The sequence below is a fragment of the Rattus norvegicus genome, chromosome 2 (assembly GCF_036323735.1).
Source record: "Rattus norvegicus strain BN/NHsdMcwi chromosome 2, GRCr8, whole genome shotgun sequence".
Taxonomy (NCBI): domain Eukaryota; kingdom Metazoa; phylum Chordata; class Mammalia; order Rodentia; family Muridae; genus Rattus; species Rattus norvegicus.
Window position 1 is genome coordinate 171,304,313 of NC_086020.1, and position 128,397 is coordinate 171,432,709.

General features: G+C 44.7%; 2 protein-coding genes and 1 long non-coding RNA gene across 5 annotated transcripts; 1 reads left to right on the forward strand and 2 right to left on the reverse strand.

The window, feature by feature from the left end:
* Nucleotides 1-35,139: 35,139 nt before the first annotated feature.
* On the reverse strand, nt 35,140-82,817 carry LOC120100856 (uncharacterized). 3 transcript variants are annotated; one of them, XR_010064343.1, is made up of 3 exons: nt 76,611-82,817; nt 61,967-62,080; nt 35,140-37,048 (listed from the first exon to the last, which is right to left on the reverse strand). It is a non-coding gene; the product is annotated as an uncharacterized LOC120100856 (long non-coding RNA). The 3 variants fall into 3 exon arrangements; XR_010064342.1 differs by lacking the exon at nt 35,140-37,048 and adding an exon at nt 37,060-49,452; XR_005501035.2 differs by lacking the exon at nt 35,140-37,048 and adding an exon at nt 49,459-57,598.
* A 406-nt stretch (nt 82,818-83,223) lies between these two features.
* On the forward strand, nt 83,224-90,769 carry Sfrp2 (secreted frizzled-related protein 2). The gene is made up of 3 exons (NM_001100700.1): nt 83,224-83,934; nt 86,108-86,188; nt 89,585-90,769. Exons 1-3 carry the CDS (start codon nt 83,433-83,435, stop codon nt 89,887-89,889), a joined length of 888 nt encoding a protein of 295 aa, NP_001094170.1. The 5' UTR covers nt 83,224-83,432; the 3' UTR covers nt 89,890-90,769.
* A 148-nt stretch (nt 90,770-90,917) lies between these two features.
* On the reverse strand, nt 90,918-112,364 carry LOC134485791 (uncharacterized). The gene is made up of 3 exons (XM_063282812.1): nt 112,300-112,364; nt 106,915-107,672; nt 90,918-102,147 (listed from the first exon to the last, which is right to left on the reverse strand). The coding sequence occupies exons 1-3, from the start codon at nt 112,362-112,364 to the stop codon at nt 101,831-101,833; spliced, it is 1,140 nt and encodes a 379-aa protein (XP_063138882.1). The 3' UTR covers nt 90,918-101,830.
* Between the last annotated feature and the right edge of the window lie 16,033 nt (nt 112,365-128,397).

The following is a 128,397-nucleotide window of genomic DNA, read 5'->3' on the forward strand; positions in this document are numbered from 1 at the left end:
GCTTCAGCATTTGCTCTGAAAGTCAGGAAGACTGTACGAGCAGCTCCTGAGCTCACCCAACACTTCACAGGAGCTGGAGAATTCACGGAGATAAGATTCCTAGAACAGAAGAAACCCCACCCCTCCCCTCAACAACAACAGAGGCAGCAGGTGGCTTAGAAGTAAACTCCATACCCAGCAGTTGAGTGTCTGTAATTCAAGAAGACAAAACGGCAGAAATGCAGGCCCATTCTTGAGAGAAAAGATGTGCATTTGCTTGAATACTTAATACTCCAAAGAGGAGCATTACTGCCAGAGATGGGAAAATGTTTGCCAAATCTCTCTTGCAGACATTGAATCCCAGAGAAGTTAAGTTTCTTCTCTGTTCCATGTGGCAAATAATTTCCTACTCTTATCTAGATGAATTAGTGACTTTTTAGAATAGAGTGCCATTGACTTTGTACATGAAATGAGCAAACACATTTACAACCTAAAGGGGAAAATGATTATTCTTGAGCTTCCCCGAAGACTCCACTGTGGGCTGCTGAGGTGGATAAAATGCTTGTCTGCCATGCAAGCATGGGGACCTGAGTCTGGATCCTCAGGAGTGGCAGGAAGCAGGGTGTGGTGCCATCTGTAATCCACTGCACCTATAACAAGATAGGAGCAGAGACAGGAAGATCTGGAAGAAACAGAAGACTGAAGTGCTCTGGGCAGCTAGGCCAGCGTACACAGAGCCTGTTTCAAACAAGGTGAGAGATACAGACTGACAGCCAAGGTTCTCAGGCCTCCACAGCACACTCACACACACACACACACACACACACATACACACATGTACGCACGCACATACACACACACACATGCACGCACGCACATACACACACACACACATAAACACACGCACACATACACACACACACACACACACACACACGCACATACACAGTATGGGGGGATTGAGATTTAACAAAATCCTTACATTTTCCACCAGTATGCTAGTTGGCAGGATGCTGTTGGGCTCTCCGGGATCTAGAAGCAAGCAAACATTATTCTGAAAATGTAGGGGCTACAGAGTGGAAGCCTAAAGACCCCTTTACAGGGACAGAGGTGTCAGCTGAAACTCTCCGTAAGGACCCATGGACCCACAGGCAGCTTCCATGTGCCATTGGAGTAGAAAGGAAATGCAGAAGTGGGTTCCCTTGCACCTGCCTTTTGTCTTTCTCTACTGAGGAGAGTCTCATACAATCAAATGAAGGTTCTTCCTTCCTTGTCTTTTCTCGCAAGAATTCCTTACATCATTCTTCATCTTTAAACTCACTTATTGCCCAGGCTATTTTCAAGCATTTTATATGAAACTCTCAGGTCTGAATTTATAAGAACCTACAGTGAATAATAAACACTTTTTTTCTTCTTTTAGAGGCCTTGTTCCACTTAGATGACCTTTCAGTCCAAATCCTATGTTGGAAAAAAAGAAAAAAACTTCCCTGATCAGGCACGATCTGCCAAAAAGCACAAGTTCTATCTCTGTCCAAAATTCTTCAATATCAGACTCTGATGGTTCTTACCTATGTAATGTTCATGGAGATTGAGCTGAAAGGGATCATGGGAGGCGTGTAAATGGGAGGCTTTAAACGTCAGGAAGCCTGACCATTCCACAAGCCAATGGCTGTAACTGCCAGTGAGGTAAGGTGGTCCCATCAATGAAAGACACACTGGCTCATCCATTGTCTACCCACAGAGTGAAAGTAAACCACTAGTCAAAATCATCAGAAATGTGACCAGCCAGACAAGCATTTGTCGTGTTTTTAACCAACAATGGGATGTACCTTGCTGAAAGCGTAGTGAAATGTATAGTTCCAAGTTTGGAATTCCAGGAACATAAGGTAAAGAGCAGGTATTTTATGTAGAGACAGTATCCACAGCTAATAACCTTAAATTAGAATGTCTGCTCAAGACAAGCAAACACCATAAAAATAACCCACCTTCTACTACTAAACACTTGACCAAAATCGTTCTGGTTCCCAATGCTGAAATCCTGAGGTCTGGGCAGAGAGATGAAATCTCATCTCCTCCCAAGTTAGGATTTTCCATGGAGGATGTGGTTTCAGCCATTGTCAGACCCACACTTTCCTAGTCCCCCGCAGACCGCTGTCAGCAGTTGCCCAAGTTGCCCCTTCCTTCCTGCCCTGCTGTTCCTAGTGACATTTTACAACAAAGTCATAAATAACTCACTTTGCCACTATCTCTGCTCACAAAAAGTAAGCTTCGTTTCCCCTCTGTTTTGGATAAAAAGGAGTCCTTCGGAATAACACAGTCAGAAGATCAAAGGGCTGATCGTGTATACATGCCCAAGGCCTCTCTCCACTGACTCAGAGTCACAGGGAACAGCTGCTGCAAGTTCCCTTTCATAGGCTGCCATGGGATCCAACGTGCCAACTGAGTCACCAGAGAAGAGAGACAGGAGAGAAAAGTCAGGTGTCCAATGAGTCCTTCCAACGACTGCCATCTCTCCTGAATTATCTACTCCTTCCTTTTACAGGTGAGAGAGTGTGGCAGAAAAGAGACTTAGGCATCGAGCGTCCAGCTCTGTCTAATGCTAGAAGTCAGTAGCTGACTCCCCCTAGCACTCTGCTGAGCAGCCTCTGAGAAGGAACCCTGGCATCAAGTACACATGTCCTGGTAGCTGAACGCCATCCCCTCCTTGCATGAATCTCCTTTAGCAGCCTGGTCCTGGAACATGTGTACCTGGCAGCCCCAGGTTCTGTGTCCCAATAACAGATTCTCTTTTCCCCTTACTTTGTGTTCCTCTCTGAGTAGGTGCTCTGCTATCCATCCTTGGTATTTTTAACGAGAAGCTCACTTGGCACCTTCAATAATCACTTCTGTGTTCCGTGCCATGTTCAGAACTATAAAACTGAATAAATCATCTGAATGAGATGGTCATCTACAGAAAAAAGAGATGACTGTCTATGGAAGCAGATTTCAGCATGTAAGTTGTGACACTTTGGAGGGTTGCACACCAAATATCTTGCATATCAGATATTTATATTATAATTCGTAACAGTAGCAGACAGTTATAAAGTAGCAGTGAAATAATTTTATGGTTGGGGGTGTTACCACAACATGAGGAACTGTGTTAAAGGGTCACAACATTAGGAAGGTTGAGAACCACTAGTCTACAGGGAAATTAAACAACCACCTTAATGTGTGACAGAAAACATGCAAGTAAGAAACAAGGAAAGTCATTGATATATTGTCACTGGGTGAATGTGGGCATGTACTGGGCAGATATCAGCTGATTAAGAAATTCCAATTAGAGAAAGAACAAAGATATTCCAGTCTGTGGAAACAGCATCAGCTCCTAATGAAATACCAGAGAAGGAATACATTTCCAAAGATAGAAACCAGTGAAAGAAATGGACCAGTGTAGAAAGGACATTTAGGGACGAATATGTTCAAGAGATAGGGGACCAGCGGGTTAGCAGAACCTGAGGGAAAGAAGAGTTTGAAGGTGTTTCCAAGCTCTGTGATGGACATGTTGAGTCTGAGCAGAGATGTTTCTTTTAAAAGGTAAAGGGGGAAGTAAAAACTGTGAAAGCTGTCTTCACAGTGGTGATAGGTCTTGAAGAGATGACAGGAGAGTAGACGTGAAGCCTCTCTGGCTAGTTGTTGGGTCACAGGTATGTTTCCTGACGCCGTTTAGATATGTCTTCCATATTTATTTTAAAATAAATATAACATAAAAAGAGAGTAAGCAGAGAACAGATACTGTGGAAGGCTGGAGTTCACAGTATCCAGTGAGGGAAGGAAAACTTAGATGAAGAAACATAAATATGAGACAACAATTTCAAAAAAGCTATGAAAAGGGAAGCTGTAAAATGGACCAAAATATCCAGTCATTTATTCAGCAAATATTCATCAATACCTCCATATGTAAAAACTGATTCTGGCTACTGAAGTCAGTTGAGGGGAAAGCGCACAGACACACACACACACACACACACACACACACACACACACACACACACACAGTGAGAGTCACTCTGCATGTCTAGTTTTCCCACAAACTCTCTACCACTGCCTACATTCAATAGCTAGCAAATACTGACCAGCTGTACTTACAAATGAGCGACCAGGCTTCAGGGACAAGTGTTTGGTGAGGGGCCCAGAACAAAGCCTTTGACTAGTTAAATTAGTTCACTAAAGTTTGTTTGTTAAATAGAAGACTAACATTACAGTAGGGGGATTTGGCTTTTTTTAAAAAAGAGTTAATTTATGTTACACAGGGTTTTAACAGAAAACCGATGTGCCATAAAGGGATTAGTATAGACACTGACCTTATGTAGTTGTAGAAATGGTAAAGAATTTAACCGAAGACTATACCTTCTGTCTTAGGGTTTTCTATTGCTGTGATGAAGCACCAAAGAAAGTTGGGGAGAAAGGGTTTATTTGGCTTACACTTTCAGGTCATAGTCAGGACAAGAACTCAAGCAGGGTTCCTGGAAGGCAATCGGCAACCTGGAGGTAGGAGCTGATGCAGAGCCCATGGAGGGATGCCGCTGACTGGTTTGCTTCTCCTGGCTTGCTCTGCCTGCTTTCTTCAGAACTTAGGACCACCAGCCCAAGGATGGTACCACCCACCATGGGCTGGGCTATTCCTCATTGATCACTAATAGAGAAAATACCTTACGGCTGGACCTCATAGAGGCTTTTCCTCACCTGAGGCTCCTTCCTTTCTGAGCACTTCAGCTTGTGTCAAGTTGACACACAAAACCAGCCAGTACACCTTCTATGTTTCTGGTGAAAGTTTCAAGTTGCTGAAAGTCTGAACACCCACAAACAAAGTGTAGATGGCTGTGCAGTAGGGCACCCATGAGGAGTACTTGGAAGCTGCACCATTCCAACATCAGCTGGATACACAGAAAACATTGACATCCTTGATTAGGAAGCTGTCCTGAGATGGGAGATGGGGAGAGGTGGAGTTTGTCTTGTCAAGGAGACATAACAGGACAGCTACCACGCAGGGTGACAGGAGCTGTGACTAATGGCAGGTTCCAGAGCCTATCACCTACTGCACCATTCCACTTTCCAAACCCCACATACATTTGCCTTGTCACCAACCCTACCATCATCCTAACCCCAAGAGTGAGGAAATTCTAGGCAGTCTGGAGCAACACTCCACAAGCCTCCCTGGGTGATGTGTCCTTTTTAATGCCCTATATTTGAAAGAAAAAGTGACCAAGTCATGCTTCTGCCTAACTACACTCAATTGTTGTTCAAATAGAGGCATGAGCATGAGGTAAGTCCTCCTCTGAAACATACATACAGCTGCTTTATCATTGGATGGTCTAATTAACCTATAGTCCCTCTTTTGGTATCCTATAGCTTCACTGTTTTGACTGATGTTAGGGAACTAGAGGAAGAAAAAACTGTTCAAGTAAGGAAGAAATACCAAAACTGATACAATTCTTTTTACTGCCAATTCTTTTTGCTGCAACAAGTCATGTGGTCATAGTTGAAATGTATGTCTTTCTTCCTCCATTACTAATCCCACATTCCCATGACCTCCAGCCTGCACTTCAGCTCACAGGCATTCCTTACAGCCCCTGTTGTCCAGCAGCAAGCCTCAATAAGGCAGACTCAGTCACCTTAAAGCCTCAGATTTTCCTGCCTCTACCCCATGGCCACTACTGCTTATTCAATCTGGGGCCTGAGAAACTCACGTATCTAGAAGGCAATATGAAGGCCAGCTTCATAGAATCATTCCTGAGCCCTCCTGGTGGGACTAAATCTTCCAATTAACAGAATTCAAAGACACTGGGGTAGGATCCAGATTTCAGGATTACAATGAATAGAGGCGTTCCTGTTTCTTCTTTGTCTCTTGGATGCTGGGATCTGGGCTAGGAGAACAAAAACACTATAGACATTACTTGCTGTTTACAGCAACAGCGTGATTCTAAGGACACTGCTTCAGCCAGGCTGGGTGTTCTCATCCAGCTGGCCCTCCAACTACATCTTAAAAGACCATTCCACCGTTCTTTCCAGCCAGCTGCTTCAGGGTGTTGGAGAAACTCTGAGGACCAGTGGATTGCATGAGCAGGAACCTCCGTCACTCTTCACTGGCTATAAATTATAATGAGTCCATTGGTCAGAAGTGATACTGAATGGAACAAGGTATTGCAAGAACTCATAGACAGCAATGTTTGGCAGAGACAGGGAAGCTGACTCCAAAGTAAGTGTTGCCCCTTTCACAGCTGACATGGTCCAATGTCATCAATCTGCTGACAGTCCCAGGCTGATTCCCCTGAGAAGTAATGAAATATTAAATACTGAGTATTGGTCTTTACTGCTGGCAGGTGAGGAAGTCAGGTATGCCATATCCCCATCCCCTTTGGTGCATGGAAGCTAATGTCACCAAGCCTACATATGACCCTACTTGGCGAGGGAAAATGCTAGTGGGAATGCTGATAGAATCATATAGGACTGACCCTTTCCTCCTGTGAGTATTTAGGTCATCCTCACTGATGCCACTCTCTGATTAGTATACACATGGGACACACTCATGCTCTTCCCATTCAGTGAGGTCATGCAGCTATGCCTCAGATTCCTTGTTGCTGATAGCCAAGGGCATTCCTTCTAAATCTCTGAAAGTCTGCCCAAACCACTAGACCTTGTCTCTGAGTCAGGCCACCTGTTTCTGCAGCTGTTTTGTGCACAGTGATCAACATCCTCTCCTTTAACCATTGCCCCTCCAAGGCACCCACGAGTGGGCTCATGTGTTGTTACCATCCATGTTCAGGTGACACCAGCTCATGGAGCAGAACCTTATAAACTCTCTAACCAGTGTAAGGGGAGAGAGACTATTTATGACAAGCTGTAAAATGGCTTGCCAAATAAAGGGGAAGCCTGAAAAAGACAGACTCAAAAGCTCAGCTTCCAGGAATGACTCCCAAAGCCATAACAGAATCAGGCCACCAAGGAAGCTGCTGGCCTTACCATGTCCAAGGTGCTATAAAACCTGGAAGCCTGAAGATTAAATTGGAAGCTATAACCCTACTACAAAGAAAGCATGGGCCTCCATAACTACCCTGTCATGTCCATCTGGTTTCACAATATTTTATTTTATTCCAAATAAAGGTAACTCTTAATTTAGAATTAAATTCAAGTTCCTCCTATCGCTTCTCGGCCTTTTGGCTAAGATCAAGTGTAAATTCAAGTTCCTAACTACAGGGATATTCTGGGAAATGTAGTTCCAGCCTCCACAAATCTATAGGACAGAAAGGGAATAAAGAGGAGGTTAGGGTTCAGGTTATGCAAGCGTTCTGTGTTCTACAAAGCTGGAGGTTTCAAAGTAGCTTCTCCTTTGAGGAGTTGCATGAAAATGTTTCTAGGCAGGGGGATCTAAACAAAGGGAGATCTGATAAAAGGTTGGTTGGAAGAGAACTGTCCAAGCAAAGCAGGAGGGTTAAGGCCAACACATAAGCAGGAGGTTAAGTTTTATGGGAAAAAGAAAATTTGTACCATCAAATAACCACAGTCATGGAACCACTGAGGGGAAACAAAGGCATCCTTTTGAAGTAAACCTCTCATCCTCAGAGAAGACAGAAGAAGAGCATCTGCCACTGTTAAACAATGATGCTTGAGGTTCACTGTTGTGGGGAGGCCTCAAATGACAGAAAATGAATCAAGAATACACCAGGGACAAGTGCAGGGAGTTGCTCAAGCTTTGGAGTCTAATTAAGGCTGAACTGCTAAGTTTTTTGCTGGTCTCCTCTGTAAGCCATAAGGTTGAGTGAATTCCTCCACCAAAGCTATCTGTATCCCACCGTGTAGCTGCATCCCAGGACTCTTCACACACCTTTTCCTCTCCTATGGGGGTGAGGTTTTAGCAGGGAACAAACCTCTGACCACACTTTGCATAGAGCTAATATGACACATGAGAAAAACCCTGTGTCCTAAAACTAGCTGAGGGTAGGAATGGAGGGATGTTGCCCTTCCGGAGGACCAGAATTCAACACCTAACATCCAAAAGGCAGCCCACAGCCTTCTGTAACTCCTATCCCTGGGGAATCTGATGTTGCCCTCTTCTGGTCTCTGGGGTCACTGCATACACTTGGTACACAGACATACATCAAGGCAAACACCCATATGCATCAAAGGATATTTTGTTTTATTATGCTTTGTTTTGCTATTGGTGAATCTTGTGTGTGTGTGTGTGTGTGTGTGTGTGTGTGTGTGTGTGTGTGTGTGCGCGCGCGCACACACGTGTGTCCATGCATGCATGCCTCCTGCAGGAGAATGAACATGCCCAGAGTGGCTTTATATTTTTCCTTTTTAAACTGGTATTTTATGTATTTACATTTCAAATGTTATTCCCTTTCCCCGTTCCCACCTCCCCCACCTCCCCTCCCCCATTCTTCTATGAGGATGCTTCCCACTCCCATCTCGACACCCTGGCATTCTCAACACACTGGGGAAACTAGCCTTCACAGGACCAAGGGCTTCCCCTCCTTCCTATTGATGCCAGACAATGCCATCCTCTGCTACATATATGGCTGGAGCCATGGGTTCCCCCATGCCTACTCTTTAATTGGTAGGTTAGCCCCAGGAGCTCTAGGGGATCTGGTTGGTTGATATTGTTGTTCTTCCTATGGGGTTGCAGACCCCTTCAGCTCCTTCAGTCCTTTCTCTAACTCCTCCATTGGGGTCCCTGTGCTCAGTCTGATGGTTAGTTGTGAGCACCCTCATCTGTATCAGTAAGGCTCTGGCAGAGCCTCTCAGTAGACATCCATATCAGGCTCCTGTCAGCAAGCACTTTTTGGCATCACCAAAGGGGCTGGGTTCGGTGACTGTTGTGGGATGGATCCCAAGTGGGGCAGTCTCTGGATGGCCTTTCCACCAGTGTCTACTCCACTCATTGTCAAAGGGGGTGTATGCTAATTGGAGGTGAGTAGAAAATAGCAGGACCCTTTCCAACTTACAGTAAAGTCTGGGATGAAGAGTTATCGAGGCCAATAATGGGTCTGGAGAGATGGTTCAAAGTTAAGAGGTCTCACTCTTCTTCCAGAGGATCAGGTTTGGTTCCTAGTACCACCTTCAGACAGCTCAGAGCCACATTTAACTGTGGCTCAAGGATCTAACACTCTTTTCTGGCTTCATTAATGTGCTCAAGGAGGCACACAGACATACACACAAAAATAAAATAAGTCTGTTTTTTAAAGATCTCCCTCAAACAACTTCATTTCTACTTGTCAGCAACAAGTCTGCCACACTCTGTGTCCAGAAACCACTGTTTCCTTGTACCCATCCACAACCTCTGGTTCTTACACTCACTCCACAGCCTCTCTGCAATGATCTCTGGGCCTTTGGAGGAGGGCACGCAATGCATGGTCCATTTAGGGCTGAGCATCCTTCAGTCTGTCTGAGGTAGAACTTACTCTGCACCCTTTCCTGGCCTGGAGATCACTCAGCGGTTTGTCTCTGCCTCCCAGGGGTCTCAGTTGCTTCTTCTCTGCACCCTGTGGTTAGGTGAACATCAATCTTTTCTTGCTTTAACTGTTAGCTCCTGAAGGGAGTTACTTAACACAATGACCAGCAAAGACTATGTGCTTCTTGAATTAAACCTAAAATAATTTTATTGAATAAGAGAAAAGTCTCTAAAAACATAAAATAATAAAATAAGATATCGAGACCCAACTTTGTCAAAGCTGTGTTCTCAATATGTTGAGTCACTCTGCAGTGGTGTATTGTTGCTGTCAGGGTTGAATGCTATTGTAGAAAGGGAAGGTAGTGGTAGAGCCTTAGAGTGTGCACTTGCTTTCTTTTCCCATTGTTGACGAAGCTGCATCCTACAAAGCCTGGGAGTAAAACCGTAGTACTCTAGAGAGAGCTGCTTGGATTTACTCAAAGGCTATAATACTCCCACTGCATAAGTGGATCCCAGGCTCATAGCAGGCACACAGGGAGTGCGGATTAAAATAAACACAAATGAACCAACAGTTTGAAGTATTTCATAACAATTTTATGCTATCCTTTCCTCTCTTCTCTGCCTCACCTAAAGCTTCGTGGGCTAAACCATCATGATCACAAAAGTGCTAATGCAGGCTCAAAGTTCCACATTTACTTACTAATAGAATTCTCTAGAGAAACAGGACCAATGAGAGAATGGAGAGCCATCAGCTCAAAACTCCATATGGAAAGCCACCAGACTGAAAACTGAAGAAAGTTGACTCTGAAAGTTGGTTCCAGGAGACTGGAAATCCAGGCAGACATCCACATGGTCAAATTTCTTCTCTTCCCCAAGCCTCAGGTCTTGCTCCAGTGGGCCTAATCTGATAGATCTGACTGGATCAGTATATGTGTCCACATCATGGAAAATCTGCTTACTCAGAGCCTGCTAATAGAAATGTTGACCGCATCTAAAAATATCTTCCCAGCAGTATCTGCAGATGCTCTCCAATTTGTGATGGTTTGGTTTTTGTTTCTTTGGGTTTTTTTTTTCTACTTCACGATGAAGTATGGTGGTTCCATCCAGTAGGAGTGAAACATTCTGAGCATTTCCTAAGCTAGCATCACCAATAGTGTCCTGATGCTACAAAGCAACACTGGGATAATTGTTGTATAAGAAATTTTGTCTCTCAGCTTTGAAGGTGCAGCACATACTTGCCCAGCCCCATCACGATGGTCCTGTGGTGAGACAGCCTATTAGTGAGACAGCCTATTATGGGAGGAACATGTGACAGACCAAAAGGCTTATCTCAGTCAGGATACAAGAGTGAAAATCAAGAGAAGGTACGATCCCATCCCCCACTTCAAAGTCATTCTCTAGTGACCTAAGGATCTTCCATCAGACCTCAACTCCAAAAGGTTCTATCAGTTGTCATTGGTGCCAAGACACCAAGCCTTTAAAGCATGCATCTTGTCTGGACACTTAAGATTTGGATTCTAGTACAATACAGTAATGCCACACAATTCTAGACAAGGGCCAAATACCAGAAGTAACAGTCACATGATCTCTTGGCAACATTTGTATGCCATGTTGGTAGACTGTGATAATTAGTAGATCAGGTCTTTTGAATAAATGCTTACCAGCTCAAAATGGAAGAGCTATGGCTTGTCCATGTCACCATGATCTGGACAAGTCAGCGTGCCTGCTTGATAGGTTAGCTTGTAAAAGTACTTACAGCAAGCCTGAACACCAAGTTTGATCCCTTGAACATGGGTCAAGGTAGAAGGAGAGAACCAGCTCCACAAAGTTCTTCTCTGACCTCTACCTATAAGCCACCCACCTACATACACAACCTACTCTACACACACTACACACATGATAGACATACAGATAGATGCATAGATACACGCATGCATACGTATGTACATCAATGGTAGATGGGTAGATGGATGGAGAGACAGACAGACAGACAGACAGACAGACAATAGGTAGATAGAAGAGAACCACTGAAGGGGCCCAGTGGATAAAGGCGCTCACCTGATGATCTGAGTTTGGTCTTCAAACGCACATAAAGATGGAGGAAGAGAACCAATTCCTAATGTTGTCCCGTGACCTCTACACACATGTGTCCTGTACATACACACACACACACACACACACACACACACACACACACACACACACACACACAGAGTCATAATAAGGGATCATTTTTAAAAGAAAGATAGCAACTACCAGCAAACACAGAAACTCATCTAGAAAGCTTATTTAAAGTGCAGTAAGTTTAGAGGGAGTACCCAGGAATATGCCTTTTTAAAATAATGTGATTCTACTGCAGGAATTCCATGCAATTACAGCTATAGAATTGGGGTGGGGGTCCACATGTTTCCTTCCTTGGTGGTTTTTAAAATATTTGTTTATTTTATGTTTATGAGTACACTGTAGCTATCTTCAGACACACCAAAAGGGGGCATCAGAACTCATTATAGATGTTAGCCAGCCACCATGTGGTTGCTGGGAATTGAACCGGGGAGACCTCTGGAAGAGTGGCCAGTTCTCCAGTCTGTTTCTGTGGTTTTCTTAAAGCACCTGTTGTCCATATTCTAGAATTTAAGGTTTGTGGCATGAAGTACAGCACACCATGACAGACAGACAGTCAGATGTCAGAAAAGTGAATACACTGGTTGATCTTTTAACGATGAGGAATTAATACAGAAATCCTCTAAACAGATACTGAAAACCACAAAGGAGAGCCCAAGGGAACAGTCACCAAAGGAGACAGTCACTGAGGTTATAGGAACAGAGAAAAGGAACTGGAATTATTAGAATTAGAACCTGGAAGCCTGGAATAGAGACACCACAGAGTAAAGACTCAGACTCCAAATACAAGTGCTGCCTGGTCACCAACCCCGGGATGGGGAGGCGGGGAGGTGACGGAAGACACTGCGGTTTTGTCGAGAGAAAGCACCTACTGCCTGGAACTACAATGCATCCCTGAAAAGAAAAAATACCAAGATGCTGATTCTGAGAGCAGAGGGAGGGAAACACCCGCAGCATGAATAATCACTACTTCTTCTGGGACCGCATTCTTAGGAGCAAGGAGACCGGAAATAGACAGGAAGGAAGTCTCTTCCCTCTCCGGTCCTGCAGGCTCCTTCTACTGCACCTCCTGGTAGAGCATAGCAAAGCGCCAAGGAGAAAGGCATTTCCCATTCTAGCAACCAGTGTGATACTGGGAGTCTGTAGCTCAATAAACAAGAGGCTGCGTCACTGGGGGAACACATCCCCAGCAGAGCCGGAATGAAACAGCAGCCGCAAACGGAGAACAGACAACCTGAACCTCCCCTCCTGCTTAGACAACGGATCTCCTGTTTTCATACATGTACTGGCAGATCTTCAGTCCAGTGGTCCAAAGCCTAGATCAACCTTTTGTAATAAAAACTATGGTTACCTTACATAAATGTCTGTATAGTATTGTCCGGATGGAGGCATGGTAAAGCCCGGAAACATTCCGAAACAGTTGTTTTGTTTTGTTTTTTCCCTGTATGCTACTGCATACAGGTAGCATCCATACAACCTAGGGATTTGTTTCCCAAGCCTACTAAATGAGCAACTTCCCGACACAGCCTAGCAGTCAGTGAGCTGGGTGTCGGAGCATAATTCACCTCATCTTTAAAGTGAGCCTTCCTCACTGCAAGGTTCACCCGCGTACCTTCTCTGGTTTTCATGTACACCCGTTCTTACCCTGCCACAAACCGGTAGTCACGGGCAAGCGGAAAGTAAATTATAAAAGTGCTCTTTCCTTTGGCACATGTAGCCATGCTCCCTGTTTGTAAGTGTAATTATGTTTCAGGCCTGTCCTATGGTACGAAGATCCATTTTTTTAAAGTTACTGGGTTTTTGTTTTTTTGTTTTACTCTATTAATAAGCAAAGTGGTTAAGTCCTTTCTGGTTCCAAGAGCAATGCAACATTTCAGAAAAGTTTAAAGTGAGCAAAGAAAATTGCAGGACATAAGAGAGTCAGCTTATAAAATTAAAGTCCTGGCAGGTCGCAGCCCTTAACATGATTTAGGAAGGCTAAATACATTATGCTGCCTCTTCCTCCAACTCCTCACGTCATTTTCTAGGTTAGCGTTTTTCTCAGTGGTTGTACAAAAAGGGACAGGATTTGAGGATGAAAAGAAAAAAGAAAAAGAAAAATCCTAGTCCTTAAAGGAGATATGCTAAATCGTACATGGCAAGTTACAGTCCGGGAAGACGACAAGATCAGCAGACATGTTTTGGTGAACTCTCACATAACTGTTTGCTTGTTTGCTTGTGTTTGTTTAAGTCCAAAGAATTAATGCAATGATTTCACTCTTTCTTGACGATCTTCAGGGGAGCAGGAAGCAGTAAAAAATAAAAGCATGTATTCCCTGAAGTATTTATAAAAGTTCTTACTACAATGCTAACAATACTTTGGTCTCGGATTTCATGTTCATTTATTTATTGCATACTATATTTATTAATTTGCTAAGAATTGCATATTATGCATTTTGATCATATTCATCTTCTGTTCTCCCCCCTAGCTCCTCCCAGATCCACCCCTGCCACCCCACTCCTCTTTCTGATTTCTTTTAAGTCCTTCAACTCCACTTTATGGTACCCATATAATTCTAGGTTTAGGGCTATCCACTACAGTGTGGTCAACTTCACCTTAAAGGAAACTGGCACTCCCTGCTCTGGAGGCCTCTAACTGTCAATAGCTCCTTAGTGAGGAGCTTCTCCCTCTTCCTACTAGAACGTTGTCTTTAATATTTTCCAACAGTTCAAAATTGGGAAATTTCACATAAAAATCCAGATTCTGGGTGGTTTGGTTTATTTACCATTTTGTTTGTTTTGTTTTTGACCCAGAAACACTGTATCTGCGTTTTCCCACGGTGTCTGGAACTAAAAAAACAGCAACTGCTGACTTAGAAGAACGTGGACTCAGCAGGCTCTGGGGGTCCCTGTCTGTCACCCTTACTGACACCACAGCATGTGATGCCTGCCTTACATCCCCACTGAAGGCTTTCCAGGCTGGAAGGAAAATGGCTCCCTGATCCCAAACGGGCCATGAAACAAGACGAGGCTCCACAGACCAGGCTTGCCCCAGCCTGCTTTCCTGGGCCACGCCCACCCTCCGTGGATGACTGGCATGTTCATTTGAACCCTTGGCTCTCAGCGCCTGCACAGTTTCCTCCCCCCATACCCCCTACCCTATTCCTGCCTTGACTTCTCATCCTTTTCTTTGCTGTTGGAACATCGGGCAGGGTTTCAAAGCTTATAAAAATGTGTTTAAATTAAAATCCAAAGACCTCCTTTAACCCCAAGACTGTTTGCAGCCAGCAGCCAGCCTGTCTCTACCCTTTCATGTGCACTCACTCTCTGGTCATGTACCAGCCCAGCTGCAGTCCAGCTTCTATGTCCAGCACTGCACTGAAACTGTTTAGCTGATGATAAAAGTGTCCCCTTATTGCCAAATCCAATGAACCTTGTTTTTTCATTTGTCTCAGCTCTATCAGACTTCTGGAACCTTCTCTGTCTCTCAAATGTCAGCTTGGGCTTTCTTTTTTTTTTTTTTTTTTTTTTTTCGGAGCTGGGGACCGAACCCAGGGCCTTGCGCTCGCTAGGCAAGTGCTCTACCGCTGAGCTAAATCCCCAACCCCAGCTTGGGCTTTCTTATCTGTTCTGAACACTCCCAGGGGTCTTGGTAAGTAGCGATCTTTCATGCTGTCTTTGAGTGACATCCTGTTCTTGTCCCAACCACACTTCTCGTCTCCCACCAATGACTCCATCTTCGCCCAGAACAGAGACTTTTTCTCCTAAGCATGCACAGAGCGCACGACTGCAGTGGCTGGTTCACCATGGACATTTTATAAACACCAAGGGAATGGATGGATGATTGGGTGTGTGAACCAAGAGCTAACATTTAAAGTTGAGGAAACAGAAGCAACCAAAAGGCTTACAAAAGTCTGTTTGTCTGTCTGTTTGGTCCCCAAATATTAACTTTATCTATTATTACATAATGAAAATTATATGGGACTGGGAAAAATATGTCCTTTTCTCACTAGGTGTTTACAGGAGTTGGGGTTAATAATGTCCTTCAGTATTTACTGGAATTTTTAAAGAGATCGTCCCCAACTGTTTTACAGCTCCAATTACACAATAGTGGAAGGACTCAGAAAGACTCCATATTTCAAATAAAGGAAAGGTCCTTGTGCCAGAGACTCTGGGCAAGAAAGATAGCCTGAAGAAATAGTAAGAATGAAATGTTTTTGTCCCCAAAGCCCTTTAGGAAGTCATTTGTGGCTCCACAGAAGCAAAAAGATGGAGTGACCAAGATCAGAGTGGGTGCATTGCTCTGCGTTACCTCTCAGTCCAAGAGCAGAGTGGGTGCATTGCTCTGCGTTACCTCTCAGTCTCTCTAGGCCTTTCTGGGTGGTTCCATTGCTGGCGATAAGCATTTTCTGGGTACCCTACTCAAAGCACTCTTCCTGCCTTCGGTGTGGTTTTCTTTTTTTTCTTTTTTTTTTTTTTTTGGTTCTTTTTTTTTTTTTTTGCAGAGCTGGGAACTGAACCCAGGGCCTTGCACTTCCTAGGCAAGCGCTCTACCACTGAGCTAAATCCCCAACCCCTCGGTGTGGTTTTCTACCATGATAACAACATTTCAGTTGAATCCTAAAACAAAAAACAACAACAACAACAACAACAAAAACATTATAATATTCACTGATACGGAGTTTGATTTCCAGTCTGTTAGCTACTAAAAGAAATTGTTTAAGTATTCATTAAGTTTGTATTCTGTAGCTTAGGTAGAAACTAGTGTGGCTTTTGGTAATTTACTAGAGGCAGCAAGAAGACTGTCTAGGACCAGTGAGTTAAGAGTGTCCCTTTGCCTGAGACACCGCCGGAACCTGAAGGAAACAGACCGGATAAACAGTTCTCTGCACCCAAATCCCGTGGGAGGGAGAGCTAAACCTTCAGAGAGGCAGACAAGCCTGGGAAACCAGAAGAGGCTGCACTCTGTACATACATCTCGGACACCAGAGGAAAACACCAAAGGCCACCTGGAACCCTGGTGCACTGAAGCTCCCGGAAGGGGCGGCACAGGTCTTCCTGGTTGCTGCCGCTGCAGAGAGCCCGTGGGCAGCACCCCTCGAGCAAACTTGAGCCTCGGGACCACAGGTAAGACCAACTTGTCTGCTGCAAGAAAGCTGCCTGGTGAAATCGGGACACACAAAGGCAGAATTCCTCTAGGACCGGGCACGTCCTGTGTTTACCGGAAGTCCCACACCCGCGGATCCCGGCCCGCAACAGCTCTCTGCTCCCAGACCCCGTGGGAAAGAGACCTCACCGCCTGGTCAGGTGGGCACTCCTGAGGCTGCATAAGCTCCCGGAAGGGGCTGCACAGGTCTTCCTGGTTGCTGCCGCCGCAAAGAGCCCGGGGGCAGCACCCCGCGAGCGAACTTGAGCCTCGGGACCACAGGTAAGACCAACTTGTCTGCTGCAAGAAAGCTGCCTGGTGAACTCAAGACACAGGCCCACAGGAACAGCTGAAGACCTGTAGAGAGGAAAAACTACACGCCCGAAAGCAGAACACTCTGTCCCCATAACTGACTGAAAGAGAGGAAAACAGGTCTACAGCACTCCTGACACACAGGCTTATAGGACAGTCTAGCCACTGTCAGAAATAGCAGAACAAAGTAACACTAGAGATAATCTGATGGCGAGAGGAAAGCGCAGGAACACAAGCAACAGAAACCAAGACTACATGGCATCATCGGAGCCCAATTCTCCCACCAAAGCAAACACGGAATATCCAAACACACCACAAAAGCAAGATCTAGTTTCAAAATCATATTTGATCATGATGCTGGAGGACTTCAAGAAAGAGGTGAAGAACTCCCTTAGGGAAACACAGGAAAACATTAATAAACAAGTAGAAGCCTACAGAGAGGAATCGCAAAAATCCCTGAAAGAATTCCAGGAAAACACAATCAAACAGTTGAAGGAATTAAAAATGGAAATAGAAGCAATCAAGAAAGAACACATGGAAACAACCCTGGATATAGAAAACCAAAAGAAGAGACAAGGAGCTGTAGATACGAGCTTCACCAACAGAATACAAGAGATGGAAGAGAGAAACTCAGGAGCAGAAGATTCCATAGAAATCATTGACTCAACTGTCAAAGATAATGTAAAGCGGAAAAAGCTACTGGTCCAAAACATACAGGAAATCCAGGACTCAATGAGAAGATCAAACCTAAGGATAATAGGTATAGAAGAGAGTGAAGACTCCCAGCTCAAAGGACCAGTAAATATCTTCAACAAAATCATAGAAGAAAACTTCCCTAAACTAAAAAAAGAGATACCCATAGACATACAAGAAGCCTACAGAACTCCAAATAGATTGGACCAGAAAAGAAACACCTCCCATCACATAATTGTCAAAACACCAAACGGAAAATAAAGAAAGAATATTAAAAGCAGTAAGGGGAAAAGGTCAAGTAACATATAAAGGCAGACCTATCAGGATCACACCAGACTTCTCGCCAGAAACTATGAAGGCCAGAAGATCCCGGACTGATGTCATACAGACCCTAAGAGAACACAAATGCCAGCCCAGGTTACTGTATCCTGCAAAACTCTCAATTAACATAGATGGAGAAACCAAGATATTCCATGACAAAACCAAATTTACACAATATCTTTCTACAAATCCAGCACTACAAAGGATAATAAATGGTAAAGCCCAACATAAGGAGGCAAGCTATACCCTAGAAGAAGCAAGAAACTAATCGTCTTGGCAACAAAACAAAGAAAATGAAAGCACACAAACATAACCTCACATCCAAATATGAATATAACAGGAAGCAATAATCACTATTCCTTAATATCCCTCAACATCAATGGCCTCAACTCCCCAATAAAAAGACATAGATTAACAAACTGGATACACAATGAGGACCCTGCATTCTGCTGCCTACAGGAAACACACCTCAGAGACAAAGACGGACAGTACCTCAAAGTGAAAGGCTGGAAAACAACTTTCCAAGCAAATGGTCAGAAGAAGCAAGCTGGAGTAGCCATTCTAATATCAAATAAAATCAATTTTCAACTAAAAGTCATCAAAAAAGATAAGGGAGGACACTTCATATTCATCAAAGGAAAAATCCACCAAGATGAACTCTCAATCCTAAATATCTATGCCCCAAATACAAGGGCACCTACATACGTAAAAGAAACCTTACTAAAGCTCAAAACACACATTGCACCTCACACAATAATAGTGGGAGATTTCAACACCCCACTCTCATCAATGGACAGATCATGGAAACAGAAATTAAACAGTGATGTCGACAGACTAAGAGAAGTCATGAGCCAAATGGACTTAACGGATATTTATAGAACATTCTATCCTAAAGCAAAAGGATATACCTTCTTCTCACCTCCTCATGGTACTTTCTCCAAAATTGACCATATAATTGGTCAAAACACGGGCCTCAACAGGTACAGAAAGATAGAAATAATCCCATGCGTGCTATCGGACCACCACGGCCTAAAACTGGTCTTCAATAACAATAAGGGAAGAATGCCCACATATACGTGGAAATTGAACAATGCTCTACTCAATGATAACCTGGTCAAGGAAGAAATAAAGAAAGAAATTAAAAACTTTTTAGAATTTAATGAAAATGAAGGTACAACATACCCAAACTTATGGGACACAATGAAAGCTGTGCTAAGAGGAAAACTCATAGCGCTGAGTGCCTGCAGAAAGAAACAGGAAAGAGCATATGTCAGCAGCTTGACAGCACACCTAAAAGCTCTAGAACAAAAAGAAGCAAATACACCCAGGAGGAGTAGAAGGCAGGAAATATCAAACTCAGAGATGAAATCAACCAAGTAGAAACAAAAAGGACCATAGAAAGAATCAACAGAACCAAAAGTTGGTTCTTTGAGAAAATCAACAAGATAGATAAACCCTTAGCCAGACTAACGAGAGGACACAGAGAGTGCGTCCAAATTAACAAAATCAGAAATGAAAAGGGAGACATAACTACAGATTCAGAGGAAATTCAAAAAATCATCAGATCTTACTATAAAAGCCTATATTCAACAAAACTTGAAAATCTTCAGGAAATGGACAATTTCCTAGACAGATACCAGGTATCGAAGTTAAATCAGGAACAGATAAACCAGTTAAACAACCCCATAACTCCTAAGGAAATAGAAGCAGTCATTAAAGGTCTCCCAACCAAAAAGAGCCCAGGTCCAGACGGGTTTAGTGCAGAATTCTATCAAACCTTCATAGAAGACCTCATACCAATATTTTCCCAAACTATTCCACAAAATTGAAATAGATGGATCACTCCTGAATTCCTTCTATAAAGCCACAATTACTCTTATACCTAAACCACACAAAGACACAACAAAGAAAGAGAACTTCAGACCAATTTCCCTTATGAATATCGACGCAAAAATACTCAACAAAATTCTGGCAAACCGAATTCAAGAGCACATCAAAACAATCATCCACCATGATCAAGTAGGCTTCATCCCAGGCATGCAGGGATGGTTTAATATACGGAAAACCATCAACGTGATCCATTATATAAACAAACTGAAAGAACAGAACCACATGATCATTTCATTAGATGCTGAGAAAGCATTTGACAAAATTCAACACCCCTTCATGATAAAAGTCCTGGAAAGAATAGGAATTCAAGGCCCATACCTAAACATAGTAAAAGCCATATACAGCAAACCAGTTGCTAACATTAAACTAAATGGAGAGAAACTTGAAGCAATCCCACTAAAATCAGGGACTAGACAAGGCTGCCCACTCTCTCCCTACTTATTCAATATAGTTCTTGAAGTTCTAGCCAGAGCAATCAGACAACAAAAGGAGATCAAGGGGATACAGATCGGAAAAGAAGAGGTCAAAATGTCACTATTTGCAGATGATATGATAGTATATTTAAGTGATCCCAAAAGTTCCACCAGAGAACTACTAAAGCTGATAGACAACTTCAGCAAAGTGGCTGGGTATAAAATTAACTCAAATAAATCAGTTGCCTTCCTCTATACAAAAGAGAAACAAGCAGAGAAAGAAATTAGGGAAACGACACCCTTCATAATAGACCCAAATAATATAAAGTACCTCGGTGTGACTTTAACCAAGCAAGTAAAAGATCTGTACAATAAGAACTTCAAGACACTGAGGAAAGAAATTGAAGAAGACCTCAGAAGATGGAAAGATCTCCCATGCTCATGGATTGGCAGGATTAATATAGTAAAAATGGCCATTTTACCAAAAGCAATCTACAGATTCAATGCAATCCCCATCAAAATACCAATCCAATTCTTCAAAGAGTTAGACAGAACAATTTGCAAATTCATCTGGAATAACAAAAAACCCAGGATAGCTAAAGCTATCCTCAACAATAAAAGGACTTCAGGGGGAATCACTATCCCTGAACTCAAGCAGTATTACAGAGCAATAGTGATAAAAACTGCATGGTATTGGTACAGAGACAGACAGATAGACCAATGGAATAGAATTGAAGACCCAGAAATGAACCCACACACCTATGGTCACTTGATTTTTGACAAAGGAGCCAAAACCATCCAGTGGAAAAAAGATAGCATTTTCAGCAAATGGTGCTGGTTCAACTGGAGGTCAACATGTAGAAGAATGCAGATTGATCCATGCTTATCACCCTGTACAAAGCTTAAGTCCAAGTGGATCAAGGACCTCCACATCAAACCAGACACACTCAAACTAATAGAAGAAAAACTAGGGAAGCATCTGGAACACATGGGCACTGGAAAAAATTTCCTGAACAAAACACCAATGGCTTATGCTCTAAGATCAAGAATCGACAAATGGGATCTCATAAAACTGCAAATCTTCTGTAAGGCAAAGGACACTGTGCTTAGGACAAAACGGCAACCAACAGATTGGGAAAAGATCTTTACCAATCCTACAACAGATAGAGGCCTTATATCCAAAATATACAAAGAACTCAAGAAGTTAGACCGCAGGGAAACAAATAACCCTATTAAAAAATGGGGTTCAGAGCTAAACAAAGAATTCACAGCTGAGGAATGCCGAATGGCTGAGAAACACCTAAAGAAATGTTCAACATCTTTAGTCATAAGGGAAATGCAAATCAAAACAACCCTGAGATTTCACCTCACACCAGTGAGAATGGCTAAGATCAAAAACTCAGGGGACAGCAGATGCTGGCGAGGATGTGGAGAAAGAGGAACACTCCTCCATTGTTGGTGGGATTGCAGACTGGTACAACCATTCTGGAAATCAGTCTGGAGGTTCCTCAGAAAATTGGACATTGAACTGCCTGAGGATCCAGCTATACCTCTCTTGGGCATATACCCAAAAGATGCCTCAACATATAAAAGAGACACGTGCTCCACTATGTTCAATGCAGCCTTATTTATAATAGCCAGAAACTGGAAAGAACCCAGATGCCCTTCAACAGAGGAATGGATACAGAAAATGTGGTACATCTACACAATAGAATATTACTCAGCTATCAAAAACAACGAGTTTATGAAATTCGTAGGCAAATGGTTGGAACTGGAAAATATCATCCTGAGTGAGCTAACCCAATCACAGAAAGACATACATGGTATGCACTCATTGATAAGTGGCTATTAGCCCAAATGCTTGAATTACCCTAGATCCCTAGAACAAACGAAACTCAAGACGGATGATCAAAATGTGAATGCTTCACTCCTTCTTTAAATGAGGAAAAAGAATACCCTTGGCAGGGAAGGGAGAGGCAAAGATTAAAACAGAGACTGAAGGAACACCCATTCAGAGCCTGCCCCACATGTGGCCCATACATATACAGCCACCCAATTAGACAAGATGGATGAAGCAAAGAAGTGCAGACCGACAGGAGCCGGATGTAGATCGCTCCTGAGAGACACAGCCAGAATACAGCAAATATAGAGGCGAATGCCAGCAGCAAACCACTGAACTGAGAATAGGTCCCCCGTTTAAGGAATCAGAGAAAGAACTGGAAGAGCTTGAAGGGGCTTGAGACCCCATATGTACAACAATGTCAAGCAACCAGAGCTTCCAGGGACTAAGCCACTACCTAAAGACTATACATGGACTGACCCTGGACTCTGACCCCATAGGTAGCAATGAATATCCTAGTAAGAGCACCAGTGGAAGGGGAAGCCCTGGGTCCTGCTAAGACTGAACCCCCAGTGAACTAGACTATGGGGGGGAGGGCGGCAATGGGGGGAGGGTTGGGAGGGGAACACCCATAAGGAAGGGGAGGGAGGAGGGGGATGTTTGCCCGGAAACAGGGAAAGGGAATAACACTCGAAATGTATATAAGAAATACTCAAGTTAATAAAAAAAAAAGAAAAAGAATGATCAAAAAAAAAAAAAAAGAAGAAGAATGTCCCTTTGCAGGGCTGGAGAGATGGCTCAGTGGTTAAGAGCACTGACTGCTCTTCCAGAGGTCCTGAGTTCAATGCCCAGAAACTACATGGTGGCTCACAACCATCTGTAATGGGATCTGATGCCCTCTTCTGGTATGTCTGAAGACAGTGACAGTGTACACACATACACAAAAATATAAATAAATAAAATAAAATCTTGATTATACATGGACTGACCCTGGGCTCCAACCTCATAGGTAGCAATGAATAGCCTAGTAAGAGCACCAGTGGAAGGGGAAGCCCTGGGTCCTGCCAAGACTGAACCCCCAGTGAACGTGATTGTTGGGGGGAGGGTGGTAATGGGGGGAGGATGGGGAGGGAAAGCCCATATAGAAGGGGAGGGGGAGGGGTTAGGGGGATGTCAGCCTGGAAACCAGGAAGGGGAATAATAATCGCACTGAGACTCCCTCACAGCGTCACTTTCTCAGAGTAACACACACTATCTATGCAGTCCACATTTGCATTGGGAGTTTTCTGGATGCAATTACCCTTTCCGACTAATAAAATAAGATGTAATTATAGATGTACTGTGAGCAATGCCACTTTACATTTAGGCTGATATGTTTGTGGCTGTCTGGAATTCCAGATCTGAGTGCTGTTTATTGCTTTAACCCACACATGTTATTTCTAGAGATGGTGTGGCTCACGGAGAGACGTCTGGGGCAGCCCGATCACAGTCCTTCAGGGGCCCCTCTGCCATTTTTGGGCTCAGAGCTCTGAATTGCACTTTTGACCCTTTCTTGAACAGCTTGCAAGGCACAATTCAGCTGAAGCAGGGCCCCCCAGTTACTGCTCTGAACGCACAGTCTGTGGCCTAACTTCACATGTCAGTTTAGTGTTTGCCGGTTTGAACGAGGTGCAGAGACTTGCATGAAGGGAACTTCATAAACAAATGTTCTGAAAGAGAACACTTAAACTTGCAGATGACAGGGACCTCTACAGAGCCTGTCCACATTCTCTACAGTGAGCATGTACTATTAACAACCAAACAGAAGAAGCGAGTAGATGAGAAAGAACCCAGCAGGAGTGGGAGGGACAAGAGAGAGGCATGAGGGGCGAATATGACCAGAATATGCTGTGTACAAGTTTAAATGTCATACCAAAAGCCATTAGTATGTGTAACTATTGTATGCAAATAAAAGCAGAGAGAAAAACAGGCAGGCAGAGCCTTCCTTTTGTTGGCACAGTTGGGCAGAGACCTATTATGGGGTCCATGGACTCAGGGAGATTTTAAAGGAGTTTTACTTTTAACTTTCTAAACTAGGTCTCACCAAAAACTATGCTTGAGCTTCAATATATAATAATAATGATAATAATAATGAGGAGGAGGGGGAAGGGGAGGGGGAGGAGGGGGAGGGGGAGGGGGAGGGGGAGGAGGTCCTACCTTAAGATTCTCTTGACCATCATCTTAGAAGCTTCAGGAAGTAACCTCAGCACCCACTACATTCACCTCTTCAAAACCACAGAGATTGGCTGTACACATTCTAAAATCCAAGGACCTTACACGATATAGGATCATATTCATACATGACCTGTGCATATTCCCCCGTGTGCTTTAAACAGCTGTTTAAACAGCTTCATAAACCATTGTTCGACTGTGTAGCTTAGGCAATAATGACAAAAAAAAAAAAACGCAACTTTTTGTAAATATTTTCTGCTCACAGTTGTTGAATCTAAGGATGCAGAATGCAAAGCTGTAGAAAGCCACTTACACACACACACACACACACACACACACACACACACACACACAGGTCTGTCAAGGAAAGGTTCCGTTTTCTTTAATATTCACAGCTTGCCACGTGGAATCTTCTGGCCAAGCAGTGTAATCTCATGCTTACAAACAAACTCAGACTAACGACCTAGTGCGCAGGCACGTGAGAAAAGGGAGTCAGAGGCTGCCCCAACAGAAGGTCCTTCTCACTGGCTAAGGCTGGAAATGGCTGAGCCATCTGAACAAAAACAGATTGAAGGGAAGGAAGTTCATCGGAGAACCAACCAGGGACCTCCTCTTCCTAAAGGATCCCAGGGGCAGAACCGGTAGTCAGCACAGGGTCTCTAAGAATCACTCACTCGTGCGGATGACTAAGTGTAACCAAGAAGCCAGGTGACCTGTGGCTGGGCATCCTGCAGCCAGCAGGCAGCTTAAGGGTGGGGTTTGCTGAGCCAGGGACAGCAGAGCTGAGTCCTACAGTAGGAAGCTCTTGAAAAGGTTACAGTTAGGGACGTGAACTTGGGGCAAAGTTCAGTGTTAGGAGCATCTGCCTTAGCCTCAAATGGCCTCCGCTCTGCTCTTCCCACACTCAGGGGATTCTGTGCTCAGGTGCTCACATTTCCTTCCATATACAACAGCATGGCCGTAGTTGTCACAGAGAGTGTCTTGAAAATTAAATGGAGATTTTCCGATGTGATGCTCATCCCAGTGGGCAGCCAGCCATCAAATTTATAAACTGCTACTGATTATTTTTCAAGCAGAAAAAAATACATATCAAGTAGTATCAAAGTTGAACTTTGATGAAAGTCAAACTTTGGAGGCTGAGTTATAGAAACAAATAGAGTTGGAGGGGAGAGGAAAGACTCTGGGAAGATGTTGAAACCATCGTTGTGTGATTTTGTTCCCCGGGAAAGCTTTGCACACTGTCCTGACAGATGTCAAGGCCACACAAGGGGACTGTAGACAAGGATCATCAAATAACTACAGTTATTGACTGACACTCCATAAGCAGAGAGACAACTCCTGTACCATCAGTGTGGATACCTACATTTGTTAAATATGAATTCATTCCACATCTACCACAAGTAAACACATTGAGAAGTGCCCAGAATATGACATAACTTAAATACATACAGCTCCTGAACAAAGAGAATTCAGTCCAACAGTGAATGAATCAAGATAGGTAATACAAGAGATTCAGTCACCGTATCAAAGTGGGGACTGGGTAAAAAAATTGACTGAGATTGCTAACATTTGAGCAACAAAAGTTCATTTCTTATAATGTTTGTGGGGCCACAGAGTGGAGGGGACACCCACAGAACAAATTGTAAACCAAAATCCAATTTCGACAATCTCATCTTCGAGGAAAAGTACTTCTTACTCTGGGATTGCCATAAAGATGTTTTAGGTCAGGTTTTCACCATTCCATACCTCCTTGAGGTAATCTCTAGTTTAATCTCCATATACAAACCCCCAAAGAAGAAAGTGAAGCCCATTTGAGGTGCACGTGCCATCCTCTCCTTCCCACTAACCAAGCACAGTTGCCATGGCAGCCTCTTAACCCTTACCTTAGGACCACAGGGGTTTCCCTACTCAACCTTAAAGCAGCCCTTCGCCTTCCTGGCCTTAGGAGAAGCCTGACAGGGCCCCAAGCAAAGGGAATCCTCTGCTTCTTTCTTTTAAGGAAAGGCTACACATTCCTCCACAGATTTCAAAATCATTGTTGAAAGACGGGGTAAACTACCTTATTCCCAAGACATCTTCTAGACCATTCTTTTTCCCTACTCTGCTATAGTCTTTCCATCTTTACCCATCATGCTTCACAGTTACCCCCCTCATTTATCTAAAAGTTTAGCATTTGGTTCACTGTCCTAGCTCTAACCTCATTTGGAGGAGTCTCAAGTCTCTCGGATTTCTCCCTTGCCTCTTCTATGGGGAGAGAGTGATTCAAAGGTCGTGAGAGATTTTCCTAGACAGTTTGGTATGATCATCTTAAGCTGACAGATTATATCCATAAAGAATATTTATCTTTATGTATCACCATTCCACCTCTGAAATATTTCATGTAAGCTTTCTGCCATCTTCCCATAATCCCCTTCTTTCAGTTATCTCCAGCACACCTATCAGCGCCAACTGCCCTTTCACACATCCAACTTCTGTTCTCCCTTCTGGCCATTCTCTTGCCAATATCTTTAGCTCTTTTATCCAGCTGTCCTCTTTCACCAGAGAGCTATCCACCTTTCTCTGTGGTATAATCACTCTTCCTCCTTTTCCACTCTGTATACTTCCTGGATAGCACTGAGGGGTACCAAACAGGTAAATGGGTGGGATGACAGTATGAATGCACAGTAGTAACAATTCTTACTGTGTCTCTAAGCCACTGATTATTCTGACTGACTTCTGTGCTGCTGTAATAAACACAATGACCAAAGACAACTTGGTTTGGAAAGGGTCTATTTCAGCTTAGAGTTTATAGCTGATGAGAGCCAAGCGATAGGAATTGAAGCAGCGGGCCCTGGGGTGATCCAGCTTGCTGGCTTGCTCTCCATGGGTGCATAGCCTGCTTTCTTATACCACCCAGGACCACCTGCCTAGGGATGGCACTGCCCACAGTGGGCTGGTGGTCTCAGTTATTTAGCCTGTCTTTTTGTATATCCTAAGATCCTATCTATCTGAGCATGATGGTTTTATCCCAGACAGGTGCTGACTGAACAAGTGCACGTGTTCTAAATCATCTGCAATTAGCTCAAATATTTTGGGGGAAATTAAGGAATCTAAACCTGTATATGCATATGTATTTTAGATAGCAATATCTTACAGATATGCATACGTAATTATGCATCAGTCTTGTTTCCTCTGTTGTCTTTTTCAATAAAGTATAGTAATCACAAAGAATGAAATCATTTTCTTGGATTCTCTATTGAAGTGTAAAAATCCCTCAGCATCAGCTGGTGCGTTTCAGCTCCAGTCCAGCTGCATTTGGGGGCTTTCTGTATGAAGAAGCAGAGGGCCCAGACTTAACACTTTGAATTTCAGTTCATTAAAATAATAATAATAATAATAATAATAATAATAATTCAACTGAAAATTGTGCTACACAAAATGCACTATTTGCAGACAGGTAGGCAGGAGGATCTGCCTGCTGGGATTTGCTGGTTGGTCCTGCTATTTAGTTGCTGTGGTTTAAAGATGTCTACATGATCCTTAATAAGATGTGAAGTCTGGTTAGAGCATTGTATACGGAATGAGAGTACTGTGATGATTGCAGGTGATCCACATATGGCAAAGCTACAAAATAAACATAGGCCCCTCCCACACACACACCCTAAGTCCCCCGAGTATATTGAATTTCCAGAAACATCTGCATCTGGGGGTCCATTTCAAACTACTTTCAAATGGCACTGTGACTTCCTTGGAAGGACAGCTAGCAGCGCTGACCCCATGTTGACCCTCAGGGGACAGTCTATTACATCACTGCTCTCCCCCTGCTTAATTCAAACTGTACATGTGAGCAGATTGTATTGAAAAGATATTGCAAAGGAACTCAAACATCAGTGAAATTACAGGAGAAGATACAGGAATGTTATCATATGGGACAAGACAAACAGCCCTTGGACCAAGCTGAAAAAGAGATGCACTTCTGTCCATACACACTCCAGTGAAATAACTCTTGACAATACCAAGAAGATGTTTGCCATGTCTACTGTTACCCTTCTGATACCTAAGGCCTTTAAGAAAGACAGAACTGCCATTGGTGCCTGATACATATTATACTGTCCAATCCATTTTACTCACTTAATTTTTTAAATAATATTCCTATTAATTCTTTGAGAATTTTATACATGCATACAATGTGTACTGTCCCTCCAAATACTCATTTAACCTTAATAGCACTCAAGTACTCACTCAATTAGCATTATGCTAGTTGCTGTTATACATAAGCAAGGTATATGTCATTAAATGAATAATTAGTGTGATGCACAGTGTGAGGATGTACATGGATTCTATCAAATATCCAAACAGGTTAACATGCAAGACACTGAATTGGTCATTTCCAGTGTGGGCTAGACACTGGCCTCATTTGAATTCCTCTTAAAATTTGACTTTTCGTTTCCTTTTGTGCGTACACTTATTTTAAAGTTTTTGTTTTATTTAAACCTCATTAACCATAGGAAACAGTTGCAGAGGGGCTGAAGAGATGGCACGGTGGCTAATTATGTGGGCTGCTCCTGCAGAAGACCTGAGTTCTGATCCCTACACCCATGTTAGAAGGCGCACAACCTTCACTAAATCTAGTTTCAGGGGGTCAGACAGACTCCTTTGAACTTTTTTGGCACCTGCAATGTATATGCACCTGACCCCCACCTACACACACACATATACCCAATTAAATGTAAAATAAAATATCTTCAAAGATACGCAATTGTAGGCATTATGGAGACAAAAAATCCCACCAGAAGAAAGAAAAAAATTCAACACCATGAAAGAAAGAAAGAAAGAAAGAAAGAAAGAAAGAAAGAAAGAAAGGGAGAGAGAGGGAGGGAGGGAGGGGGAGGGAGGGGGAGGGAGGAAGAGAGGAAGGAAAGAAGGAAGGAAGGAAGAAAGAAAGAAAGAAAGAAAGAAAGAAAGAAAGAAAGAAAGAAAGAGAGAGGGGGAGAGGGAGAGAGAGGGAGGGAGGGAGGGAGAGAAAGGGAGGGAGGAAGGAAGGAAGGAAGGAAGGAAGGAAGAAAGAAAGAAAGAAAGAAAGAAAGAAAGAAAGAGAGAGAGAGAGGGGGGGGGGGGGAGAGGGAGAGAGAGAGGGAGGGAGGGAGAGAAAGGGAGGGAGGAAGGAAGGAAGGAAGGAAGAAAGAAAGGAAGGAAGGAAGAAAGAAAGAAAGAAAGAAAGAAAGAAAGAGAGAGAGAGAGAGGGGGGGGGGGAGAGGGAGAGAGAGAGGGAGGGAGGGAGAGAAAGGGAGGGAGGAAGGAAGGAAGGAAGGAAGGAAGGAAGGAAGGAAGGAAGGAAGGAAGAAAGGTAGGTAGGTTGGTTGGTTCAAAAACGTTTAGTATTGGTAAACACAAGTCTAGCTTCACAGAGGAACCTGACCAGCTTTTAAAAATGCTAATAACTGCCCCCAAGACTTTGATTTAATTGGTCTGGGGTGAAGGCTATGTACCTGTGTTTCCAAGAGCTCCAAAGTGGCTGTGTTGTGCGGCTGAGGCTGGACAGCGCAGCTTGGGAACACTGCAGACAATCAGGTGAGTGATGTGAAGGCAATGGCTGCTGGAACACCAGAGAGAGCACTTCATCCAGTGGGCCCTTGCATTGGGTAGCATACAGACGGACAGAACCTTGAAGAAGGGAACCGGTTGAACACTGATAATGAGGACAGAGAAAAGTGTCAATGAAGAAAAGGTCAAGCAGGGTATGGGAAACAACTGGGAGCATCCAAGGGATTTTCCATTTGAATGGAGTTCCCTGGCTGGTAAGGAAGGAAGGTGAGCTAGTCATGAGGGATCTGGAGGCAGAGGATCTGAGGCTATATAATTTGGAGGGGATTCCAGAAGCAATTTTTTAAAAACTGACTATATCTGAGCCTGGAATGGATAGAATCCAAGTAACTGTCATCTCTGCATCTGGAAATGTGGAAAATTCCGCCAGAAAAAGAACTGGTAGAATGAAGGAGGGCCTGGAGGAAGGGCCAGAGCAGTTAGCTAGGCAGTGGGATGGGGCTGAGGAAGCAGAGGTCAAAGGCATGCACCAGGACTGAGGCAGGAGACGGTGTAAGCCATATAGTGATGGGGAAAATGACAAGCCCTAGGTGGACGGTAGGAGACAAGAAAAAGACTCCAGGATAGCTCTGGTTTAGCCTTCTGCAACACCATCTACAGAAATGGGCGCAAAGGGGGAGTGGGGAACTCCATTTCCACACATGCAGCTTCAACTGCTGTCCTGACATCCCTTCGGAAATCTCCAGTCACATGACATTAGGGACTGGAGAGACGCTGGAAGTCTTCAAGGTGAAGGCAGATTAAGTCAGTGGAGCAGAAAGGCTGCAGGTGGGTTCACTGGGGATCGTAAAGAAGACAAGGACACATAAAGGGGGCGCATGAAAGAGATAGAGAACAAACCATATGGTTCTGTTCCCTCATACAGTTATAAAACTGAATGAGAAAAACCTCTGAGGACTCGGGATAATCTGGACAGGAACTATTCAGAATTAACCATGCAAGAGGATGGGGGAGGGGGAGCTGGACATTGGTGACTATGGTTGGTTGAATGAGAATGAGCCCCACACATTAATATATGTGAATGCTTGGCTCCCAGTTGTGGAACTATTTGGGAAGGATTGGGTATGGACTTGTTGGAGGAATCTCCAGTGCCAGTCTTGCCTTGCCACCCTGCTGCCATGCTCCCTGAAATGATAATAACCATGAACTCTAACCCTCTGAAAGTATAAGTCCCAGTAAGCTTTTCTTCTATAAGTTGTGTTAGCCGCGGTGTCCCTTTACCAAATTGAGAAGTGACTAGGAGAGTGGCCAAAAGAGTAAGGGCAAACTCAACATCGAACACAGGAAACAAGAGCGAGATGCAGTTCGTGGAAGGTGGAAGTAAGGAAAATGGAGACAAGAGGTGGGGTCCATTGTCTTCAAAGAAGATGAGTCCATTCAGATCAAGCAGCAAGTCACACCATAAATAATGGGTAGGGGCTTTCAGTAGGGGCTTTCCAAGACAGAGAGGAGCATGCTGGGAAGAGACAAGACAATGGGTCAAAATGCAAGCACAGGGTGAGAAGGGTACACCGAGACTCCCCAGGAAGAAAGGCAGAGTTCTTTTCTTCGAAATGGAAGGACTGCAGGGAAGACTCATAAATTCATTAGGGTTTTCATCCCTGTGACCAAACACCTGAAAGAAAACATTTAAAGGAGGAGAGATGCATTTTGAGTCACACTTTCAAATTTTCAGTCTTTTGTCGTGAGGAGAGTATGGCAGAGCAAAGAAGTTCAATTCAAGGTAGCAAGAGACAAGAGAGAGGAAGAGGAGGGAAGGGCTCAGGACTCCTGGAGCTCTCTTCTCGACGCAAAGTCTTTCCAAATAGCTAGTCTTTCTACCAGAGAGCCTTCAGTGGGTGGGGCCCAGCCACTGCTCAAGCCACCCTCAGAGCATCTTACACAGTGCCTTGAACGCAGTGTCTGGCTTCTGTTAATGGCCCGAATCTCTCTGTGGCCACTTGTCTTGGCCCCAACGTTACATGAGCTTCTTTTCTGGGCAAACTGCAATTTCATTTAATCTTTTCTTTCTGATTTCTAATTACGATTCTTTACTGTAAACTTGGTATTGAAAGCAGCCCACAGTGATTATGCACAACCTATGCTGGACGGTCTTGAAATTTCCTATCAGATCAGTCAGTCAGTCCTTTTGTTTAAGTTCAGCCTCACACAGGGTCTCAGGACGTGGACAGTATGGCCACACTCAATTCCAAGAAGATTCTTCTTCCCATTTGAAGGCTAACAGGCACAGTCTTTTCCATCATCTGACGTTCTTTTGGGCTCAATCAGACTTGCCCATTAGGCTCTGATTACCACATTTTAGGGCTTTTCTAGACCACATCTCCGTGTTTCTCCAAATTTCTCCTGCAAGGCAGCCAGGAAGCCACCAGAGCTGAATAGTCTGGATCTATCACTGCAAGGAGCCCAATGCTCTGGGGTCAGTTTTCTGTGTTAGACTTTTAGTTGTGACCAAATACTTAAAGGGGCAATATGAAGGACAAAAAGTAGACTTTAACTCATGGCTTCAGCAACTTCAGCCCATCATGGTGGAGGGAGCATAGAAGAACTGAGTAACTTCTATCCTGATGGACATGAAGCAATTAAAACCAGAGAGTGCCTATTCTACTAAGTAGAGTTCTCTTTCTCCGTTTATGCCACCCAGATCTTCAACCTATGAAATGTGCTCCCCCCTCACCCCTGACCCTGGCAGACCCTCTCCTCTTAGCTAACCCTCTCTGCAAGTACCCACACAGGCCCACCCAGAGGTGTAGTCTACTGGTTGGTTGACAATTACTAACTGTGACAGAAGTAAGGTTCAGAAAAAGGGAAAGGGAGAGATTAAGCACTCAAATGCACAATGAACCACATTTTATCAACAAAACAGAAAGTAGGGGCACTTTGATTCAAAATGTGAAAGAATTAATATGAGTGGAGACTAAAACATCACAGGACTATAAAGCAATTAAGATTCTACTATCCACCCACTTCACCACTTAGAGTAACCAAGAGACTTGGGTGACAGCAGGCTTAACATTTACCTTTTAAAACCATTCCACCCCTAAGCAATCTGAGTTTACAGGCTCCTCTCTGTGCTATCTTCCCCCACCCCCGTGTCCCTCCCAATCCCAAACAGTCTTCAATCAGTGAGTCTTTCACACCTTAAGTCTGAGGTATCAGGATTTCTTTAAAACCCTGAAAACCTCAGTCCCATCTTGGCTCAACTCAACCCTACTTGGATCTCTCATTGTCATTTCCACTCATAAGTCTGTCTGGGCAGAGCAGACAGAGTCCCAACTCAGGCCTTGTCCTCCTGAGGGCTCCAGTAAGGTGGTATTATCTCCCAGACAAAGAGCTCTTGAGGATTAGCAACAAATGACTGAGCAATCTGCAGGAATGAAGCTACGGTAAGGTTCCATGATCATCTCTGCCTGGCTGGGCACAGTGCAGTTGAGCAAACACAAATACATAGTCAAGCCCTCCCAGGTCCCAGAGATTCAAGAGACAAGAGCTGCCCAAAGGCCAAATGAAGCAGAAGACAAAAGAAAATTCCTCAACTAAACAAGGCGGGTGGGGGGGGATACATGAAAGAAAGGGATGAGGAGGTGAAGCCATCACAGTGTGGAAATCCCCCTAGTCAATGAGATCAAGTTTGTCCCTCGGTTACAATAGGCAAGTGCACGTATTGAAGGCTGTGCATTGACTTTAAGCCATCTAGGAAATTTAGCTTATGGAAGGAAAGAAAAAAAGAAAGAGAGAGAGAGAGAGAGGGAGAGAGGGGGGGGAGAGAGAGAGAGGTAGGGAGGGAGGGAGGAAGGAAAGAAAGGTCTCAAATGTACACATTGATGTTTCTTCTTTCCAGTAAGACCCACTGTGGACCTACTCTAAGGTTTCCCTGAGGGACTACATTCTGCTAGCCGTTCCCTCCGGCAGGAAGGAAATGAAGTACCCCCAAAGCAGGTCACGGATCATCCTTGTGTTGGTACAGGTCCACTCCATGTTACTATATCAGATTCAGAGTTTTTAATCTTAGATAACAGTATGCACAGGCTTTCATCAAGGGCCTGCTGTCACTAGAATGTGAAATATCCCCTGCAGGCTTACAAGTGCTTGAACACTCAAGTTCCCAGCTGGTGGTGCTGGAACTGGTTGCAGACATTGTTAACCTTTGGCATGTGGAGTCACATAGACAGATGGGCAGCTAAGACGGGAGCTTCCACCTGATACCCCAGTCCCGTTTCCAAGACTTCCTCTGCTGACAGTCTGACACTAGAATGTGAGGACCCTCAGCCAGAAGCTCCCACTGGCCTAGACCAGACCCATGCCTTCCCTGCTATGACTGGCTGAGCTCATTCCTATCAACTTCCGGTTTTCTGAGTTCTACAAGTTCTAGGGCTTAAGCTGCTTCTGCAGTGCATTTTAGCACAACAATGAGAGTGAAAAAAATATGCACCTACTGGATATTAAATGATGCCAAACCAGTCCATCTTTCTTACATCCTTTTAATGCTAGCTCATGAGTGGGTGACATTCTAAAGACATATATCCTTCAGGTGGGTCATGCTCACAGCTGTAACATAATCTAAGGAATGCCAGGCCAGTTGGTGGGGCCATATTATTGACTTTTCCTGTTGCTCTGGCAAAACACCTTTTAAAAACAACTTAAGGCTTTATCTGGCTAAGGGTTAGAAGGTACAATCTATCTTGACAGAGAATTTATGGCTGTGGGAGCTTGAGGTGGCTGTTAACACTGGATCCACAATCAGGAAGCAGAGACAAATGCTGGTTCTCCTCTCATTCTCTCCTCTTTATTCAGTTTGGAACCTCTTGATGCTGCCCAAATTCAGGGTGTATCTTTCCACCTCAGTTAAACCTCTCAGGAAACATCCTCATGGCATGCCCACGTAGACATCTCCTAATGACTCTAAATCCAGTAAAGGTGACAATGAAAATTAGCCATTATGAGGCCATAACAGAACACCATAATACCGTATATCTAAATGGGCTAGAAGAGTGACCTTTTCCTCAAGATGGTAAATCTCTAATCTCTCTGTTCTTAGGTCTCTCTAAGAGTATGTTAGAGTTTCTGTTGTTGTAAAAGTATAAAAATAAAAATGTAAGTCTTTTACCCCGCTAGGCCCATGCCGCCGTGTCCCAAGATATCTGTTAGATCTGGGAAACACATCCCAGCCACACACTTTCCTACACTCAAACCCTCACATAAAAGAACACACAACACAATAATCTTAGATCCAATTGGTAAGATATAATTGCCCACTTAAACATACAATGCCCGGTACTATCCATCCCTTGAGAACATTAATAACAACCTGTAAATACACAGAGCAGAATCTTTTTTTTTTTGGTTCTTTTTTTCAGAGCTGGGGACCGAACCCAGGGCCTTGCGCTTCCTAGGCAAGCGCTCTACCACTGAGCTAAATCCCCAACCCCTTCACAGAGCAGAATCTTAACATAACCTGCCATCTTGTCCTGCCACGGCTTCTCAGCCCCTCTCCTCCGCCCTGTCTCCTCCTCTCTCCCCTAGTCCCTATCTCTTCCTTCAAACTTCTCTCCCACCCATCCTTCCTTCTCCTCCAATGACAGGCCTCCTTCTATCCTGTACCTGCCTCACCTGTGACATCATCCTACAAGTTTCTATCCCTATGGTAAGACACCATGACCAAAAGCAACTTGGGGAGGAAATGGTTTATTTCCTCATATGGTTTGCAGAGCATCATCCAGGAACCTCAGGGCAGCAACCCTAGTCAGGAACCTGGAGGCAGGAACCTGGAGACAGGAACTGATGCAGAGTCCATGGAGGAGTGCTACTCACTGGCCTGCCCAGTTTACTTTCTTATACACTCTCCAGGACCCACTGCCAAGAATGGTACTGTACACAGTGGGCTGGACCCTCCCACATAAATCATTAATCAAGAAAATTCAACACAGGTCAATCTAGTTAGAGCATTTGCTCAACTGTGGTTCTCTCTTTCAAAATGACTCTAGTTTGTGTCAAGTTGATGTAAAACTAGGCAGCACAAAGAGGCTTCAAGGTAACAAATAGGATAGGGCTCATATGTATGTGTGCATATATGTATGTGTATATGTGCATATGTATATATTATACATAATGTATATATGTGTGTGCATATGTATGATTTGTATACTTATTTATACCTGTGCATGTGTGTATATGTGTATATATATGAGCAATTGTCTGACCAGCCTAACCTCATGCCTTACCTGTTTCTGCCCTATGCCTCAGCTTTCTGAGCTCCAATGCCATTGCTGTTGATTCACAATATCACCACCCCCTATGCTATTCCGATACTGCTATAGGCTTCATTCTGTACTGCCAGCCACAGCTGTGTCTCAGGGTCTCCATCTTCTGATGGCCACCACCCCCACTCTCCAGTAATGCAGGAGGCATCTTTCTTTTAATGTCACTGTCACTCAGAAAGTAGAGGGCATTCACAGCAGGGTTTTGAATGACTTCATCATTTTGCTTCTTCCCATATTCTGCCCTTCCTGACAAAGCACATGGGTGGGACAAAGAGGTGTTCAGCCATCTCTCCAGGACCCACAGTGCCTTCCGATCACCATGCCTCTTCTTGATCTAATTCGTCCTTTCCAATTCCATGTTCCTGTCAGCATTCTTCTGAGACTTGGCAGTCAGTCTTTCCTAAACCAATTTTCCCTGAAAAAGTCACACAAAGGGGGTTGGAGAGGTGGCTCAGTGGTCAAAAGTACTGGCTGTTCCTCCAGAAGTCCTGAGTTCAATTCCCAATAACCATATTGCGGCTCACGATCATCTATAGTGGGATCTGATGGCCTCTGCTGTCTGATGCTCTCTTCTGTCATGCAGTCATGCATGCAAACAGAGTGCACATATACATAAATAAATAAATATTTAAACAAAAGAAAAGAAAGAAAAAGTCACAGGCATAGTGTGATACATTGTCATAGATCAGACAATGAGTGGTGGGTGAGATCTAAACTCTTTCGTGTCTTGTGAACCTTATAAGCTTACCCTTTCACAAAGGTCCCTGAAGAATGACTCAAGCCCAGGGTCTGTTGTCAATGCATGGTTCACCATGGGAGATGCATATTCTTGACATCATTTCCAGAGAAAGTACAGATCCTGCTGTGCCATTCCTGCACTTAAGCCAAGTATTTTAATTAGCTATGCTGAAAAGAACAGAACTTTTCACTCATGGGGCCTTGTAGGAGGTGCTAGGGGTACCCTCAGAGGAGATTGTGGGACCCAAACCTGTCCTCATTTAGTTTTAAATTTTCTGTTCAGAAAGTACACAGTTTTCAGCCTCATGTCCTCCTGCAGTGATATTCAACCTTGCCATGGGCCCGGTGGTCTTAAATTGAAAGTTCCCCTTCTTTATGAGTTGGCCATATCTTTCTTATGGTGACAGAAAACTGGCACAAATAGGTTGATAAATTTCTAAAACTCAAGAAATAGTCAGGTGGAAAATGAGACGGAGGCTGGCTTTCTTGATACCTCGTGTATGAACAATCTCCTCAAGTTCTGCACGCATTTGTCTCCCACGGGTGCACATGTGCATTTGTGTATGTGCGTAAACACGTGAATGTGTGTATTTACCCACAAGTACCGCCCCGTGAGATGACACAACCACCATCTTTAACTGTTTGTCCTCTACATTGTGGGTCCTTCTGGTACAGCTTTCAAAGGACTAATTCTGTCTTGGCCAGGCTGAAAGTGGGTGGAGGGGTTGACAGTGATACAACCCATCTTGCTGTGCTCTCTGTGAGTCTAGTCTCTGTACCCCTTCTCTGGAAAGCAGGAAGTACTTGTTGCTTTGTTCTTGGCCCTGGAACGGACAGAAGTCAGAACAATGGGGTCCCATGTTGACTTGTGAGTTTGACTAAATACAAAATATTGGAGTGGTCAAGAATTGCCTCAAAGTAGGTTTTCCTAACTATTTCTAATTTATATTATGCAGTTGAGTATGGACTTCCCATGAAGAAACTTTCAGAATACAGTAGTCATAATTCAATGCACATGAAGGAACTTACCAAGATTTACCAAAAGCTGGGGGCGCTGCAAAGATGTCTTAGAGTTTTTAACCACTCTTGCAATATATATGAGTTCAGTTCCCACGTCTGATACACAGGACAGAAGGCTCACGACTGCCCCTAATACCAGCTCCATGAAATACCTTCATCTAGCTTCCATAGGCAACCGCACACACACACACACACACACACACACACACACACACACACACACACACACACACAAAGTAAGAATAAAATGAAATTTTCAAGAACTACCAGAGATTCAAAAGAATCAAAAAGACTTTCATCATGACAGTGCTTCATAGTAATTATCCCCTCATTTGAAAAATCATACTTTGGTTTGCAACTTTTATTCTAAATAGTAATTGTTTTGATTGCTCTAGAGATTTCCAGAAATTGAAAATCAGAAAATTAATCTTTGTTCTCCCACATTAAAATTTAGGGGGAAAAAGAACTATAAAATCTGGTAGTTGAGTGTGTGTGTGTGTGTGTGTGTGTGTGTGTGTGTGTGTGTGTGTAATTGGACACCTGGGACCTCTCTCAGACTAAGCCTATGTTCTGTCCCTGAGCTCTACCTCAGCTTGAACTATCGGTTTTTAATGGCGTTCTCAAATCTCTCAAGTTAAAAAAAAAAAAAAAAAAAAAAACCAAATAGATGAACATGCTTCCAACCCAAAGATAGCATGCTGGTCTGCAGCATCCAGAAATGGTCACGCAAGATACATCTGGCTTGACATTTAATCCCTACTGTCATATTTTTGGCTCTTTTTCTATCTTTGACCGATATTTTACATAAGCGTCAACCCAGAAGGCAGACACAGTACATCAACTGTATCTTTTACTCTGGATCTTTTTTTTTTTTTTTTTGGCAGAGTTGGCAAGTTTTGACACAGGGACTTGGGAGCAGCAGTGCCTGACAGTTTCACAGTAGATGCATCCCTGCAGCTTTCTCCTCTAAAATAGAGGCTGGCACAGACATTGCTGAAACATTGTTGCCCTCAGGAGCAATCCTAGTGCCTGCCCAGTTGCCATCATCCTTCCTCCTGACTATCTAAGGAATCACTGGTTCTCTCAGCACCTTGTCACCCCAAGGCTAAGAGCCTTGGTTATAACCTGCCCTTTGTACTCTGTTTCCTGCTGACCTCCAAATCATTGTCCAGAAAGCATCTGAGCCCATCCAATACGCTCACTGGGTCTTTTAAATTCCCTCCATTCTTTGCTGGGCTGGCCTCTCCTTGGTGTTTTGTTCTAGTCAGCGGTGTTTCTCCTAGTCTGAGGCATTCGTCTTTGCTCTCTTCTGTAGAGCTGTATTCTGGGAAAATGTCAATGGGTCACAAACAGGTTAAGATGGGAAGTGGGAGATACTAGCAGGGTCTCACCAGCCATCAGTCTCAAGTGATATTTAACAATGAAGCCTGTTTGCCTTTATCTGTCGCTAACCTTGGCAGACAGCTGCAGCCCTTCTGTGATAGGTCACCACCATGTGACCTAAGACATTGCTTCCTAAGTCTGGAGATCTGGTCCATCACATCCTTCAAACATCCAACCCAGCCATTTTACTTCTGAAAATCTTACAAGAGTCACTCTGTTGGCCCCTCAACTTCTCAGCTATTCCCCTCCAATTTCCTTTCCTCTTCAAAGTGGCAAAATTCCTTGAAGAAAGCAATTTGAAGGGGAGGCTAATGGCTCACAATCCTAGATTACAGTCCATCATTGTGGGGAGTCAAGGTGTGAGTCACATGGTATCCAGAGGCTCTAGCAGACCACAGTGAATTAATGCATGCATGCTTGCATGTGCTCAGCACTTTCTCTCCTCTTCATTCAGTCCATGACTCAGTCCATGAAGTGCTGTCACCCATATTCACCTCAATTAACCCAGTTAGGGACATCCCTTACAGGCCTGCCCTCAAGACAACAGCTCCTTGTCAAGACCCACTTTTTACATGCTCACACACTGTGTACAGTTGACTGTCAAAATTAACCATTGAGTGTCCAGTGAGTCTTGAGAAGCCCAAAGCAATACACATGTGCAGTCATGGTAATACCGATTAGCTGCAGGGTTACTAAGCACTACCTATGGACAGTCCATGTTGGTGACTCCTAATAGGGAAATACAAACTTTACACAAAGGCACAGTACCAAAGGAAGAACATCTATTCTGCTCAGTATAGTAATGTTTCAGGGGGAAAAAAAGCATCTTCAAGTGCAAAATTAAGGGGTGGGGGGACAACATCTGATGTGAAATGACAGAATGGCAGAGACTTCTGAAAAGCAGTCTGGTAAACTAACAGCTTTGAAAATGTATGTTCTTCAATAATGACCCTCACAGTAAAATTCTAGGTACAGAAGATTAAAACTATGACTTTGAAAACCTCACAAGAGCAGTGCTTCTAAGAGCCAAACATCAGGGCAATTTGAAGGCCTAGAGAGGAGAGAACACTTCCTGTGAAATACAATATAGCTTTGGAATAAACTAGTGGGCAGAAACTAACAAAACAAAACAAAACTCAAATTAAACAAGCACATGGGGATGCTGGAGAAATAGCAGAAGAACTAAACTGTTGACTTCCTTTGCTCTGGTAAATCAGGGTAATTGTAATTTTGGAGTCTGACATTTTCCATGTTGGATAAGCATTATATTTAGAGTGGTTTTTTTAAACCTATACTGAAAGCATTGGTAAGCAAAAATCCACTTGTCAGGTTTATCCTCAGCTATTTTTTGAAGTCGTTCTGGTTCCCACTTGGACAATTAAAAGTCACTTTAGAAGCAGGGTTTGCAGCTCAGTTCATAGAGTACGTACTGGGCATGAGCAAGACTCTGCACTCAATCCTCGGCACCTCAGAGCATGGTGGAAGCCTAAAAGGGTCAAAAGTTCAAGGTCTTGGGCTAATGGTAGTTCAAAGACAGCCTGGGCTAGAAACCCTATCTCCAAAACAATTAAAAGTTATATTTAAATCAAAAGCCAATTTAAAGAGTGATGAGTAAGTGAGCCATGCACAAACCTGCCTTCCTGCTGAGGAAATGGAAAAGAGACTGTTCTGGAATGGCCCCTCAGCTCCTCTCCCTGTCCTAGGTGCCAGTTGAGCTTAATTTCTTGGTCCCTCTTGAAACATTCAGGTAGACATGACTCAATATTTCATAATCTCCCTATAAAGCTCTCTCTGCCCTCCTCCTCTCCCCCCACCCCTCCCTCTCTTTCTTCCTTCCTGCTGCCCAGAGTTGAAAGACCCAACACTACCAAAATGACCCCCGAAAGCAAAATTATCAGGTTGGACTTTGTGTGAGGCAGACACATCCTTGGTGCCCAGCACAGGTTCACTTACAATGACTGACCCACTAATGTCTCACGGAAAGTAAAGACATCCACACAGACATGAGCTCAGACACATTTTAAATCAAGAAAAGAAAGAGGAAATTGGACGAAAAGGACAGACCACAGAGACCTGCAGCCCCAGCGGTGCAGGATAAAGCTGAGAGGATGGTGGGAAACCACGCAAAGGACACCAAGGAAGAGAAACGGGGTGAGCAGAGGAACTTACCCCCCCCCGATAGGACACGGAAAACACTGGACCTCTGTAGATAGAAAGCTTGGATCTGTTACCCTGATAGTAACAGTTGCCTTCTGAGAAGGAAAAAGACCTCAACGGCAAGGAAAGGGATGCAGAAACATTAGGAGAAAGCAGTTTTTCCCATAGGAGAGAGCAGAGAAAACGGGCACAAGAATCTACTAGAAGGTTAGGAAACAAATATTCCCAGAGCTTCCGAAGGCCAATGTTTCAGCACACGGGTCGGCTCATGGGTTTTTGTTCTAAGTCCTCTTTGTTCTAAATGCTCTCTGTCCTAAATCCTAGTACTTTGTACTGTTTGCTTCTGTCTTTGCCTTGATGTATTTTTTTTACTTTAAACTGAAAACAAAAGAAGTAATTTGCGAATTGTGAACAGGCAAAAGGCATTGCCCCACTTCTACAGAGCTGTCATTTACAGAAGCACGCATCAACTTCAGATCGTGGACTTTCCGTTACTGCCAGGGTAACTGGTCTAAGGTTTTCATTTGCAGATATCCATTGAATTCCTTAGAACTGAGGTAGGCATCTTTGGTTCTCCCCTGGATCCACGGTAGGTCATTGGCAGGAGCAGGATGAAAATCTAAATAAGCAGCAGAGTGTGACGGCATTCCTGGGATCCCAAGCCGGGTGACCCGAGTTCCATCCTTGAGCTTGGGACTCACTTGATGGAAAGAGAGAAGTGACTCCTGAGAGTTGTCCTCTGGGCAGAAACACGAACTCACATACACACACACACACACACACAGAGAGAGAGAGAGAGAGAGAGAGAGAGAGAGAGAGAGAGAGAGAGAGAGAGAGAGAGACTCACCTACATGCACACACATATACACACACTCATGCACACGCCCACACAACAAGCAACTGAGGCAATTCAAGGGTTCATAAAATTCTCCCCCCATGAAAGAAAATAGGAACAAAACTAAGGTTTTTCATTAAAACAATTTGAAGAGAACCACTCTTGGGAGGAACACTCAAATGGAAGGGGTTTGAGAAATGCAAGGGAACCAAGTACCCTTCTCAGCAAGCAGGGACTCAGAACTCTCCCTCGTGACATACTAATCACCCGATACACTCAGCAAGCTGCCAGCTATTAAACGCTCGATCTCAACCTACCAGATTCTTACATTTCCCTGATCCTAGTCCTGGCTGTTCAACTTATCAAAACGTCCCCTTCCTGGTCTGAGCCCTCAAAAAGTCTGCAAGTCTCCACCGCTGCTGTTTGTGGGCATGCGTGTGCTGCGGTATTTGTGTGCGCATGTGTGGAGACCCAAGGCCCACAGCAGATTGTCTTTCTTTAACCGTGCTCTGCCTTTACTGTATGATACAGGATCCCTCAGCAAACCTGGGGATCACTGACTGGGCCAGGCTGGCTAGCCAATGAACTTCTGGTATCAACTTATCTGACAGCTACTAACCCTTAACCTGCCTGAAGTCACATGTCTGGCTTCTGACGAGCATTCTGGAAACCCAAACACAGCACTGGCACAGTGAGGACTCTGCTGACTGAACCATCGCCCCAACCCCAAGTCACCCTTTTTCTACTATCCTCTTTGAGGAAGGAAGGTTAAAGATGGGTGACTACTTACAGGTACAAATGAGTTTTCTCCCCATTGTTGGCCACAGGGCATACTGTACACCTTGGGCTTGACTCCCAGCATCCTGCAGGCCAGATCGTCTCACAGGAAAGCCTGTTCTGACTTGTATTTCTGAGAAAGCGTTTGAGGATGATAGGGAATGTAACATTTGTTTCTTGATGGTAATAACTCATGACCCCTGCCTCCCTTCCTCGGTAACAAGAATTTCATCGGGGCTGCCATGAGAATCCCCTGGGGGCTCCGCATGAGATACATCAAGCACACAATTTGATACAAACGCATCCGTCCTGATGTGCACATCTTTTTATCGTTAGAGAGGATATGACAGCCGGTGCAGACCTCCTTAAAGTTGTAAGATTTCAACTATTACTTCTGAAAGAAGGAAGGCGGAAACCTCCCTGGAAAATGAGCTATGTGCCATGGGGCTCCAGTTGGCTTTGCTAGATTCCCATGCTGAATTAATTGTGTTTCCAAACAGTCTTGCCTGAACCATGTTTCAAAAGGCTCTGGGCTGCAGAGGACACAAACCCCTTTCACACACAACAAAAATCAGAAGAGACACCAGATTCTTCCCTCATGGGGTATTGTTTCCTTTCCATTCACAAGAAACCTGGCCCAAGATGCTGCGTTGCAGGGAAACTGGGGGTGAAAGGGAGGAGATATTCAGCCTGACGACAGGAGTGTGTATGTGTGTGTGTGTGTGTGTGTGTCTGTGTATCTGTGTGTGTCTGTGTGTGTCTGTGTGTGTCTGTGTGTGTGTATGTCCATGTGTGTCTCTCTCTGTGTGTGTATGTGTGTGTGTGGTGTGTGTATGTGGTGAGTATGTGTGTGTCTCTGTGTGTGTGTGTCTGCGTGTGTGTGTCTGTGTGTATGTGTGTGTGTGTCTGTGTGTGTGTATGTGTGTGTGTGGTGTGTGTATGTGGTGAGTGTGTGTCTCTGTGTGTGTGTATGTGTGGTGTGTGTGTGTGTGTGTGTGTGTGTGTGTGTGTGTGTTTTAGAATGAAGGGGGAAAGGTCCACCCTAAGACAAGGAAATGGCTCAGTTTCCCTTCCCTACAGCAGAGACGGACAGAAACCTTTCCCTGAAAACACTAACAAGAAGAGGAGATGAAGGAAACCTGAGATGGTGCTTGATAGTGTTCTCAGTTTGGGTCAAATGTTCATACGAGTTGTCAAAATTTGTTGAGAATAGAACCATCTATACATAGAAACAAGCTTCAATGATGACTTAGAAGTGAGGCCACCCCAAAATGCACGTCCCACATACCCTGGGGTCTCAGGATACAGTCAGAGTTACAGATTTAAAAAAACAGTTCAGCTGGAGAGGTCAAACCAGCCGTGTGCATTCCATGTCAGCCCAACCATCCAAGCCCTAGCTGTCTAGAAAGGATTATGAATTTGCTATCCTTCCAGTTCTATGAAAGGTCTATATTTCTGCTTAAGACAAAGCCATTCTCTGGAGGACGATGCTTGCCAACACTCTGAAGAAACCATCTCTCAAGGCTCTTGCAGCCCACTGTGTTATGATTTCATCTCATGAAATACAGCACCTTACATTAAACCCCATAAAATCACATCCCAGTGGAGGGGCTCCAACTCGGAGTAGGCAGCCAGCAGGTGATGCCCAGAAAAGTGGATCAGCCTCTGCTCAGACGGCTGCTTCCCACCACTGGGCTCCTTCTGCCGGAGCAAATCTGTTTTGCTTCTGCAGATTATTCTCAGAGAATCACTCCTGCACATACATACAAACCATACACATACAGACCATGCACATGCAGGCCATGCACATGCTTTGTGAATGAACAACCATGTTACAGGTCTGCAGCATTGATTCTTTTGCAGAGGAACTTCTAAACTAAAACAGCCAAATCCATTCTGGTTCCCCAGTCTGTGGATATCATCTCTGCTTTTGCCTGTGGATGGTCAAGCATATCAATATGAAGGTCAGAGATGACACACACACACAAAAAAGAATCATTCTTCTGGCTAAAGAGGAATTTACAAGAGTTTCTGTTATACACTGAAGTCTTGGGGCCTTGTAAATTAGCAATGACTCCAAGTAACGCACCCATTCCCACAGAGCCGAGCTGTTTCTGCTCCCAGCAGCTGCCATCACCTCTCAATACTGTAATTTTAGGCAATAAGGTTTTCTATCCTTTGGTGAACATCTTAATAAGAATTTGATCAATAATCACTGAGTCAGAGGCTCATAATTCAGGCCTTTATGCTATTATTGGAACCCCCTCCTGACACTCACATTTATCTGCATTTCCTTACCTGGCATCAGAGGCAGGTCAAATATTATCAAGAGTCTATCTCCATTTCTGTATTAAGAACACTCAGTGCATCTCTCCCCACATCCAGAGTTTTTATTTCAGATGTAAAATAAAGATTACATGTCTGTGGTCTCATTCAGCCTGGGGTATCACCCATCCCTGGATATCACCCACTCTGGGACTACCGATTCCTGAGTATTACTCATCCCTGGATACCACCCATTCTAGGGTACCATGCACCCGTGGATATTACTCATCCCCGGATGTTACTCAGCCCTGGGTATCACCCACCCCTGGGTATCATCCAAGAGTAAAATTTTCCTGTAATTCAGAAAATGCCACTTGAGATAAAAGCTAGTTTCTTGGCCTGAGAAGACTTTTCTCTTGTTGGAATTTCATGGTAGAAGGGAGTTCTCATTCATCCCTTGTATAACTAGAGAGTGCCTTCCTTAGCTGGAAAGGTCACAGTAAAACCATTCACCTGTGAAAGCTCTGTCCTCCTATCCAGCGCATCTTATAGCAGAGATCACAAAGACTTGGCATCTCCTCCTCTTCTACATATGCAGATTTATAAGATTCAAACTCTCATTGTTTCAGAGTTTAAATCTGAGGTGGGGCAGAGGGGCTGGCTCTGTTAGTGAAGTTCTTACCCTGAAAGTGTGAGAGCCTAAGCTGGGACCTATGTAAAAGTGTCAAGTTTGGTACTATGGTGCACACACCCACAGCCCCAGTGCTGGGAAGTTAGCAATGGTAAGATTCCTGAGACTCACTGGCCAGCTAGCCTAGCCTAACCTGTAAACTTCAGGCCAGTGAGAGACCCTGTCTCAAAAGAGGTAGACAACACTTGTGAGAATGATACCCAAGATTGACCACTGGCCTCCAGCTGAGAAGCCCACTGTCCTAATAAAGCATCTTTCATTCTTCAGCATCCTCTTGTCTTAGGAATTTCAGGAATATATTGATAATTTACCCACCATGTGGGTTTCTCACATGTGTAAATTCTTCTACCTCTTCCTTTGCTTGTGTTCCTACTCTAAGATGGGGCGGTGTCTATACTAGTCTCTATCCTTCAAAGGACAGCATGAACTACAATACTTATGGCCCCCTGACCTGGGCTTTCCAGATGGCATTCAACCGCCAATGCCCTTGTTGTAAATTAGTACAAAGTGTCCTTCAGAGTATCAGTGATTTTCTCCTGTGAGTGTAAGCACTAGCTAGCCTATGAGGTTTTCTGCACTGACTTCCCTAGCTGTACAAATGATTGTGTGGGCTCGTGCAAAGCTGGTAAGGAGAACAGAAACCATTTCTTGTCAGTGTTAGTAATCTTTTCTCATAGTTCTGACACCCCACGTAAAACTACAAAATATCCACATGTTCTCTTGTTTCTTATATCACTAAACCATTTGCTAACCCTTCAGAATCTGGATGTATGAAAAGTTAATAAATCAAATCCCAAATTCTGTCATAATGGTATAGAAGTCCTTAAGATGTCCAGCCTTGCTGGTCTTCCTTGGTTGTCTTATCTACATCATAAGAAGAATCCCATCTTAGCAGCTTTGTTATTCTTGAATGGTGGAATGGCCTATGAAGATGTTTCAAAAACAGCTGCAGCTACAGATGTTGTCAAGCACCCCCTTGGCTCCAGGCGGCCATTCACTCCCAGGATCACTCATTCACTCTACAAATACCAGACATCCTAAACTCGGTATGCATTACAAAAGGCAAAAAGCAAACACAGCATTGGCCTTCGTGGAGTTTAGACAGGTCTGTGTAGAGGCGGGGAAGGGCAGTGACTTACTAACTGTCTGAAAGAGATGGACATTATGGTGAGAATTATCACAGAGGATGAGGACTAGCAGAGGCCACTGTAGTTCATCTACTCAACAGTACATTGGACATAATAATGGCTACACCTTGGAACATTACTAGGATTATAAAACTGACACATGGTACCCAACCTTGGGACAGGAAGAGAGCTATGGGTATGAATGCAGGCACCTCAGCACCATAGGAAGACAGTGAGAATCAAGTGCAAAGTGTCCCTGTAGGAAAGAAGAGAGGGTACGTTAGACACCATGTAAGGGATGATTTAAGACTCTTCAATGACGCACAATAGTTCCTCAGTTCTCCTGGGGACGAGAAAGCCCCTCGTAATAGCACAATATTTCTCAATGGCATGATTTAATGCCTGATGTGACACTTGGCAGTATCTAGAGACATTTTTGTTGTTATAACCTGGGACTAGGGATGGAAGGGCAAAAGTCTAATGTCATTAATGGGCAAAAGATCACCGTGCAGCTAGACATCTTACTGTGCACAACCCTGGGGTTGAGAAATTTCCATCTACAGAAGAGTTGGTCAGCAAACCTTGCCGTTTCACTGGTGTTTGTCTGAAGAACAATGCCAGGATAGGAAAAGTATTTCTCATAATTGAATGTTCCTTTCCTCTCTTGAGTTGCCCAGGTCTCTGTGTAAAAGATGTTTAAGGAGCAAGGGCAGGGGCTGGAGAGACAGCTCAGAACTTAACAACACTTGTTATTCTTGCAGAAGACCCAGGTTCTGTTGCCAGCACCCACATAGAGGCTCACAATGATCCATACCATCAATACCAGGGAATCCAACAGCCTCTTCTGACCTCTGAGGGCACTAGACACACACGTGGTGCACAGATAGACGAGCAAAACAATCGTACATGCAAAATTTGTTGTTGTTGTTGTTGCTGCTGCTGTTGTTGTTGTTGTTTAAGTGAGCCAGAGGAAGTATCCATAATGAAATAGAAGTGTGTGCACAGTCATGAAATGTAGCTGAAGTCCTGGGAGATGAGAACATCCAGAGGATTCCAGAGAGACAGCACCATGGAAGAGGTTGACAAAATAGCCAACAGAAGGGAGAAATATAAAACAAATGGCAATGGGAAGAAAGTAAGACTCAGAGAAGGAGAATGAAGTCCAGGGTTATTTACAGTATAGTAACAGTGGTGTGTGACCTTATGCACTTGTAAACAGGTATAAACTAACAATGTAGCTGTATCATCTGGAACAAACTACAGGGAGCAAAGGGAATCCTCAATGCCTTCTACTCAAATTCTCTGTAAGCCCCAAAACTGCTTGGAGCAGGCAATCTAGTAAGTGTTGTTAAGAGTTTAGGATTTAACCATTTAAATTACTACCTGTGATAATAGAAAGGCATGAGAAAAGGGAAGCTATCGTTTACCTTAAATATTGTTATTTATCTTCAAGAAATACCCTAAATATAAATTCCCTTGAATGCCATGGAGAAGTCAAACATGCTTGTTGATTCATGTCTTTAATCTCTGCACTTGAGAGGCTGAGACAGGAGGATCATGAGTTCAAGGCTAGCCTGGGCTACATGATAAAATCCCCATGTAAAATAACAAAGAAGTAAATATAAAAAGGATACGAACTGAATCTGCTCCTGCTGTTAACTGACACACCAGACTGCCACAGTGACCTTTGACATGAGGCCAGGGCTTGCTGGTCTAGTTGTAAATTACTGCTGAGGATGTAGAGAAGGTAACTATGAAGCCAAGAATCTGAGGAGAAGACTTGGCTGTAAGGAGAGCCCAGAGCTGTTGCAAGTTCAGTTCCCAGCACCCAAGTCAGGCAGTCTACAACTGCCTATAACTGCTCCAGGGGATTCTGGTGCCCTCTTCTGGCCTGCACATGGGTAGACAGACAGACAGACAGACAGACAGACAGACAGGCAGACACACAAAACACACACACACACACACACACATACACACACACACACAGACAAAGTTTTTTTTAAAAAATCCTTTCAAATAAAGGAAATTAATGAGGGATGCAGACCAGAAATATTTTTTAATAAACAGAGGAGTTGACTCCATTTGCCAACTGAAGGGAAGGCCTGCTCGGGAAGGAGAGACTTGAAATCCCGTAGAGAGCAGCATAGGAGCCAGGTCAGTGAAGAAGCCATGATCTTGACCATTCACACCAACCGTCCCACATGGCATGTTCTAGAGAAGAATAAGTCTCCTTGCTCTGCAATGGACACCAGCAAAGAACTGGAATGTACCTTGTGCAGCACTGTAAGGAAGAAGAGGAAGGTGGACTCTCAGACCGTTGAGGGACAGGTGAACGGGTCAAGCCTTGGAGAAAAAGACAGATTATTTTTACACTATAACAAAGAAGATTTGATGCCTAATATAACCCAAGATCCTCACTCGGTACCACCCCAAGTCACCCCTCCAGGCAAATGGAAGTCACACCAGTGAGCTCTCGGTAAAGGCAACTCCCCCATCTCACTAAAGACGCTTCTATTTCAGCAGCTGGAGACAACCACAGAGATGGATGGTTGGCCAGTTGCAGAAAATGTGTGACTGACGTCACAGTCCCCAGACCCAGACTGGACAATGAGAACACAACCAGCCCACCCAAGGTTCAGGGAACGTCACAGAAGAAGGGGTAGAAAGTGACTAAGAGCCTGAGGGCCAGGAAGCCCTGCTGCACACAGCTTCTTCTGGACAAAACAGGGATCTTGCTTCCATGAACTGTCAGCTAGATGGCTGCCTGCACAAGACTTGTGAAGACCACACCAATTGACATGCCAATGTAGATGAAGGAAATTTTTCAAGGCTCCACCCATGGAAAGTGTTACAGGTGAGCAATGGCTGCTAAAAGAGAAACTACCAGGTTTTCTTTATCTTATGTTCAGGGACAGAATTCCAATGCTAAGAGGTAAGAACTAAACATATACAAAAAAAAAAAAAGGCAACACTGATACAATTCACTAGGAGATATATGTATATATGTTATGTATATGTATATATGTATATATGTATATATGTTATGATTATATTTATATATTCAATGTATTGATATTCATATATTCAATATACTCACTAGGAGATATACATATATGTATTTACATCTATTGAGAGATACAAATATAGAAGATAAAATTAAGAGGGTGGTTGGGGAGGCACAAGAGTGATTGGTGACAGAGAAATAGGAAGGAGGCATGGAGTGTTCTCATGCATAAAATTCTCAAATTAAAAAATCAAAGAGACTAAAAACAAAAAGAAAATTTAAAAACCAGGATAGAGTAAGCCATTGCCAGCTGTGAGTTAGTTTTGTGCTACTTTAACAACACACCTGAGATAGTCAATATGCGAGAAGGAAAGGTTCATATTGGCTCACAGACTTAATCCATGGTCACTTGGCCTTTCTGCCTTTGAGCCTCTGGTAAAACAGGACATTGTGTCAGCAAGCACAGTGGAAAGGAATTTCATTCCATGGCAAAATGAAAGAGACGGGAGGAGACCAAGGTCCCATTAGTCCTTTCAAGGGCATCCCCCTAATGACCCAACTTTTCCCCACTGTCTCATCTCTTAAAGGTATTACCATCTCCCAATTATAAACAGCAAAATCAGTATGTTTTCTGTCATCATATAGCCTGGGCCTTAATTACAGAATCCAAAAGACCAGCATCAGAACACTCAACAATCTATGGAGCCCCAGCTTAGCAATACAGATACATGGGGCTAATTAAGAATTCCTAGGGCACTCCCCACACCCTGCTACTGTGCCCACTGATTTTCTTTATATGGACTGCATCTCCCATCAGTCATCAGCATTACTTCCTAAGGACTTTGCTAAGATGTCCTGCACTCTTGGGGTTCTGGGCTCTTTAAGGCATCATAAGGCAAATTTTCCATCCCAGGAGTAGGATCTGCATGAACTCCTCTCTTGGGAGTATCCTCTCTGCAAACATAGTGAGGCAGCACATAGACTGTCACTTCAATTGAGGAGCAGGCCTCATAGTCAGGAGGGTCTCCTTCTAACATCGTGGAGAAGGAAACAAGTCAACCAAGTAGTGTTCTCCATGGAAAGTTCCAGTATCTATCCTTCACCCAAGTCAAAACAACCTCAAAAGATAAACTTCCACTCTGAGGTCAGTATGACTCTCAGCATGTGCCAACATTGGGATTCATCATATTTTTAAAGCCCTTCTGTTTATATAAAAGAAAATTGAACTTGGGCAATCACAGAAGGACTGTAAACAAGCTCTGAAACAAGCAAATGCCTCCATGTGGAGTGAAAGTTATTACCATTAACTTTCTATCTCATATGCACGGCATTTCTATTAGTCTAGAAAGATGGCATCCAACAAAGGTAGGAGAAGACAAACATTTGAAAACCACATCATCCTGTGTGTAGAATGAACTACAGATAGACATTTAAAGACCCAGGGCATCTTATTCCCATATCTAAGCTGTCTTCATCTAAGGGATTTAACAAAGTACATCATGGAAGGTTTCACTAGTGGGTTTTCAGCACCATAATAATGAGTTGGCGAGCTTCACCCAAACTCAGTCCTGTGCTATGACACTTGTAGTTGCTTGTTCTTGAGCCTCAGGTCAAGTCTGCTCAGATTAGAAGGGCCAGGGATAGACCTTGGGACAGCTTGAGTCACACACCACACAACTAAAGCCAAGATGGGGGTCGCTGCAAAACCCTTGAAAATTGCTTCTTGGGAACAAGAAGGAAATTCAAGGAGAATGAACAATCCTGGATGTCTCCCAAGCCATCCTCCTGGGGATTCTGTAGGCCAAGGACAACCTGGTATGGCTCTTGTATCCAGATTTCATCCTTCCCTCTCATCCCCATCACTATTCTATCATCAGGCGTGACCACAACCAAAGGATACTTTGTGAGAAATGAGTTGGCCCAGCACACATTGTTGGTGTAGACTTTATTTTTCTAAGCCAGGGAACTAAAAACCAGACAGTGTTGGCTGTTGAACTTAAGTCTAGAACTTTGGACTCAGAATATTGCTCAGTCCTAGCAAAGCAAAGGATACCTGAGCTCTACCTCTAGAACCACAAAACATAGGAGGACCTTTTACCTCTGTAGGTCATTTATAAGTGATAGGGATTTTATTTCCAATATGTTTTGGAAGCTGGAAGTCTAAAGTCGGGGTTGGTGTGGAGGATGTTCTCTGATGATGCCTTGGTTCTAAATCCTTTAGAGAAAACAGATGGCTGTCTTCACATGAGGAGAAAGACAGGAGAAAATGAGGTCCCTCCTGTAAGTCCTTAATAAAGAGCACAATTCTATCCATGGGAGTTATGCCCCCATCACTCAGTCACCCCTTAATGCTGTCTTGCCAGTGAATAAGTTTAAGCTTAAGTTTACTGGGGTCAAATTCAGACCATAGCAAAGAACAATCACATCTTAAGTTCCTAAGATACGAAAACAAGAGACATACCAGGATCCAATGGATAGTTCCAGCCCTATGGTCAAATGGATGTCCTTTGTTAAATACAGTGGACCACAAAACAACCAACCATGAGTGTATGAGGGGCATTTGTAGGGTATAAGGAAAAATGACAGTGGCTGGGGAGATAAGAGAATAAGCATGTGGAGTGAGTTTAATCTGAAGACATTATACACATGTGAACAAATTAAGTATGTTTTGAAATTATGATGAGGAATACAAGTTAAAAACAAGAAAGGATGCAGGGGTTCCCTGCTGACTTAGACCCTTGGCTACATTGTTCTCAGGCCACAGGAGGAGGCAACACAAAAAAACAGCAGTCTGTGTCTCTCAAAGCTACACTGTCTGTAAAAGGTAGAACTACTCATAGCTCCAAAGAGAATATTCTATGGACTACTTTGTAGATGAAAGCATACCACTAGCATCTCACTGCACAAATGTTCTTGATATGACTTCAAAAACACACAGAATATACATACCCTTCCTTGGGATGGGGATTCACAAATATATCCACATAGTATCAAAACTACTGCTGTGAGTCCTGTACGCTTATAAAAACCATCTGAAAAGAGAATAATGTCAAGTGTGTCATCTGTCACAAATTGACTCTAGTAGTGGTCACACTTCACTTCTATTATAAGTTAAAAATCTGCATTATACAAGTGTGGTGGTTTGAATAGGAATGGCCTCCATAGAATCATGTGTTTGAATGCTTGGCCATAAGGAGTGGTACTATTAGGAGGAGGTGTGGCCTTGTTAGAGTAGGTGTGGTCTTGTGGAAGGAAGAGTGTCACTTGGGGGGTCTCAGATGCTCAAGCTAGACCTAGTGTGGCATTCACTTCCACTGTCATGCTTCCTACCATGATGATAATGAACTAAACCTCTGAAACTATAAGCCAGCCCCCATTAAATGTTTTCTTTTATAAGAGCTGCCATGGTTATGGTCATTGTCTCTTCAGAGTTGTGGAAATCTGAACTAAAACAACAAGGGTACATGCTTCATCTTCATGCTGCCTTCTGCTCATCCCCATGGACTGAACGAACACACACTCGTTACTGTGTGTGTTTTTGGTGATAGCTAACACAGAATGCAGAAAGGAAAGAGGCATGTATTTAGGCATAAATGAATTTAAGAAATAAAAATCCTTTCTGCAAAGACTTAAAGCAATGTGTATTATTTCTGCCTCTGGCAACAACTCTAACTGCAGGAAGAACAGAGCATCACTGCAGAGTACCTCAGCAGAGTACCTCAGGGGAGTACCTCAGAGGAATGCCTCAGTGGAGCACCACCGTGGAGCACCACTGCAGAGTACCTCAGAATCCCAATGACTCCATTCACTGCGTTTGGACAGATTCTGCACCTACTTTCATGTCCCATATTTCCCGGAAGAAGGTAGAAAACCTAAAAGCCTTGTCTTGAGGCAAGGTTGTGTTTTGCATGGGGAGGGAAGCCATCCAGTTGCTTAACTGGCTTCAGCTGTGTCATGAACAGACAAGGTAGGAAACTGAACAAGTGTTTAATAACTTTTAGCCTTCTCAGAAGAAGGCTAAAGAAGGCTGGTTAGAAGTGGGAGCGGGGTGGGGGGGGCTGGGGATTTAGCTCAGTGGTAGAGCGCTTACCTAGGAAGCGCAAGGCCCTGGGTTCGGTCCCCAGCTCCGAAAAAAAAGAACCAAAAAAAAAAAAAAAGTGGGAGCGGGAAAGCACTCCACAAGCTGTGTGCAAAGAGCTTGCCCAAAAGAAGTGCTTTTCTCAGTCTGCTGTGCTGTCTGGCGGATTTTGTTGGCTCTTGGGTCTGAGTCTATTCTGACCCCGCTTGCTTCAGCCTCATAGAACCTTGACCTCTGACCCTTGAAAACTACTTGAAGTTGAAGTGAACCACTCCTGTTTCCATCCCAGACTCCTCTCCAATTATAATCATTTCCATGCCAGATTTTGCAAGTTGATTTATTTTGCTAGTAACCCCATTACTTTGCTGTGTTTAAAATAAAGAAGTTTGAGCTCAGACTCAAATCATGTCTGCATTCAGCATTTTTACCTGCTTCCATGACCCCTGTGACAATAGGAAAACACACACACACACACACACACACACACACACACACTGCCCCTAGGAGGATTCCAGATTTTGCTCTGAAGTCTACATAAATTTTCTTACTGTGTAATGGACATAGAAGAGTAACCTAGAAAAATAGCCACAAAAATCGTAGCACAGGGACACAGTGGTAACTGCCATGACACAGTTATCACTGTTACCACTGCAGGCCACTGAAAGGTCTAAACACAAACAACAAAACTGCAGGAAGGATGTTGGGCTATTCTATGAAATCTCTTAGGAACAGCACTTAAAACAAGCCATAGAAGCAGACACCACAAGGAAAAATACAGATAATTGTGTCTAAATTATCTGGATGAAAAGAAAGACTACAGAAAACAAATAAGCTATAAGGGCAAGACCCTGATGTAGTAGAGATATTTGCAATTCTTGTGATTGACTTTTTTTAAATGTGACAACAAAAACATATTTAAAAAGCTCTAAATCAATTAATAACATGACATCAGGAGACATCAGAAGGCCCATAGATATGCAACCAGCATTAGAAACCTCACATGTAGTCAGGGAACTGAAGCTGTTCTTGTACCGTTTATTCACACCCCCTCAAACTGAAGACACTGTATGGTGTGTGTGTCAGCACTAACGTGTACGGACGTAGGAGAATGACACTCCCGTGAGAGTCTCCATCGGAATGGCCACTGTGGACTCTCCAGGCATAGCCTGTGACTCACAACATCTCTTCCCCATTGGAGTTCCCTGGGAAAGTCTTGCAAATACACACCAGGAGACACACACAATACACAAAGATGTGCATTGTAAGTTTGCTCGCTGGAAATTTAAAAGCGATCTAATTGTCCATCAAAAGAGCGAATCCAGAAACAAATGGCTAATTACTTAGACGATGGAATAGACGGAAATGAAAAAAACCCACTGTGAAAATAAATAAAATACGATCTGGTCTCCTCTCGACATAGATAAAGGTCTGTGGCTTGGTTTCCACTTGCCCTCTCCATCCTTTTCAGACCACTCCTTCAAGTCTTTTCCTTTCCTTTCTTTCTTTTTTCTATTTATTTTTATGGATTCACTTTACATCCTGCTCACTGCCCCCTCCCACAATCTTTCTCCCTTCTCCTCTCCTCTAGCAGATGGCGGCCCCTGGCTGTCCCCCAACCCCAATCCATTAAATCTGAGAGGTTAGGTGCATCCTCCCCAACAGACAAGGCAGCCCAGCTAGAAGAACATATCCCACATATAGGTAACCGCTTTTGGATAGCCCCACTCTAGTTGTTCAGGACCTATATGAAGACCAAGCTGCATTTGTAGAGAAGACATCTGCTGCATATGTGCATGGAGGCCTAGGTCCTGACCATGTATATTCTTTGGTTGATGGTTCAGTTTCTAAGAGCCCCAAGGGTTCAGTTTAGTTGGCTTAGTTGGTCTTCCTGTGGAGTTCCTACACCCTTCAGGGCCTGCAATCCTTCCTCCTATTCTTCCATAAGAGTCCCCAAGCTCCCTCCATTGTTTGGCTGTAGGTGTCTGCATCTGTCAGACAGGGACTCTCTATGAAGTCCTAGCTGTCCTGGAGCTCATGATGTACACCAGGCTACCCTCACAGAGGTCTACCTGCCTCTGCCTCCTGAGTGCTGGGATTAACACATGAGCCACCACACCCACCTCCTTATGGTCCTTCTCAATGCATTCCTGCCATGGGAGGGCGGGGATTTTCCCCACTGCTTCTAGCCTTGCTTTATTCCCCAGAGATTCTGGTTTATCTCCCCCTTAGTCATCGTACGTATTACCAGAGCAGTAACAGCCATGGGCTCCCTAGCCACAGACACTCCCCAATGCATTCCTTTCTGCTTAACCTTGTACAATTTGATAAGGAAATGATCTCACTTTAATGTCTACTTGGTTATTAGTCCTGAGATTGAATTTTTCACATGCTAATTACTTCTTTATGCCTTTTCTGCCATCCCCATATGCAGCGTCTGCTGCAGACCTTTAAGATGGTTCCTTTACCTTTTAAAAAGTAGAAAATAAATTGAATTGAACACTGAGATTTCAAAAGGAATGGATGCAAATATCGGAAACAAAGTAAGTTACTACAACACAGTTGAAGACACTGCACGGTGTGTGTCAGCACTAACTTGAAAGGATGCAGGAGAATGACGCGCCCGTATTTATCAAGCAGTATCCTTCAGCTATGGGCGTGTGTCATCAACACTGCAAACTGCATGTCGAGACACTTGCCTCATGGGGAAGTCAATCATTTTCCTCTCTGGATTATAAAATGCTGGGTTTGGGGACACACAGAGAGCAAAGGATATACCCCTTAAGCCACTTATACTCTGCATGAGGCCCTAGCATGAGATATCCCAATAGATTGCAATAATTCTGCAAATATACAAGCTCATTTTATCAGCCTAGCATCTCCATCTTTGGAAAAGTTCTTATTAACCTTACAAGTGCTGCGACTTAAAGCTAAGGAGAAATGACTGACTGATAGAGACAGTCACTTTCTCCAGAAAATGTAGGTGCTCTGTCTGTCCCTCACATGTCAAGTTTTGATCTCTGGGTTTCTACCATCCCTGAAGCAGTTAGTTTCACTGCAGTGATGAAACCGCGTGGCCAAAGCGGTATACAGAAGAAAGGATTCGCTTCGGCTGACGGTTTGTTCTGGTTGGGGAGTGTTGTTGTCTTGGTTTGTTTGTTTCTGTTTTTGTCTGCTGCTTGGCATGCTTGAGTCATTTCTTGAGAGGGATCCTCAGCTGAGAAAATGTCCCAACGAGAATGGCCTTGGAGCAACCCTGTGGGATATTTTCTTGATTACTGATTGGTGTAGAAGGGAGCAGCTCACTGTGGCTGATGCCATTCCTGGACATCAGGGCTGCAGCAGACGCTGTGTATGAGCAAACCAGGAGAAGCAAGTCAGTAAGCAGCACTCTTCCATGACCACTACACCAGTTCCTGCCTCCAGGTCCCTGTTCCGGGTTCCTGCTCTGACTTCCCTAACTACAAGTTATAATGTAAAATAAACCCTTTCCTCCCCCGGTTACCTTTAGTTATGGTGTTTTATCACAGCAATAGAAACCCCAACTAAGACACAGCTCCAGGGAGAGAATCCGTAACTATGGGGGAGACACCGCAGCAGGCAGCTGAAAAGGACTCCTGAGATTCACATGGTTAACTTCTAACACAGCAGAAAGGGCAAACGGAAATGAGGCTATAAACTCAGAATCCAAGTGACATTCTTCCTTCAGCAGGGCTGCACTCCCCAAACAGTGCCACCAACAGGTCACCAAGTGCTCACGTGCATGAGGCTATGGGAGACAGTTCCTATTCAACCATGACGATTCTTACTGAAGAGTCATAGAGTTTCTCAGGGGCTCATCGACTCAGTTTTCACTAATAGTGCTGTCTTAGTTAGGGTTTCACTGCTGTGAACGTACTCCAGGGCCAAGGCAACTCTTATCAGGGCACCATTTAGTTGGGGCTGGCTTACAGGTTCAGAGGTTCAGTCCATTATGGTCAAGGCTGGAGCATGGCAGCATCCAGGCAGGGATGGTGTTGGAATTGCTGAGAGTTCTACATCTTGTTACAAAGGCAAACAGGAAAAGACTGACTCCTAGGCAGCTAGGATGAAGGTCTTAAAGCCCACACCCATGATGACGCTCTTCCTCTAATAAGGCCACACCTACTCCAACAAGGCCACACCACCAAATAATGCCACTCCCTGGGCCAACAATATTCAAACCATCACAAGTGTCTAGTAACTCGATCTTCAATTCAAATTCAGGAGTATAAATGAGAAAAAATTATTTAAGTGTGTGTGTGTGTACATGTGTATGTGCTTATGTGTGTACTGTGTGTATACTATATTATACTATATGCATGTGTGTATCTGTGTGTATAATGAATGTGTGTGCATGTGTGCACTGTGTGTATACTGTACCCATGTACACATGTGTGTGCATCTGTATGTACTGTGTGCATACTATATGTGTGTGCATGTGTGTACTGTATGTGTACATAGTATATGTACGTGTATGTGCATGTATGTATTTACATAGGTAGCTAAAAGAACAACTATGGAACTGGAACTGTCAAAATGATCCCCTATAATGACCCTGCAACAGTTTCCTCTCTTTAGGAGAAATTCATCCCTGTCTAGATTTTGACAGACAGCATCAGGCAAGCCAGAGTTTGAAATAATGCTCAGCTTCCTGGAGGGCTGAACAGACAAGATCTCTTCCTTTGAGGACAGTCAGGGTGCTGCTTAGAAAATAGACTCCAGAACTCCACCCTCTCGGGATTTAGCCTGAACTAAACTCACTGAATCAAATAGTTGACTCATTTTTATCAAGTTTAAAGATTATTCAAGGGCATAACAATAACCAGAGTATTTAAGTTTGTCCTGTTTTCATTATTATATGTATTCACCTTATAGTTACCAAATTATTTCACTGGAAAAGAGGGCTGGAATGGAGCTCAGTAGCAAAACATTTGTCCAGCACACACAAGGCACTATGTTTGGTCCACAACATACATACAGACACACACACACACACACACACACACACACATGCAAACATTTACATACACACACATAAACATTTACATACGCACACACATGCAAACATTTACATACGCACACACATGCAAACATTTACATACACACACACACAGAGCAAAAGTAATTCGGAAATATGCAAACTGTGATATGTCATGCTCTGTATAACATAAGGTATGTTTGAGGCATTTCTACTTTAATTCCTTTAAATTTTGTTTTCACTGTCACATAAAATACCTTTGTTTTAAATTTACAATTATCTTAAGTAAACATCTCACAAAGCTTATTAGAAAAAAAAATAATAACCTAAACCAGACTTTTGTTTCTATTAAAAAGTTCCCAGGGGAGCTGGATTTCACATCTGAGACCCTGATTTAGCTAAAAGATTTATAAGGACACATGTAGAAATACAAGACCCTATTGGGTGATGAAGCGGGACTGAGACATAATTATGGTTGTCTCTGCTCTCCACTCCACTGGAAACTGCTCCCAGGAGCATAGGGGTGAGGTGGTTGGCAAGGAACAACACAAATGCTCCACGTAATATGACCACCTGGTTCCCCTTTCCAGCCCAGTCCAAAGGCCATGAGAAGACGGCACAATGCACGACTGACATTAAACTAATGGCACTATTTTCTCCATTCAGAGCCAGTGTCAACGTTTGTTTTCTCAACCGTGGGGCCCAGGTGTAGTGGGACAGTCTCTGTGCTGTACTTGTTTACCAGGAGGCCTGTCATAAGTGCCATGCACTAAACAAAACTCCATGCATCTGAGTGAGATGGGCACTACAGTCCAGGAACAGAAAGTACTCTGCTGAGTACAGGGGTGGCAGGCGTTTCTGTTGCCCTTGTTGCTGTGATTTAACTCTCATAGCACCAAACCTGACCATCCTGAGAACACACGTCTTCTATAACAAATGGTCAGAGTCTTACGACACAGGGGTTAAGTGTCAGGACTGAGTCATGGAAGGAAAGCAAGATTTAAAAGGATGGTTAGAGGAAACACTCACATATCTGTTTCTCTTGAGGACACTCTGGCCACCAACACCAGCCAGCCATACGCACTCACCTCTCCCTAGGACAGCTGCACAGCTAGCATCGCGAGCTCTCCACCTGCTAAGACTGCAGATTGCAGGAGCCGCCGGCTGAGCCATCACTGACAGGCGAAACTCGGCTCCGCACTGAGGCTCGAAGCAGGGAGCTGCTTCCTCTGCTCCATAAGAACCTATTGCCCCCAAGAGTTTGCAGATACGTTACCCCAGAAGTGAAAGGAAAGCCATTAAAGGAGCAGACCACATCCAATGCAAGTGGAATACAACAGCCTACCCACAGTAAGCAATGGCACTATTAGTGCGCACAGAACAAGAGTTCTGCCATGTAGTGAACCTGTTGTTTCAGCTGTCCGCAGTTATCTTCCCCTAGCTGGTCGGAAATGAGGATGCGCCACAGTTCAGTTGGCAGCGGTTTCCCATAGAAACCGTTCAGATGCGATGAAAGTTTACTGTGGGTTACTAAGAAATATGAAATTCCGAGCGCTTGCCTAGCAAGCGCAAGGCCCTGGGTTCGGTCCCCAGCTCCGAAAAAAAGAAAAAAGAAAAAAAAAGAAATATGAAATTCCAAAAGGCAGGGCATGCTTGTGTGATCGTGTATCAGGCCACATGCCATTCTTCAAACAGTAAAAGGACCCAAGTGTCGAAGCACCATCCTGAGGCTATTCTCTCACTTCTAGTCATCCTTCTTAGTCCTTCCCCGCATAGATTTATAAAAAAAAATCTCTCAGCATGGAAAGATCCCCTGTAGATCACATCACTGTCAGGCACGTGGGTACTGAGTAAATACAGCCAGGTGCCTGGACACAATCAGAAAGGAAGGATTCCTGACTTGAGGGCACCATGAGATGTTTTTAAAACTTTGAATGACTCCACTTTTCAAGCACGCACACACACACACACACACACACACACACACACACACACACACACACACACCACAGAAAGAACCTTCTACAGAAAGAGAAGGGGGAGTTATCCACTTTAAAAACTAGGCAGATCTCACATCAGGCATAGTAGTGCATGCCTTTAATTCCAAAACTAAGGAGGATCTCTGGGTCTCTGAGTTTGAGGCCAGTCTGGTCTACATGAGGAGTTCCAGGACAGCCAGAGCTACACAGTGAGACCTCGTCTTGGAAAAAAAAAAACAAATAGTAGATAGATAGACAGAGAGAGTTGGGGGAGAGGAAGAAAGGGAGAGGGAGAGAAGGGGAGAGAGTGCAAGGGGAGAGAGAGAGAGGAAGAGAGGGAAGGGGCAAGGGGAGAGAGGGAGAGGGAGAGGGCAAGGAGAGAGAGGGAGAGGGGGAGAGGGAGAGAGAGAGAGGGAGAGGGGGAGAGGGAGAGAGAGAGAGGGAGAGGGGGAGAGGGAGAGAGAGAGAGAGAGAGAGAGAGAGAGAGAGAGAGAGAGAGAGAGAGAGCTATGGGAAAAGCCATAGGCACTTTTAGGGAACGTATACTAGAGAAGGTTCTAAAATGAAGTGCTAGAAGGAGATTCACTTCACACCTACCCTTTTCCCCTTACAGAAAATCATGATGCCTAGGATTCCACCCATGACTTTGAAGGCACGACCCAAGAGGAAGTTAATGTTCTGTTGCTCAGTCAGCCTGACGGATGCAGGCCACGAGAGTAGACATGACCCCACACTCACCTGCACTTGAGTCCCATATCTGTGTGAATCTTCAGCTATGGCTCAGGAGTTCATCCTCTGACCTCCTATGTGACCATGGTTCCTTTTCATTCTTCTGACCCTTGGCAGTCATTCCTGCAGACAGATGGGCTGATATTAATATCTAGCTTTAAAATCACATGTTTTTCTGAATTTTCTAATTTAAGACTAAGTCACATGGTCATCTATGGGGGGTTGAAGGACCCTAGGGGCTTTCTCCAGCCTAACACCCACCTGCCTCGGGTCAAGGCTGGGCCAGGCTCCAGCTTCCTGCCTCTCGTCAAGGCTAGGCCAAGTTCCATTCTCCACCCACAAATTTTCTCCATTTGAGTAGAAAATTCTCAAAACGTACTGACTGACACTTGCTAGCAATAGATTTAAAGGTCTGTGCTTAGCCAGTAAGTTTTAACTGTGACCTGTGACCTTGCTGAGGTAACCTGTGTCCCTAAAAATAAAAACTGTTTGTAATAGTCATTCGGGGTCACCTTCTAATCACTCACCCGAGGGACGGATTGGGGGTCGACCCCAATGCCCTGGAAAATAAACCTCTTGCTTTTGCACTGATCTCAGTCTCCTTGTCTCACTGGGGAACATCTCCAAGTAAGTACCACTGACCGAGGGTCAAGGTCTCACGGGTTCCCTGCGATGCTGGCAGAGGAATGACTCATGAGAGGCAATCAGCATGACTTAGCCTGGATACTACTGATTTCTAGAGTCTGATACCAGGCAGTTTATTTAGGTATAGTTTGTATTAAAGTACAGTACAATTTTGGAAAAATGTTTCGTGGTAACAATTATCACCATCCCATATGCACAACAACAAAGCTTTAGGAATCTTGAGGGCCTGGGGAGGATCTATGTGGTCTAGGTCATACAGATAGTGTAGAGGTCACCTAGCTACAAAGTACCTTGACATCTTCCTAAGGATCGGGTTCTACTGAGTGAGAAGAAGAGCTCAAGATAAAGGTCTACAAGAGAGAGTCTGGGATAAAGGCCATTGTCAGGGGCATTCAGGCGTGGCCTGGCCCTTCAGGTGTGGCATAGATCACCAGGCTATTAACAATTTCCACGCCCACTCTGGGTGGAAATCAAGTACGCATCCCTTTCATTGACGAGACAAGCCTGTGTACTTTCCAGGCCTACTTACCCTACTGCTTATGTGTGAGCACAGAGACTTTGTGCTCTCTCAACGTCATTTCTTTCTGTTGCTTTTGTTTGTCTGTCTGTTTCTTTGTTTTGAGACAGGCTTTCTCTGTGTAACCTTGTCTGTCCTGAAACTCAATCAGTAAACCAGGCTGGACTCAAACTCATAGAGATCTGCCTGCTTCTGTCTCCCAAGTGCTGGGAATAAAGGTGTACACCAGCCCTAATCATCATATTTTTTAAAGACTTTCTGCTGCTATTCTTATGAGTTACAATTTGTATTTTTCATAATTTGAGAAATTATGAAATTCATAATTTGGTTTACTTGGGCAATATAAACCAAATCCCAATCTAAAAAAGCAGAATTCTGCATATGATCACAAAATATTCAAACTACTCACACTAAGCATGGTTAAACCAGTATGTGTTTAAATTATTGTACAAAATAATGTTTCATTATATTTTCATATATGTAATTGAGCTTTATTCATATTCACCCCGTTACTCCTCTTCCTTGCTTCCCACCCTCAGGTGATCCCCCTCCTACTTTCAAAACACACACACACACACACACACACACACACACACACAAGAGGGAGAGAGAGAGAGAGAGAGAGAACACATGGTATGTATATAATATATAAAGTATATATGTAAGGAATATGTATATAAGGTGTGTCTATAATATGTATTATATATTCCATATATGAGAGAAAAGATGTGTGATTTGTCTTTCTGCACTTGACTTACTCTGTATAGAATGGTGGACTCTGGCCCCACCCGATCCTGTAAATGACATAGATAGACCCACTCTCCTTTACCCCTGACGAGTTCCACTGCTTACACATACCACAGTCTCATGGATAGTGCAGCACGACCTTGGGTTTGTAGTGTCTCTATGGTGACCCAACTTGGGTTCCTTCAGAGAGAGAGCCATGAGCGGTAGAGCCGGACGCTTTGTCAGTGTGGCTGTAGTTTCCGCTTCCACAGTGACTGTGGTGGTGGACATTCCCATCTGGTTCTCTCCTCCAGATCCTGGCCAGCATTTTCTCTCCATTTTCTTGGTGACGAGGTCATGATTCAGTTTTAAAATGCCACATCCCTGACAGCTAAGCGTGCTTAGCGTTCTTTCATAGATAAGTTGGCAGTTTGTGCTCCTTCTTTTCAGAACTGACCACTCATTTCATTTGATCACTTTTTGAATGGGAGTTTGGTGGGGTTTTTAATCTCTTTATAGATTCTAGATATTAACCTTTTCGCCAATGGATGTTGACAAAGCTTCTCTCCTATCCTATAGGCTTTCTTTTTGCTATGTTAACTGTTTCTTTGGCTGTGCAGAAACTCTGGAGTCCCAAGCAACCCAACTTGACACCTCACAGCATTATTTTCCTCCGAGAGGCCTAAGTCCTTTCCAGAAAGTCCTCGCTTATAATTAGCCCTTGAAGTATTCATTTTGCCTGTTTCCCTTTAGCAGTTTGGAAGGTTGAAATCTTATGGGAGATTCTGTTGCTAGTATAGAAAACGCTACCGACTTCACACTTCGATTTTTGCTACTTCACTGAATCTCTCACTGAGCAGTATTTCCTAGTGAAGTCTGAGGATCTTCTCAGCAGTGCAAGAGGGATGGTTGAACCTTCGAGTTTGCTGTTTGTGCCCTGTTTGTTCCTCTTGTCATACTGCTGCAGCTAAGTCCGAAAATGCAGTATTAAATGGGAATGGACACCCTGCTTCATTTCTAAGTCTCTGGACTATTCCAATTTGTAATAATGTGGGCTATAACTACCTAAAGACTATACATGGACTGACCCTGGACTCTGACCTCATAGGTAGCAATGAATATCTAGCAAGATCACCAGTGTAAGGGGAAGCCCTGGGTCCTGCTAAGACTGAACCCCCAGTGAACGTGATTGTTGGGGGGAGGGCGGCAATGTGGGGGAGGATGGGGAGGGGAACACCCATAAAGAAGGGGAGGGGGAGGGGTTAGGGGGATGTTGGCCCGTAAACCGGGAAAGGGAATAACACTCGAAATGTAAATAAGAAATACTCAAGTTAATAAAAAAAAAATGTAGGCTATAGCTTTGTCACCTTAAGGGTAGTCATGAAGGGGTATTGAACTTTGTCAAAGGCCTTTTATATATCTATTGAGATAACCATATAGTTTGTTTTGAAATAAATTTATATGTTGTATTACATTTATTGATTTATGCATGGAGATCCCTGAAATGAAGCCAACTTAATTTTTAAAAAAAAGGAAGAATTCACAAATTTCATTTCATCCTGGCACAATGACAGAGTTTAATATGTGTATCATATCATTTGTGTAGGTATGTTGCTGAAGCAAACACAGTTAGATGGCTCAAGTGTTACTCATTCACTACTTGTGAGCATTATTCCACTCTGAGAAGAGGGCTATCTAAACTAAAAGTACACTTTTATCCATTTTATGTTATCATCAAATCAACCTCACAATCAAAGGCCCTAAGACAGCAGAACTGGATAACAGTCAGTACCTGTGACCTAAATAAGACCTCCCTCTTAGAATAACATGAAAGATCAACACATGCAAAGGCCTAGAGCAAGATGCCCTATCATGAAGACTGTGAAAGGACTTGCATAAGTATCTGAAGCTGTTTCTAATTTTGTTATAATTCTCTACACATCTTGAGATAAAGGTGTTGTGCTACCGCCCAAACTGTTAAGCACTTCCTCCCTATGCTTTGCATTCTATTACCTTTGATTCTAGCTCATTGGGAAAGAGAGCAAGGCAAAGAGACAAAGCTGCTCTTAAGGCCATACAATGCTTTATTTGTGTGCTTAGGCAACCGTACAGTCCATTTTCTTCTCTTTCTGCCTACTTCACTTTCCTCAAAGAAACATAGCTTACTCCTCACATTGCTTCAGCATGCATGACAGAGTGTGCATGACAGAGTGTGCATGACAGAGTGTGCATGGCAGAGTGTGCATGACAGTGTGCATGATAGTGTGCATGACAGGGTATGCATGACAGAGTGTGCATGACAGAGTGTGCATGGCAGAGTGTGCATGACAGAGTGTGCATGACAGAGTGCATGACAGAATGTGCATGGCAGAGTGTGCATGACAGAGTGCATGACAGAGTGTGCATGACAGAGTGCACGACAGAGTGTGCATGGCAGAGTGCATGACAGAGTGCAAGACAGTGTGTATGACAGAGAGCAAGACAGTGTGCATGACAGAGTGTGCATGACAGTGTATGCATGACAGTGTGCATGACAATGTGTGCATGACAGAATGCATGACAAAGTGTGTGACAAAGTGTGCATGACAGAGTGTGCATGACAGTGTATGCATGACAGTGTGCATGACAATGTGTGCATGACAGAATGCATGACAAAGTGTGTGACAAAGTGTGCATGACAGAGTGTGCATGACAGTGTATTCATGACAGTGTGCATGACAGAGTGTGCATGAGAGAATGCATGTCAGTGTGTGTGACAGTGTGTGCATGACAGCATGCATGACTATTACTTCCACATCCCTCTTTTTCAGTTGGAGATGATAATTTTGGAGGCAAAAAGAAAAGAGGACACACAGATGCCGACACCTGAATACCAGGCAAAAAAGCCGTGTCAGGTAGAAATGACCCCAGCTTCCTTACCTGAGCAGGAATCTGACCTCAAATGAAAACTGAGTAGGAGGAAAACTCATCTGGGCCAAGGTCAAGGCCAACTGAGACAAGGAACACACTCAAGCATCTGCTAACGAGCCTCGATGGAAAGTAAAAGGAGAACTGAGGCTATCGCACACCATCTACTTACCAAACTGAGCTGTAAATAAGAACAGTTGTCTTAGTTAGGGTTTTCATTGCTGTGAGGGGATGCTACAATGGAGGCATCAGGAAGCATGGCAGTGCCCAGGCAGACATGGTACTGGAGAAGGAGCTGAGAGTTTTATGCCTTGATCCAAAGGCAGCAAGGAGGGGACACTGTGCCACCCTGGGTGAAGCTCGAGCACACATGAAACCTCAAAGGTCACCTCCACAGTGACACACTTCCTCCAACACGGCCACTCCTACTCCAACAAGCCCACGCTTCCTAATAATGCCACTCCTGATGAACCAAGCATTCAAACACATGAATCTATAGGGGCCATTTCTATTCAAACCAACATAGCGCTTGAAATAATAATCTTGGGGCTGGCCATATGGTGGAAAGCTAAGGCTCTTTCCACCAAACCAGGTTTTATGCCCAGGACTCATGTGGTAGAAGAAAAGAACCAATTCCTACAGCTTCTCCTCTGGCTTCCATACCCACAGTACAGCACAGCACAGCGCAGCGCAGCGCAGCACAGCACAGCACAGCACAGCACAGCGCAGCGCAGCGCAGCGCAGCACAGCACAGCACAGCCCAGCCCAGCACAGCCACCGCACAGCACAGCACAGCCCAGCCCAGCACAGCCACAGCACAGCATGCCTACACCTATTCCACTACATCCCAGCCCTCACGTCCAACACATACACACAATCAATCAATGCAATTTAAACCGCTGGGACATAAAGGTCCTTACACCCCCAGATCACCAGAGAAGCCAGTAATGTTCCTCACACAGGAGTTCCCTTTCAAAGAGAAGGATGCATAACCTGTTTTTCCATCTAGAAAGCTGAGAATTAGAGGTGATTAACAGCCTGGTGATCTGTGTTATCTGTTGGGTCAGGACTTATTAAGCTTCCACAAGAGGACAGGATGTGACTAGTAGTCTAAATGACCCTTAGAGTATCTATATAGCTATGGGCTCCCCCAAGCTCCCACAGCTAGGACAGCAAGCCGTGACAGAAAATTAAAAAGAGAATCTGCTTGCTGCCCAAATGACCTCTATGCTATCCGTATCACCAAGACCAGGCCAGAACCTTCCCTAGGCCTTTAAGCTAGCCCAGGTAGCCTATCTCTAGAATCCTTCTTCTTGGAAGAAATGGCGTGTGCTTTGAGTAGAGTTTCAATGTAATTATGCGCCCTTGAGCACTGGGATTGTACTACACCAGGAAACTTCTCCCCAAATTGTACTGAGTTTAGATATGTCAATAAAAAGCCTGGCACCAGACTCTCTGGAAGTTTGATCCAGACTGATGAAATCAGCTGAACCTAGCTTTCATTTTCACCTCTTCACGATTCATTCCCCTGCCTGCCACAATGAAGGAGGCAGCATCCTCCTCATAAAATGTCTCGAGTAATATTTTTTAAAGGAGATAAAGAATCAAGTATGGTATCTAAGACAACATCAAGACTGTTGACAGAACACGTCAAAGTGGTGTCAAGTGAACCAGACACGGTTGACAATAAGAAAGGGTGGGATTTTCTTCGGTGGAAAGGTGTCACTGAGGATGACCAGCTGGCTTGTGAATGACCACAGTCCACAGCACAGACCTCAGTGCCGCAGATCCAGAAATACCACTGTGTCTGTGCACACAAGATTGATCAGATGATATTCACATTCCAAAGGCATTGGTAATAAGCTACAGCACAATAATGTATGGGAAGGAATGGAGCCAATGTCCCAGGGGACTCATTTCTTCCCGTTTCTGGGAGCTTAGGAAGAAGTTGACTCAGCAAATCTCACAGGACTCACAGGCTGATTCCAGATGCCGGGGCTCAAAGATGTTCCTCCCTAATGAGGTCAGTTCCCCCTCCAGAGCTTGTGTAACTACAGGGACAGAGGGGCAAAGATATCTCTCAATCCATATGTCCCTGGGCTGAAAGTTCAGATTGGAACTGCAACGATAGTGACAGGAAAGTGATTCACTCTGCAAATCAATGTACTCTTTCCTCCACTGAGAACATCTGACTACGAGAAAAACTAAAACCAGACGAACACTGTGCATAAGGACGTTGCAGATTGGCATTCTGGTGTCATGTCATGTGTCCTGGTGGACTGGTAACAACCAGCTAGTGGGTCACACTGTACAGTGTTACAGAGTTAGTTGTCTCTGTGTGCACCCAGAAGGAAGCAGCTAGACCCAGCCTAAGCATGTCTGTGTGAGCTAGTGAGAACCTAGAGCTCCTAGTCAGTCTATCCTGCAACAGGTAACATCCTCAACAGTAGATCCTGCTGCATTCATGGTGTCGAAGGGCATCCACGCCTATTTCACAAGACAGCATATCCACCTGGACTGATGACCGGGGACTTTCTCCTGTCTGTGGTTGATGGTTTTCCCATAGAGCCTCACAGCATTTTGTACATCTTGGCACTGACGCAAAGAAAACCCAAAGCTGCAGTGTTTGAATATGGAAGCTGCTTTTCATTCCCAGCAGACCCTTGCCCATCACTGGACCCTGAAGCCTAACAGGAGCCATGTCTAAGCATGGTATAAGACCTTTGAGGCACACCGGTGCGCCGTGGCCTTCTTTCTCTCCTAGAAAGACACCCCCAGCCCTTTTCTTCCTATTGAGTAAGGATTCTCAAAAGGCTAAGAGAAGCTGTACTTCAAGATAAGAACTCTAAGGCTCACTGGTTTTCTCTAGCCTCAGTCTTCCCCGAATACCTGTGATAAACTGAAGTGTGGGCCTTTGCATTTCCACAGTCTGACATCTTATGTTGAAGTCCCAACTCCTAGCTAGCACTTCAGAAAGTAACCACTTTTGGAAATGAGAGTTTATATGAATGGCTAGTTTTGACTGGTGTCCTAATAAGAAGAGGATGTGTGTGCACAGACAGATTATCTTGTGAGAGCAAAACATAAAAAGGCCATTGATTAGCAAGACAAAGAGATCAGTCTCCGACCCCTGACCCTAGACCTGTGGGAGAGCAAATGCCTGGTGTCAAAGGTCCCCATCTGGGTATTTTGTTTTCACGTTTCCAAGTAGAGCTGCCCTATGTGAGGGTTTCATGGCAAATGCAGTACATAGAAGAGAGAAAATCTTGAGAAATAACTCAGGAGGGAGTGCTTACGCCTAGAAGTCAGTCTGAGTCAGAAGCAAGATGCTGGCTGGGGAAAAAGACCAGCTGGATCTCTTTTCCAACACCTTTCCCATCATCTAAATTATACCATTTTGCACTAAAGACCTAAATTTCTCTATGGAAAAAATTGTTACCGTCATCATCATATACTTGGCTTCTTCTATCAAGAAACTAAAACCACACAAAGATTTTCACTTGGCTCCTCTGGTTCCTCCCTCCTTTGCTCTTTAATTTCTGAAACACGTGGTCTCCAACTTTGCTGTCACTGACTTTGGGTGACGTGAGTGTTTGAAATTGGCTTTAGAGACAAGTAGGATCTTAACCAATGGGAGGCAAGGACATGAGTTGTGTCTTGGGGTGATAAGTTAGATGATAGCTTCACCTTCCTCATAAGGGTCACCAAGAGGGAAGATGGTCTTTGCAAAGCTGTCGTTACCATGAGGAAACAGTATTTCAGCATCTTCTGCCTGGCTGGAGAATCACCAAGCCTGCCCCACTGAGGAGGATTCCGAAAGCTCATTCAGCTTAGGGAACTGTAAGCTACACTACGTTGTGAGTAAATCTAATTCTAGAAACACACAGCAAGAATAATGACCACTGCTAAAAGCAATTTTTCATTTTGGCCAATAAATTCCACTTCTAGTGCCACCCGATCACCTACAGACGTGTGACTGAGCTAGAACTCGTTACGTAATTGGGCTACCTTTCTTTTCAGCCCCGGTTTTTCTTTGGCAAAAGCACTAACGAGTCATGATGGTTAATCATAACCACTTGTCAGGTTCGAGAAGAGTCTGCCGAGCAGGAGAGAGTACTTCTAGGTGTGCCTGTGAGGTTTCCAGAAGTAACTGACTAAGGCAGGAAGGCCTACTCTAATGTGCCTGTCACCATTCTAGGCCACAGTGGTCTGATGAAATCAAAGAGGCAAGAGAGAAAGTCGGCTGACATCATCCTCCCCCTTCCCTGGCTCCCTGCCGACAGCTGCCCACCTTGACCACAATCCTCCCCACTGCAGTGGATGAAACCAGGGGACAAATAAAAATAAATAAAAATAAACTCTCTTTCTCTCGTTCTTGAGTTGTTGGTCCAGGCATTTCATCACAGCAACCCGTAGCTGACGAACAGTCACAAATGCCACCGCATCCCCGTGAATAGTGATGTTACTCAAAAAGTGAACATGTGACACAGGTATCTTTAAACTATATCTATAATTAAAAACGGTTTAAATGACAAGTTTTGTGTTACGGCTATCTCAATACAATTTTTTAAAAGCGCACAAAATTTCAATGGCATAAGATATGGCCGTGGGTTTCTTAGGTCTTGTAAATGAACAGTCACCAACCCAGAAGGACTGAGAGAGAAGCCAGTGTCTTTTGTTTAGACCAACACGATGAACTTATGTGCACAGTGCCAGTCGCGTTGCCCTGTGCTTTGTAGGGTCACACCCTTTCGCCGTTTAGCATTTCCTACACAGTATTTCTTCTGCTTTTGAGAGAGGAGGCCAAGGCTCAGGGTAGAAGGCCAGACTCCAGACGTTGCCATTCGCACTGTCAGAAACAAATTTGCTCTTTCCACGTGGATTGTAACTAGAAAAGACAATGGCCCCATTCCAGGGGCAAAAAAAAAAAAAAACTTCTCTTCTGGGGCTGCTTTAAAGTGTGCCATTTCATGTTTAGCTTTCAATGCAGAACCATAGCAGACAACACTGATTATATTCTTGCTGTATACAAAACACACCGCTGTCTTGGGGCTGCAGTGAACCCCTGCCTTCACCAGGCTTGGGATCTGGACGGGTTGACAAAACATGTTTCTTATTAGCAATGGTTACCCCAATGAGATTACCAGGAAAGATTAATTACAAGGATTCTTCTGGGCATGCCCGAACTATTTTCCTCAGTCAATATTTCAACTACTTGTCATCTATCTTGTAATACAATTTTGACTTGCAATTCAGATTGCAGTGACAGCAACATTTTAAAAATAATTGGATCTCTTTCTAATTGAGTGAGCTTGACTTTCTTTTCGGTGTGTGAGTTAGATTTGTTTCCTTTGCTGTGATGTTAGCATGGCCTTTGGTCCTGACCCAGTCCTTAACAGTTGAGTAACAGTCCAATTCTGCTAGGGAGCTGGGCCAGTCTCCCAACACCTCATTGTATCCATGTGCAAAGTTCCCAGGGGCAGCTTCTGTGGGTGGAGCTGGCTGCCACAAGGCACTACTTACTGCCTGCTGGAATGAAGACAATAAATAACCCATACATAAAGCACTTACTGTGTACTTTGTCTAAGTACTTTATTTTATTAACTCTCACCAGGGACTTACTATCGTTTGGATAAGTGTCTGTGGAGGCCCACGTGTTAAAGGTTTGGTTCTCAGCCAATGGCTATTTTGGGAAGTGGTGAGCCATCTCTTCAGCCCCAATCATAGTATCTCAAGTGCTGTTCAAAACTACTGTTGTGAAATGTATGTCTATATGCAGTGATCCTTACTGCTGCCTCCCATATATAGCTTTTTCCACCTTCAGCCATGAGGTAAGATTCAAATTGTATCCCTCTATATTAGGGATCTTTCTTACTAACTTGTCCAATAGATGTGAGTGAAATGGACACATACCACTTCCAAATAGAAGCATTTGTCATCCAGTGATGGGTGCTCAGGCTCTCTCTCTGCTTGTCCAGCAATTGTGTGCACAGATCTTATAGCAGCACCCTAACAAAAAGCAGATGAGAATTCTGAGCCTGGAAAACAGCCACCCACAGCAAGCTTTGCACGTGCAAATGAGAAACAAACTTCTGTTGTTTGGTGGCAAATGTTACAGCAGCATAGCTTTGCCTAACACGACTACAATGTACCCAACCTATGACTAAACTACATTGAGACCTAGAGCCATATGTAAAAATTATAATAACCATCTTGTCCCATTGATGCCTGAGTACCATTTTGATAGTAGCATTGGGAAAATGGTCGCTAGCATGTAGTTCCAAGGGGCATTGAGGAAAACTCTGTGGTAGTTTGAATGAGAGTAGCCTACGTAGGCTTATAAGGTTGAATACTTGGTCTCCTGTTGGTGGAACTGTTTGGGAAGGATTAGGAGGTGTGGCCTTGTTGGAGGAGGTATGTCACTGGGGACAAGCTTTCAGGTTTCAAAAGCTTGATAACCATTTACAGTGTTCCTCTTGACCTGGCATAGTGTAGCACACCTCTAATTCCAACACTTGAGAGGTGGAAGCAGGCAGATTTCTGTGAGTTCTAGACTAGCCATCTGCACCACATAGAGAGTTCCAGGACAACTAGAGCTACATAGTGAGATCCTGTCTCAAAAAAAACAACAATTCAGTATCCCCCTCTGCCTCCTCAGCCTATGTGTTCCCAGTTGTTCCTGACTCCGTGTCTTTGCTCTGCCATCCCGGAGTCTACTTCTCTGAAACTGTAAGTCCAATTCAGAGCTTTCTTTTATACATTGCCTTGGTCATGGTGTCTTGTGACAGCAATAGAAAAGAAACTAATATGGATTGTTTTCACAAATCTATGTGTTAATTCACAATGTAACTCTTTAATTCTGTAAAAGAGAGTGATGCAGGCAGCCCAGTGATCAGTAGCACCAACCTTCAACGTAAAGAATAGCCCATTATAGTTTATAAATCAAAAACAAAACAAAAACATAATTAGCTAAACTCATTCTGAAAGAAGGCACAATATGTGGCCACCATTTCTGCCAACGTGAAGAAATGCTTATCAAAGGCTTAGGAGCACATCTTATGGGCAAAGGAGTGTCACTCTCAGCACTGGCGGGTGTCTGACACTGTCCCCTTCCAAAGGGATGTTTGCAACAGCAGAAACTCAGTATCATTACCCTCCTGCTAAGCAAATTAGTCTTTCCAAGGACATTCTCCAGGCACTAGAGAGCCCTGCTTCCCAGAGTACATTCCTGTCTGCACAAAGGGACACTTGAAGTACATGAATGGGAAGAGTGATTCAGAAAAATAAGGACTAAGCCTTCTCAAATTTTAACCACACCATTTTTGAGGTTCAGAGAAAAGCTCTATTGGCTTTTTAAATTTTAATTTAAAAATCAAAAATTCCACTTTTTTTGACCATGTCAGTATGGGGAATGTCATATTGAGGAAAACAAGAAAAATTCTTTTTGAGATCCGGCGAATCTGTCCAAATGCCAGAAAATATTATGATCAAACTTCTACATCAGGAAAAATAGACAATGAGGTACTCACTCAGGGACTTCCCAGTCACAATACACAAGTCTCAGTTAAAGCATAGCAGCAGTCTTGGAGCCATAAGCAGAAGAGCCATCTTGAGAGTAGCACACTGTTGAAGCCTATGTAGCTAGAATAGATGCCTAGCAGTAACTCATCAGGACATACATCTCCATTCTTATGGCATGTAGCATGTAGTTTTTGCTACCCTGCTTTAAGCTTCAGACATTGCTACCAGCCCCGGCCCAGGTACCCTCCGATCTGAGGATGAAGCGCGAACACACACACACACACACACACACACACACACACACACACACACACACACACTAGCTTATTTTTGATATGTTTTTGCTCAATGCCTGGGCTCTTCTAAACCTTCCTCAACTGCCCTTCTTTTCACTCCTAGCCCAGCCCCCTAAATCTGCCCTCAGCTTAATTATGTTTCTAATGTCCCACCTGCTACCCCAGGCCCAGTCGGGATAGCGGCCAAGGGCCACTTTGCCCAAGATCTCACATGGCTGATGACTCTTTCTCCCTCCAAAGCATGGCAAATTCATTCTCCTGCCTGCCATCTGCCAGCCCACCTGCTGGGGGTAGGGAGAAAACTAGAAGTTCTGCCTATTTCACCCAGCTCTTTGGATGCTAGCATCCTTATTGATGGATCAAGAACAACTGGGGAACAGGACCTTCAGTGTTCACATGCAAATTCCTGATCAAAACATCAGAACCATCCCCTGCAATGACATGTGAAAAGTTCTGTGTGTGTGTGTGTGTGTGTGTGTGTGCATGTGTGTGTGTGTGTGTGGTTTGCATGTGTTTGCACATTCACATATGGAAAATGAAGATTTGCATATGCCTTCTTTTCTCAATTACTCCTCATTTTTAGTTTTTGAGACAGGGCCTCTCACTGGGCCTGGAGCTCACTTATTCAACCGAAGTGGCTAACCAGTGAGGCCCAGAGAGTCTCCTGCCTCCTGTCTCCTCTCATCACACGTGGGCACCACCACGTCCAGTGGTCCACACAAGTGCTGAGGATCCACACTCTGGTTTGCACTCTTGCCTAAAAGTTCTTGCTTCCATCTTCCGCATTCTTTTGCACATGGGGTAGTGAAATTAAAGAGATCTCTACAAACTCCTGTGTAATTGTGTGCTGTCTGCAGTTTTAAACTTTATACGTGTATTACAAAAAAAAAATCCCACATCATTTCTTTTTAAGAGAAGCAAGCCCTGAGTGAACTATTTGGCTTGAGTCTGCATGTGTCCCATCTGTACTTTCTACAGTAGCTACCTATTGGTTAGGGAAACGCAAAATTGCTCAGCGTACATTATCTATCTCATGAGCTGTGTGAATTCCTTGCATGTTTATTATAACTTAGGGTGTTCATATACACTTTTACTTTCTATTGACCCAGTAACTGCACGTATGTGTGGAGAGGTGTGACATTTTCAGGCATATATGCGACGTGTGATGAGCGGATCAGATGATGACCACAGGCATTCATCAGTTCTTCATGGGGAAACTCAAAACAACTTAGGGCTTTTAGGGCAGACGCATTCCTGTCTGCAAGCTGTTTATAAAGTGGGCAAAGAACCATCTCCCGTTGGCAGGTTAAGCTGGTCTTACATGAAGACAGTTTGTAGAGGTTTCTCCCACTTTCCATAAAACTTAACTTATCACCACTCCAGTGAGACCCACAGTTGACCGGTCTTCACTTTGTTATCGCTTTCCTGCGGGACACATATTTCTCCCCATGAAGATCTTGCCTCCTCATCTGTCTGTAAAAAAATTTTTACCCCCGGAAAGCTGTATCATCTTCACCTTTAAACTAAATGCAGAAGGGACAAATTTTTACTTTTATCTGCCAGTACTAGGCCAGAAGCAAAAAACAGAAAACAAAAAAAAAAAAAAAAAAACAAAAAAAAACCTCTTGAAGTTAGGAACATTTTTAAATAAAGACTACAAAGCATGATAGACGTCTTTTTGATTAGATAGATGGAATTAAACCCCAAGGAACCTGAGCTTCCTTTACAAAGCATTAGGCTGCATCTTCAGTGGGGATGGGAGCAGGGTAAACTGTCCTCCTGTGGTGACACAGTGACATCCTATGGCAATCATTGCCATGTGGACACTATAAATTCCCTAAACTACCATGTGAATGGATATGCTATGGCACATCATTTTCCAAAACTTTCAAAATGAAAGCAGTATGCTGACGTGACCCGATTCTGAAGCTGGGTACAAGAAAAATTATCCTCTCTTCTCTGTTTTTCCCTTTGTGGTCCCTCCAGCACCATCTCCCCTGACTGGGACAAGAACTTGCAGAAACCAAAGGTTTTAACTTACTACTACCACGCAGAAAGGTCTCCGACATGGTCTTGGTATTTGCTTGCAGAGAAGAGTCGATCAAAAGAAAACCACAGCCCATCCCAGCCTGTTCATCTTCAGCTTTAATCCAGAAATATGACAGCCGGTTCCTGAGCCCCTGTGGATAATACATCACTGCAAAGCATTCTCTATCTTGGTTTCTTCTGGGGTAGAAGTTGCCGAGAACCGCTTTAGCTAATTAAAACTTCACAGAAACAAGGGGAAAACAGAAAACTTTGCACAACACAGCCAAGATGATTGCTAGACACTTCACAGACTGGCCAAGGACCAAAAACCCAATTTAACATTTGCAAATGTTTCTGTGAAATATTTGACTCCTCCCTGTACAACTGGAGATTTACAAACTACTAAGGAACATTCAGCTTACTAATGAAAACTTTATAAATACTTAGTGCCAGTGAACTCAGCCAGGGTGCTAATTCTGCCTGGGCTGGACACCACAGTCTGAAGTGATATGTTGCATGCTTAGCCCTAGATCAGCCCAAATCCTGCAGCTTACTGAAGCTGAGCCTGTCATAAATTGATGAGTCAATTTAATGAATCTGACAAATGTCTTTATTTGGGCTGTGAAAAGAATTTTACCAATTATAAAGACCCAAAGAGGCAAATTACAAAATATGGAGAAGCATCTCTGGAAAGTTGATTGAGTGAGAGCAACAGTTCTCCGTTCTGAAGTCCATCTAGGAGGAGCACACACTCACGCAGGGGCTCAGGTCCCATCTGCCCATTGCCTGCTCCTGTCTGATACCTCCCTCCTTCTGTAGCTGCAGCTCTCACCTGAGCCAGCACCTGTTTAACCAGTGGTCCCTGCTATTCGCATCAGGCAACCAAGCCAGCCTTTCTCCCCTGCCTCTGGGTTGGTGAACAGCCTCTATGAATAACCTCGGCCTTTTTCTATTTCCAGTCGGCATCTTTTAATGTGAGTAATTAGGCCATACTTCATGAATCTCCTCAGCAGTTGCAACCCATCAGTGAGCAGTGAACTCCTGGGATCCCAGAAAGAGACAGGGCAAGCTGGGCAGGCAGCCAGCAGGGCAGAGGAAAGGGAAGGTGTCTGTAAGCCTTGAATTAAGGGTGCAAAAGGCAGGCTAGGTCTACACCACGGTTGTCCTGGGTTTCAAATTTTTCAGCCCCCAGATACAGGAATTGGGAGTGGTGGGGCCAAGGTGATAGCTTAGGATGTAACTAAAAGGCTTCTGCTTTTGGGTTGTGAGGGATGGACAAGCAAATGGTCTCTCCTGTCCTAGGGGCGGGTGTGGCGGAAGGGACCCTCCCTGCTAGGGCTTGTGGCTGCTGCGCACCCTTTGTTTATTTATTTTGTTTGTTTGTTTTTAAGCAGAAGCAGCTCAAGGGAGGCCAAGGCATTCTCTGCTCTTTCTTCCAAGATTCTAGAGTCATTTCTCTTCTTGAAAGAACAGATGGAATGGAAACAGGGCCCTCCAAGATAACCAGCCACAAACAGCTTCTCTATGTAACCTACACACACACACACACACACACACACACACACACACACACACACACACCATAGGCACACCCAAAGCAACCTTCTCTAAAGCAATTTTCTCATCCATCTGCAGCCTGCTGCTGACAAACTTTCTCGTGACCAGGGAAGAGTACCTCGGCCACCACAGACCATGATCACGGGTGTGAACGTTTTCATCAGGACAGAGCAACTGTACTTGATTGCTATTCGTTTCTGCATTTGAATCAGGGTTTGTCTGTGAAACCCCGACAAACCTAGAATGTACTACATAGCCAGTGCTTGCCTGAAACTCGTGACAATGCTCCTGTCTCAATCTCCCTGATGCTGGAACTGTAGGTGAGCTTCAGGGTGTCCAGCTTCCTTCAGTCAGGTAAACATTTTTATTTTATGTGTCAGTGTGTTTGCTTGAATCCATGTATATGCACCGCATGAGCGCCCATATGGGGCGGAGGACAGTGGACACGGGATGTACCAGAACGGCAGTTAACAGGGGAGTGTGAACCACTCTTAATTCGGATGCTGGCACACACCTGGCCCCTCAGCAAGTGCTCCTAACCATTGAGCGACCTCTCCCTTATTATCCGTTTACTACAGAACTTCCAAAGTATCCATTCATTGACTTCTTGGCCTTTGTCAATGAGCAAATTCGCTGTACTTGGGACAGGGAAGGGGACAGGCATCCACAGGCGGTTGGAATCTGCCAAACACAAGGCTCACTGAGAGCCTAGCAATTATAGTTCTTCCCAGACAAGCTCCTTCTGGCGGGGAGGTAGCCATCAAGTCAGACACAGGAGAGCTCAGCTGGCTTTGTCCCCAGGAGATCATAGCCTCACACACCCCTGACGGCTGCCCAAGTCCCCCATGGCAAAAACTGGATGCTGAGTCTAATCCCTGCCCTAGTAGACCTCTGCCAGGCAGCAAGCTTTCCCGGTCTGATCCCTTGGCTGGTTTTCCCAGGTTGGCGCAGAGACCCTTGACATCTTAAATGAGGAGCGAGAGCTCCGTCCAGTTGTTAGCATAGTCTTTGCCCTCACTCTAGCCAATTCTTAAAATGGAAACACAAAGCACCAGGTCATGGGCCTGGTGCTCCAAGTTCTAGAAATTCCTCAGGTGAGAAGTGCCTCCAGGCTTGAGCACTTGCCTGCGAAGGAAGGTAGCTTCCTCTGGTGTGGGAACCCGCTAGATGAAGAACAGTCTAAGAAATGAAGTCGTTGCTCCTATGTGCACCAAAGGCCATCCTCTTGAGCAACCGGTAAGAACCGGTAAAAAACAAAAAACAAAAAACACTCAAAAGTTTCCACCGGTGGGAGGGAAGAGGGAAGCAACTCTCCTTGTACCAGAGACAACCTCTGGTTTGGGAAATGGCGCCCCCAGATGGCTGAAAAAAGAACTCATCCTGGCCCCCTGCAGCTTTACCAGGCCTCGGTACACTGGAAAAAGACAGCCCTCGCCCAGGGAAGTCTGTGGATAAAAGCCAAGTAATAACACTTCTGAAGACAACCAAAAGGACAGGACCCGAAAGCAGACGGCTATATCACTTACTGTGTGACATGGATCAGTTCCTTTGTGCCTCAGTTTCCTTATGATTGTGAAAAATAAGGGTAACCATCAAGGGACCAGCAAAACGGTTCAGCGGGCGAGTTTGCTCGCTACCAAACCTGACCATCTGAGTTTTATCTTGGGAGTCCACCGGTGCCAAGAGAGAACCAACTCCCAAAAGTTGTCCTCTGATCTCCACAGGAATGTTGTGGCCCACCAACCCTCGTAAATAAATGGGGGGGGGGGGATTAAGGATAATGATCACTGCCACTTGCTGGGTAGCAGTGAGGATTTCTAAGAACAAGATGACATTGGTCAGGTGGTTCCTCGGGGGTTTGCCCTACTAGGTGCTGCTCCAGATTTGACTCCAAAGCAGCTGTAGAGCCTACATGCCCCTTCCCCTCGTCCCCAGCCCTGCATGTTAACAAGGGAAGTGGACACGCACATTTTTCTCTCTAAAGGAAGTACAGGACAGTGATATGGACACTGAGGGGAAGGGTGTGAGAGACTTCCATTTAAATTTGCCCCCTGAGCAGTAGAACTTAAGAAACCACACATACCCGGTGCGCTTCTAGGCTTTCTTGCTTTTTGTCCTTTTCTGGGCTTCTGTGTGCTTTCGGGACACCATTCCAGAGTGCGGAAGGAAGCTTGCTCTCCTGGCACCCAGGCTGCCCTGCCACCCTCTCTCGGATGCTGGGCAGAACTGGGGTTGACAAGTTCCAGAGCTTGGAGATCCTCTAAGCATCTTAACTTGAGAGTGAAAGTCTTGCCTCTCCAGAAACCTAGCAGCCAGCAAAGGGTTAACCAAGCAGCAGAGGGCCTAGGGAAGCTTTGTTAGTCCCTCAAGATTCTTCAATGCCTTAAATACAGAAAGCACCAAATGTAAAAACAGGACCAAAGGCAGGAGTTGCCGAGGCTCTTCTTCGGGCCTGCAGCATTTGAGTAGAGGTTGTCCCCTGTGCACTGTCCTGGGGGTAGGAATGGCGGGAGGGGACTTATCTATTGCAAAGGACCTGGCACCCTAAGCAGCGTCCTCTAAACAGAATGCTGGGCCTGGCACTGTAAATCTCACCGTTTACTAACTAGGATCTTCCCTTCACAGGGAGTAGGGAAGAGGCTCAACTAGGACTCTCATCGCCAAAGGCCTGCTACTTTGAATAAATAGCAAAGAGGGAAGGAAACCTGTGAACCCGGGAGCCTACCTGAAGCGCAGAAGAGCCTAGGCTAACCCAGGCACTCAAAGTGCTTGCTTCTCCCGGAGATCTGTCCTCTGGGCTATAGGAACCGTAGGGATGGTCACAGAGTGTCCCTGGGCTGTGCTTCACACAGAGACAGTGGTCCACCCTCTGAGGGAGGCTACTACACTGCTCCCCAGCAGCGGGCTTGCTGCTCAGGCACGCCTGTCACATAAGCATGCACTTGGCTGATGATGGGCGAAAGGAGGGTGCACGACTCGTAATGGAGAGAAAGATGTAGCTTCAGTCCAGGACGAGCGGTACTTGTGTTGGAAGGGTCTGAGACAAGCTCCCTGGGTTTCCGCCGGCCGGACGGACAAGCAGGCGGGCAGGAGCTAGCTAGACCTCGAGCCCAGTGTTGCCGGAGACTCCTGTAAGACTTCGGGCGCCCCCTGGTGGCGAGCGAGGCGGACGTGGGCTCCCCAAACAATGCCTAGGCCCGCGGGAATGAACCAGGCGCATGGGCAGCCTGCTGCTCTCCGAAACACAAAAGCGAGGAGCACAAACTAGACGAATTGGCTGTGGGCTACTTGATCTCCCACCCCGGGAATCTGCAGGCGAGAGGTGACCCCACGGAAGTACATTGTGGCCAAGAGTAGTGAATACTAGAGAACCCAAATCCCACCTCAAGGTCCAAGTCCTAGCATTTCATTTCGGCATTCAGACTGCGTAGTTGTTTGATTTAACCTTTTTGTGTTTGTGTGGTTTATTTTCAACTAGTTTTTATCTAGGGAGAAAGACTTCTAAGCCCCTGGCTCTTCAGCTAGACACGGGGAGGTCTAGAGCCAAATGGATGGAAGCGACTGCGCCCCGGCCTTTCTTCAGCAGAGCAGAAAAAAATGGAACTGGACTTTTAAAGACTCCGATTGCGGGAACCCTCCGGATGTTTACCTGCTTTGTCTATGGCCAGGAGTGGGTAGGAAATAGCATTTTGTCGTCCTCGCCTCACTCCTTAAACTCTCATAAACTGCAGGGCCACAAAACGTGCTGACCCATAAACCCTGAGTGCACGGTCCAGAAGGATAGAAAATGTAAGTCGGCCAGCAGACAGGCAAGCCTGACCTTAGATCTAAGAGTCCAGGAAGCCGTAACAATGTGTACACCTTACATTTGAAAGAGGATTGTTTGGGGAGCGCCGGGGAGGGAGTCACTACCCAGGACCTGCAAGATCCCACTGAAAGGGAAGCTGACTCTTAAAACAAGGGTTAGTTTGGGGAAAGGAGACCCCACTCCCACCCCCTGCGCACGCTCACACTGTCTCTCAGTACTCTTAACTCTTGTTCCCCGGCCTGGCACCTTACATTCCATAGTTCGCCTCCATCCACCCAGCCTTCAGCACTAGGGTCCCTACTCCTGCAAAGCAAAGGACGGCCCGTTGGTTCACTACTCATATCAGTGATCAGGATGGTGTCCCTCGTTGTTATGGGATGAATCAGCCGACGACTCTGAGGGCATGACTAACTCTTGGTGACCCTCCACACAGAGGTATCTGCCCGTTCCTGTCCGCCTTCTGACCTTAGTACTCGCAAGCCCCATTTATTGCTTTGGTGGCCTTTAGTGAGGCAATCCTGAACCTCTATGTATTAGAGCCCATGCAGCCTTCAAGTATGGACGTCTCTTCAGAGGTAAAGGTCTCTCCTCCAAAGAGGAGAAATGGCGGGCAAATTCGTGCCATGTCTGACAAGTCCTCCACAGTGACAAAATCCTATAGACACCCCAGCAAAACAGCAACTCCATGCATCGTTGCTATTCCGTTTTGTAAGTTCGACTGCGTCGAAAGGCAGTAGAGACACATTGAACGAGCCAATCTGCTCAACTTGAGCTGGAAACCAGGGAGGAAAAAGCTACCACTGCTGGCTTATGGTTGCCCGGGGACGCAGTGCTGAGACTTAAAGGTTGCTGCACACCAATATGGGCGCGGGCCACGCGCGGGGCAAAAAAAACCGCATTCCAGCCCAGATCCAACTGCAAGGCAGCTAGCCCCGCTCCATGCGTGTCCTCAACTTTCGCTGCCTCCGCCTAGCTCTCCGCTCGCTCGCACTGGGACGCGGTGGCCGCGCTTGTCTGCTTGCAAGGCAATCGCCAGAGCGCGCGCGCAGGGGCTGCTGCTTCGGGGTGGGGGCGCAGCCCGAATTTCCTGCCAGCGAGCGCGTGAGGGGCATTCACAACGCAGCCAGCCCCAGAAAGTAGTGACCGGCCTCCTCAGATTACTCCGGGTTGGCTCCTCCCTTGCTTCTCCCCCCTCCACCTCCAGATTTGCATAAAAAAGGCCAAGAAAACTCTGGCGAGGCCCCAGCCTCTGCTCACTCTGCTCCCCCGGGTCGGAGCCCCCCGGAGCTGCGCGCGGGCTTGCAGTGCCTTGCCCGCGCCGACCTCCTGGCTCCCGGCTTCGCGCGCTCGCGCCACCGACTGTCCAGAGCCCACGAGCAGAGCGAGCGAGTCCGGGACGAGCTCGGGCTCCGATCGCCACTCGCTTCCCCAGCTCGGCTCCCTCAGCCCCCCGGGGGTCGCTAGTCCACGATGCTGCGGGGCCCTGCCTCGCTGCTTCTGCTAGTCCTCGCCTCGCACTGCTGCCTGGGCTCGGCGCGTGGGCTCTTCCTCTTCGGCCAGCCCGACTTCTCCTACAAGCGCAGCAACTGCAAGCCCATCCCCGCCAACCTGCAGCTGTGCCACGGCATCGAGTACCAGAACATGCGGCTGCCCAACCTGCTGGGCCACGAGACCATGAAGGAGGTGCTGGAGCAAGCGGGCGCCTGGATTCCGCTGGTCATGAAGCAGTGCCACCCGGACACCAAGAAGTTCCTGTGCTCGCTCTTCGCCCCTGTCTGTCTCGACGACCTAGACGAGACCATCCAGCCGTGTCACTCGCTCTGCGTGCAGGTGAAGGACCGTTGTGCCCCGGTCATGTCCGCCTTCGGCTTCCCCTGGCCAGACATGCTGGAGTGCGACCGCTTCCCGCAGGACAACGATCTCTGCATCCCCCTTGCTAGCAGCGACCACCTCCTGCCGCCCACAGAGGAAGGTAAGCCTTCCCTCTTCGTTCCATCCACTTCCAAGTAGCCTGAGGTGCTAGGACCTGAGAACAGGGTGGAGGGACACCCCGCAGCCACCACTCCAAATCTTAGTTTGTCCAGGCTGGGGTCCTAACCTTGGATATGGCAGCTGTCCCTGCCCTAGTCTGTTGCCATACGGGGTATCAAATTCGAGATATCCACCCATTCGCCAAGATCCCTCCTTGGTTCTAACAGCTCCTCTTAGGTCGTTAAGAAAGCCAAACAAAAGTGGCGAGCTTTTTTTTTTTTTTTTTTTTTTTTTTTAGAATCTTGCTCTGAGACCCCACTTCTGAAAGCGTTTACCATAGTCGGGTCCTAGTAATAGCACCCAGGCCAGACACTCAGGCTCGGCCTCTCTGCTCCTTCTCTTCCTACTGGATACATCAATACGCACTGACCACTTTCTGAGATTTTTTTTGTCCTTTGCCAATGTAGGTTTGGAGATAAAACGAAGACTGCCTGGGAGCGGGTTAGACCCTGAATTTGGGTTTTAGCTCCCCGGGTGTTTGAGGGAGAGAGGATAAAGGGAATCTCCAGAAATCATCTTTCTGTCACTATCGGCTTTTATCTTCTGAGTGGTTTTAATTAGCTGGGGGGGGGGAGGGTATCATGCAGAAGAGTTCCCTCCAGTTTTTAGAAAAACAGAGGGAAGTTCATAGGCAAAAAACCATCAAAGCAATGAAAACCTCATGGGCTCTTGATATTTTTCCTGAAAGGAAAAAGTATACAATGTGTCTGAGCTGATTTAGGCCCCCTGAGATAGAAAGGGGGCTTCCTAACCCCTCTCAGGCTGCAGCAGCATCTCCCTTTCAATCTCTAATTGTTTTCCTGCAGACATCATTAGTTAAAGAAAATACAAAGTTGTTTAGCAATCTTTCCTGGCAGGCACCATGAGTCTGCAATCATCTTATTGGTTAGGTTTCTAATTTATTGCAAATGTTTGGCATTTTTCAAACATTCGCCCAACATATACAGTAGAATAACCAATACAGGTTGGTAGCATTTCAGATACATTCTGAGCCTCCTGACTGGAAGCGTTTCTCTCTGGTTGGGTAGGGCTGGGGTTGTTTTGTGGGGGTTGCCGTTGTTTCTCTTCCTGCTATCAACCCAAATATACACTGGGTAATCCTCCAGTGTTTGCTTTCCTCCTTCAAAATAAGCCTGTGTCCCTGCAAAGTTTGCTCTTCCATCACTTTCAAAAATCAGACAGCTTGTATGGCTAACAGGGATTTTCCCTGTGAAAATCCAGTTTCATACTAGTGAAAACCTACAAGATTGTACTTGAATTTTGAAGATATCACTGGGCACATGTATAAATTAGAGAAAGTGTTTCCTTCATGTGAGTATGTTTTAACGACAGCCTTGGGCAGACTGATGGCTGTAAAGTGCACAGCGCCTCTGGGCTCTGCTCAGACAAACCCACGGAAAAAGATTTTCTTCATCCACACCACCTCGTTGCATGGGCAAGGGTAGGCAACAAGCACCTGTACCAAGCACCTGGAAGGAAATAATGAAATAAACCGGAACTGAACCACAGACTTGGCAGGAAGCACAAGGTGAAGGAGAGCCGGTTAGAGCTGGCTGTGGGAATTACTGAGATGTGCTTCCTAGATGCAAACAGGCCCTATTGGTTCCTCACTGCAACACACTGGCCTTCAGTCCCAGCCCAGGGGAGGAAAAAAAATCTGCAAAACAATCCACTAGAGTTACAGCCCTGCTGAGCAGAAGAGGCTTTCTCTACGTCCTGCAGATAAGAACCTTCCTTCCATTGTAGTTTATGGTTATCCATTTTCCCATGCCCCCGTGGGGTTTAAATCCCTGAACACTTTCTCCTTAGAGATTCCAGAATGCCTGGATTCATCTGAGGAGTGAGGAGGAGGATCTGAAAAGCAGCAACCTCTCCAGGTCATCTTGCCACACACACCTACCCACTGTCCACGGCTCCCTTTTTATTTGAGGGCTAGTGCTAATAAAGCCAGACATGTGGCCACTCTGATTTCACCCAACCGGAAGTAGAAAGAAAGGGCAGCAGGGACCGAGGGAGGAGGCTGAGGCAGGGGTCACAGGGGACAATGGCCGAGTTGGCCGCCACCTGCTGTTCCCTTTTAAGCAAACTCACAGAAGCTCTTTTCACATCCCCAGCTCCCAAGGTGTGTGAAGCCTGCAAAACTAAGAACGAGGATGACAACGACATAATGGAAACTCTTTGTAAAAATGACTTCGGTAAGTAGCTGCCAAGGCCAACAGATGTCACATCCATCCTCGTTACATTCACCAGGCAAAGTTAAAAAGTAGAAATCGGTAAGAAGTCGCCAGCTGAGGCTGGGTGAGACATGATCACCTCTCCTGTTCCCTAAAGTCACCTAACTGGCTCTTAAACCTCTTCATATGTAACTACCTCAAAATGAACTACCCTGGACGACATTCACTGTTTCCTGAAACAATAACCAAGTGGGAGTTTCCCAAAGCACCAGTGCACGATGGCTAACTGCTAAGCTCTTTGGTGTTTTTTTGTTTGGTTGGTTGGTTTTTTTTGTTTTGTTTTGTTTTTTGTGCCAACACAGAATCCCGTGTCACATATCTTGGCATGTGTACCAAGAATTGGAAAGCACACATGACCCCCAGCAAAATACAGTCAAGCTTTTACAGTGGCCCAAAATAAACACTTGCACGAGCATCAAACAAAAATATTTTCACTCGATTTGTAGTCCCATAGGAACACATTGGTCACAGTTTCACAAATAGGGAAGAGAGAGAGAGAGAGAGTAGAGAGAGAGTGCTTTCTGCAAAGATCATTACCTGCACCTACCTGCTGTCTGCAAGCCCCACCCCCAGCTGGGGGAGAAAGGAAATTACCTAGATGAGGGCCAAAGCCAAAATCCCACATCACAGCCCCCCAGTCAGCACTGTTGCTTTAATCCTGCCCCAAGGATAGTCATATAAGGTTGTATTAGCATCCCTAAAGTGTATTTATTCAGTCAAAAGCTGGAAGTTGGTGGTGAGCAGAGGTCTAACCGATCCATGTTAACATTTCCATATACTCAACAAATCTGTAAGACCGAAGAAACTGGTGCCACTGTACACACACACACACACACACACACACACACACACACACACACGGAAGTCTCAAACACTGAGAACAGTTGAACCTTGGCTGGTTTCTGAACTGTAGCCCTGACACAAGGAAACACTTGAGGCTGCTGAGGAAGGATAAAGACAGATCGAAAGCTCCAAGCCCTAGCTAATAACTGCCAAGTAGATGGAGCCTCACATTGGGTCATAAGGTTTCACATGTCTGTCTTCAAACAACAGACCTCATACTATCTCTGGGCTGGGTACGTTCACAGTATTCAGCCTCAAGAGTCTTAGATCACGGTCCTCTGCTGCCACATGTCAGATAATCCTTTAGAAAAACGTACAATTCTATTAAGTATTTTCTGCAGCAGTTTAAGCTCTTGGTATTACACATAAAATTTCCTTGCTAACTTTCATAGGAATCTAAAGGAAATGCATTTAAGACACACACACACACACACACACACACACACACACACATATTTGTTTTGTGACTTACCTATCAGAAGACAAACCTTCTCAAAGGGGCATATGAAGTTGTGAGCTAAGAAGCAGTGTGAGCTGTACAGTGCAGCAGTCAGGACCATCACTCTCTCTGCCCTGTTCCTTTGAGATAGCAACAAGGAAGGAGTACTCCATTTTGCCTCTGTGCCTTGGGGAACAGTAGACAGAGCAGGCAGAGCAATGAAACTTATTTAACTTGCATCATCTTGGCACGCATGGCATTCCCCACCCCAACTACACACTCGAAACAGAGGAACAGAAACCCCCACCTTACCTCTGCACTGCAGGTTACCCAACATGCCACTGGGCCCATGACTGTCACCTCCGCCTCCCACCCTGTCTCCCAGTCACGCCTTCCGGAGCAAGACTGTTATGTTGGGTCTTCGATTCCCTATGTTTTGTCTCAGCTTCGAGTCTAAGGAGGAATCCCTTCCCCTATGATACATGTTTTAGAGCTAAAGAGAGGTAATGAACACACCTCCTAGCTCAAACTGATACTTCTGGTATTTAAAGATCAAGAATGTTTCATTGGCCAGGTAGAGCCTGCCCAATCCATGTCAGAGACAAGACTCTTGGCTAATATATACCCAGTTCAATTCACCCCTATGGCAGCCTCTTATTTCTTAGTAGAGTCACAGAAACATGTGACATTTTGGGCATATTCCATAAACTCTGAGGGGTTAGTACTATGGTTCAGGAAAAACTGTCATTCACCAAGTCACAGCACCCATGCTCCCCCATGCAGCACCATTCATTTCTATTTTGGCTGGAGAGCCAGCTCAGTTGAGTTCCCTGTCTGAATGTTTTTTAAAGGAAAAGAAAACCTCAAAGACATACACACACACACACACAATTCTCCACTATTACTAATTTAAACAATGCATTAAACCCCATCAAAGTTGGGAAGTCAGACATGCGTGTCATCTATTACAGCTGTCGATGGCACCAAGAGTCTTGGGACACACTGGAGCTGAGCAACTTTATGCTCCACGAGGACAGCAATTTGACATCGCCTCAAGAGAACACAGTGGTAGTGCAGAAGGAGGTTTGGGGACTGAGATAGGACACAAGCTACCTGGGTGGCCTGGTACAAGTCACAGACACTTCTCTCGACTTGCATCTTGGTGTACTAATGAGCTTTTAATGGGATGGCCCTTTCTAACCTGAAAATTCTATCCTTTTCCTGCATGTGTGGAGTCTTGACATTTAATCCTGGCGTATGTGTTTCCCAACGCATAGTGTTCACGGCTATAAAATGTGTCTTTTATAGTAAACAACCTACGTTTTGGTCTTAACATTCTGATGACTCTACATACACATTTTGGAAAGAGTACATACATGATCTGTAAATGCCTTGGCCTTGGCCAGGCAGATGAGAGCACAAGAGAATGAAGTCTTCAGAAAAACACTTTTATGGCTAAACATGTTGTGCTCTTTAAAAAAAGAGAGACTTGCGTTTTTTTTTTCCCTCCTTGTTACTTTACTAAATCAAAAGCAGCTGCAAGACCCATTTCTCCTTCCCCTGTAATCTGTTCTTCAGAAAACAGTGACCGTGATACCATGTCCTCACAAGTTTGCCTAGAAACCTCTCTGACATAATAAACCCAGTTTAAGGTTTGCAGCCAGGGAGGCTCAGGTTTCACTGAAGAGTTAGGCATTTCTCCTCATGCTGGAGACTCCTCCAACAGGGGAGTCGTTTGCTGGGAGTAGCAAGAACCACATGCCAAGTGACTTACCAACACAAGGGGCGGTGTGTGGAGAAGAGTTATCTGAGTCCTGCAAGAAGGTTCTGGAACGATAGCTGATTGGAAACAAATGTCCTGCCAATGTTTGGGGACTTTAGAAATGGAACTGACTGCTGACCTCAGGGCCAAAGCCCCTACGCGCAACCCTCATGGTCTGTTCGGTTCTAGGAAGCCCCTCTTCTCCACACAGACCAAGTGCAGGGTAGACAGCAAGGCTTACAAACCTACCCTGTTCTCCCTTGTCATAACCCGTGTTCTGTATTGCCGTTCCTGCCCCCTCTTGTCTTCACAGCACTGAAAATCAAAGTGAAGGAGATAACCTACATCAACAGAGACACCAAAATCATCCTGGAGACAAAGAGCAAGACCATTTACAAGCTGAACGGGGTGTCCGATAGGGACCTGAAGAAATCAGTGCTGTGGCTCAAAGACAGCCTGCAGTGCACCTGTGAGGAGATGAACGACATCAACGCTCCCTATCTGGTCATGGGACAGAAACAGGGTGGAGAGCTGGTGATCACCTCCGTGAAACGGTGGCAGAAGGGCCAGAGAGAGTTCAAGCGCATCTCCCGCAGCATCCGCAAGCTGCAATGCTAGTTTCCTAGTGGAGTGGCTTCTCGCCGACCAGGCCCTGGGCTCCGTGGACCACTTCCACTCTGCGACCTCATTTCCGGTTTCCCAAGTACTGTCGGGAGAGCTACAGTCTCAGCTTGGAGCAGCTTGCCCTGCCTTTTGCATGTGTGTATCCTAACGTGTCCTGAGTTATAAGGCCCTAGGAGGCCCCGGGAACAGATAGCTATTTTCACATAAAGCGAAAAGTCCATCCAGATCTTGTAGAAATATTCACAACTAATAAAATCATGACTGTTTTTTATGAAGTTTTAAAACAGCTCATTTTAAGGGTAGTTTTGAATAGCTGTAGTACTGTGACCCGAGGGGCATTTTCTCTCTTTGGTCAGTCTGTTGGTTTATACTGTGCCCTTAGGTTGCCATGTCAGGCAAATTGTTTCTTTTTTTTTCCCCTCTGTGGTCTAAGCGTGTGGGTCCCAGACTTGGTGGTTGAGATAAAGCTGGCTGTTATCTCAAAGGCTCCCTCTGTTCCAGCCTGAGACTCGGCGTCTAAATCTTCAAAGGTTTTCATTGCTCATTTTACACCCTCATTAACTCCGACCGTTGCATGCATCCCAGCCCAGCTACAGAACTTCATTTTATAAGCACACATTAACCATTCCTCATTGCATGATGCCTTCAAATAAAGGGCAACGTGAATACAGTTTATAAATCAACGAGTATTTTAAGCCTTGTTTAAAACATCTTTTTACTCCATTTTTTTTCTTTTTTTTTTTCTTCAAACTAAATCATTGTAGCTAACCTGTAATATACGTAGTAGTTGACCTGGAAAAGTTGTAAAAATATTGCTTTAACCGACACTGTAAATATTTCAGATAAACATTATATTCTTTGTATATAAACTTTACAGCCTGTTGTATTTATTCCTTGTCTTTCTGTCATGTCTCCTTTGACCAAGGAGCTGGGAGGGAGCCCTGTCCTTCTCAGGAGGCCCAGCCCTCCCCCCAGCAGGTTGAAGTTACCAGTTACTCGGTGTTTTAGGACTCCTGTCCCCGTACATTAGCATGCACCTCACATTTCAGCCAGATTTCATCGCGCGCGGCTGCTCCTGCGGACTGCAGAGACTCGAAGGCTCCTGTTGGCTGTCTCATCAGTTCAGTTGTGTGCAGCGGGACTCTGAACTGCAGGGTCCTATGCCACACAGTCCTGCTACTTATTGCTGGAGATTCTTAGAGTGAGAAGAGAAGCCACTGTGAGCGTGATAAGTCCTTCCCTCCTTAAGCTCTGAGGTAAAGAAAGCTATGATTAGTAGACCATCCATTGGAAGCCAGGATAGAGAGAGAGGATGCTGAAAAACAGATTAAGAAAGAGTCAAACAGACAGCTTAACTTGTGTAGGCCGCTGTGACAAAAAAAAAAAAAAAGCTTAGACTGGTCAATTAACACACAACAGAAATCTATTTTACACAGCTCTGGCAGTTGGAAAGGCTATGGTCAAGAAGCCAGGAGAGTTGGTGTCCTGCTCTCTGCTTCATAGATGGGTCCTTCTCACTGTCTACCAATATGGCAAAGGGGTGAGAAAACTTCCCTGGGCCTATTTAATAACAGCAGTAACCTCATTTCTGCCATCGGGACCTTATTTCAAAGGCTCTGCCTCCTAATACCAACTCACTGGGGACCTCACCTTATGATGAATTTCAGAGGGACACAAACAAACCTTAGCCATGAGTATCCAGATACTTCGTTATTTTATTATAAAACTTATGTATCCAGTGCATGAAAGCCAGGCCCAGAGACCAGCCAGCAGGGCTCCTAAAACAGGCAAGCCAGTGAGAAAACAGATTCTGCCATCCATTCAGTGCGGGAGTGAACTGCAAAAGTGTGAGGACACTCGTCTTTGCCCGAGTACTTAGTGAGCAAATAGTGACTGATAATGTGCCTTGAGTGCTTTAGGTACTGAGGACACAGACACCACAGATCACTTTATAGAGATCGTGTAAGGAAATGAAGAAAAGCCAAGAGCTGGAAGACCGTGTCAGTAAAACTGGTGACTCGTCTGGTGACGGGATGCAGATAGGGTGAACACAGCAGTTCCTTGCCAACTCTGATTTTCTAAAAGAAAATTCCAATGTGCGGGTGCGTGTGTGTGTGTGTGTGTGTGTGTGTGTGTGTGTGTGTGTGTGCGTGTGTGTGTGTGTGTGTGTGTTTCTGTCTGACTGTCTGTCTGTCTACACAAGAGTGCAATGTCTGGCAAGTCCAGGAGATGACACCACATACCCTGAAGCTGCCGTTACAGGCAGTTGTGAGTCACCCAGTGTGGGTCCGGGGAGCCAAGCTTGAGTCGTCTGCAGGTGAGGCACACTCTCTTAACCAGAGTCACCTCTCCTGCCCCTAATCTGACATTTCTAATGGTGGTCATGTGAGGGCTTCCTTTAACAGCATTGTATCTATCTAGCTGAATAGCCTCTTCCCTTCCATCCCTCGCCATCTACAGCACCTCAGACCCCTCTCCCTCCACAGCTAATGTGGTCCACTTCCCAGGCTGCACGGTTTAGCCAACGCCTTTCATTTTCCTCTGTACCACCACTAGATTCTGCTTCTCATCAGACCCTCAAGACAAATCCCATGGATACCACCAAAGCACGACCAGAAGAAGCAGGGGGTGGATGGGGGAATTCTGTAGGGGTCCCTGCAAACACTGCCACCCTGCAGAGTAACACAGCAAGAGAAGAAGCCAATCCAGCTCAACATGACTTAGTTAGAGATCCAGTGTCTGCTCAAAGCTCTACAGTCTGACCCCGAGACATTTATTTTTGACCTACTTACACAGTAAACTTTGGGACGGGGGAGAGTTATCACTATAAAGTTTAAGGCACGACTATGTTGAAACTCTTTTGCAAAGCACCCATGATCCCTTCCATAAGAACTGGTTCTATTGACTGAGAAAAGATGCTCAAGAGACTGGGAAACATCTGGGATGGACGTGATAGTCTGAGGGATTTGGATGAGGCCGGGTCCTACAGATAGCAAAGAACCAAGTTATTAACTACACCCATTCTCAGCTTTCCAGGCAGAAACAGGTATAAATCACTTCCACTGAAGAGAAAAGCATCCATGTTTAACATCTCTGGTCCCTCTAGTGCTGTGTGTGAGCATGAGAATCTCATGCCCTTCCCGGAACTCACAGTCAGACAGTTCAACCATGAGACGTGGGGCTTAGGAGAAGGACAAAAACAAGAAAAACACAAAAAAGCAAACAGTAAATAAAAGGTCCACTTCATCCAAAGTCAGGAGTCAGAGGATAGACACATTCAGCAGAAGGGGTGAAGAGAAACAACTTGGGGAAGACAGGCGCGTGGCGAAGGATACGCCCTCAGCTCTCAGGAGGTGGATGCTGGGAGAAGAGGTGTTCAGTCAGATCAGGTGAAAGTTCAATGTCAGCCTGCATGACAGTAGATAGAGCTCGCCAAAACCAACAAGCAAGCGCACTTGAAAAAAAGAAATCTACTTGAATGTTCTCTCTCCAAACAAGCCAGAGGCTGCAACTTTTATCACAGGATACACAGCCTTGGGCTCTACACAGCACGCTGATGCCAGACAGGGCTTCTGTCAGTGACTCATGCTCTGTCTCCTTCTTGCCATGCATGGCGTCTTGTGGACTTTCCAGTTCTGGCCACTACTCACGCTGGTCCCATCTTCGATGTAGGCATGAGCCATAAAGTGGGCCTGGAGTGGAGCAGATAGGCTTGGGCTCTGCTTTATTGTCTCATTTTGAGCTCATAAACATAGCTTATTTATCCTTGATACATTTGAGATTGTACTCTTAACTACTCCTTTAGCTACTAGGTTTCTTTCGTAGGCAGATGGAGCCATGACTGTGTATCCAGGAATGGAAACAGAGAGAGCTTTGGACTTCTGAGTTCCTAGAAATAATTTGTGACTCATGGAGAAGCTCAATCACTTAAAGTAGGAAGAGTCCCCTAAGCAGAAAAGCTAAAGGATATTAAATTATATATCCCTAGGCAGCTCATTCCTCATCCCTCTAATAAATAGTTTGAGGTAGGATTTGATCCATAAAGGCAAACACAAGAGTTCTTTGGGTAGCACTTCCTAACTCCACAAAGAATGAAAGCACCCATAAAAGACAGTTCAGTAGACTGAAATTCAGCACAGAGGGCTGGCTCAGTTACCCAAAACTACTACCCACCCCCCACTTCCTATTGTCTCATCGAACAACAGTATGTCTGAGGTTTTCAATGTTCTTAGGGAAAGGGGTATCAACCCTGAAAATCAAATCCAGGCATAAGCCCCCATGACTACTCTTCACCCTGTTCTTCCCTTATGCAGTTACTGAGTTCGAAGGGCCAAACAGTGTGATTTCTGCCAGTGAAACACATTATGTACATGCGCACTAATTTATTAACTCAGCAAATATTTGCTGACCACCAGTTATGTGGCAGTGGCTTATTCCTTAGTAAGTGCACACCAAGTGTGTATCCACAAGTGTACACCAAGTGTGTGTCCACAAGCCAGGAGCCGGTGCAGGCATAGATGCAGTGATTATGCCCTACCTCAGCTTTACTCTAGAGGACCTGTTCCAGATTCTGATGACACAGGAGTAGGCCTTCCAAAAGGACTCAGAACCCAATAAAGAAGAACGGCACAGACAATCAACGTGGGATTGGAGGGAGCTGTATGTGGCCTTCAGCAACGCACAGAAGAGAGAATAGTTAGCCAGCATAGAACACGGAATACTTGGCTCAGGTCGAGTACAGGATCCATCACCATAATGCTTACAGGGATAGAAATATCAGTGAGTCACCGTGGGGTGCTGTCTGTTAAGACAGTTAAGGGAGAGTACACTGCCTCTGATGGCTGACTTGAGCTATTAATTTGACTGGAGGGTAGGAAAAATGCCTAGTGCAGGAGAAAACACAATCTGGGCATCCTGGAGACAGTGACATTGTGTGGGTTCTGATCTAATCCCTGACGGGTACATAATGTGCTAGCATAATTAGGAAGTAGTGAGAGGTAGGAGGCGGAACCAAGTTGGAAGAAAACAATAACAGGTCAGAGGGAAGGTATCTGGAGTCTTGGAAGGACTGAGTCTTGCTTGGTCTCTCCTTTTCCATGCTTCCTGGCTGTGATGATGTGAACTGCTCTACACCATGTCCTCCCCACCATGACAGACCGAACCCTCTAAAACCAAGAGCGAATACAAACCTTTTTTCCTCTTAAGTTGTTTGCATCAGGCATTTTGACACAGCAATGAAAAGGCTGTCTAGCACAGCACTGCCCCTTTGTCGTTTAACTCCAAAGACTCCCTACCTTGCTATTCTGTGATATCATCTAAACCCAGAAGGCACCTTCCTTTTCTAAATGACAGTTGCTGTGTCTGGAAGGCCTATGACCGTGAAGAAAGTCACCTCTCCCACAATCCTACCTGTACACTACCGAATACATCTTCTGGGTCCACTGTGATCGCATCAACTTGTGCTCTGATCTTTCCTGCTTTGCCCTGACAGGCACACACTCAGTACACAGTGTAGGAGAACATCCCCCAGCTCAGGTAACACAAAAGACAGCGCCAGCCTCAGCACACCTGAAAGGACTGCCCCAAAGACAATGGAAGGAAGGAGAATGACAGAGGAAGCTGGAGAAACTCACAAAAAGTGGAAATTAATACATTCCTAGACATGGAAATTGTGATAAATGAAAGGAACCATATGGAGATGTGCAAGACAGAACTAAATCAATGTCAGGCATGAATAGCTACAAATGAGAAAGAAAGCTCTCGAATAATAACCTGGTTTTCACTTAACATGCAAGGGGCACAAACCAAACACAAAATGAACAGGTGAGAAATGACTGAGTTTAGCACAAAGGACAATAAAGTCTCTAAAATTTACTAGACAAAGTCCATCAACACAATTAACGAAAGCCTGGACAAAGAGACAAAACCCACGTTATTAGCATCAGGAATGAAGGAAGGGCGGCACTAGCAACCCTTCAGAAATACACGCAATTATCAAGGAGCACTGGGAAGAGCTGCCATAGTTCTGTGTGGAAAGGAGGAGGGGGGAAACAGACCATGAAAATGTGTGTCGGAAAAGGAAGATCTGAAACCTTTATTAACAATTAAGATGATCTAAAATATGCTATGACAAAATTAAAACCAACAAATAATCGAATCTTACCATTAAACAACTTTAAGAAACTCAAGAAAAAAATAAAGAAAAAGAAAATATTACCACTAAAAATTAAGCCCCTAAAGTTCACAGAATATAACACGATGTACAAATCAATTGCACTTCTATAACAGTAAACGATCCTAAAGATGAAATTAAAAGTATGGCTTCATTTACGCCATATTAAAAGTAATAATAATAATCAGAAATAGAATCTAATGAATGAAATTCAACACTTTCACACTAAAAACTAAAAAACCACAGAAAGAAAATGTAAAGAGAACTAAATTAAAGTGAGGCATCCGTGTTCATGAATTCAAAGATTTAATACATTCCTCCAACTAGTCTATAAATACAGAATAACTCCTGTTGCTCTCTCCAGTGCCTCTTTTGTGGAAACTGACAAACTATAAAATTCTTATGAAAATACAGAACAGCTAAGATGCTGTGGCAAGAGAACAAAGGTGGATGTCTCTAACTTTAAATTTTAGTATTTGAAAATCTAATACAAACCTTCAAGGATGAAGATGGTGTGTCAGACCCACTTGAAAATGAACAGAATTAAGTATGTAGCCATGAATAATTATAAGCGAAATAAGACAATAATTCAAGGATTCAATGGAGAGGTAATAGCTTTGTAATAAATGCTACCAAGATAAATGGTTATCTACACACACACAGACAAAACAGGAAAGATGGGCCCTAACCATACACTTGATGTTACAGTAACTCGGATCAACCCCACACTCATAGAGAAACTGCAGTGAATTCCCATGACCTTGGATTAAGCAATAGACAACAGCTGCAGCACTGGGGTCCCAAGCAGCAAGAGAAAACACAGATAAATGTAAAACTACCTGCATTTCACAGTCTACTGGGGAAAAGAAACACAACCAAGAGAGTTAGGGAAAATACTTGAAAAACGTGTATCTGAGACAAGTATCATAGATACCAAGAACCGGGTGAAGGCCCGAGATAATGTATCTTCTAAGTCACTGAAATGAGTGGCAAACATACAAAAAGATTCTGTGTAACTGCTTGGTAGGGAAATACAGGCCAAAGCCACACTGAATGAAACACTGCTTCTCACCCACCAGAACGGCTGATGTGAAAAAGCTAACCTGATCTTCCAGTGAGCATGTGGAACCCCTCACACGTTATGAGCAGAACTGTAACATCAGCCATTGTGGAAAATGATTTGGTAGATCTTCAAACTTCTAAACACACAGTTAAGTGTGTGAATCACCAGCCATGCCTTCTGAGACATATTGAAAAGAATGAAAATGTATGTCTGCAAAAAGCGCTTGTTTACAACTTTTCATAGCAACATAATCTCCTTTAGCCCCAAAGTATAAACAACCCCAGAGTGCGTGATTTGTGGTGCGTTCCTGTGGTGTGTGCACTATTCATCCTCAAAGAGGAAGGGACCTGTACTACACCTATGAGCAGCAGGGCAGTAAGAAGCTAGGCAAAAGCCCACATAGTAGAAGGCTGCACTTATACTCAGCGATGCCCATTATAGACAAACCATGGAGACAGAAAATGGATTAGTCGTCACCACATGATAGGCCAGGGACAGAATGAAGCATGACAGCTAATGAACTTGGGGTTTCTTGGGGCGTGGGGTAATAAATGTGTTCTGGAGTCAGTAGTGGTGACTAATCCAGTTCATGAGTCTACAAAAATTACAGAGTCATCAGCTTTAAAAGGGCGGATGGTGCAGTGTATAAGCTATGTCTCAAGCGTGTCCTTTTGATAAAGCCTGGTGTCCGAGGTTGGAAACCATGTGAACGGTGTGTCGTAACTGACACTTGAGCGAATCCCACTGTTTCCACCGCCAGTGTTGCTCCAGGACCTTCTTCTTGTCTCAAATTACAGACCCCTGGCAACACGGTCACTCCTGTAGGAGCCCCTACTGCCAAACACCAGCTGTCTACATCTAACTTCGTGTTTCCATCTGTCTTCTGACAAAATGCAAAACCATGATCATCGTTCTACAGAAATACAAAATCAAGTGAAACAGAGCAGGCCCACCCTTTGGACTTTATGCTGACTTCCTTCTCCCAACCATGTCAGAGTACCTCCAAGTGCAGCCAAAACGTGCACATCCTAATTAACAAGCTATATACTGAAAAGTACAGTAAGGGCCAGGGAGCCGCAGGGCTGTGTTTTGAGAAATTCACCACTAGGCGATCTTACTAATGTTTATCATCACCCAGTGAACCCATGGAAACTAAGACAGCTCTGGTACCCATAGGTCACAGAATCTTACAGAACTACAATAGCACAGAGTCTACTGTTAGACTAGAACACGGTTATAACAGAGCACATGGCTGTAGCGCATGCCCATTACAAAACATTAATGGTCTCACATAAAATAAGAACCTGCTCACACAGACGTGTGCCTCCTCATGCTCACTATACAATAAGGCGCAGCAGGGCGGTCCTTCTGGACTTCACAGAGCTGTGCACAGGATGCATTGGAAGCCCCTTTTCTTATTTGCAGCCCGTAACCCTGCAAAGTTCTCAATGGTTCTGGAATGGGTAGGTACAGAAAGGCTGTGGCCATAGTAACAAAAGCCCTCTCTCCTAAGAGAGCCCTCTGCAGGTGATGGACTGAGGGAGACCCTCTGTTCTTCATCTCACTCCAAATTCCAGTGAGGCCTGGGGCAAAATGGTATCAACTTAGTTTGGCTCCAGATGGAATAAAACCTAACTGGAAGATAGACTCTACAGAGATTTGGACTCTCTCTCTCTCTCTCTCTCTCTCTCTCTCTCTCTCTCTCTCTCTCTCCTTTCCCCTCTCCTTCCCCCTCTCCTCACTGTCACACACACACACACACACACACACACACACACACACGCACGCACACACACACACACATGGTTCTGCTTTGATTAGCTTCAACTGGCTGTAGTCGATTGTACCCTTAGAATATTAAGTAGGGAATTCCAGAGACACGTTTCACCAGTTTAAAATTGCACCACCTGGGTAACACAATGGACGCTCTTATGGTGATGTCTTGCCAAGGACAGAAGCCGTCCCTTTGTCCACTGTGTCCACACTGTATGCACTACCCATCTGCTGGTTCCTTAATAACCCCTTCAGTTATTAGATCCACCAAGGAGACACTGTGCCTTTTATATGCCGTTTGGGACTGACCGTCCACAGTTTAGGAATCCACTATGTCTTGGAATGCCTCCCTGAAGCACAAAGGGGAATTATTCTATATACCAGCACCTTGGATACTAAGCAATCAGGAATTGAACTGGATGCATAAGACTGCCACAGAGTTGAGAGAGATGTATTGCCACTGTGGTCTGGGAAAGACCAATGAGGGAACAGAGGCAGCCAGGCCCCGGAATGAGGGTGGAATTTCCCAAGAGTCAAATGAGAAGGGAGAGGGTTCTGCAAGCTTGTGGGTGGGGGAGTCGGAGTCCTTAGATACAGGTACTGCGAAAAGTTTCAGTTACCTAGAGTGGGGCTGAAGCTCATTGGCTGAGAATTTGCCTGGCACTCAGGAAGACCTGGTTCTACCCCTAGTGTGAAACTAACGATATTGATGATGATGAGAACGAATAATAATTTTCAGCTATTGTTATGGATAGGAGATCGGGCCAAACGTGTGTGTTGGAAATCCGGATGGAGAGTCTGCAGCTGGCCTTGAATATAAGAATGTTCTTGTTTCTCTTTCCTAACAGCATGACTTTGGCGGGACAGAGCTGTGGTGTGATTTTGGCAATTAACCTGAAGAACTGGAGCTAGGCTGGCAAGTCCTGCATAGAGGACCCCACATCACAGGCTGCAGGTCAGGCCGCTGGGACAGCCTGGACATCGCTACCCACTCTCTTTTGATCTTGCTATAAACTGGTGACAGCTACCACGGGGGATGAGTCCACAGATATCAGACACAACCTCTGCTTAGCCCAGTGCCTGGGCTAATTGTGAGTGTCTGCGAAAGATTAGCTCCTTTTATGGCTAGGTCAATGGACTAGCTTGCCTGGGATGGGCTGTCTGGCTTCTAACTTAGTAAAGAGGAGACATGTTAAAGGCGCTGGCAAAAAGAAAACAGGGCGAGGGGAGGGACAGGAGCCCCAGGGAGGACTGAAATGTGGTTTTCCCTCCCACTGAGGGGCCCCTGCACTCAATAAACCAGAATGACCCTGGCTGAACTTCCAAGCTCCAAACTATGGCTGCTTTTTAAAAGGAGTTCTCCTTTCTCAAGATCAATTGTTCAGCAGAACTGAAAAAGCTTGCCCTCGGAAGAGGCTCGGTCCTAAAAACCTGCAGGGCAAGCCATTAAAAGCAGGAATGTGGCGTTTCTCCTAGGGAGTGGGCACCCCACACCCGCCCTTGTCACTGTGGAGACTGTTACCCTCCACTCTAAACTGCCCAGAAACCGGAGAACCTGAGAGCCCCGGGTCTAGCTAGCATTATTTAAATGAACTGGCTGTTACGTGAACCTTAAACCACATGTCATTTGGTTGTGGGGCTGCCCTGGGCCAAGAGCTGTTTGTTAGTGCTGTCAGCCCCAGCTTACAAACAGACTGTGTTCCAAAAGTGCATTTGCAAGGCTGTGGTTTGAAAGGCAGAAGACATTTTCCCCATAGATGCAAGGTAATAAATGACTATCAGTGCTTCAGGCCAGCATGCAGGGGCACCCAGGGGCACGCGAGGGCAAACACACACACACACACACACACACACACATACACACACACACACACACACACACACACACACACACACACACACACACTCAATGGCCAAGACCTGTACATTTTAGCTGGGAAGAAAAAACTAGCAATCAGTAGTGTCCCAATCCCAATAACTAAAGAGTGAGGTAAGCAGTGGAGTCGAATATTGCTCCTCTGGACTGATTCTCATTGTTTAAACCAAACCAGACTTCCCCAGAGGGACACCGATAGGTCTGTACAGTCCGGCTCAGGACCCCAGGAAAACTGGGGCTATAGTGCAGGACTGAGTGCTTGGGACTCAGACCAACTTGCAGGGAACTTGGCATTTCTTAAGGGCCCAACGCCTGTACCTGAAAAAAATATGGTTATCCACAAAGCAGCCTGCAGGGGAGCAGAGTGGAGAACTTAGCCTGGTCAAGACAACACAGCTGTTCCTTCACCTAAGATGGGACCTGGCTTCAGTGCTCTACCCTGTAGGTGATTAATACCACTGACGCGCAAGTTGGCTCCTGACCCCGAGTGATCAGGGCACAGAACACAAGTGCCTCTTTACATACTGGTAACTGAGACCAGACAAAGCTCTTTCGACTCTCACTGCCTGGATGACTGTGAGATTTGATGCTCCCACCCCAACAGACACGGAATCTACCATGTCTGTTGCTTCTCCAAGTGTCCTTGGCTGCACCTGACTCTTATGCGGGGCCATTTAATTAGCTTAATGTTAGTCAGTTACATATTTCGTGTCATTGTGGGAAAAAAAAGAAAAAGAAATGAATCAATGAAAGGAAAATCTCATTTGTAAAACAGCACAAAGGAGTTTTGCAAGATCTAGCCATCAAGTGACCTGTCAGCCGGAGGCAGTTAGCTTGACCCCCTGGAAGCCAGGAGAAAGGGGGAGACTTGATGAACAGGCAGAGAATGCCAGGAAGACTGAAGGAGCTTAGTTTCTACACAGTTCCTCTGAAGTGTTTGCCAGATTAGCACACATCCTCACAAATGCAACTCTTCCCTTGAAATTACAAAACTGTCATTTCTTCCAACTGTCCCTATCCGCTCCCATCCCCTATTCACTCAGACTTCTCATTAAACTGCATTTGCTTTTGGTTCTGCTTTGTTTGTTTGCTTTTTTAATAGTACTTGAGCCCACAGTGCTAAGCCAGCAAGTGCTCTGCTCCTAAACTGTACCCCCAAGTCCTCTTTGTACTTTCCCATTTGATGCAAGGTCTCAGAAAGTTGGTCAAAGCCAGTATTAACTCCCTGTGAATCCCAGGGACACCTGAACTTGTGATCCTCCTGCCTCAGCCTTCTACATAGCTGGGATGGCAGACTTACCTGCAGAGTTCTAGGGTTTTGGTCAGGTAGATATGAGTAAGTAATTTCTTCTGGAACACAGCTTGCCCCTTTAAAAAAAAAAAGCACTGTTACATTTATTTATTTATTTATTTATTTATTTATTTATTTATTTATTTATTTATTTAGTGGAGGACAAGGGCACATAGCCTAGGTCAGAGTACAACCTATGTGAGTCAGATGTCTCTTTCCACCCCGTGGATCCCTGGGATTGAACTCAGGCTATCATGCTGAGAGCCATGTGCCTTAACCTGCTAAGCCATCTTGCTAGGTCCTTTTCATAAAGGTAAGGTGCCCCTCCTTGGGTCATGTTTAATGTAACTGCTCCTATCCAATTCCTCACACTCATACTAGCTTTCATTTTCCCATGGTGTTTTTCCCTTGTTGTGATATAATTGCTCAGATATAACTGGTCATCTGCTATCTTTGCAGATGTGGATAGGTCATCTGCTAACCTTGCTGTGATATAACTGCTCATGTGGATAGGTCATCTGCTAACTTTGCTGTTATGTAACTGCTCATGTAGATAGACCATCTGCTAACCTTGCTGTGATATAACTGCTCATGTAGATAGGTCATCTGCTAACCTTGCTGTGATATAACTGCTCATGTGGATAGGTCATCTGCTAACTTTGCTGTTATGTAACTGCTCATGTAGATAGACCATCTGCTAACCTTGCTGTGATATAACTGCTCATGTAGATAGGTCATCTGCTAACCTTGCTGTGATATAACTGCTCATGTGGATAGGTCATCTGCTAACTTTGCTGTTATGTAACTGCTCATGTAGATAGACCATCTGCTAACCTTGCTGTGATATAACTGCTCATGTAGATAGGTCATCTGCTAACCTTGCTGTGATATAACTGCTCATGTGGATAGGTCATCTGCTAACTTTGCTGTTATGTAACTGCTCATGTAGATAGACCATCTGCTAACCTTGCTGTGATATAACTGCTCATGTAGATAGGTCATCTGCAAACCTTGCTGTGATATAACTGCTCATGTAGATAGGTCATCTGCTAACCTTGCTGTGATGTAACTGCTCATATGGATAGGTCATCTGCTAACCTTGCTGTGATATAACTGCTCATGTGCATAGGTCATCTGCTAACTTTGCTGTTATGTAACTGCTCATGTAGATAGACCATCTGCTAACCTTGCTGTGATATAACTGCTCATGTAGATAGGTCATCTGCTAACCTTGCCGTGATATAACTGTTCATGTAGATAGGTCATCTGCTAACCTTGCTGTGGTGTAACTGCTCATGTGGATAGGTCAATCCTTTCCCTGTTCGTGAAACTAGTTCTCCAGAAATGCATGTGCCTATCTAGGGTGTTTCCCCTCTCTTCTATGGGTCTGCCTGTCTAATCCTGCACCTATTCTTAACCCGCACTGTGTTTTCCACCACCTCTACTACAGTCACCCATCTCATCCGTTACATCACTACAATCACACTCTGGATGAGAGGAAGATGCATAAACAGCCTAATATTTTAAATATGTTAGCACCAAGCAACAGAAAAGTAGTTAATTTAGCCTAGAATTTAATATGCCATCTACTACAACGAGCTATTTGATTTGGAAGCAACATTGCAGATTACTCTTACATGTCACTCTTTCCTGTTGTTATAAGAAAGCACCTGAGGCAGGTGCTTTTAAGGAAAGGGAGCTATCCACAACAAAGCTTCGTAGGCTGAAAGTCCAAACTCGAGCAGTCATATTTGTTCAGGCTCTGGTGAGGACTTCATCGTGGATAACATCACAATCATGAGACAGGAAGCCAGAGAGATTCAGTCACTGTTCTACAGCTGTGAAGAGACACCATGACCAAGGCAACTCTTATAGAAGGAGGCATTTAATTGGAGGCTTTCTTACAGTTTCAGAGTGTTAGTCCATGATCATCATAGTGGGAAGAATGGCAGCACCATAGTTCTGGAGAAGTAGGTGAGAGCTTTATCCTGATCCTCAGGCAAAGAAGAGAAAGAGGTGGGGAGAGGAGGGGAGAGGGAAAGAAAGAGAGTGAGAGAGAGATGGAGGGAAGAAGAGGGAGAAAGAGAAAGGGAAGGAAAGAGGGAGGGAGGGAGGGGGAGGAAGGAAGATGAGAAGAAGAGGAGGAGGAGGAGGAAGAGGAGGAGGAAGAGGGAGAAGGAGAGGGAGGAGGGAGAAAGAGCTTTTGAAACCTCAAAGCCCATCCCCAGTGATAAACACTTCCTCAAACATGGCCACACCTACTCCACACCTCCTAATCTTTCTAATTCTTCTAATCCTTCTAATCCTTTCAAACACTGTCACTCCCAGGTGGTCACATAAATGAGGACCATTTTCATTCAAACCATCACACCTGCTCTTGTAGAAATTAACTTCTGTTCTGGAAGGAGTAGATTAACCCCTTCAGAAAGGTCACTGCAATACTCTAGTGAATCCCCATCATGTCATGTCAGCTCAGTACCTCCCTTTGTGTTATTGAAGAAGAATGAGGATTTTGCAGACCACAGCATGGAGGTTCAGAGAAGTAGCATAGGAGATGTGTTTGGGGTTTTACTCTGATATAACTGTCGAAGTGAAACCAGTAAGGGGATGCCAACTTTATGGCTCCCTATGTCTTCAGTGTAGTATTTGGAGATTCATATCATCAACCTAGGAAGAGAGTCTCCCAGTTAGGAAGCCAGAACCTAACAATAATGATAATAATAATAATCATCGTCGTCGTCGTCATCGTCGTCATCATCGTCGTCGTCGTCGTCATCATCATCATCATCATCATCATCATCATCATCATCATCATCATCATCCAGGACTTTATAGAAAAAGAAAAGCCCGGGCTGGAGAGATGGCTCAGCCGTTAAAGGCTAGGCTCACAACCAAATATATAAGAAAAAGAAAAGCCCTATTTTCATCTGGAAATGTCTTATTGTCTTCTTTATTTGACTGACTTGGAAAAAGTCCAGAAAAATGTGAGGACACTGGATAAAAATGACAACCTCTGCCCCCTGTAAGGCAAGCAAGAAGCTAAAGCAAGAATGCGACCTGCTCAAGTGGATCTCAGTTCCTCCATATCTGCCTTACTCATCCTCAGTAACACCTAAGTAAATAAAGGCTGCACTGCACCAGCCACAGGCCAGGGCCTCATCACTCAAGAGCAGTCAAGACTTGTAGATCCCATCACCTGAACTTCCGGGGTTTGCCTGAATCTTTCCATCCTCTCCCTCTGACACATATCCCATCAGACAGCCTGAAGGCTCCTGGGAGACAAGAGACAAGTCTAGTACTGCCCTCCCTTCAAACTGAAAATCACTTTCCATTCTCCTGAGGCCACCATCCACACTGCCCAATATGACTTACATGGACTTTCACAGCCACTTTCACGGATTCAGGCTTCAAATTCCTACTGTCCAATCTACTAGCTTTAAAGTGTCAAGAAACCTTTTGCCGGTTCAGGGAATGAAATCCAAGGCAAGTGCTGTACCACTGAGGTATGCCCACAGCCACTTTACCAAGCTTCTGAACCATCACTCTTTAGTTACATGGAGACAGCAAGACCATGCCTGTGGGGTCAGGGGTTGAATGAGTCAAGGCCTATAAACACCAGGGCACTGTAGCACCTGGCACACTGCAAGTATTCTGTGACAACTAAGGTTTTTATTTTGGTTCCTTCCGTTCACTGGGCTTTTCCAGTCACCAGGCCTTCCCATCCCCTTTCCCTCAAGCTGGAGCACTGTCCCTGATCAGGCCAGGGAAATCTCTGGACTGGTCCACAGCAGCAGCAACACCAGGAGCCCTGTTAAAAAGAGAAATTCTCCTGCCCCAGCCAACATCCCCTATACCAGAACAGCTCAGGGAGGCGCCAGAAATGGGAGCTGTTGGAGCCTTTCTGGTAGAGCCAAGCTCCAAGCATATGCATTGACCCTCATTGTCCTTGGACGTTCGTCTGTCCTCATCCCCTGGTAGGCAGTAAGGTCCCCATTTGCAGAGATGTGAGCATCTAATTGCTCGTTTAATCTACAGTGGTAACAGCTTGTGGGTGAGGAAGTAAAACCACATTCTGTAGCCTGGATGATTTAGCTGTGTGCTTCTTCGTTGTGTGCTTGAGTAAATTTACACTCGATGCGAGGAGAGCGGTGCCCTCTGAAGCTAGAAGGCAAAGTTAAGTTGTGAGTGATCTCCCAAGAGACCCTACAGGTCCCGGAGCACCACCCGGAGGACCACAAAGTTCTGGGTACTCTTCATTGTGGAATTCCTCAGCTTTGTTATCTTTTGAAAGTGCTGACAGAAGGAACAGTGGGCCCAGAAAACAAGATATGAGGTCCAAGGGAGGTCCAAGCTCATCATGTGGGCCGCCAACCAGACTCTGTCCTTCTAATGCACCCCTCTGCCAGAGAGCTAAAAAGGAAACCCCTTTCTGCCTCCGGCTTCTTCCCTCTCTCAACCCCTTCTCCCAGCTTCCTCCAGTCTTCTGCCCTTCTCTTCCTCCTCTTCTCTCCTCTTCCCCTCCGCACTTCCCCTCTTTCTTCTGTTCCCTCCTCCTCTCCCTCCCCTTTCAGCATTCATCTCTCCTCCTCTCTTCCCTCCTCCTCCCCTACTCTTCTAACTTCCTGTCCGTGTCCTCTTCTTCCTCTTTCCTCTCCTCCTTCCTCTTCCTCTTTTCCCTCCTCCGCCCTCTTCCTTTCTCATACCTTCTGGTCCCCCTCCTCCTTTGCCTTCTCCTCTCCACATCCTTCTCCCTCTCTCTTTACGCGTCCTTTACTCTCCTTCTTCCCCACCCTCGCCCCTTGCCCGCTCTAATCCATTGGTTCTGAACTCCTCACACCTCCTACCTGTTCCGGACCCTCCTCCAGCCCAGTCACCTCTGGTTCCAACTGGAAGTACGGGGTGGGGCAGGACCCAGGACACTCCGTCATCTAGGAGGACCTGCAGAGCGCTCCCATGCTGTGCGTCCTGAGACTGAGGGGGTCTCTCACTACGCTTGGGAAGTGCACGGTACATGGGTTCCGGAGGAGGCACCGCATTGCACCTCCATGGCCCGGCCGGCCGCCCAGCCGCCGCCAGCTCGGCTCCCACACGTACTCTGCCACACTCTCCCCGTGGGGATCCGTCCGACCCATGATCATGTTGGTGCGTGCGCAGGGTGGTGGCTGTGCTAGAGGCACCCCCGCAGCAGGAGCAGGTACCTGCCAGGCGCGGGCCAGGAACCCCGCTAGGGTTCTGAGGATGTGGCCTGGAAGGCGCGTGACAAGGTCTGGTCTCCAAAGCTCCGCCCACAGGGGTATAAGCCAGCCCAGAATGGAGGCAGGGTCTCGGGACCTTCTGGAAAACGTTCCCATTCTTTTTCCTCCTTCTCCCCGGCTTTCTTCCTGCTCTCCATCCTCTCTCCCGAGCTGTTCCCGATCCGTTCCCACTACCTCCCACGAGCTCAGGGTAAAGACTCTGATACTGAAAGAGAGGAGTGGCATTGTACTCCACCTTCTCCTTCGGCCTTGAGGAAATCAAGCTAAGGGTGTTTCTGAACGTTTCCTTAAGGGGTACATTGCGAGGCTCTGCCCCAAGGTTCTGATTCAAACCTATGTGATGGGGCCTGGTTATGAGTTAGCTTGTCTACCTCCTGGGAGTTGATGATGCTTGAAGTTCCGCCAGACTAGTTCTTGCCTCCTATTGGTGGAAATTTAAAATTCAGTGTAATTTTTATGTTTGCTCATGGAATAGTTCTTCTGCTCTAGCCCCTATGTGTACTGCCTAGATATTGAAATTAGAGTCTGGCTTTTCTTCTGGAGCCTGAATCCTTAAAATATGGACAAACGTATCCCATTGAGAGTGGAAGACTAACTGCAGAGGACTACCTCTGATGAAGAGAAGAGAGGAGGCACTGGGGGCGTGGCAAGGAGGCACTGGGGGCGTGGCAGGAGGTACTGGGGGCGTGGCAGGAGGTACTGGGGGCGTGGCAGGAGGGTGTTCCTTTGAGGTGGTCTTAGAGAACTAAGTGCTGCTTTCAATTAGACTTCACAGAGCTGGGGACATAAAGACTGGAGCAGCTACTGACAAGGCTATATATGATAACACCTCGCCACTCTAAACCTCACCCCATTTTCTTTCCCTACATCACCTTTAGTATGTCTCCTTGTGCATCTGCTTGTCTGAGAATCTCCAACAGCATCAAAGGTTCAGGAGAGCTGGTTCCTGATCATATCTGCTGGCTGCTGGCTTCTTAGTATCCAGAACTGAGTCTAACAAATGGCAAGTCCTCAGTGTACACTTGTTAAGTGAATAAGTTACTGACTGAATGAACAATAGTATCAAACGGCATGGTCTGGGACCTCAGCTCTCAGCACTCCTTCCTAGCCAAACACCAACCACAGGTCCTGTAGTCTAGTAAGCCAGTTTAAACACCTTTCATACATATAAGAATTCTCAAATCTTGCAAGCGATTTCAAACAATTTTTGAAGGCAAGAAGCACTTGTGCAGAAAGAGGGGTCATAACTTCTTCTTTCAAGAATTTCACCTGGCACAACTCAATCTTCTCTTGTCTGTTTGGTTTTGAGTTTTTTTTTAATGCCCTATGGCATGAGTTCCTTAGCAGGAACTCATGTGCTCAGATGTGGCCAGGGGACATCAGTAGTTTCCAAGTTCATTGTTCTGGCTTTGCCACTTGGAAAGATGGTAGAGTTAGCTGACAGTGACAGAACTTAGACTTTTTTGGCATATGGGCCTTTCGGGGATTTTCTTGATTAGGCCAATTGATGTGGAAAGCCCCACATTATGAGAGGAACCGTTCCCCGTGCAGGGGACCCTGGACTGTATAAAGTGGAGAAAACCAACATCTTCTGTTGGTTTCTTACTGTGGATATGATATAACCAGCTGCTTCAAGCACCTGCTGCCTTCTTCCCCACCATGATGGACTATACTCTGAACTGTGGCTAACATAACCCTTTCATGTTTAAGTTGCTCTTTGAAAAAAGAAGCATCTCCCCCAATGCGTTGACTGAGTGTGCAGTGTGCCATATAAAGATATTACATGCAACTGTTTGAAACATACTTCCTCTGAATGTGCCAGGGAACCCTTTCTATGTCACAATCTATGTGCTTCTAGTGGAACCATACTTAAATTTTGAGACAGAAGAGATCCCAGAGAGTGGGACAGGCTTTGGCCTGTCCTTCTCTATCTTGTCCTCAGGACTTTCAGAGCCTTCCTCCCATTGCTCATTCTTTTTTTTTTTTTTCCATTGCTCATTCTATATGGTGGGTTCTGTTTATATTCTTCATGGCACTTGCTAGATCGGGCACTTGTTTTGATGACTTCTTGGTAGTCATTCACTTCCCCTGTAACATGGGACCTTTGTCTGCCTAGACTTTTTTGGCATATGGGCCTTTGGGGGATTTTCTTGATTACGCCAATTGATGTGGAAAGCCCTACATTATGAGGGCCAGTGTATGCCGCCTCTCAGCCCAGCACATAGTATAGCCAGAACTTAGTTGCTGAATAGATGAATCAATAAATGAGAAGATAGTCAACAGTCATAAGGGGTGGAAAGGAGTGGACGTATGCATGATGTAATGCTTAGAAGTAGGGTCAGCAAGAGGGTAGGCTCTAGAATGGGGCTCTGGGTTTCTGCTCTCAGCAGTTAGATAGGTGGGACGTGGGTCTGTGGTGCAAAATTGGGGAGCTGCAATAGGTGTCTGAAGGGGAGGGGAGTAGGTAATGTCCTCAAAGAGTCAGGTTGGTTCACAGTAGGAGTAACAGCTAAGTAGAGGTTTATATGAAGCAGTGAGAAGAAGCTGATGCTCAAATGTGGGATTTGGCAGGCTACAAAAATGGTAGGAGGAGGATTCAAACAAGCAATGGTAGAGAGAAAGAAGAGATGTGGGATGGATCGGACAGAAGGAGCAAAAATGGGGATGGAAACAAACCTCCAGGTAGCATTATTCAGTAGAAGACGTTTCAAGGAGACGCATACAGTAGAAGAACCCCTGTCTCAAGACACATTCCCACCTGGGGGACGTTCTTGATCTTGTTGTAAGCATCCTGAGTGTCTTGGTCATCTGGATGTCTTTTTATAAGAATGCATATCCTTCATGAACAGGGTTGTATTAGGAACAGCTACGTTTGACATATGCTTTCCTTTTAATATGCCATGGAGCAGCAACCTGTGTTATCCTTTTAAAGATCCTACAGGTTCTTCTCAAAGGAAAGATAAACGTGGATATTTCCATCTATTTGGTAAGTATTTCAAAAAACAGCAACTTTCAGGCTTTGGCAACTTTCTTGTGTAATTTGGGTTTTTCTGTCATCTGCTAGAAACAGTTATTTGGATGTTTGCCCTTCTGAGCAAATTCTCTAATAGTTTTATATTTTCTGCCCTATGTAAGAGTTTTTAAATTCTTTCAGAAAGTTTCTTATTTTATATCCAGTCCTTCCATTCAGTTGTATGTCTGTCACTTTATCTTACTTTGTTTATGTGCTTATAGGATTCTTTCCATCATGGGTGGAGAACCTCCTGTCCCAAACAGCTATGACCTTTAACTGTCTGCTCGTGCACACACCACAAGACTTTGGACGCTCTCTTGCAGCAGAGAACACAGGCGGCAGACAGTGCTGGTAGCTGACTTGCAGAACATTTTCTCAGGGTGAATGAGGACTGTCCATGGCTATAGGTCCTCTCTCTGGGGTTAAATTGCTTCCACAGAAGCATGGGGTGTATCTGGTCACCAACTCTCTGAGTCAAGTGGGCAGGTCTGTATCCACATTTTTTTTCTCCCAGAGTGCAGCTGCTTTCCCATCCTGTAACTGTTGCTTGGATTGCCTTTTCTTCTTCTGTTTGGAGGCCCATGCCAGTCTGTCCTTCTAATGTCATCCCAGCCCTGTGTGAGGGAGTGGAGTCAACTACATACATTGGACTTGCCGTGTTCCACCGGAACATCTTGTTTTTACTTCCTTCTCTTATTTAAAAGAACATGGTTATTATTGGTGATTCTTACATGCTCAGAACCCACCTACTGCTCTGCTCTTACCGTTTTGGGCTCTGTGTCAGCCTTCTAACTGTCTCATCTACCACAAGATATATAAAAATAAACACATTTTCTTCTAAGGCTTTTAAGAGTTTTATCCTTACATTTAAGTATTTGATCCGGGGTTGGGGATCAGTGGTAGAGCACTTGCCTAGCAAGCGCAAGGCCCTGGGTTAGGTCCCCAGCTCCGGAAAAAAAAAGAGAACAGTGTTAAGTATTTGATCCCTATGGGGCTTATTTTGAAGTACAGAATGACAGTAGATGGATCCACCTTACGTTTTTCCAGAGACCTCGCCACTTGCCCCAGCCCCATTTATTGAGCAATCACCCCTTTTTCCCCAAACTGATTCTAAGTAGTTCCTTTATCACATGCACTTGGGTCAACCCCTAGACCTCTCTGTTCACTCCTCTGTCTTCCCGTCTCTAAGCCAGTATTGTTTTCAGATGGTCTCTAAGGACACATCATGGATTTCAGAGTCTGGTGCGTCACCTCAGTCTTGACTTTTTTCACACACTCATCTATCCAGACAAACTGACTCAGTCTCATTATCATTTCCAGACTCGGAGGATCTTGAATAAGCTTACCTAATAGTATCTCAGAAAATATGGCCTCAAATGTAGGTACCACACCCCAGTGGAGTGGTAGAGGTTGTGCTACTGAGGACGGTAACAACTTTTTTTTTAAGATTTTATTTTATTTTATGTATATGAGTACACTGTAGCTGTCTTCAGACACACCAGAAGAGGGCATCTGATTCCATTACAGATGGTTGTGAGCCACCATGTGGTTGCTGGGAATTGAACTCAGACCTCTGGAAGAGCAGTCAGTGCTCTTAACCGCTGAGCCATCTCTCCAGCCCTGTAACTACTTTTTAAAGAAGCTTTTATAAGATTATTATTGTCTCGTTACTGTCACCTTTGTTAGGAAATCGTAGTTTCAATGTCATGTGTTAGCTAAGGAAATCACCACTGGTCGCTAACGGGAAAGGTCTTAGGCACAATTCTTCACCTTAAACTTTCCTAGGCTTCAGAAGAATGAGTTGTCACTCTCTGTTTAAAACGTGACAGAACCCACAGGACTGTTGAAGACAGTTATACCCAGGACACCGTTACTAGAAAAAGGCAAATAGATTGTCCGTCCTATTGAATACTCAGCTTCCTATTTGAATCTAATTTTAACATTAAGCACTATTAACCTACAGATCTCTAACAGCAAAGGGAGGGGAGTCTTGGGGCTTGTCTACAGTGTCAAAGGGCAAGTCCATGGCTGTCACATCTGGAAGCATGCAAGGAGGCCCTGCAGTAGTAGCTAAGAGCTCACTTCTGATCTGTGTACTACAGACGGAGAATAATAGACTGGGCCTGGCATGGGCTTTTGAAATCCCAAAGCCCATCCCCAGTTATACACCTCCCCTAACAAGGCCACACTTAACTCTGGCTAAGTCACACCTCCTAATGCTTCATACATAGTCCATCAACTGAGCACCAAACATGCTAACCTGAGCCTACAGGGACATTCCCATTCAAACCGCCACACAGAGGTACCGCCATTATTTGAGAGTTTCTATGTCCCTAGAACTTGGCACCTGAGCCCCGCTGCTGTGACCTCCACCTAGGTCCCACCTGTGGGAGCCATGGGATGGATGTCAGTGTCGAGTGCTGCACTTCTTGTTTCCTGGCGTCATCTAGGAAGACATTGCACAAGCCTATCTAAGAAACTTAAGTCACCTAGGGCCTTGCTTTTTCTTCTCGGGGGATTCCTCATGCCTCTCACAGAAGCACACATTCAGACGGAGTCTGAGTTGGAAATCTTCGACTGAACCATGTCAGAATTGCTTACAGCTTTTAAAGAAAGTGTAATCTGGCTAACACTAGATCTGTATAGCCAGCGTTCTGTCCACCTTCTCTTTACTGTCTTTGGGGATGTTAGCCTTCGAACGGTATTTTTAACACTACTTAGCCTGGGAAATAAACCGTTAAAAGGTTATGTTTGTCTATTGATTGGTCTGAAGGCTTTAGCTCATGGAAGGCAGTCTTTGGTGGATCCTGTTCTGAGAACGGCTATGCTCAGCAGTTCCACCACAAGCATATGGGCTCTGCTCAGCAGGGCCTCCTTACCTGGAAGCCAGAACAACACTCCGAACAAATACAACTTCTAGTCGGCTCTGACTCTGAAGCCTTGAAGTTGGAGCTGGTGTTTGCTCCCTGGCACCAGCCCCGATACCATCAACCAGGTGGTTGTGAGGCTGGATTTACAGGCCGTATCCCTGAAGCTGCCCATGGGAGGCCACTCTGCGATCTTGACTGATTTGCCAAAACAAAAAGAGAGTTCTGGAGATGCATCTGGTTTTCTGACCTAGGAAAAGAACCCAATATTTATTAATAGTGACCCGATGGCTGGTGCTTTGCCATGTTTTCTGTTTGTTTGTTTTGGTTTTACTCTGTAAGCAAGTAATTTTATAATAACTTTCATCCTAAATGATTCCAGTGGTGGAGACCAGGACTCCTTTCCCCCACCCTAGTTTGTATTTCTCATGTAATGTTTTAAAATACATGTTGAGAAAATAAAGCGACTTTAATGTGTCCCTTTGTGTTTTGCAGCTCTCAAAGCTTTCCACAGACGATGCATGGAAGTAAATTATTAGTATTTTTACGGCTGTTTTTATTAACAGCAAGATTCTCTTCTTAGAGGTTTGAGAGACTGGATGGAGTCATCCTTGTGTTTGTGAATGCAGTAAGATAGAGGGGGCAGGATAGCATTGCGTATGTCGTGCTGATACTCTAGACCCAGCAAGTGTGGATTTTATGTGCCCTCTGCAATGTGATCCATGCAGTACCACCAAGCTAGATTTGTGCGTTCTTAGAAATGTGGCACTATGAAGTTCTCGTTTATTTTAGGCACTTGAGACATCTGGCTTTCTTTAACTGCTGCTTTCTCTGTGTTTTGGGACCCACAGTGGGGCCATTGGGTACTGCGAGCACCACATGAAAGAAATAAAAATGAAGGCCCCTCCCTTCTTGCATTATAGTAATCAATTATGAATGTATTCTTATTCAAAATAGGAGATACTCATTACATGCGTGTACTAATGTATGCTCTTCAAAGTACTTCCATTTAGGTTAAGCAACTTGAGATGGATTTTCATTACATATACATGGGTGTGTGCGGTGGGATGTATATGTGCATGTGCATGCACACACACATACACACACACACACACAATTGATTACTACCATAAGGCAGATTTGGTTTCAATTCTATCTATTGAAATCCCATTTTAGTGTCCCCCGGAGGCTCCGCCAGAGCCATACCGATTCAGATGAGGATGCTTACAGCTAATCATTGGACTGAACAAGGGGACCCCAATGGAGGAGTTAGAGAAAAGACTCAAGGAGCTGAAGGGGTTTGCAACAACATACAAAGAACAACAATATCAACCAACCAGAGTTCCCAGGGACTAAACCACCAACGAATGAGTACACATGGAGGGACCCATGACTCCAGCCACATATGTAATAGAGGATGGCATTGTCCAGCATCAATGGGAGGAAAAACCCTTGGTCCTGTGAAGGCTTGTTTCCCCAATGTGGGGAAATGCCAGAACGTTGGGATGGGAGTGGGTGGGTAGGGATGGGCGCATCCTCATGGAGGCAGGGGGAGAGGAGAGGGGAGGGTGGGAGAGGGAAGAAGGGGGATAACATTTGAAATGTAAATATATAAAATATCCAAGAAAAATAAAATTAAAAAATTAATTATCAAAAAAAAAAAGGAAATCTCATTTTAGATTGGTGATGAATCCACATGTCCACCCACATGGACTATGTGGGAAATCCATTCGTTTCACAGAATATTTAATGCTCACTTTGGATCTATGTCTGTGAAAGACTTAAGTTCTTTAGACTCTGTCGTTATGCTTCATTCTTACAGGAAATGCGTGTATTTCTTACAGGCTTTTAAAAATAGTTCTCGCTCTAGGAATAGGCACGTCCTGTGTTTACCGGGAGTCCCACACCCGCGGATCCCGGCCCGCAGCAGCTCTCTGCTCCCAGACCCCATGGGAGAGAGACCTCACCGCCTGGTCAGGTGGGCACTCCTGAGGCTGCAGAGCGGAAGACACCACCAACACTGCCCACCCCTGCCCACATCCCTGGCCCAAGAGGAAACTGTATAAGGCCTCTGGGTTCCCGTGGAGGAGGGCCCAGGAGCAGGAGGACCGCTGCGCCTGAGACACCGCTAGAACCTGAAGGAAACAGACCGGATAAACAGTTCTCTGCACCCAAATCCCGTGGGAGGGAGAGCTAAACCTTCAGAGAGGCAGACACGCCTGGGAAACCAGAAGAGACTGCACTCTGCACACACATCTCGGACACCAGAGGAAAACACCAAACGACATCTGGTACCCTGGTGCACTGAAGCTCCCAGAAAGGGCGGCACAGATCTTCCTGGTTGCTGCCACTGCAGAGAGCTCGTGGGCAGCACCCTGCGAGCGAACTTGAGCCTCGGGACCACAGGTAAGACCAACCTTTCTGCTGCAAGTGACCTGCCTGGTGAACTCAAGACACAGGCCCACAGGAACAGCTGAAGACCTGTAGAGAGGAAAAACTACACGCCCGAAAGCAGAACACTCTGTCCCCATAACTGGCTGAAAGAAAACAGGAAAACAGGTCTACAGCACTCCAGACACACAGGCTTATAGGACAGTCTAGCCATGTCAGAAATAGCAGAACAAAGTAACACTAGGGATAATCTGATGACGAGAGGCAAGCACAGGAACCCAAGCAACAGAAACCAAGACTACATGGCATCATCGGAGCCCAATTCTCCCACCAAAACAAACATGGAATATCCAAACAAACCAGAAAAGCAAGATCTAGTTTCAAAATCATATTTGATCATGATGCTGGAGGACTTCAAGAAAGAGGTGAAGAACTCCCTTAGAGAAACACAGGAAAACATTAATAAACAAGTAGAAGCCTACAGAGAGGAATCGCAAAAATCCCTGAAAGAATTCCAGGAAAACACAATCAAACAGTTGAAGGAATTAAAAATGGAAATAGAAGCAATCAAGAAAGAACACATGGAAACAACCCTGGATATAGAAAACCAAAAGAAGAGACAAGGAGCTGTAGATACAAGCCTCACCAACAGAATACAAGAGATGGAAGAGAGAATCTCAGGAGCAGAAGATTCCATACAAATCATTGACTCAACTGTCAAAGATAATGTAAAGCAGAAAAAGCTACTGGTCCAAAACATACAGGAAATTCAGGACTCAATGAGAAGATCAAACCTAAGGATAATAGGTATAGAAGAGAGTGAAGACTCCCAGCTCAAAGGACCAGTAAATATCTTCAACAAAATCATAGAAGAAAACTTCCCTAACCTAAAAAAAGAGATACCCATAGACATACAAGAAGCCTACAGAACTCCAAATAGATTGGACCAGAAAAGAAACACCTCCCGTCACATAATAGTCAAAACACCAAACGCACAAAATAAAGAAAGAATATTAAAAGCAGTAAGGGAAAAAGGTCAAGTAACATATAAAGGCAGACCTATCAGAATCACACCAGACTTCTCACCAGAAACTATGAAGGCCAGAAGATCCTGGACTGATGTCATACAGACCCTAAGAGAACACAAATGCCAGCCCAGGTTTACTGTATCTTGCAAAACTCTCAATTAACATAGATGGAGAAACCAAGATATTCCATGACAAAACCAAATTTACACAATATCTTTCTACAAATCCAGCACTACAAAGGATAATGAATGGTAAAGCCCAACATAAGGAGGCAAGCTATACCCTAGAAGAAGCAAGAAACTAATCGTCTTAGCAACAAAAGAAAGAGAATGAAAGCACACAAACATAACCTCACATCCAAATATGAATATAACAGGAAGCAATAATCACTATTCCTTAATATCTCTCAACATCAATGGCCTCAACTCCCCAATAAAAAGACATAGATTAACAAACTGGATACGCAACGAGGACCCTGCATTCTGCTGCCTACAGGAAACACACCTCAGAGACAAAGACAGACACTACCTCAGAGTGAAAGGCTGGAAAACAACTTTCCAAGCAAATGGTCAGAAGAAGCAAGCTGGAGTAGCCATTCTAATATCAAATAAAATCAATTTTCAACTAAAAGTCATCAAAAAAGATAAGGAAGGACACTTCATATTCATCAAAGGAAAAATCCACCAAGATGAACTCTCAATCCTAAATATCTATGCCCCAAATACAAGGGCACCTACATACGTAAAAGAAACCTTACTAAAGCTCAAAACACACATTGCACCTCACACAATAATAGTGGGAGATTTCAACACCCCACTCTCATCAATGGACAGATCATGGAAACAGAAATTAAACAGAGACGTAGACAGACTAAGAGAAGTCATGAGCCAAATGGACCTAACGGATATTTATAGAACATTCTATCCTAAAGCAAAAGGATATACCTTCTTCTCAGCTCCTCATGGTACTTTCTCCAAAATTGACCATATACTTGGTCAAAAAACGGGCCTCAACAGGTACAGAAAGATAGAAATAATCCCATGCATGCTATCAGACCACCACGGCCTAAAACTGGTCTTCAATAACAATCAAGGAAGAATGCCCACATATACGTGGAAATTGAACAATGCTCTACTCAATGATAACCTGGTCAAGGAAGAAATAAAGAAAGAAATTAAAAACTTTTTAGAATTTAATGAAAACGAAGGTACAACATACCCAAACTTATGGGACACAATGAAAGCTGTGCTAAGAGGAAAACTCATAGCGCTGAGTGCCTGCAGAAAGAAACAGGAAAGAGCATATGTCACCAGCTTGACAGCACACCTAAAAGCTCTAGAACAAAAAGAAGCAAATACAACCAGGAGGAGTAGAAGGCAGGAAAGAATCAAACTCAGAGCTGAAATCAACCAAGTAGAAACAAAAAGGACCATAGAAAGAATCAACAGAACCAAAAGTTGGTTCTTTGAGAAAATCAACAAGATAGATAAACCCTTAGCCAGACTAACGAGAGGACACAGAGAGTGCGTCCAAATTAACAAAATCAGAAACGAAAAGGGAGACATAACTACAGATTCAGAGGAAATTCAAAAAATCATCAGATCTTACTATAAAAACCTATATTCAACAAAACTTGAAAATCTTCAGGAAATGGACAATTTCCTAGACAGATACCAGGTATCGAAGTTAAATCAGGAACAGATAAACCAGTTAAACAACCCCATAACTCCTAAGGAAATAGAAGCAGTCATTAAAGGTCTCCCAAGCAAAAAGAGCTCAGGTCCAGACGGGTTTAGTGCAGAATTCTATCAAACCTTCATAGAAGACCTCATACCAATATTATCCAAACTATTCCACAAAATTGAAACGGATGGATCACTCCCGAATTCCTTCTATGAAGCCACAATTACTCTTATACCTAAACCACACAAAGACCCAACAAAGAAAGAGAACTTCAGACCAATTTCCCTTATGAATATCGATGCAAAAATACTCAATAAAATTCTGGCAAACCGAATCCAGGAGCACGTCAAAACAATCATCCACCATGATCAAGTAGGCTTCATCCCAGGCATGCAGGGATGGTTTAATATATGGAAAACCATCAACGTGATCCATTATATAAACAAACTGAAAGAACAAAACCACATGATCATTTCATTAGATGCTGAGAAAGCATTTGACAAAATTCAACACCCCTTCATGATAAAAGTCCTGGAAAGAATAGGAATTCAAGGCCCATACCTAAACATAGTAAAAGCCATATACAGCAAACCAGTTGCTAACATTAAACTAAATGGAGAGAAACTTGAAGCAATCCCACTAAAATCAGGGACTAGACAAGGCTGCCCACTCTCTCCCTACTTATTCAATATAGTTCTTGAAGTTCTAGCCAGAGCAATCAGACAACAAAAGGAGGTCAAGGACAGATCGGAAAAGAAGAAGTCAAAATATCACTATTTGCAGATGATATGATAGTTTATTTAAGTGATCCCAAAAGTTCCACCAGAGAACTACTAAAGCTGATAAACAACTTCAGCAAAGTGGCTGGGTATAAAATTAACTCAAATAAATCAGTAGCCTTCCTCTACACAAAAGAGAAACAAGCCGAGAAAGAAATTAGGGAAACGACACCCTTCATAATAGACCCAAATAATATAAAGTACCTCGGTGTGACTTTAACCAAGCAAGTAAAAGATCTGTACAATAAGAACTTCAAGACACTGAAGAAAGAAATTGAAGAAGACCTCAGAAGATGGAAAGATCTCCCATGCTCATGGATTGGCAGGATTAATATAGTAAAAATGGCCATTTTACCAAAAGCGATCTACAGATTCAATGCAATCCCCATCAAAATACCAATCCAATTCTTCAAAGAGTTAGACAGAACAATTTGCAAATTCATCTGGAATAACAAAAAACCCAGGATAGCTAAAACTATCCTCAACAATAAAAGGACTTCAGGGGGAATCACTATCCCTGAACTCAAGCAGTATTACAGAGCAATGGTGATTAAAAACTGCATGGTATTGGTACAGAGACAGACAGATAGACCAATGGAATAGAATTGAAGACCCAGAAATGAACCCACACACCTATGGGCACCTGATTTTTGACAAAGGTGCCGAAACCATCCAATGGAAAAAAGATAGCATTTTCAGCAAATGGTGCTGGTTCAACTGGAGGTCAACATGTAGAAGAATGCAGATTGATCCATGCTTATCACCCTGTCCAAAGCTTAAGTCCAAGTGGATCAAGGACCTCCACATCAAACCTGATTCACTCAAACTAATAGAAGAAAAACTAGGGAAGCACCTGGAACACATGGGCACTGGAAAAAATTTCCTGAACAAAACACCAATGGCTTATGCTCTAAAATCAAAAATCGACAAATGGGATCTCAAAAAACTGCAAAGCTTCTGTAAGGCAAAGGACACTGTGGTTAGGACAAAACGGCAACCAACAGATTTGGAAAAGATCTTTACCAATCCTACAACAGATAGAGGCCTTATATCCAAAATATACAAAGAACTCAAGAAGTTAGACCGCAGGGAAACAAATAACCCTATTAAAAAATGGGGTTCAGAGCTAAACAAAGATTCACAGCTGAGGAATGCCGAATGGCTGAGAAACACCTAAAGAAATGTTCAACATCTTTAGTCATAAGGGAAATGCAAATCAAAACAACCCTGAGATTTCACCTCACACCAGTGAGAATGGCTAAGATCAAAAACTCAGGTGACAGCAGATGCTGGTGAGGATGCGGAGAAAGAGGAACACTCCTCCATTGTTGGTGGGATTGCAAACTGGTACAACCATTCTGGAAATCAGTCTGGAGGATCCTCAGAAAATTGGACATTGAACTGCCTGAGGATCCAGCTATACCTCTCTTGGGCATATACCCAAAAGATGCCCCAACATATAAAAAAGACACGTGCTCCACTATGTTCATTGCAGCCTTATTTATAATAGCCAGAAGCTGGAAAGAACCCAGATGCCCTTCAACAGAGGAATGGATACAGAAAATGTGGTACATCTACACAATGGAATATTACTCAGCTATCAAAAACAACGGCTTTATGAAATTCGTAGGCAAATGGTTGGAACTGGAAAATATCATCCTGAGTGAGCTAACCCAATCACAGAAAGACATACATGGTATGCACTCACTGATAAGTGGCTTTTATCCCAAATGCTTGAATTACCCTAGATGCCTAGAACAAATGAAACTCAAGACGGATGATCAAAATGTGAATGCTTCACTCCTTCTCTAAAAGGGGAACAAGAATACCCTTGGCAGGGAAGAGAGAGGCAAAGATTAAAACAGAGACTGAAGGAACACCCATTCAGAGCCTGCCCCACATGTGGCCCATACATATACAGCCACCCAATTAGACAAGATGGATGAAGCAAAGAAGTGCAGACCAACAGGAGCCAGATGTAGATCGCTCCTGAGAGACACAGCCAGAATACAGCAAATACAGAGGCGAATGCCAGCAGCAAACCACTGAACTGAGAATAGGACCCCCATTGAAGGAATCAGAGAAAGAACTGGAAGAGCTTGAAGGGGCTCGAGACCCCATATGTACAACAATGCCAAGCAACCAGAGCTTCCAGGGACTAAGCCACTACCTAAAGACTATACATGGACTGACCCTGGACTCTGACCTCATAGGTAGCAATGAATATCCTAGTAAGAGCACCAGTGGAAGGGGAAGCCCTGGGTCCTGCTAAGACTGAACCCCCAGTGAACTAGACTGTTGGGGGGAGTGCGGCAATGGGGGAAGGGTTGGGAGGGGAACACCCATAAGGAAGGGGAGGGGGGAGGGGGATGTTTGCCCGGAAACCAAAGAATTATTATTAAGTATTAAATAAATTTAAAAAAAAGAAAGAAATACTCAAGTTAATAAAAAAATAAAAAAAAAATAGTTCTCGTCTTCTGAGCTCAGCTCCCACAGATCCACTAATGTTATGTATGTGACTTCCATGACTTGACTCCAGCATACTCACTTGGTAAATGAAGGGCTCTAATTCGTCTATGTCCCTTTCTGTACTGACACCTAAGCCCATAGCCAAGCAGGACTCCACCAGGCATGGTAATCACAGAAAGATCATTTCCTTGCCTTCTCCAGCAGGGGGCTCCCCTGGGGTTTGGAAGGGACCCCTTTCTGGAATACTGGATACTTCCAGACCCTGTAGAAATGCTAGGAAAGGAGAGAGCCTAAATGGCCAGCATAGCCAACAAGAACCTTTACAAGGTCACAGGCTTCTGACTGCAACACTAGCTAAGTGCACTTGACTGTGGTAACCAGCCAGAAGTAGAGAAGTATCTTCAGAGAGTCTGCGACTGAGGGTGTCCCACTGCAACTGAAATCACACTGTCTTGGAGCTATACTTTCCTCACCCCCCCCCCCGTCTCTCTCTCTGTCTCTCTGTCTCTCTCTGTCTCTCTGTGTGTGTGTGTCTCTCTCTCCCTCCTTCCCTCCCTCCCTCCTTCCCTCCCTCCTTCCCTACTTCCCCTCTTCTACCTTTCTTTCTCCCTCCTCTTCCCTCCACCTCCTTCCCTTTTCTCTCCCTTCTTTCCCCAACTCTCCCTCCCTCCCTCCACCTTTGTGTCTCTCTGCCTCCCTCTCCCTCCCCTCTCCTAGTGATTAACCGCCTTGAACTCATGTGAAGATTTTTTTAATAATTGATGCTTTAAACTTTATGCAGCCTGTATGAATATGTAAATATCACACAGTATCCCATTCAAGTGCACTTTTATGTAGCCATTAAAAAGAAACATGATTAAATTTTTAAATTTCTATCCTGGAAATCTTCATTATTTACTTGGCCTATCATAACAAAATACCACAGATGGGCTGGTTTAAGCACCAAACGCTGATTTCCTGGTATCTCTAGAGGCTGAAGGGCCATGATCAAAGTATCAGCAAGGCTGGCAAGAGGAGGCAACCGGGGCTACGTCTTCAGTTCTTGAATTCTGGCAGGCCTTCTGAAGAACTAGGGGTTCGGCCTTCAGTGGGGGGTTTAACTCTCAATGTCCCTTGTTTGCCATTCATGGATCTGGGGTACAGCTCGGGCACTGGGACTTTTGAAAGCCCCATAATGATCTTAGTTTGAGTCAAGGTCAAGAATACTCGCTCTTCACCAGTGGAAGGGGAAGCCCTGGGTCCTGCTAAGACTGAACCCCCAGTGAACTAGTCTATGGGGGGAGGGCGGCAATGGTGGGAGGGTTGGGAGGGGAACACCCATAAGGAAGGGGAGGGGGGAGGGGGATGTTTGCCCGGAAACCGGGAAAGGGAATAACACTCGAAATGTATATAAGAAATACTCAAGTTAATAAAAAAAAAAAAAAAGAAAAAAAAAAAAAAAAAAAAAGAATACTCGCTCTTAGAGGCAAAGATTAAAACAGAGACTGAAGGAACTCCCATTCAGAGCCTGCCCCACATGTGGCCCATACATATACAGCCACCCAATTAGACAAGATGGATGAAGCAAAGAAGTGCAGGCCGACAGGAGCCGGATGTAGATCGCTCCTGAGAGACACAGCCAGAATACAGCAAACACAGAGGCGAATGCCAGCAGCAAACCACTAAACTGAGAATAGGACCCCCGTTGAAGGAATCAGAGAAAGAACTGGAAGAGCTTGAAGGGGCTTGAGACCCCATATGTACAACAATGCCAAGCAACCAGAGCTTCCAGGGACTAAGCCACTACCTAAAGACTATGCATGGACTGATCCTGGACTCTGACCTCATAGGTAGCAATGAATATCCTAGTAAGAGCACCAGTGGAAGGGGAAGCCCTGGGTCCTGCTAAGACTGAACCCCCAGTGAACTAGACTGTTGGGGGAGGGCGGCAATGGGGGGATGGTTGGGAGGGGAACACCCATAAGGAAGGGGAGGGGGAGGGGGATGTTTACCGGGAAACCAAAGAATTATTATTACGTATTAAATAAATTTAAAAAAAAAAAAAGAATACTCGCTCTTGATCAGGGGTTCTCAACCTTCCTAACACTGTGACCATTTATTACAGTTCTTCATGTTGTGGGGGCCCCGACCATAACATGATTTCATTGGTTCTTTTTAACTGTAATTTTCCTAGTGTTGTGAATTGTAAGCATCGGATATACATATCTGATATGTGTCCCCTGGGCCCACGAGTTGAGAACCACTGCTCTAGATTCTTTTCAAGGTCATTTTTTTTGGCCAGGTATGCTATTTTACTGATGTTATCTATCAAGGTGAAAAACCAAGTGTCCAGCTAAAAACTGAAATCCACTTATCACCTGAATGTGTGTGCTCTGGTCCAAGAGAACACTTAGACCGGTCGTTCCCCCTATAGTGGTTACACTAATGTGCCAGCATATACAGTCCACTCTAGACCTATCAGTTGCCTTTCAGTGAAGATCACCACATTGGCCCAGATGCTGACTATCTGCAGCACTGCCTTTTGCTTAAAGATAGTAGAAATTACTTGAAGTCAATGTACAGTTTCTTTTATGGCCTTATCTGTATCCTGAGTTACTAAGGAATTTTCACAGACAGATGACTCTCCTAGGGTTATGAGACAGTGAAGTGATCGATCTAGAAACAACTGGAGCCTAAACCTTCTCAACCTACGTGGTCTCTTAAATGAAAGGACAAGACTGAGATCACAGTCACACACTGCAAAGGACAGAAGGCACTGATTTTGCTGTTCCTTCCCCCAATCACAAGGGAAAGGAAGCAGTCAAGAAGGACTCTGTAATCAAAGCTTACCCACCGACAATTTGAAATCCTCATTTTTCTTCAATCCAGGGTCATGTTCATGATTGTCAGATATGCAACCGCTGGGGCCATTTTCACATCCCTGTCTGTCTGTTGCGGCCTGAACAGGAGAAGAGGCTCCAGATGCACCAGGGCCATGAGGCCACGCCCTTGGAGATGATCTTGATCTTCTTCTCTGCCCTGACCACAGTCCAGGTGGTGTGGTGCAGTGGAGACAGAGGCACAGCCTCTCCTATCGTCTGAGTCCTCCGGGCATCAGCTAGCCTGTCCCCAGGCTGCCACCCTCCTCTTCCATGGCTAGTATGGATTAGTGCTGCTTTGGCTTACCCAGGCGAGTGCACTTTTGCTCTGGGGCGATCCCGGGCTCTATCTGGGAAAGGTTTCTGATTGTCTAGACTTGACTTTGGGGGACAGGATGAAGGGAAAGGGATTGTTCCTTGAGTCCAATGGGAGGAGCCTAGGGATGCTGGTAAACTTCCACCATGTAGGCCAGCTCCCACAACAAGAATGGCTTAGCCTTCATGTCACTAAGGCCAAGGTGAGAGGCTCTAGCTTAACTACCATTTTCCCTTTTGTGCATGGACAGCCTCTGCCAAAAACCTAGAAAATGAGGTTTAGGATAGCAGAGATCAAAAGTTGAAGCTCTTTGACGTTGCTTCACCAGAGGGAAACAATACTAATGGATATTGCTGCCTGCCATCTTGCCACAAAAGGTTTGAATCTCCATGGGAATGTGCAACTCAGATCAGGATATCTCTTCTGCAAATCAATCCCACCAGAGCATGTCCACTGAACCCTGCGATTCCTGTGGCCTGAGAGCTTACCTTCACAGTCCTCAGTCAGAATTCCCTGGATGGCTTAAGTCAACCAGATCCAAGGCTCCATTGACAGAATTTCTGATTCAATTGGAACCAAATACGCAGGTGTTTCTGGTGTGGATTCTCCTGAGACCACACTTGGAAACCCTCTGGTTTGCAGCAAACATAGCCTAAAAGCAATGGCGGTGCCAGGAGTGGGTCCTCTGTGGACACTGTGTGGGAATGAACTTTGAACTGGTTATTGTCAGAGACTTGTTTGTGAAAGATAAAGGATTGTCTTACACCAGTATTTTATTTTAATTTTTCCATCATAAACATTATTTCCTATGTAGCCCAGGGTTTAGAAGAGCTTTCAGGACAATATTCTTAAGTTTGGGTGATTTTTGATATTTTAATGAGATAATCTTGTTTTGTTTTTTTAACAGATGCTTCAAAATTGTACATCACCATTATCTTGTCAACAAATAAAATAAAAACCCCATCTCCTTGAACCCTGGTAGGTTACCCACAGGTGGTTATACCCTTGAACATATGGGTAGCACTACTACAGGAGTAAGGGTGGTGCTGTTGCTGGTGTCGGAACACAGGTAGGCCAGAATCAGTCAGCTTCTTCCTAAGGACCTGTGCCCGTTGAAGTTAAGGACACAATGGGTCCCGGCGGGCTTTGCAACCCTGACATCTATCTGCTGGTGGCAGCAGCTCTAAGCTGTTCTCTGGATCACTTTGCTGACTTGGACACTTGGAGATGCCTGTGCTGTAGGAGTAACCCCAGACCCTCTCTATCACCCCATACTCACTCCCTGATTCCCATCACACAGCTCTCCTAGTTTATGGCAACCCAAAGGAGCTCTGCGGTTCTAACGGTCACCACCTGGAGATGACCGGGTGGCTAAGACTGTGGCCTCTCTTGAGGCAATCCTGTCTTACTCTTCAAAATGCTGGGAGCCTTGATAAAGGGGTATGACAATGATCAAGTGCAGAGCCAGGTCTCCTTGTGACCATATTCTGTTGGGTTAACTTAGGAACTAAGTAGGCCATGAGTCCCTTAATGGCATTGTCCCAAGGGAGCAGGTCAAGTCACCATTCTCCTGCATGTCTCCACTGGTGCTGTCCCTCATAGGGGCATTCAGCACCAAGGCCTGGCTTTCCCACATGTATCCCTGATTGCTCTGTGCTGTGCCTCCCTTCTTGAAAATTCATCTCCAGAGCAGGTCATCAGGGCACAGCATGACACTGGTGACATCTGCCACTACTGGAACTGGAGGTGCTACTCAAAGCAACCATAGCTTGTTAAAGACTCTGCTTCTTTATTATGTGTTAAATGAACTGCATTGGGGAAACCAGGACTGACTATATCTCGGAAGTCAATATCCTGAGGCTATAGCAATGACATCCTAAGTAACTATCCAAAGAGAGTCTCGCTTCTGAATATTTTCTATGGACCTGAGATCACATAGTACCTCCCATAGCTACCAAGAGCCTTGAACTTATTTATAAGATTTGTGAAGTTTCTAGCTCTTTTCTTTAACATAATGTACCAGAAGGCCACATCATCTACAATATAACAGAGGGTCATGACATCTACAATACAATATATCAAAGAGCCATAAAATCTACAATGCATGGCCATATCTTCTAAAATATAATATAATAAAGGGCCATGTAATAAAGTTTATTTCCATCATTTGCTGCTGCAACTTCTACCAGTATATTAGTAGCATATCATTATACAGCATACACAATTATAATGGCTATAATCATCACCTTATAAGTTTTATAATTACTGTAATAATAATACAAACTTCCCAAATTACTATTATAGCCACAAAAGGAGCCTTTTTGAATATTAGTCCAGTGACCTGGAGTGGTACTTAATTTTGAATCCACTTGTACACTGTAGTTCATAGAGTTTAAACCCAATGGCCAAAGCTGTATAGTTAATTGGTTGCAGATAGAATCCAGCCTCACTAGTCATTTACTCTCACATCAAGAGAAAGGTCCTTAAATATCCCAGAGCCTTGACTTCCTTCTCTATACAGCAGACACACCGAAGGACACATCTCACAGAGGTGTGGTTCTGGAACAATGATGTCTAGCATGGGTACTGGATGGTTCAGAGCCATTAGTTAACTCTGTACAAAACAGATCGGGCATGTATATGACTCACACGTATGTAAATACATACCACTGAAGCAGGCTGCTGATGGAAGAATTCCTTTCTATTGCTTTGGTAATACTAAAGTGACTCACTGGTCTTTGGTCTACATTTTACATTAGGCCATCTGGATGAATTTCTCTTTGAAAGCCATGCACTTGTGTCCCGCCTTGCCACACCCTCTACTCTGCCCTGTTTGTGTGGAGAACAGTTCCCTGGGATACTGTTGAAAGGTGTACTACTCGTTGGAACTGGAGAGGATGATGAAGGGGAAGAACACAGGCTAGCTCAGGAGTTGAAAGACTCTGGCCACTCCTTTAACCACAGTGGCCGCCATTTTCCTGATATCTAAGATAATAGAATGTAAAGAAAAAGGAAAAACTGTCAGTTACTGCTCCAATGTGTAAAAACTTTAGAAGTCACCACTCCCATCTTAAAACAGCCTGAGCAAACTGAGCATCAAAAACTATTGAACCTGTCAGAGAACTGAGGATACAGGGACCCACCACCTTAAAGTCGCACAGATAGGTGAATGTGGGTGATCCAGGTCAGGTCTACCATTCACAGTGGCATGGAGAAAATGTAGGCATCAACCTAAGAAAGCATGTGCAAGATCTACGTGCAGACAACCGAAAGCCCTAAAATAAATGGAAAGATGCTTTGTGTTCAAATTACATATTGTTAAGATGCTAATTCTTCCCAGTTTGAATAATAATATTAATATATGCATACATGCATACATATTAGAATCAATAAAAGCCCAATCCAAATTTGTGCAGGCTGCTCTACCTATGGGTTTTAACAAAATGAATCCACCGTTTATGTCAAAAGACCAAGGAAGGAACCAAGACAGGAAGTCAACACTGAAAGAGAATGTGATCAAAGGGTGGACACCATCCCACTTCAGTACTTGTTATAAAGCTTCAGTCACCAACAGTGTGGCATCAGCAAAAAGAATAAACACACAATTACCGGCCAGAATAAACTGTCCCCTAACAGGACCACACAAATACAGTCAAGTGATCCAAATC

Excerpts from the sequence above, each read along its gene's own strand:
- Sfrp2 (NM_001100700.1), top strand. The coding sequence starts at position 83,433 with ATGCTGCGGGGCCCTGCCTCGCTGCTTCTGCTAGTCCTCGCCTCGCAC. Across the intron at positions 83,935-86,107 it reads CCTGCCGCCCACAGAGGAAG|CTCCCAAGGTGTGTGAAGCC; the intron begins GTAAGCCTTCCC and ends TCACATCCCCAG. Across the intron at positions 86,189-89,584 it reads TCTTTGTAAAAATGACTTCG|CACTGAAAATCAAAGTGAAG; the intron begins GTAAGTAGCTGC and ends TTGTCTTCACAG.
- LOC134485791 (XM_063282812.1), bottom strand. The coding sequence starts at position 112,364 with ATGGACTTGCCCTTTGACACTGTAGACAAGCCCCAAGACTCCCCTCCC. Across the intron at positions 107,673-112,299 it reads CCCTTTGCTGTTAGAGATCT|GCCCCATCACATAGGTTTGA; the intron begins GTAGGTTAATAG and ends ACTCATAACCAG. Across the intron at positions 102,148-106,914 it reads TGGAGGAGGGTCCGGAACAG|GGGCAAGCTGTGTTCCAGAA; the intron begins GTAGGAGGTGTG and ends TTTTTTTTAAAG.